The sequence below is a fragment of the Cavia porcellus genome, unplaced genomic scaffold (assembly GCF_034190915.1).
Source record: "Cavia porcellus strain 051 isolate PalLab524CR breed Dunkin Hartley unplaced genomic scaffold, mCavPor4.1 scaffold_9, whole genome shotgun sequence".
Lineage (NCBI taxonomy): Eukaryota > Metazoa > Chordata > Mammalia > Rodentia > Caviidae > Cavia > Cavia porcellus.
This window is the reverse complement of record NW_026947492.1, coordinates 6179433-6322874: the sequence shown is the minus strand read 5'-3', so window position 1 is coordinate 6322874 and position 143442 is coordinate 6179433. Positions and strand designations below refer to the sequence as shown.

General features: G+C 43.6%; 2 protein-coding genes and 1 pseudogene across 11 annotated transcripts in view; 1 reads left to right on the top strand and 2 right to left on the bottom strand.

Annotated features, from left to right (window-relative positions):
* The window catches only part of Htr3b (5-hydroxytryptamine receptor 3B), a 38336-nt gene extending 11122 nt beyond the window's left edge, over positions 1–27214 (bottom strand). The window contains exons 1-5 of the mRNA XM_003472681.2: positions 26947–27214; positions 20951–21111; positions 1624–1668; positions 1200–1309; positions 527–696 (exon numbers count right to left, since the gene is read on the bottom strand). Of these exons, the coding sequence (XP_003472729.1) occupies positions 527–696; positions 1200–1309; positions 1624–1668; positions 20951–21111; positions 26947–26986 (526 nt within the window). The 5' untranslated portion in view covers positions 26987–27214. The remainder of the gene's footprint in view (positions 1–526; positions 697–1199; positions 1310–1623; positions 1669–20950; positions 21112–26946) is intronic.
* A 10976-nt stretch (positions 27215–38190) lies between these two features.
* LOC111757706 (small nucleolar RNA SNORA12) lies at positions 38191–38343 on the bottom strand (annotated as a pseudogene).
* Positions 38344–63693: 25350 nt separating this feature from the next.
* Usp28 (ubiquitin specific peptidase 28) lies at positions 63694–126087 on the top strand. Of its 10 annotated transcripts, none has more exons than XM_063255783.1 (26): positions 63694–63851; positions 82808–82885; positions 83807–83939; positions 90135–90240; positions 91119–91278; positions 95709–95795; positions 96936–97073; positions 98217–98290; positions 99467–99543; positions 100735–100883; positions 102610–102737; positions 105748–105843; positions 109811–109990; positions 112066–112286; positions 113416–113486; positions 114746–114974; positions 116109–116303; positions 116949–117088; positions 117244–117420; positions 118350–118445; positions 119309–119487; positions 119584–119662; positions 120963–121042; positions 121899–122022; positions 123971–124166; positions 124904–126087. In XM_063255783.1, exons 1-26 carry the CDS (start codon positions 63795–63797, stop codon positions 125077–125079), a joined length of 3426 nt encoding a protein of 1141 aa, XP_063111853.1. In that variant the 5' UTR covers positions 63694–63794; the 3' UTR covers positions 125080–126087. The 10 variants fall into 10 exon arrangements, with proteins under 10 accessions (XP_063111853.1, XP_063111854.1, XP_013010986.2 ...); XM_063255784.1 differs by having other exon boundaries at positions 99464–99543; positions 117244–117348; XM_013155532.3 differs by having other exon boundaries at positions 99464–99543.
* Positions 126088–143442: the final 17355 nt, after the last annotated feature.

Sequence of the window (143442 nt, the reverse complement as noted above, 5' to 3'; positions counted from 1 at the left end):
ACCCACTTCCCAACTCCCAGGTCAAACGCTTCCCTTCTCACTCCCTCCTACGTGCATGCACTTATTGATTTCATTTCAAATCAGCAACAAAGACATAGAATAAAATCATTATAGTCGTTAAAGTGAAGAAAATGATAAATTTAAGGTTTGGCATCTACTCTCCACAGAATGAAGACCCTTGTCCTGTGATTTACACCATTCTCAATGACAGTAGCATCCTAATATTGTAATCACAATTAAGAGCAGCAGTGGGCGAACACATTATATCTGATCTGAATTATAGCTGGAGCCAAATAACTGCAAGAAAAGACATTTTTTTGTTTTTTGGTGCTGGGGATCGAACTCACGACCTCACATTTGCCAAGCGGGCACTTACACCACTAAGCTAAATCCCAGAAAGACCTATGTTTTTAAAAGCAAACATGAAATGATATTATAACTTGATTACAATGTAATTACAAGAGAGTATATATGCCAACCTAGCACAGGCAGTTTCCCAGCTAGTGTTCTGTATGCCTCAGTTTACCTGTGTGCAGAATGCTACTGAAGGTCAGGCTGCAATTCTGGATATCAAATGGGAAAGCATATGTCTGCAGGCTGCACGCAGACACCACCTGGATCGGCTTAGAGTTCTTAATGGTCCCAGATGAGTTCACATAAACATAGGAAAGGTCAGGAGATCTCTCAGTTTCCACACTATACAAGACATAAGAGAACTTATTACGAAGAGGGTTTTAGTTATTTCAAGCCATATACAGAATTGATTTTAAGTTAGTGACCATGAGACCTAGGACTAGCCTAGCACTGCAAAGAGAATTACATTTCCCATGAAGCGATTGACCCCAGCAAAGATACAGTGATAGCCTCATAGCTTAATTCATCTGCTACTGTTACACTGTGGACATAAAGAGGGACCTTAAGCACAGTAATCAAATATGGCGTTTTTTGTTTTTTTGGTACTGAATGTCGAATTCATGACCTTGTGTTTGCCAGGCTTGTGCCACTGAGCTGTATCCCCAGCCCTCAAATCTGTATCTTAAATTATGTCAACTGTTGGCATTTCTTACCTGAATATTCCCAACAGTGTGCTCCCCTTCAACTTGAGAAACAAACAGAAAACAACGATGGCTGAAAGTAAAAATCAACTGGTCTGATTTGAAGCCGTCCAGAGCCCCAGGGAACACACTCAACACACTTACAACTCATTAATGATGATATCGGGCGCCCAGATGGCGCTGAGGGGCAGAGAGATCTCTCTAATCTCGTCAAACAAGCTGGAGTTCCAGGCTAAAAACTCATCGTACCAAACCTGTTAGGAGCAGCCAAGAAAGAAAGTTGTCAAGAAGGAAAGAGGTTAATCTCACTGAAGAACCCAGATGAGATTTGGATTATGATCCAGAGTGTCAGCCTCTGGGTACTCTCTGTTAGGGGGAGAATTTATTCATCTACTTCCTGAAGGTGGTGGCCCCGAGCAGAATATTTGATCAGACATCCTGCATTCTAACAGATGGGGTCTGCTGCAGATCTAAGGAAACACAAAGGCACAGATAAAATCTGTTCCTTAGAATAATGGTAACCCAGATCAGAAATCCAGCATGCATAGAAACAAAAATAATCATTTACCTCACGATACCATACACTTGTCTTTAATTTTTGATTCTGTACATCCTGCAAAACAAAAAGAAAATCCTTGCCAAATCTTAGAATGACAAGGAATCAAAGGCAAATTTAACAGCATGGCAATTCATAGGAAGAGAATCAAATCTAACCAAATAATACTCATTTAAAAATATTGCCTACTCTTCAATACCTGAGTATCCTCAACTCCTACTTTGTATGTAACACCTATCGCTTGAGCTTTCCTGTATTACCTATGACAGTAGCACCCTAATATAATCACAGATTAAGAGCAGCAGTGGCCACATTACCTCTGATCTGAATTACAGCAGGAGCCATAGATTTAGTTATGTATTTAGATTTGACTACACCTGACATCTTGAATGATTTGCTAATCTCTTTTCCACTCTAATTAATTACCCTGCTATTAATCAAACTAAAAAATGATACACAGTCTTAGCCAATTTTGAGCTAAAAAGATGAGCCCACAATTTCATTTGTAATCAAGATATTATTTATAACCTTTCAAAAAGAGTTATTTCAGCTGATATTGGCAGCCATTCGTGTTAAGCTTAAATTTCTCTGCTTACAAAACAAACTGACTAAACTTAATACAAGTAAGATAGTTTTAGAGGTTTTAATAGGTATTATTTCTTATGTCTGCAATGATGTGGTAATTTTTTTAAATCCCCAGGAACAGCAAACAAAAAATGTCTTTACCATTTTTTGTATCCATATCTAAACTAGTAAAGGACGTTTTCAAGCTGTGATGTTTTTGGGGGTTGTAAGAAGAAAAGAAATATCTCACAGCATTTACAATTATTATGTGAAAATGGACAAAAGGCTTGAAGTAAGAGCAAACCTCTTTATAACTTTGAATTAGACAGTGTTTTCTTAGATATAGCAATGAACAAATAAAATTTCATGAAAATAAAATACTTGGTTACATTAAAGAACACTATCAGGAAATAAAATAATAACTTACAGACTGGAAGAAAATATTTATGTATCATATACTTGATCAAGGGTCTAAATATAGGATATATAAAGAATTCCTACAACTCAACAACAAAAAATCAAATAATCCTGCTTAAAAATAAGCAAGGAATTTGAGTAGACATAGGTTCAAGGTAGATACACAAATTTCCACAAGAAGATGCTTAATATCATTGTTATGAGCCAAAGCGCTGTCCCTCTGCCCTAAAAAATTTTTGTATATTGACCGTCTAACATGCAGTGTGCACAGATTTGGACTTTAGAAAGTACAATGCTTAAGGTTAAGTAAGATCAGGCTACTAATACTGTAGATACTGCAGGAGTGGTGATCCTTTTTTTTAAATTTAAGATTAAAAAAGACATATAAAAAGAAAAACAAAAAGCAATACAGACAAACAACAATAAGAAACCAAATACAATAACAGTATGGGTTTACAAAACAAGATGGTAGGAATTTGACAATGGTTGTAATATTTCGTATTGTTATCTTCAAGAGGGCTGCTTAGATTAACAGATATAGACATGTAAAATGGATCTAAATATATGAGTATTAGCTGTTCCTTTCCAGTAAGTAATACAATTAGTAGTATAGTCATTTTAGCTATTATATATATATATGTATATATGTATACAAATTTATTTTTTTCCTTTTTTCCTCTTATTCTAATTACTTTTCCTCTTTGAACAGTTTCTTATTCTTACACAGTTTTTATTGTAGATTTTGGAACATACATAATTTTTCAGTTTCTTACACTAGGAGTGGTGAATCTTGCAAGAAAAGAAAGAGACAAGACAAACAAAAACTGAGGAAAGTTGTTCACCAGATTTAAAGAAATGCTTTATGGCATCCTATACTAGAAATGTAAGGATGGTAGCTACCATCATGAAAATATAAAACTCGACAGTAGAATAAAAGAACAGATACGTGAAAGAAAAAGAGAATCCAACCCTATCAGCACAGAAAATCACCATATCACAAAGATGAACAAGAAAGGGAGGAAGGAACCAGGTATGTGGCTCACCCTAAAATCCCAGCACTTGGAAGCCTGAGGCAGGAGGATTCCCATGAGTTCAAGGCTAGTTTGGACAATATAGTAAGCTCAAGGCCAGCCTAAATTTACATAGTGAGACTCTGTCACAGCACATCCCACCAGCCCTCCAAAAAAAGAGAGGAAGAAAAGGAAAAAAGACATACAAAATAAAAACTTAAAAAAAAATTAAATAGATGTGGTTGTGCATCCCTGTAATCCCAGCACTTTGGGAGGCTGAAGCAGGAAGATCTCAGTTTGGGGACTTGCCTGGGAAACTTCTAAGCAAGAAGGACTAGAGGGGTAGTTCAGTGTGAAGACTCTGAGTTCAATTCCCAGTAATGCAAATAAGTAGGTAGATGATAGATAGACAACAAGAGGATATCTTTAGTTATCAGTGACAACTCTTGAATATAAGTAGATTAAATTCTACCTATTTAGAAACACAGAGTGAGTGAATGGATTTTTAAAAACTCAACTCAAAAAGAGAAAAGTCAGCCCCTCTGGAGAATCTGCTATGCTGGGACTTGGAGGGTCCAACAAGAAGCCAACCGGCCAGCCCTTCTGGTAGGCTGTGCAAACCCAGTGGCTTCCAGGAAAACTCTGTGCCTCCCGTGAGCCTCCTGGCGGCCAGCTGAGAATCAACGCCATGCCACCACCACCACCACCACCACCAGCAATCCCCTGGTTCCGAGGACAGGCTGAATTGATAGCAACTAAGGCACATAAAGCAACTAAGTGCTGGTATTGTCGGGTTGACTTTGCAGGCCTGGGGCCAGCGTCTGAGCATCTCTTGGGAGGATGACAGTATGCAGTATAGCAAATCTGGGGATAAGGACACACGGTAACAATATCTACTATCTTTTTGTTCACACCTCACGAAGACACAAAAGAGGTCTTCCAGAACTGTTTCAGAAAGTGGCAAGAAGGCAGGATAAGTGTGTCTGAAGAAAGTGGGAGTATTGTGAGGGGATTCTAGCAATGTATATTTTACTATAATAAAATTTCTAAAAGTTAGACATTCACCATGTATCTTGATTACCCCTTGAAAAAGGAGCTCAAAAAACTTATCACCAGCTGTGTGGTGGTGCACACCTGTGAATCCAGCAGTAGACAGGCTGCGGCAGAAATTTGAGGCCAACCTGAGTGTAACTAAGAGTTAATAGTAAGTTCAAGGCCAGCCTAGACTTCATACTGAGACTTCATCTCAAAACCCCAACAACAACAACAAAGTTTAACACCAATAAAAAAATACAACAATCAATAATTTCATAAGGACTTCTTAAAAGAAGTATAGCCAGGCATGGTGGTGCATGCCTGTAATCCTAGCATTCTGGGAGGCTGAGGCAGGAGGATCACAAGTTCGAGTCCAGGCTGGGCAACTTAGAGAACTCCTAATTTCAAAAACTAAAAAGGTCTGGGAATGTAGCTCATTGAGAAAGGTCTGAACTCAATCCTCAAAACCTGAAAACAAAACAAAGAAATTATGAATGGCCAAAATATATTCAGCATCTTCAGTCATCAGGGAATTCAAATAAAAACTACACTGAGATTTCATTTCAGCCCAGTCAGGGCGACTATAAAGAACACAGAAAACAGTAAAAGCTGGTGAGGATTCAAGGGAAAAGGAACTCTTCTGTATTGCTGGTAGGAATGAAAATTAGTACAGCAATCATAGAAATCAGTATGGAGTGAGGGATTTAGCTCAGTAGCATGAACACCTGCCTGGCGAGCACGAGGTTCTGAGTTTGATCCCTGGTACAGAAAGGCAGAAAGAAAGAAATCAGTAGGGAGGTTACTCAGAAAACTAAAAATACACAGACTAGCTCCAGTGCTCCTTGGTATATACCTAAGGAACTGAAGTCAGCATATCTGCTTACCCGTGTTTACTGGAGCATAATTCACAGCAACCAAGACATGGAACAAGCTTAGGTGCCCATCAACAGGTGGATAAATGACAAAATTACATACACAATTATTCAGCTGTATATAACCTAACTGTGTCTTTTGCAAGAACACGTATGGAACTGGTGATCATGTTAAACAAAATAAGCCAGACCAGAAGGATGAAACCATGTGTTTTCCATAATATATGATATCTTTAAAAGATGATATAAAAGTAGAAGGCAGATTATTATTAGACAAAAGGAAAGAAACAAAGGTAAGGTGGTATAAAGGAGGGTAATGGGGAAATAGATACAATTAGGGCCGGGGATTTAGGTCAGTGGCATAAGCATAAGGTTGTGAGTTTGATCCCCAGTATAAAAAAAAGAGAAATAGATATCATTAAATATATACATGTATGAAAAAATCACATCAAAACCCAATGTTTTATAAAAATTAATAGGCACTAGTATATATATATATGTTATATATATATATATACTAGTATACTATATATATAGACTAGTATATATATATATATATATATATATATATATATATATACTAGTGCCTATATATAGAGAGACAGACAGACAGACAGACAGAGAAAAAGAGGTACCACATGTTCTAACAGGAGCTAAGAGGAGCTAACAGGCTGATCTCAAAGGGTGTCATGGCTTCCGGCTTCACTGATTGGCTTAGCATGTTTCTGGGTACGGGTGATGGACCTACCGAAGAGCCTCTGTGCGTGCGGATGGCACTAACCACAAGCTTGTAGCCCTGGTGGAATAAAGCGGGAAAGCAGAATGCTGCGCTGCTTCCTGCAGACCACGCCACGGACGGCTTCTCCTCTGCAGTGCCGCTTTGCCGTACCACTCTGCCTTGGACTGAAACTTCCACAGACCGTGAGCTAAAATAAACCTTTCCTCTTTTAACTTGTCGGTGTTGGGTGTTTTGTCTCAGCAATGGAAAAGTAGCTAAAACAAAGGAATAGTGAATAAAAGAGTGTTCACCAGAGCCTGGGCAGGGTACGGGGTATGAGAAAGGATGATCTATAAGTGCAGGGAGCAGTTACACAGGAAGAGCACCTTCTAATGTGCTCTCGCACAGCAGGGTGATTGTGACTGACCAGCATTCATTGACTATTTCAAAATAGGCAGTAAAGATGATTTTAAATGTAACCAGCACAAAGAAACACCTAAAGTAATATGAATGCCAGTTACCTTGATCCGATTACACATTGTATACTTATATGGAGATATTACACTATACCCCATAAATATGTATACTTATTATGTCATAAATTTTTTAAAAACTTAAAAAGAGGAAGAGAGGGAGGTCTGTCTTGGCCATGTAGAAATACAGAGAGAAGATGTTCATCTGTAAACCAGATAGGGGGCCCTCACCAAGAACCAAATCACCAGGACCTTGATCTTGGGCTTCCATGGCCCAGAATTATGAGAAATCATTTTGTAGCATTTGTCCCACAGCGCAAACTGACTAATGCAATCAGGAAATACAAATCAAAACTGCAAAAACACACAGACGGGAAAAATACACAAGTAGATAAAATAACAAGTGTTGGTGAAGAGGTAGAGAAATTTGAGTCCTTGGTAGGAATGTAAAATGGTTCAGCTTCTGTAGAAATCGCACGGTATCCTCCGTCAGATTTTTTTTTAATGAAAATACTGTATGATTCAGCAACTTAAGCATAGATCCCAAAAAAGTAAAAGGAGGGACTTAGATATTGGCCCACTCCTGTTCATCACATTGAAAGCAGTATTATCCACAACAACAAAGGGGCATAAGCGCCCACATGTCCATCAGTGAGTGAACAGGTAAACACAACATGGTACACATGTAAATTTGAATATTTGTCACCTTAGAAAGGAAGAAAATCCTAATACATACTACAGCGTCAATGGAACTTGACACCATGCTAAGTGAAATTAGCCAGGCATAAACGGACAAATACCACACGACAAATACCACATCTCGGTAAGGTACATGGAGGATTAAACTACTTTTTCACTTAAGTGATAGGAACATGAAGTATGAAGTAGTTTAATTCTAACAAAGGCCAGGTGAACACAAAGTATTTAGGATGCTTGCTGTGTTGGAAATTTTCCTCATTTTCTAAAAACATCACAGTTTTCTTACATTTGATACAATTTTCCTTTAGGAGAGTGGTTCTAGTTTATTCAGATTGCCATGATGGAATTATTTTCTCTTGGGGAATAATTTATTTTAAACTGGAAGATTAACAGGCTTTGCAGAATATTTCTTGATTGGATTTGTTTTCTCTATGAGTTGGGTATTTTTATGGTTTTCTCTATAAAGCCGTTTAGATTTTTTTCCCCCTTTGTTAACTTGCAGTATATTTTCTAGGTTGGAAAATGGAATATTATAATAATAATAAGCTTATGTTACATATAGTTCTAAAAGTTTCAAAGAGTCTTGATACAAAATCAGTTTATATTCCGGAGAAGTTTATAATAAAGTTTTATTAATAATAAAAAAAAAAAAGGTACATGGAGGAGTGATATTTGCAAGACAGAAGCAGGACTGTGATTCCTAAGGACTGGGGAGACTGTTTGATAAGCACAGAGTTTCTATTTTACAAAATGAAAGGAGTTCTAGAGAACAGATGGTAGTGAGTATGGCGTTTCTCTTTGAGGAGATGAAACCTTTCTGAAGTTAGTGGTGTTGGTTGCAAAGCTTTGGGAGTATATGAGAGCCCACTGAATTGTATACTATAAATTGGTGATTTTTTTCATGTGTTTTTGGTGGCACTGAGGGCAGTCACACTGAGGTACACTTCCAACACCTCCACCTTTTTTAAATTTCCAGACAAGTTCTCGCCAAGTTGCTAAACTGGCCACGCTGGGCTTGAATTTGTGATCCTCCAGCCTCAGAGCCCCAAAGTGCTAGAATTGTAGGCATGTGCCATCATGAGGACTTACACTAGTAAATTTTGAGGTTGAACCAAACCTCAATACAGCTACTTTTTAAAAATGTTGGTATGTGCCTGTAATCCCAGCACTCAGGATGCTGAGGCAGGAGGATTGCTGTGAGTTAGTTATACAGCCAGCTTGTGTATATATATATATATACACACACACACACACACACACACAGTGAAACCCTGTCTCAAAACAACGAATTAATAAAGAAAAGGAAACTACTTTTAAGACATTTCTAGGGAATTTAAATCTAAAAAGGATGATACAAACAATTAAATAGGGGCTGGGGATTTAGCTCAGCGGCATAAGCACCTGCCTTGCAAGCAGGTAATCATGAGTTTGATCCCTGGTACCGATAAAAATGAAAAAGACAAAAAAAAAAGAATCAAACAATTAAATAATTCTCCTTGAACTCATATTTACTATTTCTTTTTGTGCATAAGCCATCGCTGAAGACTACATCCCTAGAAGCAACGGATGGAAAAATTAAGATGGCATATGAAACAAAGTACATAATGCAGTTGCCCTGCTCATAGAAGTTCAAAGCTAGAGCCATTTAGAAAACTGTTTGCTGCGGTCATTTTTAGCACAGTACCAAAGTTCCATCCCTAATACAGTTTGGGGAGTTGATGGCATGAAAGCAAATTACAGTTCCCCCGCAAGGGCTATTAAATTAACTGTCCAGTCAATTCTGTAGCCACCACCCTTTGTGCATAAGGTCAGGACTACCGTTCTGAAGAAGTTAGCCTGGGCCTGGAGTAGACAGACTTCTGGTTTGAAAAGATGGTACATGTGGATTTGTGCTGTACACAGACCAGACAGGCATACGCAGTGACTTGCATGGGGTAGCATCCCTTTTAAGAAAAATCAATAAACTTTAAAGTTTCGCTAATAAAAGTAAAAACTAAATGGATAGAGTTTCCCCCTTTTCACAAACCAGAAAGCAAATTGCTACCAAATATTGGTTCCTAGATACCTTGAGAAGGAAGGCGAAATGGTGGACTAAGTAAATTTGTTCTACAGATTTTTATGGACTTTAAATAGATACTTGGGAAAGACGGATTTTAAAGCGGTATACAACGTGAAAAGATTCAATTCACAAATATTTCCCCAAGGAACAGCTTATAGGAGGACCGGAGGGTATGCCTAACCGAGATTGGCTCAGCAGGGGTCCTGGCAATTGAAGAAAGTCTTCTACTGAGAGCTCAAGAGCCAAGCTGTGAACCTCTCCCGTGGATTCAGTCAGGTGGACAGGAAAAGGACTGTCATGTCTGCTTCTCACTGTCTTTTTATCTGGCTGGTTCTTGTTGACCGCCACGCTGGTACCTGAGCTCATGTTTCTCTTCTGGGCCATCGCTCTGGCAAATCGCATACACCAGTGATGCTAAGAATTTTTTCTAGCATCTTATGGGGGCGGGTGGGAGATTTCGTCATTCAGCCCTAAAGAACACAATGTCAAAAAGTAGCTTGGGGCTAAAACTAAAAATCTTTTTTTGTCAAAGGAAACAAGTTTCTCGGTGCCAGCTGGTGAACATAATTGGTTCTCTGGTGGCGTTATTCACAGCTTTTCCCTCTGTGTATCTCTGCTGTTTTTTTCCTTTAGATACCTTCCATCTTGCTTGTTAAAAGCAAAGGATATTTCAGAGAATTGGAATTCATTAGACTTCCTAACAGAGGGAGTCTATTTAGATCTAAATTGGTGGTTAGCAAATATACAGATAATTCTCCCACATTCTTATTTATCTTTTCGAGTTCCGGAGACTATAGAAACAGATGCCTCAGCGTCTGGCTGGGAGGCTCTAGTCAATGGACTGGAATACAAAGGTATCTGGCACTCGGAATTGACAAAACTCAATAGAAACAAATTGAAACTCTTCACTGTGGAGTAGATTATCCCTATAATCAGATTTCCCTAAGGTACACATAATACCCAGAAATTCTAAGACTGTAGTCTTTTACATAAACAAAACATTATAACAGAAGTGAGATGGCGTGATCAGAGCTGAGCTGACAGCTCTTCACTCCCAACCTGAGTTATCAGCAGCTCCATTACCTACGGGGATGATCCTGTCCGGGCAGGATCTGTGAGCGAGTCTAGCAGGTCCTTCAAAGCTGCCCCTGCCTCTGGACCCACTCTAGGCCTGGCCCACCTCAACCCAGCAGAGACATTTGTGAGTAGCCCTACCTTTGATCAAGACAATTCCCGATCGATACTTCCACTTTTTAATGCATTCATCCATTCCACAAGGGTTGACCCTGTATGTTAGAAGTCAAATATACTCTTCTTCCCTCAGGTAGATTATAATAAGTGAGGGAAGATGGCATTTTAACAGGAAACCACACGCAATAAGAAATACACAGATTCTAGTGAATTGAAGGAAGGAGATACTGTGTCCCTTTGGAGGATGGAAAGAAATTTCTTTTGGGAGTTGAGGTCTGAAGGACTATAGTATGGTACAGATGGAAAACCAGGAGGAGGGTTTGCAGCTGAAGAAATAGGATGAGCGACATAGAGACAAGAGCAACAGGTGCTGGGTGCGGGGGCCCGTTCTGCTATCCAGTACCCTGCGAGGCTGAGGCAGGGAGGTCACAGGTTTGAGTCCAGAAAATTTAGCAATTTAATGAGAGCCTGCTTCAAAATATGAAATAAAAATAGGGCTGGGGATGTAGCTCAGTGCAAAAGCCTTGGGTTCGATTCCCAGGACCACAGATCAAACAAGCAAACAAAAATACAGACAAAAAATCAAAAGGTCTAGGGTTTCTTGTAACACTGAGCGTGTATTTACGAGACTTGCTAAGGAAATAGATAAAAGTAAAACTATAAAATACGAGAATTTTCCAGACATTGGCTTTGTTTCGTTTTGAGACAGGGTCTTGCTTTGTAGTTCAGGCTGACCTTGAGCTCACTATGCAGCCTAGGCTTGGCATGAATTGTGGCAATTTGCCTACCTCAGTTTCCCAAATTCTAGGGTTACAAGCATGAGGCACCACACCTTTTACAAGTCCCAGACCTGTAAAAGAAAATTCGCTGTATCTAATGGTACATCTAACATATTACAGTAATAAATACATTCTGCAACAGGAGGAAAAGCTCATACATTTAAAAAATTCAGTGTTCTCCTTGTCTGCCCCATGGCATCTGCTTTTTCTTTCTTTTGTCAAATTAGGGAGAAAGGAGTTGGATTAAAAAATTCAATTTGAAGTCGAGCGTGGTGGTGTACAGCTGTAATCTCAGTAGTAGGAAGGTCGGGACACAAAGACCATGTGCGTTCTGACGGAGTCTGACCTCTGCCATCCGAGGCTGACCACCAGCCACTGCAAGCCCCTTCCAGTCCTCTGTGCTAAGGCGCACAGCATGGGTGAGTGAAGCCAAGTGGCCACAGCTACACCCCTTTGCTGCCAGGACCCTTCCTCCTCTTCTCCTAACAGTGTGGTCATGTAGTGAGCTCAAGGCCAGGCCTGCTTGGGCAACTCGGCAACTCAGCCAGACTCTGTCTCTAAATAAAAACATAAAAGGCAGGCAGACAGACTTTACATGTGGTGGCACACATCTGTAATTCCAGCCCTCAAGAGGCTGAGGCAGGAGGATGGTAGGGAGTTGAGGCCAGCCTAGGCCACAGAGAGCTCAAGTCTAGACAAGACTACATAGTGAGAATATCTCAAAAACATAAAAACTTACATATTTACTTTTTTGTGTTTATCTCCAAATAAATCTCTAAAGGAAAGCCCAAATAATACTCCTGTTTTTTTTGTACTTGGAATCAAACTCATGACCTCTTGTTTGCCAGGCAGGCCCTTAAGTCACTGAGCTGTATCCCCAGCCCATCCTACTTTTCTTAATCAAATGAAGTCTAAAAGTAGAAGAAAATGAGAGATCTACATGTCATCTTAATCTCTTACTCAGGGCTGCCTATCCTTCTGCCCTGGGGTTTCACAGGACACAGCCTGTATTGCATATCTTTATTCAAATCATGCTTCACTGCTAGACAAGGTCCAGCAAGCAGAACAGTCATAACAACCCACTGAAAATCAGTGGCAGAGAATGTTTCTTGCAGCCAGATGACGAATCAACCCTAGGAAATTCAGTCTCCAGGATTCTAGTGCCATATACAATCTAAAAGAGGCTTAAAATTTTTCTACTAGAATTATATGAATTTAGACCTTTTGATGTGGGCTATTTCCTATCATTAAAGTAAACAGTGCAGAGCCAGGTGTGGTGGTGTACGCCTGTAATCCCAGCACTCAAAACCAAGGCAGGAGGATCGTTGCGAGTTCTAGATCAGACTGGGCTACAAAGTGAGCTCAGTGCCAGCCTGCACTGCATAGTGAGACCCTGTCTCAAAAATACAATAAATTTTTAAAATTAAAAAATATATTAAACAGTGCAAAGTATGCTTACAAAATATAGTGAATGTTTAAATTCTAAAAATGTGTTACAGCTGGGCATGGTGACACATGCCTGGAATGCCAGCACTCTGGGGGCTGAGATAGGAGAATTGCTATGAGTTCCAGGCCAGTCTGGGCTCCAAAGTGAGTCTGAGGCCTGGCTGAACTACATAGCAAGACCCTGCCTTAAAAAGAGAAAAAAAAAGTATTTCAGTGAGAGACACACTGCCATGAATACCCCTCGGAATTCTCTGCCCTGCGTTGAACACTTACCCCGCTACTTTGTGAAGCAGCTCTGGAATTCCCTTTCATGACTGTCCTGAGTTACGCTGTTGTGGCTCCTCAGTGTCCTGAATCTGCGCAGAAGTTTTACTTTCACGGTCATTTTGACCTGGGAAGTCCTAGAAGTCACACGGTGCCAAAGCCAGTGCATGAGGTGGAAGCAGACACACCATAATTTTCTCATTTGATACAAATTGATTTAGGACATTAAGGAAGCCACAAAAAGACACTTAGGAAAGAGAACGTCCAGAACGACTTCAGAAAGATGGAGTATTTTGAGAGCATTCGTGGCAATGTGTCTTTATTGTAGTAATTTTAAACTTTTTAATGTAAATCTTTACCATATATTATAATCATCTATATGTTTTCTAATATTTGGGGCTCGTGCTTTTAATCAGTGGAAAAAATAAAACTGGAAATGTACAATTTGTTTTTAAAAGGTGGTAATTTTTGAAGACCATTTATCTATTCCTGTCAATTGATTGAGGGGTTTATGTAAACTGGAAAAAATTACATAACATAGCCTGTATCGAATTAGAAATAAAAAATAATTAAAACCCTATTCTCTAAGTGTCAAACTTAGTTTTTCATAATTTCAAAATGTCATTTTCTGTCAAAAATAGGTTTTTATGATTCATTGCATACCTCTAAGATATTAACATGGAAACTCCTTTAGAATAAGTCCTTAAGTTACTTTTTATCTTTATGATTTGTGTTTGTTTTTCCTTTTTTTTCCGCATTTTTTTTGACTACTCTCTATGTAGTGTAGGCTGACTTGAACTTGCCTATATAGCCCAGGCTGGCCTTGAACTCATGGCAGTCCTCCTGCCTCAGCCTCCCAAATTCTGGGATTACAAGCATGTGTCATCATGATGAGCTTTGGCAAATTATTTTTTAAAAGTAAGTTAATAACCCTCTGTTGTGAAATATTTTATATACATACAGGTAAAAACTGAAAGAAAAAGTAGCACAAAAATGGGGAAATAGGTTAACGGATTACTGCCACAAGTTCCATATATTTTATGGGAAATATTATAGATTAAGTGTAAATATGCTGAAATAAGTTGATGAATATAAAAATCCTGGAGGTAGGGCTGGGGATTTAGCTCAGTGGCATAAGCACCTGCCTTGCAAGCAGGCGGTCGTGAGTTCAATACCCGGTACCGATAAAAAATGAAAAAGACAAAGAAAAAGAAAAAGGTAAAAGTCCTGGAGGCTGGGCCAGGGATTTAGCTCATCCACATAAGCACCTGCCTGGCAAGCGTGAGGTCATGAGTTTGATCCCTGGTACTAAAAAAAAAAAAAAAAAAAAAAAAAGAAAAAAGAATCTGGAGGCAAATTCTAAAAAAATATGAAATGGATAGTTAAAAAGCCAACAGAAAGGCTGGGGATTTAGCTCAGCAGCATAAGTGCCTGCTTTGCAAGCATGAGGTTGTGAGTTTGATCCCTGGTATTAAAAAAAAAAAGCCAATAGAAGAATTAAAATACTTTATTAAAAATATTTTTTAAACTTTTTTATTTTCAAGCCAGGAATGGCAGCACTTACAGCCTGGAGGGTTCAATGAGGCTGTTTCAAAATATAAAAATAAAAAGAACTGGGGATATTGTTCAGGGAAAAGACCCTGGATTCAATCTTAGTACAGTGCAAAATTTTAAAAAATTGTTGAAAATTTATGAATTACCTAAAATAAGGCAGGATATGAGGGACAGAAGAACAAAATGAGTTATTCTGCTCTATATAGAATAACTATAAAACAAACTGCAAAATGGTTTTGACAAATGGACTAAATACTTCATGTAAAATGCTTAAATTGGGCCTCGTGGCATACACCTGTGACCCCAGTACTTGGGAGGCTGAGGCAGGAGGATTGCTCAAGGCCAGCCTGGGCTACATAGTGAGACCTTGTCACAAAAACAAAAACAGGCCACTAGCAGAGTGAGGGGAGAGAGAACGAAGGCTACACCTGCAGACAAACCCAGGCTGGGAACCTGCTCCTTGTGCAGGCTGCCATGCAATTGGAAGCCTCTGTGCTCTGGTGTTTCACTAACATTGCTGGTCTGGGGCCAGTGGTCTGATCATAGGTTCAGAGGACAGCGGTACACAGTGTGAGACCCAGGGGGATCTCCTTCTGAGGGTGGTAGCTGTTGTTGATTCCCTATGGTCTTGTTTTGAGGTCCTATATCATTTCCATTGTTTGTTGGGTTGGGTTTTATTCTCTTTTGTTTTGTTTATGTCAAATCCGATGGCAGGAGCAGCTATTTCAAAGACAGTAAGATACATTATGGTAGCAATTTTAGATTTACTTCTGTCTTGTTTTGAAGCCCTTTATTGCATTGTTTTGTTTTTATTGTTTCTATTCTATTCTGTTTGTTTGATTTTTACTATGTCCAAAGTTATCTACAGCTATTTTGAAGACATCAAAAGGCATTATGTTAGCTGTTGTTGATTTTGTAATGTTTTGAAGTCCTGTATCTCTTGCACTGGTTTGTTTTGATTGTTTTTAAATCTGTTTTATCCTCTTTTAAAAAAGAAAAGAACTGGGAAGGAAAAAGAAGGAAAAATGCATAGATTTTCAGACCAGTTTAACGAAACAATAACCAAGAATACTACTCAGCAACTAACAGGAATAAACTATTCATACACACAATGACACAAAAGTCTTAAAAGAATCAGCTAGAAGAAAAAAATCAGCATCAAAGGTTATATGTCGTATGATTCCACTTTCAAAATATTTTTGAAATAACACAAAGGTTAAGAAGATATTCAAGGTCATGAGTTTGAACCATGACCTTGGTACCAAAACAAAAAAAAACTACTGGGGAGGGTTATGGGAGGACCACCACAGTGTGAGCCAGCCTGGGCTCTGTAGTGAGTTCAAAGTCAGCCTGAGCTGTACAGCAAGACCCTGCCTCAAACACACCAAATAAGAAGATTGAGAGAGGCTGATGGAAGCTGCAGGTCAGGGATTACTGGGGACCAAGAGACAGGGCAGCAGCATCAGAGAGCCTTGTGAGGAGGGAGCAGCTGTGAGCGTGACCATAGTGGGAACACAAACTACCCTGCCATACTCTGAGTGTTAATCGTCCCCCAAAGCCCATACCCTGAAAGCTTGGCCCCCGAGTACACCCCTGGGAGGCAGCAGGACTTTTAAGAGACACAGCCTTGGAGACGTCTTTAGGTCTCTGGGAGTGTGCCCTTGCGGGGACCAACCTGCCTAGCTGGCTTTGCTTCCCATCCATGAGGTGAGCGGCTTTACCCCTACAGGGACCCCCTCAGGATCCACCACCTCACCAAAGGCACAAAGCAATGGGGTCAACCAGACATGGACCGGGACCTCCAAAACTCAGAGCCAACAGAGATCTTTGCTCTGTGTAAATTAATTATCTCGGATAATTTTTATAGTGACAGAAAGCTGTTTAATATATTTACACGTGGCTTAAATTACACAGAGCTATATATACATGAACACACGCAGTCCAGGCAAATTCAAACTCTGTGGAGTGTGAACGTTAACTTTTTAGTATTGACACTGCTCTGAATTTATGCAAAGGTGTTAACACAGGTTAGTGAAGGGTGCACAGGGCGACATGATAACATCTTCGTAACTCTGTACATGTATGATTATTTCAAAATGAAAGTTCAATTTAAAAATAAAAATAAAGCAAGACCCGACAACCTGCCACCTACAAGAAAGACTTCAAATACAGATGATGTCATTTGATTGGGGATGTAAGAGCTTAGCAGGTATCAATCTCTGGGTTCAATCACCAACATAAAACCAAGAAAACCCACAAATAAAATGAATGACACAGAATGAACACAAAAGGATGGCAAAGGATATTCCATGTGAAGGTGCCAACCTCCCATAATGGGTGTAATCATTAGGTACTGTAAATGTGTACTTATAAACATTTCAAAAAGGAAATATCATTTATAACAGCAATAGAAGCACTAAATACTTAAGAATAAATTTAACTGAATATGTACAACACATTGCAAGCCACAACCATGAAAGGAAGTTTAAAAACTAAATAAATGCTAATAAGCAATAAAGCCTGAATCACATGACTCAGTATTGCTAGGCAATTCTCCTCAAACTGATCTATGGACTCAGTGCAATGACAACATTTATGGAAGATTTTTTGGAAACTAACAACTTAATTCTAAAGTTTATATGCAAATACAAAGACCTGGAAAACTCAGGACAATTTTGGAAAAGAAGAATGAAATTAGAAGGTTCACACTATCTGATTTCAAGACCTCTGTAACACTGCAGGATTTGAAACAGTGTGGTATTGAACTGAAATATGGACAAGCTGGGTAAAAGGGTACAGAAATAAGCTCAAAATATATACAGAACTCTCAATTGAGCCATAAAATAGTAAATCAACGAATAAATATTTAAGCAGATGCTTAACTATAAAGGATATGCAGTTGGCAAATAAATGATGTTTAATGACACCAGTATTTAGGGAAATTAAAAATTTAGATACTACAAATCTATTAGAATGGCTAAAATTAGCTGGATATGGTGGCTCATGCCTGCAATCCCAGCACTTGGGAGGCTGACGCAGGATTGTTGTGAGTTCAAGATCAGCCCATGCTACAAAGTGAGCTCCAGGTCAGTCTGAACTGCATAGAGAGACCCTGTCTCAAAAAGACCAAAAAAAAAAAAAGGCTAAAATTAAAAAGATCGATTATATAAAGTGCTGGTGATTATGTGGAGAGACTGGAACAGTCATTCATCTTAAATGGAATGTAAAATGGTAATAGTCACTTCAGAAGAATGACTTGATGGTTTCTTATAAAATTAAGAAACACTTGTCACACAACTCAGTAATACCACACATAAGTATCCAAAAGAAAGAAAAACATATGCAACTGTCTAACCCAGCTTTATTCATAGTAACTCCAAATGGAATTATCATGTCCAATAACTCGTAAATAAACAAATTACAGCACACCTTTACAGTGGACTCCTACTGAAATATGCAACAACATGGATGAATCTGAAAATCATTAGCTAAATGAAAGAATTCAGATGCAAAAGGTAAAATACTGTAAGATTTCATTTATACTACATTCAGGGAAGTCAGAGCTATAGAAAGAAAATCAGATTAGTAGTTGCCAGGAACTGGGATTGGAGAGAAAGAAATGGCTTTTAAAGGTGAATTTCAGCCAGGTGTGGTAGTCCCAGCACTCAAGAGGCTGAGGCAGGAGGATCACCACAAGTTCAAGGCCAGCCCGGGATACAGAGTGAGCTGAGGTCAGTCTGAATTGCATAGTGAACCCCTATCTCAAAAAGCAGAAGGAGAAGAAGATGAAGAAGAAGAAGAAGAAGAAGAAGAAGAAGAAGAAGAAGAAGAAGAAGAAGAAGAAGAAGAAGAAGAAATGGAGGAAGAGGAGGAGGAAGAAGAATTATTTCATTCTATGTAATTTATACTTCAATTAAAAATGCATCAAAGCTTGTAGGATGCAACTAAAGTTGTGTGTCGAGAGAAGTCAATGCATATATTAGAAAAGAAAAAGTTTTAAAATTATATTTCTACTTTAGGAACCTAGATTTGAAAAAAAAATGCCATGCATGGTGGCACACACCTCTGGGCCCAGCACTGGGAAGGCTGAGGTAGGAGAGTTCTTTCAACTTCGTGGCCAGCCTGGGCTACACAGTGAGTTTAAGGCCAGCCCAAACTCCATAGCAAGATCCTGTCTCAAAAAGGAAAAGAAAGAAAGAAAAAGAGACCTCCGGGTGCACGCCTGTAATCCCAGTGCTGTGAGTTCAAGGCCAGCCTGTGCTGCATATCAACACCCTGCCTCAAAAGAACAAAAAACAAAAAAATAAGAAAGAAAAACCATGGGCAGCAAATTAATCCCAAGGTAAGCAAAAGAAATAATAAAGATAAAAGCAGATATAGGGGAAATAGAAACAAGTAACAGAGAAAATTACAAAGCCCAAGCTAGATTATTCAAAAAAGCAAATAAAGTTAGTCAACTTTGGTAAGATTCATCCAGAGAAAAGTGCAAGAAAAAACAAGCTACCAACACGAGGTATGAGCCGGGCATGTGGTGCCCCCCTGAGGCCCCCGTTAGCCCTCTAACTCCAGCACCCTGGGCTGGGGACGTTTCTCAGGTGAAGGCTGCAAGTTCAACCCAGACTCTCACAAAGAAAAGAAAAGAAAACCTTAATCAAAGCAAAGCAAAACAAAACAAGAACCACACGAGGCATAAAGGAGGCCGTATCACTAGAAATACTACAGCTATCAAGTTAATAAAAAGAGAAAATATGAACAACCTGAAGCAAATAAATTTGACAACTTGAATGAAACAGTCAATTTCCTTTCACTAATGCAAATTACTGAGCTAGAAACGTAGTTCAATGGTAGAGGGCTTATCTGGCAGGAAAGAGCACTGGTGTGACCCCTAGAAGGCATCCCCCCCACCAAGAAAGCCAAAACAAGAAAAAAATTTAAAAAGCAAACATATCTCCTATGAAATTCTAGAAGCAATGCAATTAGTCACTGATACGTGAAATCAAAATCGTATCCATCTGTGGATGGAGGAAGGAATGGGCAGGGAATGAAGGAACTTTTCTGGGATGATTAAAATCTTTATCCCCTGACAGAGGTACGAATTATGTGGGCAGGCAATTGTCAGAAGCATTGCTCACACTGTACTGCTAAAGGCTGCACATTGCAGTACGTGGAGTTACGTCTTAATTCAGCAAGTGAAATGGGGCTCTAGCTCAGTGATAGAACATCTGCCTACACGTGTGAATTCCTGGGTTCAGTTCCCAGCACACACACCAAAAAAGAAGGAGAAGGAGGGAGGGAGGGGAAGGAGAAGAGAAAAGAAAATTGTAAAACAATCGCTAAATTTTTTAACAAAACCTAAAGTCTATCTTTAAGAGAAATCAAGATAAATCTTGAAGATTTGTGGTTAGGAGAAAGGAGACAGGCAGGAGCAGGAGACAGAGTATCAGGGCCATCACCGGTGGGTTTACTGAGAACTCTGCAAGTACTTTACGTAAGTTTTCTTATTTCCTTCCTATGACCTATCTTTCAGAAATAACAGGAAAGAGACGCTTTAATAAACAAGCCCTCCCTGCTCTCCTTGGGAAACACTTTAGATATAAAAGCTCTTTATCAATGTATGGTACCAGGGCACTTTTCCCTTGCAAATTTCAGGCAAATAAGTTAAGAGATCTTTTCTTAAATCTACTGTCTCCACTAATACATGTGAATCACAGGGAAAGAAGATACCTACCACCATCCTGGATTCCAGCAGTATTCATAAAATATGTCCTATGACCTATAACTATGATGCCTAAAACATTTTATTTTATTTTTTTGGTACCAGGAATTGATCTCATGGTCTGGCACTTGCCCCACAGGCACTGTGCCACTGAGCTATATCCCCAGCCCTGATGCCAAAACCATTTCAGCACCATGATAGTCCTATCCTATTTGTCTTATATTCTGTAAGTGGAGAGCTAAAAGAGCATGATTTGCTGAATTAATATTTTACCTCATTACTGATAAAATGAATCTAGCACAACTTCTCCAATAGGTTAGCTAGTCTTTAAAAAAATTTCTTGGGCTGGGGATATAGCTCAGTACCTGCTTGGCAAGTGCAAGATCTTCAGTTTGATCCCTAGTACCAAAAAAAAAAAAAAAAAAGGAGAAGAAGGAGGAGAAGGAGGAGGCAGCGAAGGAGACCTCTTCCAGGCTCCTGCATAAACTTCAGGCAGCTTTAAAAGAGAGAAACAAGAATAAGAGAGGACAGAGTGTCCTTACCACGTCCAACACAGCGTGGACAATCAGGTCCAGGTAGACGGTGGTGGGTTCAACCCAGTTGTGAACTGGCCTCACTTCCTTGTGATACTGCTGCAGTAAATGCTTGGTGAGGTGAAGCAGGGTAGGATCCCCGAGAGGAGGCGGATCTGCGGCCAGAATTCCTGGGAAAGGAAACTTTCACTGTGAAGATGGAACTAGAAAGTAGCTCCAGGAGATTTAGAGAGCGCAGAGCAGGATAGCTCCTGGTGGAATCTAGTCTGCACACATTCAGCTAACTAGTGGGCTGCTTGGCAGACATTTATTTAAGGTTACTGAGCGGCCTTGATGTGCCAAGAGAAATCTCATCGCAAAGACAGGTAAATCAACCCATCCCCAGGAATGCACACCATGCCTATAATTCCACTGTACAGCAATCATCCACTTTGGGGACAGATTTCTTCCATTATTCCCGTATTACCCACCTCCCTACCCTGACATAAAGAAGAAGTTAAGATAGGCTTAGCCAAATCTTAACTTCCACCTTACTCTGACTATGGATCTTTCCATCTGTAATGGACGAACTATTGAGCATATAGAAATCCTTACACAAGTCTAGATAATAAAACTGACATTCTGGTTCGTACTTTTCTACTCAAAAGTCTCTTTTCTGACCCTGTCTGCTTTTAAATAAAGTGCACTTGTCAGAAAATGAGATCTTTGTTTTGGGAAAAATCTCTCTGGTTCCAGGGAAGAACTATTTCCCCTGACCCAGGAATCTTGATTTGTAGAGGGGCAGTGATTGTTGCTGGGGCAGAGGAGGCCAGGGGACAGAATGCAAAAGAAATGAACACCAACAATTGGAAGTGACAAATTTGTGAGGGCTCTCTCTGAATTGCAAAAGGATATTTTGTTCACAAGCTTCGCCAGCCCTCAGGGAATCTGAAGCTTCGCTAAGTCATTGGACTGGAGCAAATTGCACACCTCCTGACATGGTGTGTGATGAGCTCTATCTGCAGTGTCCTGCGTGTGAATTTGCCTGGCTCTCAGTGGTTTTGATGGTTATTTTGATGAGCTGCTAAAAGCATGAGAGGTCCAGCAGGAAACTGTAAATGAGATTGCTTCTCCCTGTGCGACAATCCTGTTTATGCCCATTTCTTTATGAATAATGCCATGTCACTTGCCGCCACAGGCAGCAATTTCTATGATTTATCAATGTCGCTGTGACCAAAATACTAACAACAATGCTAGAGGTGCAATCCCAGACTCACTGTGGGCAGCGCGGACATTCACTTTCATTACCGCCAGAACTGGGGATCTAATGAGCATTTTAACTCTCCAATTATTCACCCAAGAAGATGCCTAAAATGGCATCAGGTACTCAGGCATGCAGGACTGAGGTGGGGGTGCATCAGGCATCATTTTTAGGGGTTTTGTGAACTGTTATTATCAAAAGGTGTGCTGTGACTCTCTCCTCCACCCGAGAACATTTCACACTGGTGGACTCCAGGGGAAGGAAGTTGAGAACGTAAAGAAGAGCTGGCCCAGTGCCCTTTCTGCAAACTTCGCCTTGGAGGTTCCCAGTTCAAGTCTCAGCTGGGGGCTCCTGGGAAGGTGGTAGAGAGAAGGAGCCTCTCTGAAACTTGGTGCCCGGACTCTGGAATATAACAAAGTAAGGAAGGGAAGGAGGAGGAAAGTAGATCCCCAGGACCCAGCAAGGATCTGAAGTGATAACTGAGGGCCTCAGGGAGGCTGAAGAAAGAATTCAACAAAGAGAAAGGAGGTGGCAAGTGGTCCTTTCCTTCCTCACTCCTGGCTCTGCACATGAGGGACATGAGAGCTGCAGATGCACAGTGACTACGGGCGACCCCAGAGGCCTCCGTGGAGAAGTGCACCACTGGATCGGAGCGGTGGACACAACAGACCATGGTGGCTGGTGAGTTACTTGAGTTCAGACGTCCCCCAGGAGAGGGCAGTTGGCTGGTAGCCGTCTTGGAGAGGGACCATCTAATTCCCTACTTGGAGGAGCTGCAGGCCGACTCCATCCAGTGGCTCTCAATGTCAGGGTGAGACAGCATCAGGTTCCAGCTAGCAAAACATCAAGGAGCTGAGTTTAAACGGGCAGGAGGAACCCAGAGTGTGGGAGAGGAAACAAACTGGGTTCCGGCCGCACAGCTAGAAAACGGCCTGAAGTCAGTGGACTCAAGGTGCAGAGTCGTGTTTTGAAAGCCTATATTGTTATTATTTGGGGTTTTGTTGTTATAATTGTTGTCTCTTTTTTTTTGCTTTTTCCGCGTTTTTTTCCTCTTTAAAAGAAAATAAAAACTAACTATATAAAGGTGCGTGATTGCTGAGATTAATCAACATGGAGCTGGACCCCGTCTGCACATCTGTCTACCAGTGATGCAGAGACACACCTTGAAGTAGGCATTTCCCCTTATTTTCTTGTGGTTTTTTTCCTTGATTGTTTGTTCTTGTCTTTCTATGATGTGAACATGTTTCTAGTTTTTGTGCTGCTGTTGTTCTGTGACATTCTTGCTTTTATTTCTTCCCTCTCTTTCCCTCCTGTCTTCTTTACTAGTTTCCTAAAGTTTGCATAAACTTCTCCTTCATCTTCAGGCTTTGCTTCTAATCTCTTCCTCTTCTTCTATTTCTTATTTTTTCCCCCTGTCTCCTTTTAATTTTCCTCCCCTGAAGGTAAAACCACCACATTGAGGGCATATTTCCCATATAAAATTTTTTGCTTTGTTTTCTATTTTCTGATATAACCACAAATCTAGTTTGCACAGATCAAAGTGGCAAATTAGTAGTTACCGCAGGTTGTAATTTTCTAGCTGTCTGACGTTATTGCTATTGCTGATTGTATCCCTTTAGCCAAGGTCACAAAGGGTTCTAATCGGTTGTTCTTCCTAGTATGCCAACGCTGAGATTGCCTACACATCATCAAAAATCCTATAGACCAGGGCCAGGGCGCAGTACCTGCCTGGCAAACACAGGTCCTGAATTCGATTCCTGCTAGCAATTAAAAAAAACACACACACTCACACAAAAAGTTTAGGTCAGTACCAAAGAACCAAGGGCTAGGGCAAGTAGGTAGCAACTTCTCACCCCAATAAATCGAAGAGGTAGGATCTTGGAACAGACTCGAACCCAAAAGCCAGCTACACCTGAAGACATTTCTAAGTAGTCATTTCCTAGGGGGTCAAGTCTCAGTTGGAGAAATGCTGAAATGTGTATGATTCAACACAGGAAACTATCCAAGACAGCATTAAAACATAATTCTGAGAAATGAATGTGTGTTCCCTTTACTCTTGGCTAAAAAAGACTCCAATTCTCCTCTACTAACTTTTGTAGGAACCATTCCATAGGTCTCTGGTGGATAAACATGTTTCTTTAGGTAAAGAGAGAAAGTTCTGGAAGCTAGGGCCAGGAACAAAAGAGAAACAAATTATTAAGAGAGAAAAATTATAAGGCAATGGAAGTGTACTTAAACTGAAGAGGAAAGAGCTCTTTGTCTGAAATGGGAAGAAATAATAAATTACATTTCTACTATGAATGCAAATTTGCCTGAAGAGAGAGATCAATTACGGGAGAAAGATTAAGGATTTAAGTGACCATTAATTAACAGTAAATGATGCCCCTTGAAAGCTAATGTGACATTCACACAAGCACTAAATGACTCACAGTTCAGTGATGTTTCAACAGACACGGATGGAAGCTATCAACACAGCCAAGAAAGATGCCTTGCGAACACTGCCTTCCTGAATGCTAATAGTCAACTTCAAATAATTCATGTGTACGATCTCTGCAAAGTGGGATGTGTTAGGGATGGAGCTGTGAAGCACTTGTAGGTGAAGAGAGATTTAAACAGAAGAAGATAAGAATGCAACAGGAAGAGGATGAAAAAGGAGTTAAGATGTCTTACGTGCGTGCACCAACTCCCCAGGAGAACTGTGATCCTTCTGTACTGCACACGGGTACTCAGAATCCCATAAAAATAAAAAAAATTAAAAGAGCAGGAGAATCCAGGGGTATCATTCCTGTATTTTCCTTGTTTTAGTGGGCCACTCGCTCACCCACAACTCTCTTAAAGTGGGGTGCTTTGATGAAAAGAGCTATTCTTGACTTCATATGTATCTTTATAGGAGAGTTAGACATGTATCAGAGAGGTTACGAGAAATAGTAGATTTAACTGAATGGTTCTGTGGAATCCCTGGTAATATCTGAATGCGTGCTGTATGACAGGCAGTGGGCTGACACCTTTGTATGAATGATCTTATGACAGTTACAATAATCTTATGAGAAATGTGTAATTACTGTAGGCGAGAGACCACGGGCCAGTGAAGTCAGTACTGCCCAAGGTCATACAGCTTGTAAACCAAGGGGCTGGAATTTATATACATCCAGTTCAGAACCAAAGCCCAAGCTCTTCAGCATGGCCCTATACTGACCCGCCTCCTTGAGATTACTAAGGACAGCAGTGAGCAAATCTTCAAAAGGAAGACTGACCATTGTACACTATACTTGATTGTACAGAAATAACCAGGGCTATTTTCTGTGTGTGGTTTCTCATCGATAACATATTTGCATTTTACCTTAACACTTCACAATCTTACTTGACTTGCAGGAATATCTAAATGGTAAGTTATCTTGAGAGATGGAAAGATGAACTGACTTACCCGGTAGCTAGTGAGAGTGAAGGTGGAATAGACCTTCTTCTCCAGTGTGCAAGAGCAGCCGAGGGTTAGTGGCTGACCCCGTGTTCCCACACTCACAGACCATCTCAGTAGCAACCCAGTGCATGTCTAAAGGACAGATTCCCCGGCCTCCAGTGTCCTCAGCGTGATTTAGGGGAAAGTGCTTGTTACTAGATAGTATTAAAACACTTTTCTGCTATGTTTAGTGTAAAAGATAAGCATAAACACAAAACATTAAAACAGAGATATCATTAAGAAGAATTTCTAGGGAGCTGGGGATTTAGCTCAGCGGCATAAGCGCCTGCCTTGCAAGCAGGCAGTTGTGAGTTCGATCCCCGGTACTGATAAAAAGAAAAAGAAAATAAAAGAAGAATTTCTGTTTCCTACCTTCACTTTTTATTTAGCTTAGTTGACAATTATTTTCTGTTAAGAAACTCATTTGGCATTTAATGAAGTTTCCTCTATTTTATTTTTATAATTAAAGCATACTTATATCCTTTAATTTAAACACTCAGGATTTTTATACTTCAATACCAAGTAGGCTGTTCTCTGCGCAAAAGAAAAATAATTTCAGCTTCTTTTTTTTTTAATTTCCAATTTCTTGGCTGCTCTGTGACTTCAGACTGAAGCTCTAGGAGAACCCCAAGAAAGTGGGGTATTGGGAAACACGAGCACAAATTTGTGAATCAATTATATCTTAAATAAAATAGCTCAATAAAAGGGAGCTCATAATAGCACCATGGAAGTGTAGTTTTGGAAATTCAGAAAGCTTTTAGCACATTTTAAAGAGGAATTGTAAACTCAAAATCTGTGAGTTTTTAGTACATTCCTTTAGAGGTATACTTAGCACCTAGGTAGATTTTGTAAGACTGAGCATAAAGCCTGTAATACCAAAATATATACACGTGTCTGCAGCCATGAGAAATTCACAGAACTCTTTCTTAAGGCTGCTAAAAGCTTATAATGAACCTAAGACTCTTTTGGATAATGAAAATATATTAGCTATACATAAAAGCAAACCTGAAAAAGGAATCCCCAAATTCATATAAATTGCTGCAGAGACTATGATTTCTAGAGAAGGGGAGTCATCAGACAATTACATTTTAGGGCCAGTTTCAGCTGCGCCCCCAAATCCTCACCATAGGAAGCTATACACATGTGTGACTGGAACAAAGTCAGAAACAAAGCATCGGTCATTGTGTGGCTTCACAGGACTCCTGTTTCACAGACAATGAGTAAAAGTGAGCGACTGATCTATTGTCTGTGTCTGTAACTTAGAGGGGTGAAGATTTGATGCCCAGTAAAATCATTAACAGGACTCACCTGTGGCAGCCACCAGGACGCAGGGCCACAGAGGAGCCATCCTTAGCCCAGGGCGGGTCCGAAGAGCAGAAATGCAAAGTCACCTCCTGGATGTAACCTGCTGTTTCCCGGGACAGACTTCCTCTCCACTCTGTTCTGTTTGCCAGTTTGCGCGATCTTCACTGGTGCTGTTTCATGAACACTGAATTGGACCGAGGCGGTACCAGCACCACACAAAGATTCTAGAATTGATGCCATCATCAACCCCGTAACTTGTACACTTGGTTCTGCCCCGGGATCAGACGGTGGCCAAGAGCTCCATCTTCCTGACAGGAGATGGCTAAGTGAATAATGTAATATCAGAGGAGCCCCTGAGGAGAGGAAGCTCCACACTAATATGATTTCCTCACAGCCTCTACCTAAGGCAATGCTCCTCCCGATATTCAGGACACTAATTTCATTAATAATTGAGGGCCGAGTAGCTGTCCTCAATCAGACATCTTCAGCATTTGAAATGGCACTCAAATTACGTAAAGCTAACAGCACCCTGGTATCGCCTAATGAGAACAACTGCCAACAGTGCAAGGGGAAAAGTGCTTTTTGTTTTTCCTGTGCCTCTTTAATTAAAAGAAACATTGATTTCTGGCATATGAATATTTTTCACTGACCACAATTCAGAAAGCAACTACCTAAGAGAGAATGTGTCTTGGCCTATTGAAGATGAGAAGTATATGATTATCATCGCTCAATACTTTTTTTGGCTTTGTGGTTGAAGATGTTATGGCAATAATTCTGAATGAAGGAGAGAACACTTTTTTTTTTTTTTTTTTTTTTTTGCATTTTTACCGGTACCAGGGATCGAACTCACAGCCACAGGTTTGCAAGGCAGGTGCTTATGCCACTGAGCTAAATTCCCAGCCCCAGTTATGGCAATAATTCTATACAATAACTCTTGTTTTGCTAGACTCCCTAGGTGAGAGCTGGAGAGCCTTTTAGAGCTTTCGAAAACAAACAGCCTGCTATGTGTCATGGGTGCCACTGCTGTCCTAGGTGCTCTAGAAACAAAACCCAAATTTCTTACCTTTTCCAACATCCGACTGAATTTTATCATAAGTGGAATTGTAGAGGCACAGGTTTAAGCTAGAGTTTTGCAGAGCAAAATAAGGGTAAGAGAGGCACATATTGGATTCTTGTTCTAATTACTTAATCCATTTGCTTGGAATCCAAGAAGCTCTCTACCTAATTTTCATCTACCAATCAAACATAGCCTGATTGTTTCCTACTGATGGCAAAGGGAATTACAAATATGAAAGGAGGAAAAAAAATATGACAGGGAGGATGGCAGACCCCAGGGGTGCGAAGTTGGTTTTGGAGGCACTGGAGTGAATTCATGATTTTCAATGTATCTGTGTGTGGAAATGTGTGTTTGTGCAATGTTCACACATACGTACACATACCTCAGTGCCATGCTCAGGAGGATGGGAGCAGGAGGAAAAGGCTCACCTGGCACCGAGATCCAGCTTCTAAATATCCTGCCCACCTACCAGGGAGAAATGGAGAACGACTGATGTCAGAGCTGATGGAGGGAAGGTATAAGGACTGACCACCTCGTACCAGAAAGCAAAAACGTACTGAGAGAAGGATGGAGACATAGAAGTCAGCTTTGGGGAATCAAATCTGGGGCAACTTGAGCCTAAAATCAGTAGCAATAGTAAAAAGGTATGACCCACTGAATAACACTGTGACCACACATTTTATATGGATTTAAATAAACACATGAAAGAGACAAAGTGTTTCCTTACATTACAATGCCAACTAACAAATGAAGAAGAAATAATGGAGTATGTGGATTAGGTGATATGATTTGGCAATGCTGATTTCCTAACTTTGATTGTGTTGGGTTTACATAAAAGAGTGCCCTTGTTTGTAAAAACCACACACTGAGCGTTCAAGGGCGGAGACCATCATGAGGGTACTTATTTGCAAACAGATGCATGAGGGGCGTGGGCACAGGGAATTCTGTCTCCTGTCTTGCCCATGTTGCTGCACATTTGAAAATACTTCAGAAGGAAAAGAAATTAAAACTCAACCCGGTGGAGGAGTTGTGATGCAAATTATGGGAAGCTTATTTGAGGCGTGGACAGAAAAACGAGACTTCATCAGAGAAGAGCTTGTCCAGGGAGGACAAGGAAGAGCCACGCCCCCCCCCCCCCCCCGTACCCCACCTTCCTCTCTGCCTTCATTTTGCTCCCTGTTTGTCATTTGTTGTATCAGAAAGCCAGTAAAGAACAACAACAACAACGATCAAAAGACACGAGCTCACCTCATCAAAGGTTGATCAGATCTTCCAAGTCCCGGCCCTTTCTACAAGTTCTCTGAATTGTCAGATTCTAACTAAGAAAAGTGAAGAGGAGAAAGACAAGCTCCTGGCGGCACAGCTATGCAGGTAGCGGTTACGGGAAGAGAATGCAGAAGTTTCCTTTTACGCAAAGACATAGCTGAGATGATGATCTGCCTTGTATTCTTGCCTGCATTTTAGTAAGCGGACCCTGGGACAGTGCTTCTCTGACAAGCTTCCCCCTTTCTTTGTGTGTTTTTAGGTGTCCATCTGCTGTTACTGGAAGGCCACAGCTAATGACGTGTAGGACAGGGACATTATGAACTTCATTAGCTAATTTAACAAGTCTGATGACCCTGGCCATTTCAGCTCTTGGCTGATGAACCCTGCCACGGCGGAGTTTTGTGTGTGAGTCACTGGTCTTGGATATCACTGGTCTTCCCTTGATGGCCCTGCGCTGCACTGCCTGAGGGCTAAAATCTCCCTTTTCTAATTTTACCGTCCTAGGGGTCTAGTTTGTTTACTCACTGCTTTTAGATTTGGTATTACCCTTCGCCTCAACCTTCAATTTTTCATGAAAATGATCTCTTCTCTCTCCTTAAATATAGCACTTCTCATCTTGCAAGAGCTTCTTATGCACACTGTATCCAATTATTCCCTTCTTAAGAAAGATAACTGTGGGAGTGAATCTCATTCAGGCCCTTCAAGTGGATCAATATATTTAAGGCAAAACTTGGAGTCGTGAGAGCACAGGCGTGCAGGCTGCTTAAATAATATTGTTTGTGCAAAATAAACAGAGATTTCAGCTGGGGTTTGAATCTCCTGGTGTCTGACAGCAGCCCTGGCTGGCCCGTCACTTGAGGGGACCTAGAAGTGTGCTCCTTCCAGAGCTCCATTATTTCCAAGTAAGATCTGGTACCTCTTAGATGGACCAGTGTCTTTCAGAAGAAGCAGGATTATTATGCAAACATAATAAGGAAGTGTTTATTATGCAAACAGCAACGGAGTTATGTGTCCTTTAAGACTACTAAATAGTTTTTAATTACTGCTATATCAGTAAGTCCCATAAATATGCAAATGCAATTAGTTCGCAAAATAGGCCTTAAATATCTTTATTCCTCTCCAACAAAGTTTTTGAAGTTAATCGCTAACTGTCTTTGTTCGCCCTCTTCGCTGTGCTAAAATTGACAGGGATTTTGACAGATGTACATATTCAGGGAGAACCAAATTTTCTGAGCACATCTGGTCAGGGTGGAGCAGGACAGCAGAAATGGACACTCCAGCTAAACTCACATGTTTGACAAATAGAATCCCATCTGTCATTTCTTTTACTCCATCGTGCTGTTCCTTGAAATAACATTGAGCTAACCAGGGGTGGGGATGTGGCTTAGTGGCAGGGAGCCTGCCTGGCAAGCACAAGATCTAGAGTTCAATTCCGGGGTCAGAATTTCCTGTAGGTCAGAATTTTATGTTCAATAATATTATATGTTTTCTGGCCATAAATACATACATCAAGCATGCATGGAGTCTCCCGTGCTGCTGTTTCTTCTTGGTTTGTGTCTGTCTGCTTACTACGGAAAGTCATAGACTAAGAAGCCAAAGTCATACGTGCTTTGTGTCATCTGTCACCTCCGTCATTTGTGCCCATGGCCTTGACCAAATTGTTTACTGTTTCTGAAAAAAGGCTTTTAAAAATCGATCAATCAATAAAGAGAATTTTGTCAACATGGAATTAGTTTTCTATGGCCATGTGACATTATCACAAACTTAGTGTTTTAAAATGCAACTCACTGCTGGGGATGGTGGCACATGTCTATAATCCCAGCACTCTGGTAGACTAAGGCAGATCACAAGTTCAAGCCCAATTTAGGGATTCAGCAAGACCCTGTCTCAAAATAAAAAAGGACTAGGGACATAGCTCATTGAGAAGGCTCTGTGTTTAATCCCAAATACTGAAAAAATTGTAAATTGCATACATCCTCTCTCAATTCTGTCTTCAGTGATGTAGATTAGTGGCTTAAATCAGCTATGATTAGCTGAGTATAGTGGCATACATCTATAACTGCGGCATTTGCAAGGCTGAGGCAGGAGGATCGTCAGTTCAATCCCAGCCTGAGTTACAGAGTGAGACTTTGCCTCAAAATAAACAACAAAAAGTCAAACGTGGTGGGAGAATTTGCTACATGAAAATCATCAAACACTACGAGTCAGGCTGGTAGTGCTTTCATGACAAATCAGGCAGGATTCCCACCAGCTGGTTACGAACTAGGTCCACAGCCTTGATCTTACGGGACCTCATATGCACCTCCATTTCTGCACTTATTAAGTATATTTTGAGTGTCTTTTCTAGAATCCTAAGAATATCATGAAGGTAGGCAGCTGTTATATTATTCATCTCTGCCACTGTAGTGCAAAGCTTGGAACCTAGAGAGTGCTCAGTCAAGGTTTCAGAAGGATGGAAGGGTTGATGAACCAAAAAAGAATGTTAGCCTACGTGAGAAGAAGATACCCGAAGGGGACCGGCTTTCTCACACCCACCTCCGAGATGCTTGCTCTTGGACAGCGAGCTAAGCACTAAGGGTTCCTGAGAATGATGGCTTGGGCTAGAGCCACGTGGTTTTTGTCAGGTGGCTCCTGAGCAGTGAGCAAGCAGTGCATAAAACAGGGAGGAGCTTAAAGCACCCAGGATGCTTGCCTTTGATTGGCTGCCCAAAGCGCAGGGCTCTTGTAGTTCCTGCAAGTAAGGTGGCCTCTACAAGCTTGAAGAAGATAGAAATGTAGAAGAAAATAGGAGGAGTGTGGCTCGGGGCTCCTGTGTATGCTCCCCATCATATCCATTCCATGAAGCTACTGCAATTACACGGTGGCAGGTGGTCTCACCCAGTTAGCCGTGTCACACTGGGGGTGTGACATCTGGCTGTATCAACACCGAGGCTCTCCCCTGGCCTGTGGTTCACTCTCTGGACCTCCACGTTGCCACTGAGGTCCATTAATGAGTTTTCTGTGGACAGGCCTGCATATGGTCAATCACAATAGCCAGGAAGATATTCTGGTTTTGGGTCTCATATTCAGGCTGTTTCCTTCCTTGCTGTGGACTCAAGAGGAAGAAGAAAGGTCTTTGGCTTTAGAGTTTTGTTTTGTTTGTTTATTCATTCTTCTACTCTCTATGTGGAGAAATGTGAAACACACTGGCGATATAACAAGAGAAAAGCTCGCCCAGGTGTGAGGTACCACCCATAGCCCAAGCCCTTAGAGGGACCTGAAGTCTCTCCTAGGAAACACAGTGAGACCTTGGCTCCAAATCAGTAAGTAAATGCAAAACTAAGCTTCAGGGACTTGGGGTGAAGGTGATGGATTTAAAAAATTTAGAAGGCAGGTGTGATGGTGCACACCTGTCTGTACTCCTAGCTGCTCTGGTGGCTGAGGCAAGAGGATTCCAAGTTCAAGGCCAGCTGGGCAGCTCAGCAAGATGTTTCAAAATAAAATAACAAGGGCTGAGCCTGGGTTTTAAAAAAAAAAGGAAGAAAAGAAACCCATATACAAGAGAACAGATGGATGACCTAGAGAAGGTAGAGACCGGTAAAGAAGCCCAGACTCAGGAGGAAGGGGGGTGCTTTCCACGAAGGGCACTGGCACTGGCACTGAGCACAGGCGGCTGGTAGAGGACAGGATGATGAAGGTCCTTGCAGGAGAGAGTCCAGGGCCTCCCGGGACGCTGCAAACCTCACTTGGAACATCGGGTGCAGATAATTCCAGGCTCACACGAGGTGAATAGATCCTCAAGTTCACCATACTGAGAGCTGAGGGGGTTTAAAGTAGGCATGGGAAATATTGTACGCGTCTGTTCCAGTGACGTGATTACAAAGCTGTCTCCAAGTGGCCTGCAGCAATTATTCTAAAACGCACAGCAGCTGTATTTGCCCCTTTTCTGCCATTGCTGAAATGTACACTGTCACTGCTGCAGGAGGACGGCTTGGCACTAATGATAGGCTGGCTGAGGGTGGCTGGAGCTGACAGACCTCTGCTTAGAGCCCTCAGAGCCCGAGCAGGTTTGCGGCTGCAAACGTGGTCCACAGCACCACCTGGTGGCAATTTTATGCCTTCACAAATTCTGTGCCGCTGGAACCACAAAAGTCATTTAAAATCTGACTAGAGGGGGCAATTTTAGGTGATGGGAAGTCCATGTCGCTCCTCTATTTATGTGTTTTCTCTTTCTTTGCTCTTCATTCCCTCTTTAGGTTCCCCAACACCAGCTCATAACAGCCTTCTGATCTGCTCTCCTTATGCCCCTGATTAACTTACATGTGCCACCCAGTTGTCCTCCCGTCCATCCTCACTTGTGCTCCTGCAAATTCTCACTCCCCGGTCGCTCCCAAGTTTCATGGCAAACTGACTTAGTAACTCCTGAAGGAGTAGCTTCCCTATTCTCCCCCTAAGAGCAAGAATAAAGTCCTGAAAGGTTATAAAACAGTATTATTAAAAGGCATATCAAAATTTTAACGTAAATAGAAGGAATAAAATTCCTCCTCTTAGATTCTATGATGCATACCTGCAATCAGAATTTGTACCCAAGTGATTCGCATTAGCAGTATTGACAATAGGACCTGGGAAGGGGGGAAGGTAGGTTAGGCTGAACCCCAAGGCTCTCTGACAGGGAAGGTTGCACAAGGGAGCCTGGCTTGCACACCCCCCCCCCCACACACACACCTGCTACTCTAAGCAGTGGGAGAGAGCTAGCGTCCTGGGAGAGAGTGGACTCCCACTGTTTCCTGCTCTTCTCATGGGCAGATGAAGCTTTAGGGGCCCAAGAGAAGTTTCTTACAAAAGTCCTTGATATGGGTGTTAGAAGCAACAGCCAAAAAAAAAAAAAAAAAAAAAAAAAAAGCCTAGAGCAACGCACAGAAACGTGCCAGGGCTCTGCAGTGATCCCATTGCAGAGACACGTGGGGGCATTGGGTTTCTTTCTTCTTTTTTATTTTTATTTTATTTGAGGTAGGGTCTTGCACTGCTGTTCAGATTGGCCTTGAACTCACTTTGTAACTGTGGCTGACCTGGAACTTTTGATCCTCCTGCCTCAGCTTCCCAAGTGATGGGATCACAAGTGTAGACCATCATGCCCTGTAGCATTAAGTTTCTTGTTCTTCCATAATTAAATTCCAAGGAACCTGATGCTCAATTTCTTCACAGCCCAGGCATAAGGAAACGTAATTAGCTGTTTCTAGTAAATATCACCTCTTGTTATGGTTTATATCTAGATGTCCCACTAAAACCTCATGTGTTCCTGGGGGGGCGGGGGGAGCTGATTGGATCTGGAGTGTGATATTCAGCAGTGGATTGGTCCACTGATGAGTCTGTAGCTAAATGTGATTTGGAAGGTGAAGCCTGGTTGGAGGAGGTGGAGCACAGGGGTGTGAGCTGGAAGGGTTTCTTTCCTTCCTTTCCCCCTTGATCTCTCTCTCTCTCTCTTCTTCCTGCTGCAATGATAAGAGTTTTTTCCTCTTTTGTGCCTTGGAGCCAGCTGATAATGGAGTGAAACCTCAAAAGCTGTGAGCCAAAAGTCTCTCCTCTCTAATACATGGGGTGTGGGTATTTTGTTCCAGCAACAAGAAAGTAACTAAGACAGATTTTGGTACCAGAGAAGTAGAGTTGTCACTGTGATTCATGTCATGTGGTTCAGAAGCCCTTAGCACTGGCTCACAGGAGGAGTTTGGAAAGGTTTGCAGATGCCAGCTAGAGAAGCACCCCGGAATGCCGTGAGCCCAGCATGATGGGGGATTCTGGTCTGAGTTCAGAAGACCCAGAATCTTGGCAATAAGAAAGCTGGAAAAGCAGGTTCAGGTTTTGGTTGAGAAGGACTCCACTGGCAGTTGGACTTAGGCTATGTTCGTTATGCTCCAGCAGAAAATTTGTCTGTATTTTTCAAGAGACCAAGATTAAGGACAGCAGACTGACGAATCCAGAAGAGAAAATTTCAAGGCAGCCAAACATTTAGGCTGTGGTCTGGGTACTGGTAGGGCGTTTACCCAGCTCTGTATTGCAAATCAAGAGCAAACAGCCCAGCCAAATGATACAAAAAGTTTTGAGTTTAACCAGAAAGAAAGCTCTGGTAAAGATGAGGTCATAAGGCAGAGAATTTGGTTGCTGAAAAGCTTAGCATTGAAAAGAAGCCAAGTACCTTGAACAGGACAGCAGGAAAAATGCCTTGAGGCAGAAACCAGTAAGGCCTCACCCTTCTCGGGCTCAAAACTGCCAAATTGACTTTGCTTTGAGCCAAGTCCCAGGTCACCACACTCCAGAATGGTGACAGCCTGGGAAATAAGAATTGATTCCCAGGGATTTAGCTAACCGTGCTCAACCATCCAGGTACTCAGAGGTCTCTGCAGCTACCAGCAAGATGCAAAAGAGCCTGTTACTGATCAAGCTGATGGCAGACGTTGGCATCATCCCCATAGTGCTGGCAAGAGTTGTGGGATCAGGGAGGGTGGCACCCCAATTTCAGAAGGCCTGGGTGTCCAAGCAGTGTGCTCCTGAGAGAACAGTGTGTGAAGCTGTATTACGACTCCTATCTAGGTGTCTCCCCAGGTCCCCCTCTGCTCATGGATGGGGCTTTGGGAAGTCACTGGGTCATGGGTGTCTGATAATGAGTTAGTCCAGTGATTGGTTCGGCATAGTTCTGGCTGTGAGTGATGGATTACTGAAGAGAGAAACCCACCATGAGTGGGTGATGCCATTCAGCAGTCTTGGAGCTTGGAAAGGATAAAAGGAAACGCAGAAGGAAGGCCTCTGCGTCTGCCTGTCACACCATGAACCGTTTCTGTCCGCCATGCCTCTCCACCAGGCTGCCCTGCCCTGGGGCCTGCTGACTACGGGTTGAAAACTCTACAAACTGTAAGCCGGAATTAACCTTTCCTCCTTTAACTTGTGGGAATCCAGTGTTTTGTTCCAGTAATGAGGAAGTAAATAAGACAGACCACGAACATGCAGTGGTGACTCCGCAGTGTTAGAAGAGTAGGAGCAGGGACAATCTGAAGAACACTGCGGAGTGAGCAAAGCCATCCCCAGACAGGAGCCATGAGCTAGCCACGCTGGAGGGCTGGGTGCCCAAGCCCTCGGAAGTTCATAGTCTCGCGCAGATTGCCCAAGGTGCTGGGCATGGGCCTACAGGGTTTAATGCTCACCCTGCTGGATTTCAGTCTTGCTTTGGTCCCCTTCCTTTCCATCCCTTTATTTCTCCCTTGTGGAATGACAATGTTCACCTGTGCCAGCACTAACTTTAACTTTTTTTCATTTTTACAGGGGCTCGCGGCTAAAGGTTTTCCTTAAATCTCAGAGCAGTTATTGGACTTTTAAGCAATGCTGAAACTATAGGACTCTGTTTTTTGTTTGGATTGGTTTAGTACCAGGGATTGAACTCACAACCTCGCACTTGCCATGCACCCACTTATGCCACTGAGCTGAATCCCTGGCAACTACAGGATTTTGGCAGCTATTAAAGATGGACTAAATGCATTTTGCATAGAGAACAGGCAGGAGTCTTTTGGGGACCAGGGATGGAACGTTATGTTTTATATCTAGTTGTCCCCCTTGGGTTTGTGGCGGTAATCTGATCATGGGAACTTAACACTGCTGAGTTTCTAGCTAAATGCAATGGTGAGAGGTGGAGCCTGGTTGGAGGTGGTAGGTAACTGGGGGCGTGGCCTGAAAGGTCTGTTTCTTCCCCTCTTCCTCCCTCTTTCTCTTCCTGCTGCGATGCCAGGAGCTCTCTCTCCTCCATCACGCCCCTCTGCCATGCTGTCCTACCTTGGAGTCAGCTGGCTATGGACTGAAATGTCTATAGCCTGTGGGCCAACATAAATCTCTCCTCCTTTACCTTGTATTGAGTATTTTATCTCAGCAATGAAAGTAGCTAAAACTCCCTCCCTGGAAGGACTGCTCTGCTCCCCAAACTATGCGATGATTTTGCAGAGGTGCATGATTCTTAGCACCCATTCTTTAAGAATAAAATGTGAAATCATAAAGCCTGAAGTCTAAATTATACCACTGTGATATGCAAACAAATAATTTTAATGTTAGCAGTTCATTGGGTCTTCTGAGGTGTCTAAAAACTTTTTTGTGTGAATTCCTGAGCCTCACAACTACAGATGCTGGTGTTACGGTGTGAGGTAGGGACCAGGCACTGGAAACTCCACAGATGACTCTCCTGTGAAACCAGGTCTGGAGACTGTGAGTTAAGCCAAAGTGAATAGACTCACTTATGGATAAACAGAATAAATTTCTTGTCATTCAATTATTATTAAGTTCAATTTTGATACCTGCAAAAGAACCCTTTTGGTATGTCTATCCCATCTGTATTTTCCTTCTGGAAAAATTGTCTTTTAATGTCCAGCTGCAATAGCCATGTTTGTGTGCTCTCCTACCCTCTCTGACCGAAGGTAACAACTCAAAGCAGGGGACATCGAGTGGACCACAGACTTTCCACTCTGGAGCCAGGATAATAAGTCAACAGCCCCTCCGCTAGTGCTACTGGGGCTAGGAGATAAGTGCTGGAGACCAAGGCCGGGGTGATGTCCACTTCCACCATGTCCTCAAGGAGCAAGCAACTTGAGCTACTGAAAGTGAGAAGAAAACATCTGCAGAGACCCACGGGTGGAAGTCACACTGGCCACAGAGAAAGAAGTGATTTTGGTTTCTGGTGACTCCCCAGGAACAGGTGTCAGTGCTCCTGGGACCCAGCTGTGCTCCCACAAGTTTGTTCTGTGCCCCGCCTCCACTGCCATTCTTCAGATTTCACTTAGGGTAACTTGTGTTACATGCACCCACAAAGTCTTTGTTAAAACAGCGCTCCAGGTCCCAGCATGGCTCGGATCCCAGTATACACCATGGCTGCCATCCTGGGCTGCCACAGCCTGCCACACTCACAGCTGCTCACCAGGGGGAGGAGGGGTTACTTGGCTTCCTGACACCAAAAAAAGCTTAAGAGATATTTCAGTCTTTAAGCTTTTGCTAGCTCCTTACAATGTATGTGGTGCAGTCAGACCCATTTGAAAACTTAACAAATGTGCCAGAAAGAAACTACTTTCTAAAATTTTGTCTTTTTTGTTTCTTTTCTTTTTTGCAATACTGGGTATTGTACCCAGGACCTTTGCACTGAGCTAAAACCCCATAATTGGGATCGTATTGCCTCAGCCTCCTAGAGTGCTGGGATTACAGGTATACCAACATGCCCAGATAAATTTTTATTTTTGTTTTTGTGCATTACTGTTCAATGGTCATAATAACATACATTCAAAATGCACATGTCTTATCACTTATGTTAACACTCCAATCAAGATGTAAAACATTTTCAAAAAATTATTTCATGTCCTTTGTATGTTTTAGAGTTTCATATAATTAGAATCATAGTATGTACTCTTTTGTGGAAGGCTTTTTAAAAAATTATTATACTGGGAATTTAACCCAGACCTTTGTATTGAACAACAGCCTTGGTCCTGCTTTTATTTTGACAGAGTGTCTCATCTCACTAAATTTCCCAGACTGGATTTATACTTGCAATCTTCCTGCCTCAGCCTCCCAGAGTGCTAGGATTACAGGAGCCTGCCACCACACTTGACTCTGTGACAGTATTCTTTATTTCACTTAATGTTTTTGAAATTCAAATACATTGTATCTAGCAATAATTTGTTGATTTTTTTTTTAGTACTGAGGACCAAACCTGTTACCTCATGCATGTTAAGTGTTTTACCCTGAGTTATGTCGCCAATAATTTTATTTTTATTTTTTGAGAAAAGATCTTACTAAGTTTTGTTTTGTTTGTCTTTTTTGGGACAGATGCAGCTCAGGCTGGCCTGGAACTCACTTTGTAGCCAAGGTTGGCCTTGAATTCACAGCAGTCCCCTGCCTCAGCCTCCTGGGTGCTGGGATTATAGGCACGTGCCCCCACACCCAGCTAAGATCTTACTAAGTTATCTAGGGTAGCTTCCAGTTTGTGATACCCCTGCATCAGCTTCTCTAGTAGCTGGGATTACTTTTGCGAATCACTGTGCCCCAATAATAAGTCACCGATTTGTATTACTAACTAGTGCTTTATTATATGCATATAACATAACTGTTAATCTGATCTCTTGTTGATACACATTTGGAGCATTTTCTGCCTGAGACTAATTGTAAATCAAGCTTGTATAAATATTCTTGTGTATTTTTTTATTGAGACACATTTTTATTTCTCATAGTTGCTTTTAAGCTACCAACTTTATGTCACTGCACATAGCATTGAGAAGAGATGTATAGAATGTACAGTTTGGGCTTGGTGTAGCAGCGTGCACCTGTAATCCCAGCACTTGGGAGGCTGAGGGAGGAGGACTGTCAGTTTGAGGACAGCCTGGGCAAACTAGTGAGTTCAAGACCATCCTGGACAGTGCAGTGAGATCCTATCTTAAAGAAAAAAAAAACAACTCTGTGTGTGTATGTGTTTCCCCAGAACTAGAGATTGAATATAGGGCCTTTGCACTGTTACATCCCACGTCCTTTCTTTATTTTTTATTTTGAGATAAAGTCTTGCTAAGTAATTAAGTGACCCTGGCTAGGCTGGAATCTTGAACCCTCCTGCCTCGGCTTCCCAGAATACTGGGATTACAGGCATGTAACACCATTTCTGGCTTTCTTTTGCCCATTTTTACACTTGAAATTAGCCAAAAAGCCAGGAAGTGATCTTTTGCCCATTTTTAAGTTGGATTGTTTTTTCTCAACAGCTTGTAAGAGTTCTTTTTACATATGTATTACAGATATTTCCTCCTAGTCAGAAACCTACCTTTACATTTTTTGACAGTGTCTACAAAAAAGGTTTGATTTTGATGAAGCTGTGTTATTACCTTCTTTTTTTTTTTTTTTTTTTTTTTGTCTTTTTCGTTTTTATCGGTACTAGGGATCGAACTCACGACTGCCTGCTTACAAGGCAGGCGCTTATGCCGCTGAGCTAAATCCTCAGCCCGTTATTACCTTCTTTGATGGTTAAGACGTTGTATGTCCTGTCTAACAAATCTTAGCCTCTTCCAACACAGATGTTTTGATTACTTTTCTCTCATTGTTGAGACAAAATACCTGATGTGCAAAATTAGGGAAGGAAACGTTTATTTAGCTTATAGTTTTGGAGGTTTCAGTCCATACTAAGCTGGCTCCAAGGCAGGATGGCGTCTCTAAGGGGCAGCAGTTCATGGCAGCTGCAAGCAGCAAGAGCAAAAAGACAAAAGAGGAAAAGCAGCCTTCTTCCTGCCTTTTACACTGTACGCTGGCTCCCGCCCCTGGGCGGGGGCAGCACTCACACCACCAATCCCAACACTAGATAACGAACCAATCACAAACACTAGACAGCCACCTCCATGACTGCATGAGGCTTGGAGGGGGCATCCAAACACAAATCATAACAGCAGACAAGATACTCTATTTTGGGGAGAGGAGCACTACTGGGGATTGAACCCAGGGCCTTATGCATCCTAGACAAGCACTCTATCGATGAGCATAATGATACATACTGATTACAGTAATCATGGGGAGTAGGGACATGTACAAAATCCATCTTAATCCTTCTTACACCCCCTTCCATCTCTGGGTGCCCTTCCTATTTGCAGGAGATCTATTTTTATATGTTATCATCTCTTTGGCAGGATTAAAATGTTGCCTTGTATCTGTTCTATGGTCCATCTTGAAGTAATTGTGGTACACGATGAATCCCCACATAAAGATCTGGTTACTTATCATATGATGTTGCTCCCTTACTAAATGAATTAGCACTCTTCTGAAAGCTGACTTCAGCTGACTGTGTGAACTTATTTCCATATTTTACTACTTTGATGCATCTATCTACTATAAGTTTTCTCACTCATACTGCTGACCTTTTGGACCAGATAATTCCTTGTTGTGAGCATTGCCCTATGGACAAAAGAATGGAGTCTTTCTGTGACCATACCACAGTCTGATTTCTCCCTCTGCCCAGGCTTGTTTCTGTTCCTGTTCTCTTGACCCCCAAGAGCATTCCTTCATAAGCCAGACATGGTGGTGCATGTCTGGACCCCCCAATTGGGAGGCTGAGGCAGGAGGATCACTATGAGTTTGAGGACAGCCTGGAACCTGGGCTATATAGTGAGTTCAAGGCCAGCCTGAGTGCAAACCTAAAAAAAAAAGCATCCTTTCTTAAAACGTCCTGCACACTTACACACTAGCATCCTCTCGGAGTTTTCTTTAAGAAGTCTCTCCACTTGTGACAGCTGGTACCAAGAATGGGCTAAGATAACAGAAGCAGAGATGAGATTTCACAGCTGAATAATCTGTTTCCAACTGGCAAAAGAACACCATTATCCCACAAAGTAGAAATACAACTGTTAAAACTTTCGTTTGTGGTGAGTGAAAGAAACGGATTACCTCGTGCAGTATTCAAACTGTTTCGGAGTTACAGGAGAAACACTAACTATAAAAACAGTAGAACTGAGTGTCTCTGCCTAAATTTGACTAAAACTCTGGACAAAGGAAAACAGAGAGTAATCAACCAGTAATCAGGAGTTAACTACGATAAACTGGGCACAGCGGCACACACCGGTAATCCCAGTATTCAAGAGGCTGAGAAATGAGGATCGTTTTTAGGGCAGCCTAGACAAAAAACAAAAACAACAACAAAAGAACAAAGACCAGTTAACAGTGCAGTGGATTTAGCTCAGCTGCATAAACACTTGCCTGGCAAGCAGAAGGTCATTAGTACGAAAAACAAAAAAACCAAAACAAAACAGTTTGCAGTGATATCCAGAGAGCCTTTTTTGAAGCACGTAAAAAGTGTATTTTGTCCCGAGGTAGAAAGGTGGACACGGCTGAGCACAAGACTCAGGGTTTACTCACGGAGTAGCTGAGCTGCAAAGAAGGTGAAACTTCTAGCACAACAGGTTTACTGTGGCAAGTTGTTAGGTTTTGGTTCTGCTTTGCAAGTCTCTGTCTTTTAACTGGAATATTTGACCCATTTTAATATTTAAAGTTGAGGCTGGACAGTGGCTCAGTGCTTACCAGCAGGAAGCCCAGCACCACAAAAAGATATTTTGAAGTGATTACTGATATAATTAGAATTGGCTTCCCTATTTCACTCGTTCTTTATGTTTTCTTGTTTTTCTTTCTATTCATCCTTTTCTGCTTCCTTAAACTTTTGTTAAAATCTTAAATTATGGATCAGCCTTTGTTACAATTTCTACATTGTACTTTTATGGTTACTTTGTGGATTAAAGTATAATTGTTAGCTTTTCACAGTCTAGGTAGAGTGCACCTTCCCAGAAAAATGTAGCAATTTTGCAATCATTTAGTTTCTAGCCCCTGCCATCACTGATACTCTAGTTGTCATTGGACAGTCTGTAGAAGGATGTTATAAAGTTTCTTCTTGTAACACTAATATAATTAATGTAGTAATATGTAATATAGCACAGTAATATGGAATATAGTTTCTATTAAAATAATTGATTTTTATTTCAGATAGCAAATATTTTAGGATCCAAATTTTTCATTTTGTTCTTATTTGTATTTTCTTTTCTTTTTTTTTTTTTTTTTTTCTTCTTTTTGTCTTTTTCATGGTTATCGGTACCGGGGATTGAACTCACTACCACCTGCTTGCAAGGCAGGTACTTATGCCGCTGAGCTAAATCCCCAGTCCCCATTTGTATTTTCTACCTGTTGAAGTTTTCTGTTTTTTCACTTGTTATAAGTACAATTTTTTTTTACTTTATTGAGTATAGTTGTCACAAATAACTTAATGTTCTTGTATAAGAAGTCTGACAGGAAGGTTTAGCCTGTATTGATTGTTTTTCCCTTGAAATTAGGTCCCATTTTCCTGCTTCTTTATATATCAAGTGATTTTGGATTATATCTTGGACTCTTTTTGTTTTTTTATTTTTGGAAATGGGCCTCACTAATGTGGTCCAGGTTGGCTAGAATTCACAGCAATCCTCCTGCCTCAGTCTCTGGAGTGCAGGTATTACAGGTATGTGCCGCTGTGCCTTGGTTCCTGGATTGTTAGGCCTCTAGATTCTTTATATCTAGACAGAGGAAGAGAGAGAGAGGATATAAAATATTCTTTGAAGGCTGGCATGGTGACACACACCTGGAATCCAGCAACTTAGAAGGTGGAGACAGGGAGTTTGAAGCCAACTTGGGCAACTTAGTGAGCAGCTGTCACCGAGTAAACTTTAGAGAGGCTGAGGGTGCGGTGAGTGGTAGAGCACTTGCCCAGCACGTGCAGAACCCTGGGCTCACCCCTGCTACTGTCACCTGGCAGGGCCTCGGAGGTTCCCAAATCCAACCCAACCTACTGTACCAGCCTCACCGACTCCTGGCACAGAAAAGGGATTTTCAGGAAATCCTTTTCTGTGCCAGAAAGAGACATAAGTAGGGTTTGTTAAGCAAAGACAGAAAGGACAGGCCACCCTGAGCAAAGGTTCCTATTACAGAGAGAAAACAGAAAGCAGCCTTTACTGTAAAGGAAAAGCAAACAGCCCCAGGTTGTTGAACCTGGGAGAGGGCCCCAACCGGCTGCCAGAGGGCCTCCCAGGTCAGGGCTTTGCACTCTGAAAAATGACCACTCTGATAAAATTATCAGTATAAACTCAACAAAGGCATTCTGTAGAGGGGAATGAAGATCTCGTCCCTGGGTGGGACAATCCAGCCACTCCTAGGAGGCCTTTGTGGAGCCCCAGGAGCCCCAGCCTGGTCACCCCAGGCTCCGACTCTCCCTGGCTGGGCCTTGACCGGCTGCCTGTGACCCACTTTGCTCATCTCAGGACACACACAAGCAGGCTGTTCAGATTTCTTTGGAGAGCCTCTTGTCTGGTTAGGAAATGCTCCCCAGATCTTAGGAAGTGGAAGCTAAGCCCCTGCACCTGCGGAAGGAAGGAAGGCGGCGGGTCTCCCCCACCACCAGGCTCCTGTACCTCACTTTCTGAGTCAACCTATGGCCCTTCAGCTGTGTCTTGGAAGCTGCAGGCTGCTTAAGAAGTACAGTGGTGTGGCAGAGAGGCCACAACGAATGGAGCAGAAAGCGAAATGAAGAAGACAAACTGACAACTAACGACAGAAAAAGAAAGAGCTCAACAGAAATGAGGCAGAGAAGGTTGGATGGTAGGAACAGCGATTTTGGAGAAAACAAGACATCATAATAAGTAGTGCTGATTTAGTATCATCTTGTTTTGAAGTCCCATTAAGCTTTTATTCTTCTGTCTCCATTGGTCTTAACAGGTTGTATCTTACTGGATTTTATTATATGTGATAATATAAACAAAAACTTTTATAGACAAGATTATACAGGAACCATTGTTCATTTTCTGTTAGTTGGTTCTAAATACCCTGTAATACTGTCATTCTCTTGAATGGTTTTACGTTGTCTTGATATGTTTGGTGCTACAGTATACGAAGTTATACTCAAAGATTTCAAGGAAAGAGACACTATGGTAACTACTTTTATGTCAGGATATCTTGTGGTGAAACACTATTTTGCTTAAATGGTTATGTTTTGACCTGCACTGTTTTGTTGTTTTGCCCTCTTTTATCTCAATCTCCTTTTTTTAAATTATTTACTTTTTTATTTTTATCTTTTTAACTAAGGGAAAAATAAAAAATAGCAGGATATATTATATAACCCACTTTGATTTCCTATTAACTTGATTTGAAACCCTGTATTGCCCTCACCATCTTATTTTGATTGATGTTCCCCTATTCTGCTTTGCTTGATAGTACCAAGTTCAAAAATATAGGCAACAACTGTGAAGACCGTAAGATTCATTATGACGCCCATTCTTGTTCACTATTATCTTCTTTTAAAGTCCTGTAATGTCTCCAATGTTTTGGTTTTATTCTTTACTGTTTTGTTCAATTTTATTATAACTGATGATATAGGCAATTCTTTTTAAGATAGCAAGAGGCAGTATGGTAACCATTGTTGATCACCTAGTATTTTGTTTTTACATTATTATGTCCATCCTTTTGATTTGACTGACTCTGTTCTGTTATGTCACATTTGGTTTTACTCTCTTCAAAAAAAAGTAGTTAAGAACTGTGGGAGTAATAAGACCCAAAATGCGTAATTGTCATTGTACAAAAGAGAGGAAAAAGTGCTCTAGGGGGCTGGGGATTTAGCTCAGCGGCATAAGCACCTGCCTTGCAAGCAGGCAGTCGTGAGTTTGATCCCTGGTACCGAAAAAGATAAATAAATAAATAAAGTGTTCTGAAGGATATAACTGCATGTATATTTAAGTGTATAAGATAGATAACCATATTACTGAGTTTTGTTGGATCATTGAACAGAACTGTTTGCAGTCTCACTGTTTGAAAGTCCACTTTATATGGTTTAATTTTATAGCTTGAACAACTATTTCTAAGATAGCAATATGTAATCTATTAACTAGTGATTTCCTACTGTTTATTTTTTCTGAAATTCTGTATAACTTGTACCCTTTTTTGGTTTTTTTTTTTTCTTTTTCTCCTTAAATAAATTAAAAAAAAAAAGAAGTACAGTGGTGAGCTATGGTTTCCTTGTTTCCTTCTTTGCTATCTTTTATTTCTTCTATCCTACTTCAGTACCCAGGAGGGAGAATCCTTCACGGAGTGTTGGCATTTCTGCTGAGCAGTGAATTAATTTAGTTAGACTCGAATGGCAAACAGGTAATAATAGCTCACCGCTCAGTTCATTTCTTTGGTCTTTTTCGGTGTGTTGTACCTTCAGGAGAAGGATCAGTCAGAGACGAGGCAGAGTTTACCAAAGTCTCTCTCCTTGCCACAAACCCTCGCTCCTGCTTGGCAGGTTTGTGTTCCATGTTCTGTCGAGGGTCCTAATGACATAGGGAAATGAAACTCCCAACCTCCTCTGTCGGGTACAAGTTCCTGTTCTCTAAAATCAAAGCATGAGTTTTAGGAACAACAAAGGTTAAGAGCAGAATATGGTCATTGAGAGAAAGAAAGCTTCTGTCTGAGAGAGACAGAAGAGGTCCCGAGTGAGTTACCAAAGTTTCTATATTTTCTCGGGATTTTTAGAGTAAAATCAGGAGGTGAGGTGGGTCTAACGTGGGGAAAACTGGGAACTCCCAAGGCAGATGGGCAGGAGGTGGGACAGAGCTATGGTCAACCAGGTAAAATTGACCAAATCAGGGACAAATGGGGAAGCGAGTCACATCAGTGACTCCCCTGTAGGGAATTGGGATGGTGACTCCTGGCTTCTCAAGGTGATCCAGACCTAATCCCTAAGGATTATACTAAAGGGTGTGGTGACATGCTTTGCCTTCTGTTCTGAGATCTGGCCCACAGCAAGAGGTATGTGTCCCCTCCAAGGTCACCTGACATCTGGTCCTCTGTGCCGGCTTCCTCGATGGCCCAGCCCCGTCTGACTGCCTATAATTTCTAACTAGCTCAGCTGCCTGTAACATGAAGGCCAGAGCCTGGCTGGTTTCCTGTGAAGTTGCAGAAATGCTCACCTGCAGAACTGTGATCTGTGTGTTCATTCCCTTTTTAAAAACCTTTCCTGTGCTGAGGATTTAGCTGCCTGGGAAGCACAAGGTCCTGAATTCGATTCCCGGTACCAAAAAAGAAAAAGAAAAAGAAAACTCTTCCCAAACTCCTGACTCTTTATATAGCATTTTTTCTTGCATTCAGAATTTATGAATTTTCGTTAAAGCACGGCTTCAGTAGATCTGCTCACCCATAACAAAAGTAATACTGTAAGAGGCAACATCATCTCGATTATATGACAGAATAATGACTTTGCTGGCTATCAGGCAGACAGCTAGGGTAGCTGTAAACATTACAGGCACTTACACAGGGCTGGGCCCTCAGCACCAAGCCAGTCACAGCCAGAGGCGGATTATCCGGAAGCTGGGCTTTACCCATCTACATTCAGCTCTGGCTGGGAGCAGGGATTGCTATACTAAGTAGGCATCAACCACCTGAGTAGGAACCAAACCCCCCCACCTGTTGCTTCCCAGAAAATCTTGTGCTCTGGATTTGTGTGACTGGTTCCCCATTTGATCCCCATTTAACCAATATTACTCAGTTATACTTGACGTAGTTTTATTGGTTGAGGATGGTTTTAGCCTACCTCACACCCATCTTGTGATGTCCAGTTGGGCTGAGGGGGGTTCATGAACTATACAGGAATCCAAGCAGCCAAATTGATAAATTTGGAATTTAATTAACTGAGCTCAGGACCACTCATATACAGACCCCCCCCCCCCCGACACACACACACCGTTCAGGGTCTAAACAAGTGGCCCCGAACTGGAAAGTTATAGAGTTTTTAAAAGAGAGAATCACAAGACGTCCTGTTGGAAACAGTTTAGCTCGAATCTTTCATTAATTTTTAGTTGACACCTGTATCCTGCTTCTTTTGTTGAGCAGGTTAGTTTTTCTCCTATAGGTACAGCTCATTTTGCTTTTCTCATGGGACTTATACCCTGAGTAATTTTCCATTTTTCTGAGTCAAATACAGGGCACTAGTTAAATCGAAGGCTCAAGATGGCATCAGTTAATGCCAAGCTATAACATTTTCCACTGGCTTTCGTGTATGAATCAAATCCTTGATTCCTGTCATCTTTTTTATCTATATTTTGTAGATCTTCATATTGGGAATATATGACCATTAATTTAATAGATTAGGCTTGGCTTTGGATATGATGTATTAAATGGTTATTCAAGCAGGGGCCAACGGTAATGGCCAGTAGGAGGAAAATCAGGGGTCCTGTCAGAGCCAGGAGTAGGATGGTCAGCCATGGGGTGGTGGTGAACAAATTTTTATATCAACTCTGTTGATAATGTCTCTCACTTTTTTAAAATCAGCTAGGCACTTTCTGAGCTGATTAAAACTGTTTTTAAAAACAACAAGATTTACCACGGGCTAGGCATAAACCCCCGTTTTAAGAATAGGAGGTCTAGGCTGGTTCTGAAGGACCATCTCAGCCAGGGAGTTTAGAGGTGATGATGAACATTTTGTTTAAGTGTCTTAGATCACAATCTATTTCTTTGTTTAGTATCTGGTAATTTTGCCCTCCCACTATGAGGGCTGTGCTTCCTAGTGTTGTGGAACCAGCTATTCCTTATCCCAAAGGACAGAAACTAGGACTGGGGCCCTCTTTTTCTTGTGAGGTTGGGTAACCCCATATGTTCCCTCCTTTTTCAGTATACCAGAACACTTGGGGAAGAACATGAGTTAAAATATAAAGTTTAGGGTTAGGTCCAGTGAAGACAGCCAGACAGGTGCAAGGGGTGAGGCCATTTGTACAGGCAAACCAAGCTCCTGGTAGGGAGACTGTTGGTTGAGGGGGGGTCAGAGACATTTTGTACATACACAGTTGAATTACAATTAATTTGAAATGGGGAAATTTACAGACTGAATACAAAGTCCAGAGCCCAGAATGTTTCCCAAAGTGAGGGACCTAGGTCCCTGCCCCCGCCACCATAAAGAACCAGAATCAAGGTTTAAGGTGTTTACAATCTGAGTTCAGTATTAGTTATACATAGTCCACTTAGCTGGAGTCTCTGGTATTTCAGGCTTGAAGGGGGAGTGATGAATCCAAAGGCTCTTTCCTGTGACCTTCACGGCAGTGGGAGTAATCAAGGTGACTGTCTAGGGTCCTTGCAGCGGGTGACTAGGGATGTGGGCTGTCTCCTTTGATGTAAATTTTGGTCACCAGGTTGAGTTGTCAGGGGGTCATCAGGTTTTTCAGGAATGGTCTGGTGGCCCCAGAACAAGCAGTGGATCAAGTGCAGGAAGGACCAAAGAGCCTGTAAGGACTTAACAAGTTCCCCACTAGTGACAGCAGCCAACTTATCATCTTGGACGTGGGATGGTTGGCCATCCATGGCCTTAAAAGGACTAATGTCCTGGAGGTAGGGGGTACATCATACACACAGAAGTCCAAAAGGAAGGAGACTTACCCAGCTTTTACCAGCCGCAAGAGCCAGTTTTCAAATAGTTGGCTTTATGGTTTTGTTTATTTTTCTACTTGGCCTGAATTTTGAGGCTGGTAAGCACAATGTTAATTTTAATTGATTTTTAAAGCTGCAGATAATTTTTTTTTTTTTGTCTTTTTCCTTTTATCGGTACCGGGGATCGAACTCATGACTGCCTGCTCACAAGGCAGGCACTTATGCCACTAAGCTAAATCCCCAGCCAAGCTGCAGATAAATTTTGAGTGATCTGAGCTATGAAAGCTGGGCCATTGTTGGACCCCAGGGAGGTGGGCAAACTGAATCGAGGCACTGTCTCATGGAGAAGTTTTTTAGTTACTATGAGAGCTGATTCAGTCCAAGTGGCAAATCCTTCAGTCCACCCAGTGAATGTGTCTACAAGAACTAAGAGATTTCCTGGATCCATTTCAATAAAGCCTATCTCCCAGTGGTCTTCAGGGGTAAGTCTCCATTATCTCTTTCAAACATCAGTGGTGGCCAGCTTAGGGTTCACTTGAAGACATTGTGAGCATTTTTGGCTGATCTCTTTAGTCTCTATTTGGCCAGTTTGGTTCCCCCAAGTGAGTGGCCTGATGGGTCTCCTGGATGAACTAGGGGCCCAACGATCTGCCAACCTTCTGGAGAAAGTTGGGCTTCTGGGCTCTTGGCTGGTCTCAAGTCTGAATCTGAATAGGATGGCTTGAGTAGCATGGGTGGTGGGAGGGCTGGCAGGAGCACTATAGGCCCCACTGGTTTTAGTGCTACCTCTCTGGCTGTCTCAACAGTGAGAGCATTTTCAGGAGCTATTGGGGTGTCTTCTTGTTGGTACCCCAATGTATAATAGCAACCTTTTGAGACAACCAAATGGCAGCCAGGAGGTCTCAGGGCATTCTTGATCTTTGTTCTTGGTGAAGTTAATAGTCTTCTTTCCTGATTAATGGCCCCATGCACATGGACAGTAGCAAAGGCATACCACAATTTGTCCCCTTCTTAGGGCTTGAGTAAGGGCTATCAGTTCTGCCCACTGAGCTGAGGCTCCTGATTCTAAAGCTCAGGCCCACATTACCTCAGTTTTGATGGTCATCGTAGCTGCTGTCACTCAAGTACCTTGGAGGTAACTGCTGCCATCTGTGAAAAGGATGGCTTCAGGCTGGGCAAGCAGGACATCAGTCAGGTCAGCTTGTAGGCTTGAGACTGAGTCAGTAATGTCCACACAATTATGTATCAGCACTGAGGGTCATCATCAGGCAGGAGAGTCGCTGGATTGAGGGCAGAGGTAGCCAGGAACTCGATGCAGCCAGTATCCAGTAAAAGGGCTTGGTACTGGACTATGCAAGCATTGGAAAGCCATCTATTGGGAGGTGACCACAATAGTGTCTCCACAACGTGTGGGGCCACTGTTTGGAACCACTATTTGACCAAAAGTCAACTTAGTGGGGGTTGGGGATTTAGCTCAGCGGCATAAGCACCTGCTTCACAAGTGTGCGGTTGTGAGTTCAATCCCTGGTACCGATAAAAATGAAAAAAACAAAAAAAAACAAAAAACAAAAAAAAAGTTAACTTAGTGGCTTCCTTGGTTGTGCTGGCTGCAGTTGTCTGTAGGCAATTTGGCCACCCTGTGGCCATGGGGTCTAATCACTGGGAAAGATAAGCAACAGGCTCTTCCAGGGTCCTAGGTACTGGGTTGGGTTAAGGCCCCTTTTGTGATCCCATGACTCTCAGCCACATCTAATTGGAAAGGTTTGGCTAAGTCAGGGAGAGTGAGGGCCGGAGCATTTACAAGAGCCTGTTTTAAATCATCAAAAGCTTGTTCCTCTAACTCAGTCCAGATTAAAGATCCAGATGGATCCCCTCCAATAGAGGTGTAGAGTGGCTGGGACATTTCAGCAAAACCCAGGATCCACAACCAGCAGAGCCCAAAGCACCTAGAAATTCTCTAACTTGACGTTTAGTCTTTGGGGAAGGGATTTTTAAAATAGCCTCAATCCTCTTATCTGACAAAGTCCTTTTTGGCAGAGACTCAATAGCCCAGTTTATCTAAGTCTCTCAATAGGGCCTCCATGGCTTTCAGACAAGAGGACAAATCTGTAGTGACCAGCAAAAAATCATCCATGGCTTTCAGACAAGAGGACAAATCTGTAGTGACCAGCAAAAAATCATCCACATATTGAAGCACTGTGACAAAGGGATGTTTTGTCCAGTAATCTTGTAGGTCCCTCCTCAGGGCCTTGTCAAATAGAGTTGAGGCATTTTTGAACCCCTGAGGTGAACACTCCAGGTCAATTGTCCTGATCCTCCATCTTGTCTTACGGTCTGTCCATCCAAAGGCAAAGAGGGGTTGACTTACCGGAGCCAGTGGTCAGGAGAAGGTGTCCCTCAGGTCCGGTGTGGAGTAGCAGGCGTGCACAGGAGACAGCAAACGGAGCAAAGTCCATGGGTTAGGGACAGTGGGGTAGAGTCAGGACTCCTTTATTTGCCTCTAGGAGGTCTTGGACAGGCCAAAAGTCTGAAGTCCCAGACTTTTGGACAGAAAGCCAAGGCGTGTTTCAGGCTGACTTACAAGGAATCAAGATACTGGCCTCTTTTAGCCTTTGAATGTGCTTGGAGATTTTTTTCCCTGGCCTGTAAGCCGAGTGGATATTGGCAGATGGGATTGGGATGGCCCCAGGGATAAGGGTGACTACAAGGTTGACTGCAAGTCCCAGGGGGTTGGATTCTGTCCAGACCCCAGCAATCTCCTTTGGCATTTTTGAAGCAATGAAGTTGGGGGGAATTTGCCAGGGGCAAGTCCTCCAGAGCAAGGATCCTTCAGTGAGGGGACGAGTATAAAGAATAGCAGAAGTCACCTCTGATCTAGCTTTCTGAAGATCTCTACTCTTTCCTGAAACCCAAGAGTCACCCAGGCGTTTGTGCCCTCAAAAGAAATTTGAGCCTGTAACTTGTGGGGCAAGTCTCATCCAATCAGGGGGGTAAGGACGATTCGGGCATGACAAGGAAAAGGTGGGTGAGGGGCCCTCTGCTCAAATCCGTAATACTGACCTGAGTCCATGGCTAAGCCTTTATTTTATTTCTCCAGGTGCTCCTTGAATGCTCATTTTGGTTTGAGTCAAGGGACCCCCTGGTTGTTGTAGGTCTGAATAGCTCGCTCCTGTGTTGACCAAGAAGCTGACCTTTTGGCCCCCTACAGTAAGAGTTAACTGGGGTTCCTGGGGGCTCAGAGAACCCTGACTGGCTTGTTTTTGAATCAAGACCTTCAGAGTGGAGGCGGACTTTTTCTGGAGCTCTGGACAGTCCTTTTTCCAGTGGCCCTCTTTTTAACAATAGGCACCCTGTTTTTTTTTTTTTTTTTTTCTTTTTTCAAGACTTCAGCCCAAAGAAAATACCCTGGTTTTTGGCTAGTGGGGCCCTTTTAGATTTGGGGGGCTCCCTGAGTCACATTTGGCTGTGGGATTTTCCTCTTTTCCTAGAGCAAGAAGGACCTTTGCCATCTTTTTAAGTCCTGAGTTGTTGAAGACCTTTAGGGCTATCTCCACTAACCCTGGGAGTGCCTTATCTTTGAATCTTTCTAGCCTTTGAAGCTTTTTTTAAATTTCTAGGGCCGACTGGGAGACAAACGTGACATTTAAGGAGCATCTATTTTCAGATGCCTCTGGATCAATAGGTATACAGGAGGCGCTCTAAGAACTCAGATGGAGCCTGGTCCGGTCCCTAAATTACCTCTGCTTAGACAGATTAGTTGACTCCCAAGTAATTACTTTTAAAAGCACTCAAACAAGTTTGGCAAAACCATAGGGGAGTCTCCTTACCTTAAATAGGGCAAGTGAGGGGCTTGGGAAGAACCCAGAAAAGGGATGCTACAGCTGGTCGGGCTTGTGTCCATCAGGGAAGTCACGCCGCTGCCCACACTCTTGGCCTCGGAGATCTAGAGCCACCATTGCCCCCGCTGCACGGTGTGGGCTTTGGCTCTGGCTCTGGCTCCCATTCCTCTCAGGTTGGCGCTGTCTGGTCACTTGTGTTGCTGCTGCAGTGTTGGGAGTAGCTGGGCAGGAAACAGTTAAGGTGCCCAGCGTGCAGGGAGGAGGCAGGGGGCCGAGCTATACTCTGCAGTGGGAGCCCTCAGGTTTCAGGGTGCGAGGCACAGGGTGGGTGCAGGGCCTGCAGGCAGGATCAGTATCCCTCTCACTGGGGGACCTCCTGAGTGGGGTGCCCGCGGGGAGGGCAGCACTGTTGTTTTGCAGAGTTGAGGCAGACCTGCTAACACAAAGAGAGATTAAAAGTCCCTTCGGGAGGCCAAGAGACTCCGAGAGCGGACCATTTAAATTCACAAAAAAATTTGGAGCTTCCCTGGGTAAACAGCTTCACAGTAGGAAGAGGCTCTCGAAGAAATTCCTGAAAATGCAGAGGCACAGAGAAGGAAGCAGATTGACCCAATAGCAGACACGAATAACAAATAATGAACATTAAACCAGTGACAAACAAGATTAACAAGACAAAGACAGAGACTAAAGACTGACACTGAAAACTAGTTTGACCTCTGGCCAACAGGTCTCAGCCAAGTCTTGGTCTGGGTTTTGGTTTCTCTTTGAAACAAAGAGATTCCTGGGGCGAGGGACATCTCTCGGAGGCAGCCCCCAGGAGGAAAAATTGCCTCAAAGAGAGCCTTGGATCCCGGGTGAGCCCCGAAATGAGGTGGGCCCCTGAACAACAATATAGGAATCCAAGCAGCCAAATTGATAAATTTGGAATTTAATTAACTGAGTTCAGGACCACTCTATACAGACACCCACCCCATTCAGGGTCCAAACAAGTGGCCCTGAACTGAGTTACAGAGTTTTTAAAAGAGAGAATCCCAAAAGACATCCTGTTGGAAACAGTTTAGCTAGAATCTTACATTAAATTTTAGTTGACACCTGTATGGTGCTTCTTTTGTTGAGCAGGTTAATTTTTCTCCTGTAGGTACAGCTCGTTCTGCTTTTCTCATGGGACCCTGAGTAATTTTCCATTTTTCTGAATACAGAGCACTCGTTAAATGCAGGGCTCAAGATGGCATCAGTTTAAGCGCCTGCCTTGCAAACAGGCAGTCGCGAGTTCGATCCCCAGTACCGATAAAAAGGAAAAAGAAAAAAAAAAAAAAAAAAGATGGCATCAGTTATGCCAACCTACAACAGGATCAATACTACCTAAGCGATTACATTTGTAGTCTCCTTAGTTGACTATAGTTTGAACCCACCTCACGCTGTGGCTTTGCTCAATAAACACCCTTGAGAAGCAGGGTCACACAAGCAACCCACCTTCTGGGTCCTTCTCTGTCCTTCTTAGACAGAACCTTGCTTTAAATTTCTTTCTACTCTTAACCTCTATTGTTAATTCATCTATTCCTCAGTTTTAGAGAACAGGGACCTGGCATTTTGGACACCCAGCAGGTTGGGAGTTATATAATAGTTTCCCCTTTTAGAGTCAAGTATCTGATCAGAAAAAAAAAAAAACTGGGCATAGGTGTGGTAGTGCACACCTGTAATTCCAGCACTCAGGGTTACACAGTTCAAGGTCAGCCTGAACTACGAAGTGAGACCGTCTCTCCCCAAACCAAAAGAAAATAAAAAGGAAAGGAAAGAAGGTAGACATAACTGCTTCTGAGTGAGCTGAGACAGGAGTATTGCCATGAACTCCTGCCAAATTAAGCCACAATGAATTCAAAGCCAGCTTAAAGTACCTAGTAAAATTCTGCCCCTCCACCAAAAAAAAAAAAAAAAACATTTCTAAAGGCAAATTGGGCTGGGCACGATGGCACATGCCTGTAAGCCCAGCACTCGGAAGGCTGAGGCAGGACTACAGAAACTTTTTTCTCAAAAACAATTTTTTTTTTTTACTAGAAGATAGTCAAATTATGATTTCCATTGCTTAGGAGAAAATGTTAAATCCTTGCCTCATGCATCAGCCAGCATGAAAGAGTTTTCTTCTGTTACCTAAAACCACTTTTATTTCTCAGAATCTGTGAGGACACAGAGCTGTATAGCAGGCAAACGAGAACTCTGTTTTTGCATTAGAACAGTGCTCTTTTGATCCTGTGTATTTATCGTCAGGTATAAGCCGTGCCTCGAGTGACAGAATAAACATCCAGGAACCTACACCCGCCCGTGAAGATGGACTGTTTCTCCCCGTGCCACCCCAAGTGTGTCCCTTCCACCCTGCCCTTCCCCAGAGCTGCTATCCTGCATTTTGTGTTTGTAAATCCTTGCCTTATTTGTAGTAGTCATGCATTTACCTCCCTGGTTATCAGGTTACGTTTTTGTAATTTTGTATCCAAACACAGTGGTTTGTGTGTGGGTACAAAGCCAAAAACACTCCTGGGAGATGAGAGTGGAGCAGGATTTCTTGCCCTTAGCAGGTGAGGAAAGCCTTGGGGTTCTGTGGAAAATGGTGCACTCTGGGAACAAAGGAAGCACCGGGCTTTAATTTAGGGAGCCTGCATGTATATACGGGGAAGCACAGGCAGGGACCCACACGTTTCTGAGCATGCTCAGTTTGAAGTTACAGTCACATATTCAAAAAGGGACAATTAACTGGGCATGGTGGCTGGCACAGGCCTGTGGTCCAGCATTGGAGAGGCTGAGGCAGGAGGATTACTGAGAGTTCGAGGACAGCCTGGGTTACACAGTTCAAGGTCAGCCTGAACTACGAAGTGAGACCGTCTCTCCCCAAACCAAAAGAAAATAAAAAGGAAAGGAAAGAAGGTAGACATAACTGCTTCTGAGCATCCTCAGTCCGTCTCATGATGAGCCATGTTTACCTTAAATTGCCTAAAAGAGTGAGTAATAGTGACCCAGTGACCTTGGCTGGTCCTGGCACAGTCAGAAACCACCACAGGCAGGGAGGACGAACCCCTGGGCCCTCCACCTGCCACCCAGTAAAAGCGTGATGTATATTCTGCTGAAACACAGGTGCGAGCACACACAGTACCCTCATGAGGCCTGCAGGTGCCCGGCTGGCTATGAAAGGAGTACTATGCTTGACCTTCACATATTACCGTAAAACTCCAAGCTGGTGCTCAGCACTCAGTACTGCACACAGGCATTGCTGTATCCAGGACTGTTAATCATTTAGGAGGAATCTGGCTAAAGCTGTAAAACAAGGTAGACTGACCCCAAATTTACGGATTCTACCTCATTGTCCTTTAAAGGTGGACCAAGGATCTGGCCCAAAGTTTTAAAGTAATTCATGTTGTCTTGCTTCTAGTTATCGATTGAAGTAAATTCAAGGCCAGCCTGACCTACATTAGAAAGACCGGGTCTCAAAAAAAAAAAAAACCAAAAACAAGAACTGGATCGGTGTGGAGGCTGAGGCAGGAGGATTTCCATGAGATCCAACTCAGTTTGTACTATCCAGTGAGACACTACCCCTCCCCCATCAACCAGCAGTGAAGGCCCAGAAGTCCCCAGTTATTTCCTACCTACAGGATTCTAGAAGAGACTACACAAAACTGAGACTGCCCCAAGCAGAAATTATCTCAGGGAGGCAGAATTTTCCCTCAAGCACAAAGGACCTCTCCAGCAGCCATTGTACTTCAAGCTGAGATCATCACGGAGTAGACACCAAGTCCTCAGCCACAGCCCTTCCCTGCTGTCTCTTCCTGTCTGCTGCCTGTGCCTGCCTCACACTGATGCATCCTGAAATGTTTTTCTGTGATGAGGTGTTAGGTGCTGGACTCTCTTCCTAGCAGTGGTTTCTAGGTTCCTCCTGTGTGGAACAAAATATCGGTCATGACAAGCATAAATGGTACTGAAGTTTTACATTTACTACAGGTAGTGGGAAAAAGTCCTGCAGCGTGAACTTGGCCACTAAAAGTAGGAAAAGAAATCCACCCTCTTTTAGGAGGCCGGCCGCCGCGCGAGAGTGAACCCCACTGCTTCCTGGTGACTGTCCTTCCGTGTCTCCCACTCCTCAGGCTGACTTCAGGTCCTCGCCAGGGTCCTTTCAAAAATCTGTTGGACTTCTCTCCAGAAGTCCACGTGCAGGGTTTCAGGAACTGTTCTGTGCATGTGTCCTTGGTTTTGAAATTAACAGGTCACATCTACTTCCCAAATTGATGAACTGGTTCTTAGTGGCAAGTTGACATCTCTATCTCCTATCCTGTGAGAGTTCCTCTTAAATTTCAACAAAAGCAGACAGGAACTTAGAAAGTCTTTTTAAAAATTTTTTTTATTAAAGAGAGACTAAACAAAACAGAAAATGGGTAGAAATAGTACATATGTTCAAAGAAAAAATAAACAGTAAGAAATCACTAGTTGATTTTTACATACTGTCCTCTTACAAAGATTGTTCAAGATACAAAAGTGGAACATATAAAGTAGGGATTCAAACAGTGACACTGCAACCAGTTCTGTCCAACTATCCAACAAAAACTTAGTAATATGGTTATCAATCCTATATACTTAAACATACATGCAGTTATCCATATCTTCATTTATGTTGACATTAAACAAACTAGGGGCTGGGGATTTAGCTCAGCGGCATAAGCGCCTGCCTTGCAAGCAGGCAGTCGTGAGTTCGATCCCTGGTACCGATAAAAAGGAAAAAGACTAAATAAATAAATAAAAACACAACTTTGTATATAGCAGAAAACTTCAAAAACAGGCAGTTATCAAACCAGAATGTGTATCGTAGAGTCTTGTCATCTTTAGTGCAGTTGCCTATACTCTCAGACTTGATACTATCACTCATATCAGTTTTGAATAAAATCTATGGATACCAAACAGCAATCAAACAAACCAGATTTAACTAAGATCAGTCATACAGGGCTCCAGATTAAGTTAATAGGAAATTAAAGATGATTACTGTGCTATATCCTGACGTTTTTGGGGTAGCTGTCTGTGCCCTCAAATCTAATGCAAGTAGACAAACTGGGACAGAATAAAATCTATCTAAGCAGAGTGGTGTGAGTAATGTGGGTTTTAAATCCTGATACACTGAGGAAGGAAAGTGATCTAAAGGATATAACTGCAAGTTTATTTAAATGTGTAGGAAAGAGAACCATATTGCGGAGTTTTTCTTGGATCACTGAACAGAACTGACTGCAATCTCACTGTATTAATGTCCACTTTGTATGCTTTAATTTTGTAATCTGGACAACTGTTTCTAAGATGACAATATGTGATCTATTAACTGGTGAATTCTTACTGTATATTTTTTCTCTTGAGATTCTGTATTACTTCTAGCCTTTTACTGTTTTGCTTCGTTTAGTTTTGTTTTTCTCTTTAAATAAAAAAAAATCCTGATACACTATTAACAATATCTTCTGCTATCTTTTTTAAGAGTCTCCTCCCCTTTCACTTCCCCAGGGTACACTGTGCATTTTGGGGTCTGACCAAGACCCTTGGTTTTATTTATTATTATTATTTTGTGTTTTTCCTTTTTATCGGTACCGGGGATCGAACTCGCGACTGCCTGCTTGCAAGGCAGGCGCTTATGCCGCTGAGCTAAACCTCCACCCCAGACCTTTGGTTTTAAATTGGGGCAGGGGCAACCTGCTATTTACCTAAGTGGTTCCGAACCTTCTCTCCCCTGGACCCAATCTCTAATTGTATCCCTTCACCTATTAAAGCCTGTCTTATATCTAACCCTAACCCTGTCTTATATAATTAGCATAAAGAAGAGTACCATGGACTGAAAATCAAATATGAGAAGACAATGCTCTATATGACAGAGAACCAGACAGTAATAGGGGCAACTAGACCAGTATTTGTGGATGGGTTGGAGAGACAGAAAGTCTTTTTAAAAGGGTGAAAGCTAGCCCAGCACGGCCACATAGGATAGCAATGTCAGAACCCCATGACGCTGAGCCAGGAGGGTCACAAGCTAAAAGCTCTGCCTGGGAAACTGAGCCCCTTAGTGAGACCTTGTCTCCAAATACACAATAAAAAGGTCTCAGCGTACAACTCAGTGTGAAGGCTCTGAGCTCAATCCCCTGTATCAAAAGAAAAAAAGAAAGAAAGAAAGAAAGAAAGAAAGAAAGAAAGTGGCAGGCATCTCCTCCATAAGTATATGAGTTTGTCCCCAAAAGCTACCATCTTGATTAGGGACTAACCGTTTGTACAAATGGAATCATATCGTATATCATCTTTTGTGACTTGCTCTTTGCCCCACTGTGATAGAAATGTTAGAAATCAACAGTTGGATGCTCTGTTAAGACACGATGTGCTCACCCAGCCCACCACACAGACCATTACACTGAGTGAGCCTTGACTGACCAAGTCAGGTGCACCTGAGAGATAGCCCTGCGTCAGTGCGACCACGTCCACCCCGACTGCCTGTGCTGTCTGACATATAAACATACTCCATCTTCAAGGGCTGTCCAACCAGGATAAACTAGTCAGGGACACACTTAGTCCAGGCCCCCTCAGCCCCAGCTCCCTCCCCGTTTTCTCCACCTTATGACAAACAACCCCTCTGCCTAACCTGCCCAGAACAAACTTTCCTGACAACCTATGACTTGATTCATGTTACCAAGTATATGATAACCTATATCAGCTTTTGTACTTCCTGCTTCTGTAATGTGTATCAGTTTCTCTTTCTTTCTTTCTTTTTTTTGTATCAGGGATCAAACTCAAGACCTCATGCTTGCCAGGCAGGTGCTTATGTCACTGAGCTAAATCCCTGACCCCCGCTTTTATTTTTTTGGTACTGGGGATTGAAATTACAACCTCACGCTTGCCAGGCAGGCACTTATGCTGCTGAGCTAAACCTCTGGTCTTCAGCTTCTGTTTCACTCTCAGTTGCTGCTGTTGATTTTGACTTGGTCCCACCAGCCTGCTAGCATAATAAACAGTTGCCTTCACACTTGCCTTGCAAGCAGGTGGTCATGAGTTCGATCCCTGGTACCGATTTAAAAAAACAAAAACAAAAAACAGTTGCCTTCTAACCCCTTTGTGAAGAGGGCCTTCCATTTGATATCAGATTTCTGAAGCACCACAACACTATGTTCCTCAATTTCTTACTATAATTCATTCATTTTCACTGCTGTATAATGTTCTAACAAATGGCTACACACTATTTTATGTTTCACTAAAGATATGCATGTCTTTTTTTCCCCCTTTCTCTCTCTCTTTTCTTGAGACTGGGTATCACCAAGTCACTGAGTTGCCCAAGTCAGGCTCAAATTTGTGATTCTCCTGCTTCAGCCTCCCAGAATGCTGAGCTTACAGACAGGCAATACCATGTTTGGCTCCTGTTTTGTGTCTTAAAAGGGCTACGAATGAGTGTCTCCTTCTATGAATGGCCACATTCCCTTCTGAGTGTATTCCTTTTTCTGCCTAATAAACTTTTTAATGCCTCTTAAAAAAAAGTACAACAAGCATTTTCTCACACACATTCAAGCACAAATGTGAAAGCTTTTTCCAGGACACTTAAGAGAAGAACTGCTGGCCTGAGATATGCACAATTTTAAATTTAGTACAGTAGTCAATGTCAAGTTGTCTTCCAAAGTAGTTGTTCTAATTCATCCTCCCATCATATAAGTTTTCTCCTGCGACTCCACATCCAACACCACTTACTGTGGAACCTTTTAATGTTCGCTGATTCTAAACATAAAATGGTACTGTTATGCTTTAACACACACGTTCCCTGATTGCCAATGAATCTAGCACTGTCTTACTTTTCTCTTGTTGCTGGGACAAAATTCCTGACACCCAAAGTTAAGGGAGGAAAGGTTTATTTAGCTCACTGTTTGTAGAGGCTTCAATCCATCATCAGCTGGCTCCAAGTCAGGGTGCCACATGGCAGCAGGAATAACAGTTCATGGTGGTGGAAAACAGGAAAAGCAAAGGAGAAAAGAGGGAAACAAGCATCTTTTTATCCAGACTGCTGGGATTGGGGTGGTGCCAATCCAACCTGCAGACTGACCCAGCAATCACCCAGCCTTAATCCCTGAACCCTTCAGTCCAGCACTGAATTATGCATCAGTCACATCCTACATTCAGATGCCTCTGAAAAAGCCCCACGGCATGAAGCTTGGGGGCGGTACCCAGACACAAACCATAACAAGCACCTTCATGTGATTGTAGTTTATCTTCTGTGAAGTATCTATGTTTTTATTTCTGTTACTATCTTTTTCATTTAATTTGTAAAAGTTTTTCACCTAGTTTTCTCAATCAAAAAATAATCTGTATATCAAATTACACTGACAATGTCCCGAGACTATTTGGTTAGTTATAACTGGGTATCAAGTAGGTAGAGGTCAGTGGTCCTACAGGGCACAGGATAATCCTCCCATAACAAGAAATTAATGGGCTCAATGTTTATAGCACCAAAATCAAGAAACTTTGTCCTACATGGTACTACTTTATCAGTTCTATGATCTGTATTTTCTCAGTTTGTGGAGATTTTCATTTCTTCCTGGTGCTTTTCTTTTTAATACTGGAGACTGAATTCAGAGCCTTTTCCCTGAGCTAACATGTGTCTCACATTCATTTACTTGTGGATTTGATCATGCAAGATTTGCTAACCACTCCTTTTTTATTCTTTTGAGGTGAGGTCTCGCTATGTGATTACCATGTCTAGCACATGTAGAAATTAGAGGGAACTAATTGTGCCCTTAAATTGATGGGGTCAAATTTGTTAACTCTGGAGTTCTATTTAGAATATGTAAGAGAAAACAGTTTAATAGAAACTTAAGGCCTGTATTTACCAAAGAGAATATACAGCTCTCTTGCAGGGACATGGGTGTGGATCCTCTCTGGTGGGGTTTTTTTTTTTTGGTCTTTTTGAGACAAGCTCTCTCTATGCAGTTCAGGCTGGCCTTAGCTCATTTTATAGCCCAGTCTAGTCTCAAACTTGCAAAGATCTTCCTGCCTCAGCCTTCTGAATGCTGGAATTACAGGCTGCCATGCCCAGCTTCTCTGGTGGTCTCTAAGGAGATTTTCATGTATAAGAGATATTAGTTTTGACACAATTTACACACATTAAATAAGCAATTTTAAAAGGAATGTTCAAAGGCAAGAGTCATCACAGAGACAAAGGACACACAGAAATAGAACTTTCCAGTGTTGTACTAATTTGTAACACTGCAAACTGGACTGAGAAATGAACTTGTTCTGCAGTGATACCACAGAAGCCATGAACGCAGGTTTTTGTTTGTTTGTTTGTTTCCTTTTTTTGGAGACAGGCTTGTTTTGAACTCACCATGTTGCCCAGGCTGGCCTCAAACTTGCAGCGATTTCCTGCCTCAGCCTTTGGAGAGCTGGGTTTAGATTTGTGCCACTAAACACAGATTTTGACTACATGCCAGCGGGGAAGGTGGAAGGCTAAGGCTGTTTTCCTGCAGGAAGTAGTGGCAGTCCGGCCTGTGAGGCGAGTCCCTAGCTGAGGCCAAGACCATGCAGACCTGCAGACCTGCAGACCTCGGGGGGCGAAACATGGGTTCACCGGGCAGGAGGCAGGTGCTCACAAAGCCCCCCCCCCCCCAGCCGGTGTGGAACGCGCACAGAGGAGCCCCCTCATCCTTCTGCAACGACCTGGACAGCCCACTTACTTTTGGGGAAGGGCCTGGCGCTGTAACCCAGGCTGGCCTCCAACTGGGCATCGTCTTGCCTCAGCCTCCCCCGCCTGTGATTACAGATACCTTTGTGTCTGAAGTGTTTTAACTGTTGGAAAATACAATTCAGTTTAGGCACCTGAGCTTTTAACACGACAGGTAAGTATCTGGCTCAAATCTAACAAACTTTTAGTCTGACTGCCTGAATACCGAAAATGGGAACATTTCGGCAACTCTCTGAGAGTTCACGCCCCGCTCAGGACTAAGTGCGCAGAGGATGCAGGGTCTGGTGGGGTCCTTAGCGGGAGCCAAACCGCTGCCGTCAGCCTCCGCCTCTCCTTTTCTCACGGATGGGAGCTCAGTGTGGGGCCTCGCGACTAATCCCAGCACCTCGGGAGGCAGGGGCAGGAGGATCGCAAGCTCCAGCCCCCAGCCTGGCCAATGCAGCACTGAGCGACGTCGTGTCACAAATATCTACGAGGGCCCTGCACTCAGTCCCTTGTACCAGAAACAAAATAAACCTCGGGCGCCACCGGGGTGGAAAGAACGCCGCTGTCACCCGTTCCCGGGCAGCTGCTCACAGAGGGGAACAGCTTCAACTCGGGCGTGAGGAAGCGGGGCCGGAAGTCTGTCCTGGAGGTCTTCGCTGGCCATGGACGGAAGCGCAGGATTGCGACCCCGGGGACCCGGGATCCCGACCCACTTGAGGAGCACCGAAAGCGCGCGCCACCTCCGCCCGCCACCGCGGGGCGGCCCGCCGGCTGGGTGAAGTCATAGGGGCGGGCCGCGCCGGGTCACGTGACCTGCGCCGGGGCAGGGCCCGGCGTGCGCGGGAGCACGCAGAGAGGCTCGGCCGCGGACGCGCGCCTTTGCGTGCGCGCTCCCGACGGGGGCGGGGCCGCGGGCGGGTCTCCGGCGCGCGCGGCGGCGGGGGCGGGGCCGGGATTCCGCGGGGTGCAGGCGGGGCCTTCCCGGCTGCTGGGGTGGTGGCGGCGGCGGCAGCGGCGGCGGCGGCGGTGGGAGCCCGGCGGTCCGCGGAGCGCAGCCTCAGCCATGACTGCGGAGCTGCAGCAGGACGACGCGGCCGGAGCGGCTGACGGCCACGGCTCGGTGGGCCCGCGTTGCGAGGGGAGCTGCCGGGCTCGGGCGCGGAGGGGGCGGCGGGGCGCGGGGCGCGGGAGGCCGGGCGGGGCCTGCAGGCTGGGGCCCGGGCTGGCGCGGGGCTCGGCGGGTGCGGCTGCTCCGGGGAGCTGCGGGCTGCGTGCCCCGCCGCACAGACCGAGGGCTCTGCCACCCGGGCGGTGGCGAGCTGCGGCTGGAGGGCTGGGTTTTCTGGAGAGCCGCGGATAAAGGGTGCACGTGGGGCAGGGGCATCGGGGTCACTCGGAAAGGTGCTCCTCGGCCCGGCCTGGAGGGGAACTTCCGAAAGCGGCCGCGTTTATTGTTTGACTCTTAAATCAGATTTATGGCACTGTTGTTTTAAAAAGTCTAAAGCAAACGGAAGTTATCTCACGTAAAGCCAAGATTTATCAACAAAGTGTGAAAAGCCTAGGTCCCCTAGTTACCGCCTCCTTTCTTCCGCCTGGGCTCCCCCCCACCTTCAGTTCTTTTAAACTAGACCAGCCTCGCCGATTATTGTATTTATCGTTAGGTTTTGAGGCGGGGGGGAGGAACCAACCGCGCAGTGAATGAAAGATTTGCTCATTGTGCTGCGCTGTTCCTGATACCTAAGAGGACTGAAACCGATGCAAGGATTCCTGGGTGAAAGCAAGAGAACACTAGTTTTTTTTTTTTAACTTTTTATCGGTACTAGGGATCGAACTCACGACCGCCTGCTTGCAAGGCAGGTGCTTATGCCGATGAGCTAAATCCCCAGCCCGAGAACACTAGTTTGGAGCAAACTGAAAGACTGGTGGTCCGAGGTGGGGAGTTTTGGGAAGTGGGCAATTTGAGAATGTCTTCTAGTGTTACTTTGGAATGTTATAATGACTCTACACCCTTTGAGTACTGCAGTCTTACAAAACAGAATGGGAAATCTGTGTCAAAAATGCTCAGATACGAGTTTGGATCTGAGAAACTTAGATACTCCAAATGAAAAACGGGTAAATGTGTTTTCTTTGGATGCACTCACAATCTCAAAAGCATATAATACGGACAGGTAGAATAAAAATAAGGAAAAGAATAGTTTCCTGTGCTGATTTCTAATAGAGATGTTATTGTTATGTGTTCACCAGTGTCTTTTGGAATTCGAATCAGGATTTTTGTCTTGTTTGGTTTCAGAGATCAGTTCTATTTGCTTTTAGGACAGTGACTTAAAAACCGGTGGGGACATTTTAGTTTTGAGATAGTCACATTGCTTTAGAGAAGAGACTGTTTTAAGGGTGAGCAAGTCATCCTTAAATTTGTAGGGGGGGTTGTCTTTTAAAATTTGGTGCCTGTTAATCAGCTGCATTTTCATTTACCTCTGCCTCAGTTTGAGTAGTGACCCAGTTTCAGCACTCTGTGTGAGAATTTGTATGTGAGGTGTTTGATGAGCATTTGTATTTAAGTCATAGCTATTTTAGGAAGGCTTGCGGCTCTAGAGGCTGTGGCTGGCTGCAGTACTCTGATTCCTGGCGACCTGCAGAGTGATGACATTTCTGTTCTTCCTAGTGATTTGCCCTACACTGACAGATGATAAACTTGGAATGCTTGATAATATTTGCCCTTTTTGTTTTTGCTAATGCAAAATGTTTGAAGCTAGCAGGTTAGATTGAAGGAATTCAATGTCTTGGAAGATTTTAATAACTTCCTTTTCTCGTATGCTAGAATGAACTCTTTGTTTTGAATTCTTGCAGCATTCTGTCTTTCCTTTAAAGGATGTATACTTATTCTAGTTGAGGGGAGCTCACCTCTGATACTGAAAAGCTATTTATTGAGTCTTTTTTTTTGTTTGTTTGTCTTTTTACTTTTTATCGGTACCGGGGATCGAATTCATGACTACCTGCTTGCAAGGCAGGTACTTATGCCGCTGAGCTAAATCCCCAGCCCCCTGAAAAGCTATTTAAAACCTATAACACTACCCTTCCCTTGTTGGTCAGTTGTACCCAAGACAGACAGAATCTTTTATAGTCTCCCAAGAATTTCAGTGAGAGGAAAATGTGGTACTCTTGAAATACGCTTGCAGTGTGTACAGGAGTCCAAGAATGGACATGGTGTGGGTACCACTAAACCCTCCAGACTGTAGACTGATTACTTCTAATGCTCACTTACTGCCAGGTGCCTGTATTTTAATCAATTCTTGGCTTAGATGAAAACCAGTAGGAAAGTTTCATGTTAACTGAAAGATAAATAACTTGAAGTCATTTTGTTTGTTTTGTTTTGCTTTTGTCTTTTTGAGACAAGGTCTTGCTATATAGTTCAGGCCGGCCTTGAGCTGACTTTGTAGCCCAGGCTAGACTCAAATTCACAGTGATCTTCCTGCCTCTGCCTCCCAAGTGCTGGGATTACAGGTGTGCACCACCACAGCTGGCTGGATTTTTATAAGACTGTTATTTTTATCAGCAGTATTAAAGGTTCACGTCATATATTCCTTTTTAAATAGGATCTATAGGGCTGAGGATTTAGCTTAGTGGCATAAGCATCTGCCTGGCAAGCTTAAAGTCGAGAGTTCAAAAAAAGAAAGAAATAGGGTCTGTATAGTGGTTTAGACAGCAGGATCAGGCCTCCTGGTCCTCCTCCTTCCACGTCTGAGTGCTGGGATTGTGGGCATGTGCCACTATGCCTGACTTTTGTTGTTGTTTTTAAATAGATACACATCTTTTATCTTTCCCTCAGATAATTTTTTACAGTTTACAGTACATAATTATATTCATTGTGATGAACACATCGTGCATTGCTTATGTGAGCTGTGAAAACCAACCAATTTCAGTGCAATTTTAATGCCCTTTTCTTTTCTCTTAATTTATTAGGCTCATTTACCTTGTAATTTTTGGAGCATCAGTAAGTCGAGGATTTTTGGAGCATTTTAGTAAGTTATCCCCTCAGTGGCAGTTACTGGTTCACCACTTTAGGATGGTATGTAGTATTTATTTATTTATTGTTTTTTGGAGATAGGGTCTATTACGCAGTTCAGGCTGGCCTTGAAGTCTCTTGGTAGCCCATACTGGCCTTGAACTTGCTGTGATACCCCTGTCTCAGCCCCTGGGAGTAGAGGGATTGCAGGTGTGCACCACTGTGCCTGGCTCAAGTGAGTATTTTTGAGACATACTAACAGTGTCTTACCAGGCCACCTGTTGCCCTGTGCTCTACTTCATCAAAGAAATTTAAGCTAGTAGCAAAGTAAAGCAAGTCGTGTATAGGGGAATGTTGATACTAAGTACCAGCTGACTTTAATTGAGCCTGTGTTGTCTGCCAGGCCCTGTCCTCAGAATTTAACAGAACGATCTTAAGCCTATTAAAAAAAGCTTGTGTTTGTTAAATAATTTGTCCAGGATCACCCAGGTAGGAAATGGTACAGCTAAGATCAAACCTAATCAATTCTGCATCCAAGAGCCCAAGACGTTTCTTAGTTCAGTGGTGGTGAACCTAGAATAGCCCCGGAGCTGGAGTAGGCTGTTTGTATTGTCCAAAGCTCTAAAAGGGTTGCCATCGGTGTCTTAGTTGGTAGAGCCATTGTTCTGGGCCAGAAACTTTTTTTTTTTCTTTTCTTGTGAAACAGGGTCTTGCTGTGCAGTTCAGGCTGGTCTTCAGCTCGCCTTGTAACCCAGGCTGGTCTTGAACTCGCCTCAATCTTCCTGCCTCAACCTTCCTCCCGGTGCTGTGGTTACAGCATGGGGCACCAGGCCTGGCTCTCAGGACCTTTCTGTTACTCTTTTAATGTCTTCTTTGGAATCTTCTGATGTTTTAAGCTTCTAAGCCCGATCAGTGCGTAACCTTTTCTCCTTGACTGAGCTCCCTGATGTCTGTGGAGAGGATCCTGTTTTGTCTTCTGTCCAGTCCACTCTCCCAACATCTTTTATATCATTGGAAAAATAACACTTCCTTGTATCCCTTTGTATTTTAGAGATAAACCTGGATCAGTGGTTTTTACAGGTGAGAGATGTTGTTGTTGTTGTTGTTGTTGTGTTGTGTGTGTGTGTGTGTCTGTGAGTGTGTGTCTTTTTGAGACAAGGTGTTTCACTGTGCAGTTCAGGCTGGCCTTGAGCTCACTTGGTAGCCCAGGCTGGTCTCAAACTTGTAAAGATTCTCCTGCCTCGGCCTCCTGACTGCTGGAACTACAGGAATATGCCACTGCGCCCAGCTTTTTTGTTAGTGTTTTTTTGAGACAGGGTTTCTGCTGTGTAGTTCAGGCTAGCTTTGAACTCACAGCTAAGGCTGGCCATGAATTTGTGTTGATCTCCTGCCTTAGACTCTTGAGTGCTGGGATTACAGGCAAACACCACCCAGCTAGAATGAGAAATTTTGCACTCTAGGCAACATTTTTTTGGTTTGTTTGTTTTTGGGTACCAGGGATCAACTCACAACCTTGCATTTGCCAGGCAGGCGCTTATGCCCCTGAGCTAAATCCCAGGCCCTCCAGGTGACATTTGACAACATTTAGGACTTTGTAAAATTTTCGGAGGTGGTTTAGTTTGTGCTCCTGGCATCTAGTGGGTAAGTAGCAGGGATACTGCTAAACTACGGTGTACTAGGGCCCCACCCCATCTCCAGCCGAGAGTTTGTGGCTTCGTGTAAATACGTTGATTGGAGAATCCTTGATCTAGGTGCTGCTGCTGCTGCACGCTTGGTAGGTCGCCTTCTTTAATCCTCAGCTCCTCTCCAGAAACCTTCACTGTGTGGCATTCTTGGTACTCAAATGAACCAGGGGCATCACCTAAGATTTCGACTGGTGGAGTTGCATGTGTGAGAGCCAGCACGCCCTCTTCTAGCTAATGGTGTACACTGCTGCTCCGTTCTGTGTTGAGAGTTTGAACCACTGATGTGGAAATATCAGTACCAAGGAAACAGGCACACGCTGCTGAAGGCAGATCCCTAAATGAGTCATTAAATTTGAGAAGTTTATGGCTTGAAGGTTTGCCCATGTTTGTGCCCAATCCAAAGTATCGATGACAACAGAATGGTCCAGCTGTTGCCTTGATCACTTACTTTCCCAGTATTTCACCTTTGGAACAAAATTCTGCGCCCCTCTCCGCCCCCATTTCTTCTTCTGAAATGTTTTCAGTGACAGTATAATTCAAGCTTATATAGAAAATTTGGAAAGTATCGGTCTGAGTAGGATTAACTTCTAGCTGTAGGTGGTGAGGCACAGTGGTTCCTAGATTTCAGCAGAGATCGAGATGCCAACAGTTTCTGCAAAGGTTCGTGTAGAGAAGGGTGTGGAGACCACAATTTCCACAAGAAGGCTCAGCAAGAAAGGGGGTGATGGCCCGGAGGCCAGAGGGAGGCTGACCAGGCAGTGAAGGGTTGGATGTAGGGTAGATACTGGATTTTATTTGTTCTGTTTTGTTTTGAGAGAGGGTCTCGATGTCTAGCTCAGGCTGGCTTTAAACTTACCATGTAGCCTTCAACTCATGGTGACCCTGCCTGGGATTACAGGTGTGCACCACCATGCTGGGCAAGTCCGTGGTTTTTTGTGATCAGCATTTGCAAGGGTCCCAACATGAGATTTTACTTAATTGTTATGACTACTTTTTGTTGTTATTGTTGACAAGGTGTCTCACCATGCAGTTTAGGCTGGCCTTGGGCTCACTTTGTAGCCCAGGCTGGTCTCGAACTTGTAGTGGTCTTCTGCCTCAGCCTCCAGAGTGCTGGGATTACAGGAGTACACCCCCACACCTGGCTTTTATTTATATTTTTAAATGACATTTTATTGGTGCGTGTAAGATACACCTATTGATCACATTCATCATAGAGAATTTGTATCTGTACATGGTTTAACTAAAACGCTGTTCTCCTGCCCTCTTTCAAAACCTTCCTCCCCTCCCTCCCCATTTGTTCCTTGTTTTTCTTCTTTATTCCTTTTCTTCCGTTCCCCTTGTTTCCTCTCCCTCTCCGCCCTCCCTTGTGCTCCCCATTTGAACATTTTGTCCTGCTTCACAATACCTGCTATGCATTTGATCCTACTTACACTTTTGGTTCCTCACACCAGAAAAGCGATTCCCTCTTCACATGTGTGTCCAGTTTATTTCACTTAAGAGCAGAGACTCAAGATGCATCCATTTTCCTAGAAATGTCTTGTGTGTATCCCTCCTTATGACAGAGTGGTTCTCCATTGTAAAAAAACAAAAAACAAAAAACATCTTTTATGCCCTCACCGGTTAATGGATATTTGGGTGGTTTCCAAGATTTAGCTATTACAAACTGTGCCATTGTAAACATAGGTGTGCATATATCTCTGTAGTGTATTTTTAATTCAGTTGGGAAAGTACCCAGGAGAGGAGCAGCTGGGTCAAATGGAATCTCTAGGGCTAGTTTTTTGAGGAATTTCTTTTTCCCCACAGCCCCTCCAGCATTTGGTGTTGGTTGATTTCAAGATAATAGCCGTTCTTTCCAGGATGAGATGGAATCTCAGTGTGGTTTAATTTGCATCTCTGGAATAACCAGTGATGTTGGGCATTTTTTCACCTCTTTATTTCCTATTTGTATTTCTTCATGTATTCATCTCAAATCCAAAATGAGATTTTAATAAGAATTTCTTGGGCCGGGGTTACAGCTCAGCAGTATGGGCTGAGGTCCTGAATTAGATTCCCAATACCCACACACACCACAAGATTTTGTTAATGAAACACATTTTTTAGAGGGGACCAGTGTGAGGAGGAAAAGCATGAGGTCCTAAGTTTCATTCCCAGTACCCGCAAAAAGAAAGAAAGAAAGAATGAATTTGTTAATGAAAGACACATGTGTATCTTGACCATGTCGGTCAAGTCAGTGGCCTTTCACTAGTAATTCTTTTAATCATTTTTGCTTGGTTATTCACATAACCACTTCAAAATCTCATTTTTTAACTTATTTTTAAATTATTTATGTTTTTATAATCCCTTGTAACATTTTTTATTGATGCTTGCTTTGAATTTGATTTTATCATTTTCCTTTTTTCTGCTTTTTCCTAAAAATTACCAGAGTGTATATATATATATATGTGTGTGGTTCAGGCTGGCCTCGAACTCACTGTGTATGTACCCCAGGCCAGCTTTGAACTAGCAGTAAGTTTAGCCTCCTGAGTGCTGGGATTAGAGACATATGCCACCATACCTGGCTGAAAATCACCAAAGTGTGTCTTAAAATTATTTGTCGTCATCTTTTCACAGACAGAAGAACCATAGTAGGCCTCGAGTTTGAATTAGTGACATCTTTTTTAAACTTTAAAGTAAATACAGTTAGGAATGGTGGCACATTCGTGTAGTCCCAGCTTTCGGAAGGCTGAGCAGGAAGACTGCTATAGATTGAAAGCCAACCTGGGCTACGTAGTGCAAGGCTTCTCAAAAACAAACAAAATTATATGCGTGAACAGCTGATGCATCATTGCTGTCGTCTTGCAGAAGTGTGGTAGTGGATTTAGGGAGTTGATTTAGCCCTGGTGGCGGTCTGGCCGAACCTGGGTCCCGCCTGTTAGCGGCGTCCTTTGGGTGCTGTGCACTGCTGTAGCTGGCTTCTTGTCTGCTCACTTGGATTTTCAGGTGCAGGGTCCCAGGTCCCCTTCAGGAGCACATCCCCATGTGACTGGAAGGCTTGCTCCAGGCCCTACCTCTTGAAAATGCCACTACCTCCTTGTAGTGCAGCAGGTTGAGGCCCGAGCCTTAACTCATGGGTCTTTGGGGACACTTAACCTCACCGTAGATAGCACCCTGAAGGATATGAGTTATCCCATTACAGATGAAGAAACTGAGGCTCATATTAGTCCAGCTTACAAAGGTCTCTTGAGATGTTTAAAATTTATTTATTCATACAATTTGTTGTTGTTTTGAGACCGGGTCCTGCTGTGTAGCCCAGGCCGGCCTGGAACTCACAGCTATCATCCTGCCTCAGCCTCTTGAGCCCTCGGACTACAGGTGTGTGCCACCACACGTGGCTTCATATGACATTTTAACCCAAGTCATTCCCTCCATGTTGCAGATGACAGTGAGGCTGGCACGCAGAAGTGTAACCTGAAGGTACTCTGTCTTGAACGCCGTGTTTCCCTCACTGCAGTGTAAGCCTTTCCAGAACCAAACTTCATGACTGCTCCCTAAGTGTCAATTGCTTGGGCTTCTGTTCTCATCAGATCCTCGCGGCAATTCTGTGAAGCAAAATTTAGTACGATCAGGAAGGAAAAACCGAAACTATAACGGGTATTTTTTACCGAGAATATCAGTAGGTTAACTTTAAACTCTACAAATTCAGTGGTGATTAATATAGTCACAATACTGTGCAGTCACCATCTCTGTCTAGTTCTAAAATATCTTGTCATAAAAAGAGGATCACAGCCATTAAGTCACAAAACATAGCAACAAAAAACTATATGAATAAATCACTGTCCTCCCCTCCCCTCACCCTCTGCAGTCTGCTTTCAGCCTCTAAATTTACCTATTTTGAATGAATCGATGGAATCACAACATTTTATATACAGTGGCTTTCGTTTTGTGTATTATCTCTGAGGTTTATTCAGTTCAGAGCAGTTTTACTACTTTATTTATTTTTTTCTTCGTCTTTTTCATTTTTATCGGTACCAGGGATGGAACTCACGACTGCCTGCTTGCAAGGCAGGCGCTTATGCTGCTGAGCTAAATCCCCAGCCCCTACTACTTTATTTTGATAACAGTATTCCCCCATATAGTGTACACCCTCTTAGCCCTTCATGTGCATGGGTTTCCGTATCTATTGGGAGAGGAAATAAATATGTATATATATACACACATACACACACATATACATATATATATGTATATTTATATATTGCACCTATACTGAATGTTAGACTTTTTATCTTGTCATTTCTCAATAGACTCTTGTCTATTCACACCATATATACATTGTATTAGGTATTGTAAATCTGGCAGTGATTTGTGGTATACAGCAGGGTACATAGGTTATATGTAAATGCTGCCCCATTTGACAAAAGACGCTTGAGCATCATCAGATTTTGGTGTCTACGGGGGTGTTGAAACCAGTGGTCTTCAGGGAGGAGTGACTATATCACAGTTTTGTTCGTTCTTCCTTTGGTGTAGGCGCTTGAGTTATTTCCACCTTTTGGCTAAAGTGGAATTGCTGAGAGGTGATAATTCTATGCTTAGCTTTTTGAGGAGCTGCTGAGTTGTTTCCGCCGCAGCTGCCCCATCTTACATTCTCACCAGTGCAGTGCAGATACACGTCCTTATCAAGCATTTGCTCATCTTTTGTTTCTGTTTTGACAGTAGCCATCCCCTAGAGGGTGACGGGGCATCTAGATGTAGTCTTGATTTGCCTTTCTCTTTGGACAGTTCTAAGTGTCTCTTTAGGCTTTGTGTAGTGCTGTGTTGCGTTGTGTGTCACCTTGTTCTTTGAGACAGTGTCTCCCTGTGTAGCCCAGGCCAACCTTGAACCCACTGTGTAGCCCAGGCTGGCCTGGCACTTGGGGCAATCTTCCTGCCTCTGCCTTTTGGGTGCTGGGATTAAAGATGTGCCCAGCAAAGAGGCTTTTCATAAATTAATGAGCAGTTTCCATATCTTTGATGAAATGTTTATTCACTTTGTTTTCTCATTTTTGAATCGGGTTTTGTGATTGTTGAGCTGTAAAAATCCCCTACCCTCCCTGCTGGGATTGAAGCCATGGTCTTTGTACTGAACTGCGTGCGAGTCCTTTTTGAAACATGTCTCATAAAGTTGTCCAGGCTGAGGTCAAAATTGCCTTCCTCCTGCCTCAGCCTCCAGAGAATGCTGGAGTTACAGGAATGTGTCACCATGCCTGTCTGTAAGAACCCTTTACATAATCTAGATGCTAACACTTCTCAGGGACGTGATTTAAAAAATATTTATTACAGCTTACAGGTTGGCATTTCTCGATACTGTCTTTGGATGCAGAGAATTGTTTAATTTTGGAATATGATTTAGCTGGCCTTTTTTTTCCAACTGCTGGGAATCAAGCCCAGGGGCGTGTGCCTGCTGGTAAGTGCTATACTTCTAAGTTACATCCCTAGCCTGAGTTAAGTTTTACATATTGTGTGAGATAGGTCAGTACCCTTTCGCTTATGTAGATCTCCAGCTGCCCTGGCAGTTTGTTGAAAGGTCTATGTTTTCCGTATCAAATAGCGGTGTTCTTGTCTAAACTCAGCTGACTGTAGATGGGTGTTTATTTCTAAGTTCTCAGTGCATCCCACTGGTCGATATGCTGTCCTTATGCTGTGTTATGTTATTATGATCACTGTGTTGTAGATTTGGAAACTGGGAAGTGTGAGTCCTCTGACTTTGTCATTCTCTTTAATGCTTTTTTGGTTCTTCAGGATTTCTTGAAATGCTACGTGAATTTGAGGAAAAACCTTCCATTTCTGTAGAAAAGGCAGTTAAATTTTGATAGGGGTTGCATCAAAACAATTGCTTTGGTTATGGTGCTGTCTTAATTCTAAGTTTTTGCAGTGGTCAGTATTACGTGCTAATTTGATTTGGCCACGGGGTGTCTAGATATTTGGTCACATGTTCTTAGCGTGAGTCCGTGGAGATGTCTTGGATGAGATTAACAGTAAATCTGTGCACTGAGCAAAGCAGATTGCTCTACCTAATGGGAGGCAGTCGGTTCAGGACTCCATTAGAACCAACAGCTAACAGGAGCCTTCAGCTGCCTGACTGACCTGGGACCTCGGTCTCCTGTCCTTGCACAGAACTTTTGCACAGTTCTTCTCCTCGGGCCTGGACCGAACTCAGAGTGGCATTTGCTTTGCTGGTTCTCAAGCCTTTAGACTTGGACTAAAACTTCTTTTTTTTTTTTTTTTGTCTTTTTCGTTTTTATCGGTACCAGAGATCAAACTCACGACTGCCTACTTGCAAGGCAGGCGCTTATGCAGCTGAGCTAAATCCCCAGCCCCTAGACTTGGATTAAAACTTGCACCAACAATTTTCGTGGTTTGGGGTCTTCAAATTTGGATTAGAAAACGACCCCACTGGTCTCCTGGGTCTCCAGCTTGCTAACCGTAGATTGTGGGGGCTCCTCAGCTTTTGTGGTCAGGACTCTGCCTGCATACATGTGTATCTCTTAACTGGTTCTGATTCTTTGGTGGGTCCTCACTAATACAGTCTTTCAATCCGTGAGCATGGATGTCTCTTGGTTATTTAAGTCTTTACCCTCTTTAAAGAATGGTTTATAGTTTTAACCAAATAGTTCAATTTGTTGGTTAAATTTTATTCTTTTGGATGCTATTGTAGTTGAAATTTTTGTCTTAATTTCTGTTTGGGTTGTTTATTGTTGCCATATAGAAACAGTTGGTTTTTCCATATTGATTTTATACCCTTCCATTTTGCTGTATTTATTTATTAGGCCTTGTAACTTTTTTGTGGAATCATTGAGATCTTTCTATATGTAAGATCATGTCATCAATGTACAGTCTTTACTTTTTCCTTCCAATTTGTTTGGCTTATTTCTATTTCTTGCATAATTGCTCTGGCTAGAACTTCTGTTAAAATGTTGAAGAGAGTGTTTTCAGTAGATCTTTGTCATGTTTCTGATTTTAGGGGCAAAGCTTTTAGCCTTTGACAATTGAATATGATGTTATCTGTGAAGCTTTTGTATTTTTTGTTGTTGATTTGTCTTCTGTACTAGCATTGGAACCCAGGGGCTTCACACTGAGCTGAGTCTGCATCCTTTTATTCAGAGACAGAGTTTCACTAGGTCACTGAATTTTCCTTTGAGATTTGAGATTACTGGCGTTTACCACCAGGTCCAGCTCACTGAGAGTTTTTTGTTTTTGTCTTTTTCTTTTTTTATTGGTACCAGGGATTGAACTCACGACCACACACTTGCAAGGCAGGTGCTTATGCCGCTGAGCTAAATCCCCAGCCCCCACTGAGGTTTTTTTTTAAACTCTTGTATTGTGTTAGACTTTCTGTTTCTAGTTTTCTGATTTTTTTTTTGTTGTTGTTGTTGTTAAGATCATTAATGGGGCTGGGGATGTAGCTCAGTATCACAGTGCCTGCCTGGCAAATGTGAAGTTATGAGTTTGATTTCCAAATCATGAATGATTGTTGGGTGGCCTCAAATATTTTTCTGCATTGATCAAGGTGATTGTGTTTTTCCCCTTTCGTTTTATTAGTGTGGTGTATCATATTGTTTGCCTTTGTGTCATTGGCAGTTGAATTCTCTGAGGCATTCATTCGTAAGTATTTGACTAAACTTTCTTTCTTTCTTTCTCTCTCTCTCTTTTTTTTTTAATCGGTACTGGGAGACTGAACTGATCACAACCGCCTGCTTGCAAGGCAGGCACTTATGCTGCTGAGCTAAATCCCCAGCCTCCTAAACTTTATTTCTTCATTCTTGAGCTGTTCAGAATATGTTCTAAATTTTTCATTTTCCCTCCTAGTGTCTGCTGCTCTAATCACAACTGGTCTGTCCAGTATCCTTGTTTCTCTGGTAGCACCCCACCTTGAACCATTGTTCATACTTAGTCCCCTTAAGCACACTCACCCCTTTCTATCTTCCCTGCTGAGGAACCTATCGTGATTGTTCATTGTTTATCAGAGTAATCTGAAATCCCTTGACCGTTAGAACCTTCCGTCATGCAGTGCTGTATCACCTCTGTGGTGTGTGTTATTTATCAAAAATAGAAGCCACAGAGTGAGACCAAAAATATGTTTGATTTCTAAAAGTATAAGCATGTAAATTTGATTTCTCCTCTTTTCCTCATGTTCCCTGTTGCTTAGTGAGCTCTAGCAGTGTATTGCTAAAAATGGTACATTTTCCTTAATTTTTGGAGATGCATTCCGTAACCTCATTTCTTATAGTTGACTGAGTATGTTTAAACGAATTAAAAAAATAGTCTTAAATTCATTCTAAAGCAAGAAAGAAGCCAAGTCTAGGGCGTTACATGTAGTAGTATACAACCTACTTGTGAGCATAGAAAACTTCTGGAAAGATACATCCAAAACTTAATAGTGGGATCTCTGGGGAATAAAACTGGGGAGGAAAGAAGAGGGCGATTTTCATTTCAGCTGATAAATCCTTTTGTAGTGTTGGAATTTCATAGTGGGTGTGAAAAAAGAGGTAAAAGGATTTTTAAAAAAATAAATCAGACGCAGAGCCTAAATATCACAAGATTTCTCTTCTATAAGAAAGCCAGTATATAAATAAAGGATAAGAAACAGGGAGACAGATCGTCCTCAGATGGGAAGGGGATGGAGAGATGGAGGCAGGAGGCAGAGGGGAAGGGGTTGAAGAAGAAACGCGGGTGCCCTGTGTGCCCGTGCCGGCTCCCCGAGAGCCTAATCGTTTCCTTTTTCTCGGTGTTTGGAGACCACATCTCACTGTAGTCAGGCTGGCCTTGAAGTCCCCTTTCCTCTGAGTGCTGGCATCACAGGTGTGTGCCACTGCGCCAAGCAGGATGTAATCATTGCAGGATGTACTGCAAACAGGAACCCATAAAAAGTTTTAAAGTAAATAGTGACCAGTTCATATTTTTTGCTTTAAGTCCCAGCTTACGCACCCTTACACCGTGTAAGAGCAGCTGAATTCTAAAATATTTTTATCAGTGCTGACTTCCACATCTTTCATACAAATCATCAAGTAGTCGTGTGAGGGAATCCTTATGTATATCCAAAAAGTAGCTACTTTTTTTAACTAGCCACATTGTTATGACTATGTTAGGTTTCTTTTCCATGAATAAATGGAGCAACATGAATCTATGGCTGGGAGAAAAGCTGAAAAAATACTCTGGGCAAAATTTTGCAGCTCGTTCTTTCTTTTGGGAGGTTGGAGAAGTTAGCAGTCTCAGAGTGCCTTGTTAAGAAACTGTCCTCAAGGTGGTTTCTGGAGCTGATGCTGAATATTTGTTCAGACTCTTACATAGGTCCCGGTCCCCTCTCCCTGCCCCTTCTTATGTACTAAATTTTAAAATTGGTGGGGTGTTTTTATTAGGCACACCTTGGTATTTCTTTGGAGTAGAGGCACTTGATTACTTGGTTTTAAATATGGAACATTCTTTGGAAAGACTAGACAGCTAAGATTAGGATAGACGTGTGCGGATGATGAGACTAGCATCCCTGTCTGGCGGCATGGAAACTTCTGGTGCCTCAGCACAGTGCTAAATGGTGTTGCAAAGATTAGCAAGTAGCAGTCTGGGACCTTCTTTTATCAGAAACAGTTTAAATTTTGTTGCAGTAGAATTAGGCCAATCACTGCTTGTTACAAAAAATTTAACAGTCTGTTTTTTATTGTCCCCATGATCATGTTTATTGTGAAGTGACTTACTGTCTTTGCTGTAAGAAAATTTCATTCTGCTAAATGAACTGGATTGCGTTAAAGCCACTGAGTCACGACTGTGACAAGTACTTCTGGAGGCTGAGGCAAGGGGATCAGGCACTGGGAGGCCAGCCTAGGTTACATGCTGAGTTCAAGGCCAGCCTGACCGACCTAGTAAGACTGTCCCCCCCCCCCCCATAAAAAAGGGTTCCTTTCTCAGGGAGTGGCTGTGCACCTCTGTTCACTGCCTCTGGGCAGGAAAAGAGAATGCTTTTTGTTTTGTGGAAACGGTGTGAATTAGCCAAGGAAATGCAGACCTGTCGGTTCTTGCCAGTTACTTGACATCATGGTGACCAGAGCACAGGCTGTGTCTTGTCTCCTTTTGGGTGTGTGCTTTATAGAGAGAGGGCAGCTTAGAGTGATGATAATATTCAAATCCATTTTCTGTGGAAGATTGGGAGGATCCTGATGAGTTGAGTTTCCCTGTTGCTATAAAATTAACATTTAGTACATCGTTTGTTAGGATTTGGGGCGAGGGTACTACTGAGAATTTAGGTTTAGCTAAATATTTATAAGCTGAGTCATACGATAGCAGTTTTACAAGTATATCAGTAGCATACTGTGAGCCTTATGAAATGGCTTTGTGCTCTTAACAGCTTTCCTTGATTTAGTTTTTCATTTAAAACTTCTGATGGCTGAGCACGGTAGTGCATGCTTATAATCCTAGTGCTTGGAAGGCTGAGGCAGGAGGACGGTCACAAGTTCAAGGCCAGCCTGGACTACAGAGTGAATTTAGGACCAGCTGAGCTACATAGCAAGACCTTGTCTCAAAAAACAAAACAAAACTTCTGATGATAAGTAGGTCCTGTAAATTCTTTTCTTTCTTTCTGTACTGGGAACTTTGGGCCTTGCCACACAGCTGTATTCCTAGCCCTTACTTTTCATTCTGAGACAGTCTTGCTAAGTTGCTAACTTGCTCAGGCTAGGCTGAAACTTTGGATCTTCTAACCTCGGCTTCCCTGAATGCTGATATTATGGTGGTGTGTACCATATCCCGCAGATTCTGTAAATCTTAATTTCCTAATAATCTGCACAATTCCTACCTTCTGAGTTGTTATAGGAATCATTCACGCATGTAAGTTTTCTGACATAAACTAGGTGCAATAAACGTTAGTTACTAGGTGTGGTGGGCGCGATCTTTCTCCCGGTACTCTGGAAGTAGAGACAGGAAGGCTACTGTGAGTCGGAGGCCAGCCCGAACTACATAGCAAGGACGCTTTCAAAAATAATCCTAAAGGTAAGTGCTAGTTAACATCATTGTCAGCATACTCTGTGGATAATCCACATTAGGCATTATATTGTATGGTTCTTGATTTTAAGGAGACGAGAGTTTCATCCTTACAGCAGTTGAAGAATTGTATAAGAGAAGCAAAGACAGCAAGCCTGGTTCATTCACAGGCTCATTCACTACTTCATTGGGAGCTTAAGGAAGGGATGGGGGGGGGCTGGCTTTTTGTTGTATTTATTTATTTAGCATCCAGCGGATCAAACTCACGACCTTGGTTTGCCAAGCTTCCCAGCCTTTTTTTTAATTTTGAGATGGGTCTCATTGAGCTGCCCAGGCTGCCCTCAGACTGCATCCTCCTGCCTCAGCCACCTGAACACTGGGATCCCAGGCGCACACCCCCGCAGCACCCAGGCCTGAGCTGTAGTTTGGATCTTGCCTGTCGCCAACAGTACGAGTGCTGGAGTCTCACTTGCAGCCTGCGGTTCTGTTAGAAGGTGGTGGGGTCTTTAAATAGTGGAGAGAAAGCAGATCATGGTGGCGTGCCCTCGGAGGAGACATGGGGGACCTTGGCCCCTTCCTGCCTCTGAGCTTCCTGGCTGCTGCATGCGCTGAGCGAGAGTCCTGTGTCTTGGGCTTCTGCCATGGACTACTGTGTAGCCACATGCCCACAGCAGCCACGCCAAGTGACTGGCGGGAGACCTGGAACCTGAGCCCGGAGCCAGCCTTTGCTCCTTGGAGGCCGATTGTCTCACTACTGCGCTTTGTCATGGTGACAGCTGACCGCGCAGCGTGAGCGACTGAGTTCACGGTACAGAGCTGAGCAGGAGAAGAGGCTGAACAAGTGCAGGGTGGGATCAGACAATAAGGCTCTGAGTGGCAGGATGAGGGATTCGGATTTGGATTACAAGGAGAACATTGTTTTTGGAGCAGTAAAAAATAATTTTACGTAGTTGTCATCTTAAAGCTTCTAAAAAGGAAACTGAAGAGCTTATTGTCCTTTCCTGAATGTTATTCTAGAAATATTACTGTCTGCTTCTGCCTGTCGCAAGTGGAGAAAGGGGACTGGGAATTCTAGGGCGTAATTCAAGACCATTGAAAATGGTTGGTAAATTGACACTTGAATCCCGTATTTCATCGGTTCATATTTACTTGTCATTGTATGATATCTGAAATTAAGATGTTCCTTACATTCACTGTCATCCACGTTAGCAGACATGTGGTTGTCATTGTCTGCAGATGGGTAGGTTTAGTTATGGCTGTCTGTTCCTACTGTCATAAAAACCGTTGAGGATTAATACCACAGTTCACCCGCAGTTTAAAACATCCTTTAAAAGATTACGCTGGGATTGAGCATTGAAACTCACAATCAAAACAAAAACAAACCCCTAAGGATAAGAAAAAAATCAAAACTATGAGAAAGATATGGAAGCAGAAGAGCAGAGTATAATTTTTCTTTCTTTATGACTGATGGCTCCTTAGATTCAGTTGAATACAGTTTTTACAGCATTTACTTCCTGATGATAGCTTGTTCAGAACGTAAGTCATCAGTTTGTGACTGCATAAAGGCAGGCAGAGTTAAAAATTCTTTTTATTAAGATGTAAAGATCAAGATCAAAATACAAGAATAAAATATTAGTGAACTTGCCTATTTTTCTTCTCAGATCCAGCATAGCTTAGTGGTTAGACTGCAGAATTTGGGGTCAGGTAGCTTGAGTTCAGATCCCAGGCTGACCCCTTAGTAGCAGTGACCTAGAGCAAGTTACTTAACCTGGGTGCCTCTGTGTTCTGTCAAATGGTCATAATACTTAACTCCGAGTTCTGTTATGAGAGTTAAATGAATTAATACATGCAGAGTGTTTAGAACAGCTGCTGGGAGAAGGATTGCAGTACATGTGTGACCTTTCGTGGGATTGTTTTCTGTGTATCCTAAGTGTGATAAAAGTTGCTCCAGTGCTGGGCATGGTGGTGCACAGCTGTAATGCCAACACTTGGCAGGCTGAGGCAGGAGGATTGCTGTGAGGCCAGCCTGGGCTGCAGAGTGAGTTCAAGGCTAGCCTAAACTGTCTCAAAAAAAAAAGTTTGGAAACTTTTATAATACCCTCTTTTTCTAAAAATCACGTGCTTATGTTTTCCACTTCTGCCAAGGCAAAACTGTATAGTCTGATGGTCTCCCAGTGCCCAGCTAGGGACTGGCTTTGACAGAACCCATCGCCTCAAAGACTGCTGGTCTCAGCAGGGTAGGATTCCATTTCTAGCCTCTGACTATAACTATGACTGGAGCAGAAGGGCTTGTTGATGCTTTTTTGAGGATTGCGGAGGGATGTTTCAGTTAGTTATTTCTAGGTGTATGATCCTTAAACATGTTGTTGGGCCCTCAGCTGTTGAACGTAGGATACTGTTTCTGTTACAGCTGGCAGTAAACTCTCTGAAACATATTCTAAGTTTCCCATCCAAGTACTAACCAGGCCCGACCCTGCTTAGCTTCCGAGATCAGACGAGATCGGGCGCGTTCAGGGTGGTATGGCCGTAGACAAAACATATTCTAAGTTAATGAGGAAGGCCCAGGAAGGAATCAGCACTTAATTCCGGCAAAAGCTTGAGCAGTGACAGAGGTTAAATTTCTTTTCACTGAAGTAATTTTGAATTGTTTTCAGTACTCTAGAAGATCATTATCTTAAGATGAGTGAGTTGTTCAGATTGCACTGTGTTTGTAAATAGTGTTTCGTGTTAACTTTTGACGGTGTGCAAAAACAGGTTAAAATGGTAAGGTAAAGACTTTTAAGCTAAAGAGGAATTTTTAACTGGTCTTAGTAGCTGTAAGTTAATAAGTTAGGATTTTCTGCTTCAGATTTACAAAAACATTCCATAGTTCTTTTTATTTAATCGTTCAGAAAACTAACCGGCTATACTCCTGTTTAAGTTATCAAACATAAGTTTTACACATGATGTTGGTAGTGCTTCTTGTTTGCTGATTACACGATTGGAAACTTATTGTCAGTGAAAAATGACACACACCAATGGCATGTGCAGTAAAGCTTAAAATAGCACGTCTTTGACATCCGTGCAGATTCCCTGGGCTCCTTCTATGACATGTTGCTTACAGAAAGGAAAACCTGACACACACGGAGTGCTCATTGAGGCTAAAGCAGTACATTGAAATGTTATGTCTATATTTGTAGTTTTACTGATTACATACTTAGATTTCTTTCTTAAGTGCCCAAAGTATTTCTCATGCTTTGACTTTTAAAAAAGTAATAGTCTGGGCATTTCAGAATGCACCTGGCAGTCAATACCTGGTGACGTGGAACGTGCAGTTCTGTAGAGTGAAAAACGCAAGTCTCAGGTCTGTGTAAGATGTGCCCCGACTTATGGTGTGTGTTTGTGTTTGTTTCTCAAATGCAGAGTTGCCAAATGCTGTTAAATCAACTGAGAGAGATCACGGGCATTCAAGATCCGTCCTTCCTACACGAAGCTTTAAAGGTTGGTTTCCAGTACTGTCTCAGCCAAGAGAGCCAAGAGAGTACTGTCTTACCCATAGCCTTGTGTTTGTCTGAGCTGTTTACGCTGTCATTAAAATTCACACAGGGACAAGGACTCTACACTTTCAATAGCCTGGTTTCTTCAACATGTGAATTGTGGGGAGTGGGGGGAAACTTGTGGGAAGAACTCCATAGAGATTGAAGAATCCTATCAATGAATTCCATGGTGTAGAGCTTATATAGGTCCTGATTAAAACCAACAGACTAAACCATATATGAGGGAAGGAAGTTTGAATTTGTAATTTATTTAAAAAAAACATTGTTGTAATCATTGAGGGTTTTATTTGAAAATATGTTCTGAAATACTAATGGGATGATGAGATGATTAGGATTTGCCTCAAAATGCCTGGGAGACGGCGGGCAGCATAAGTAAAACACGATCGGCCCTGACTTGCTAATTGTAGAAGCCAAGTGATAGTTACATGAAGTTCTGTTACTCGTTTTCCTGTTGTGTGTTTTGGACATTTTTCCTAATAAAGACAAATAGGATCACTCCTACAATATGGTAATTAACATGACACTTATTGTAGAGGCTGAGTTCATGTAGAGTCCGTGTTAACTGCCACCCCTTTTGGACACATTGTACCCTGGCTGTCTTGTGAAATCTGACACAATGACAGGTGTGCAGCAGGTTTCGTTTTCGTTTGTGAGGAGAAATCAGGGTGTGGCATAGTGAGGTATATCCTGGACCTTCGAGCAAATGAGACTTCCTGCCCTTCCTCACCCCTTCTGTTTCTGCGGGTGACCTAGGTTTGTTCTGTGTGTCACCAGTGTAGTAAGGGAGTAAAACCAAAGAGCTAACCTGCTACTTAAATGCTGTGATGCTTTGCTTGTGAATTTCCGGTTTTCTTTCTGTCCTTAGGCCAGTAACGGCGACATCACCCAGGCTGTCAGCCTGCTCACTGATGAAAGAGTTAAGGAGCCCGGCCAGGACACCGAGGCCACCGAGCCTTCCGAAGTAGAGGGCAGTGCCGCCAACAAAGAAGCATTAGCAAGTGGGTACCTCCTGTCTTGGTCCTTCTTGAAACTGGCAGAATAACGAGTACATACGATTGCCCTGTCAACCACATCAACAGTTGGATAGTGAACATCAGGCCATTACTGTGTGCCAGGTGCAGTCCCAGTCTCTTCAGTCTTTTCTTGTCTTCTTATTTTGAAGGGAATAAACACAGTAAGACAGAACAAAACAAAACAACGAGAACAATACTGGATTTCAAAAACAAGATAAGCGAATCCCCCATAGTTGCTGTGTTGCATATTGTTGTACTCTAAACAGGGGCCCAGACTCCCGGCCCCAGGCCTGAAAAGTCGGTCAGTCGGTACAAGCATTCAGCTGTTTCTGTACCTTGGTCTCTTTCGACCCAGCCCAGCCTGGGTTCCTCCGAATCAGCTGGTGCCTGCAAGGTGGGGCTGGGGTGGGGGCAGGCTCTTACCGTCTCCCAGCCCGGGTGTCAGCTGACTCACAGAAAGGGCAGCTGGACTCCCTGGTCACAGGTCAGGCAGGCTGGCTTCTTGGTTCTCTTTCCCGCCCACATGGCTGGCTTCAGTGTTTTCATTCATTCTTTCTTTCATTCACTTTTTTTCTATAGCACCTATTCGCGGAGCACCAACCATGTGTCAAAACAGTTTTGAATCCCAGCCTATGTGTAGCTCATGCTTTAGTTGAAAGAGATCAGTGAACAAATTCTATAGCATATTAGAACATGAAAAATAGCACAGAAAAAAATCAAGGGCTGAATGAAAGAAGTGGAGAGGGAGGTCTGGAATTTGAGACAGAGTGGACCTTTTGAGAAGGCCCCAGGCAGGGTGGGGAAGGTCACCAGAAGATCTAGAAGGGGGCGGACCTAGCTTGCTTGAGGCTGGGAGACTGAGGAAGGCTCTGAGAATGTGGTGGGAGCAGCAGGTCAACCATGCAGTGCCTTCTTAACTGTCCGCTTCTATTCCAAGTTAAGTGGGTAGCACCGGAGAGTTTGGAGCAGAGAACCGATGTCAGCTGGTAGCCGTTCCTGAAGACCACGTTGACTGAGCGCAGAATGAGGAGGGGGGTGGTGAGCTGCACAGGTCCAGCCTGGGAGCCCGAGACCAGTCAGGAGGCCCAGGTGGAGGCGTAACAAGCACTTGCGACTGACGGCATAGTGTGCTTTGGAAACAGGCAGTGGGACGTGCTTCGAGAGGGCTGCTGTTAGAGGAAGGGAGACCTTAAAGGTGACGACGCCACAGTTTTTCTAAATAGCTGCAAGGATGGAGTTGCATGTAGAGGTGGAGCAGACTTAGGATGGAGTTCGAAGAGATGGCTTTTGATAACAGTAAGGTTGAAAGGCATTAGACATTCAGGTGGAGGTGTCGGAAGGGCTTGGAGACCCTTCAGGGAGGGACTCAAGCCGGAGTGAGGAGTGGGCTTGAGGGGAAGGTTCAGTGGCTGACGCCCTGTGCTCCCAGGGTTGAGCGGACCAAGGAGGGCATGAGCACTGGGGGGAACTGGAAGGGTGGTCCTTCCTTCCTCCTGAAGTCAAGGAGGCGTGGGCAGGAAGACCCCAAGCAGGGTGTGACGGTGTTAATGGGTGTTTGCAGGATTGAGCTATCAGAATAATGCTGCTAGATGACTCTTAGTGTGTCTTAGGGTACATTGTGACGTTTCTCAGTCAGAGTTTTCTTTGTGAGGGGCCTGTGTGGGGGATAATAATTATTTTCTTACGAGTTCGTTTTTTGCTGATGTGTTGTATTTAAGGTGTTATAAACGCTGCAGTCAGGTGTTTGAGTTCGTGTTTCTCGTGCAGGTATGCAAGAGTTTCCTTAGGGTATACAGCTGGTAATAAAGATAGTGGATATGTGATATGCTCATATTGAACTGTCTAGTCACTTCTCACTGCTGACACCCACAAGCTAAAGGTGGAGAGTCACAGTCAGCCAGCTCCAAGGCAGAACGGTATGGTGGAAGGACCTGGCAGGAGCTTGGAAGCCTGGAAGCTGTAAGCATCAGGGGAGGAGCTGGGAAGGGAGCTAGAACCTTCCTGGTTACGCCCAGAGCAGCCTGCCTCCCACAAGTCAGCTGTAAGCCCTCGTCATCCAAGTCACTTTCCACACCCCGCCCCCGAGCTCCTGGGCCCTGGGGGACCCTGAGATAGAAACCAGAACACCAGCTTTGTAGGTAACCAGAATGTTCCCAAAATGATTTGTTTATACTGCCGTCAGCAGGGTTGAGAATACTAGGAGTTCCCAAACTTGATGTGCAATGATTCTTTGTTTTTAGTTAGGATTTTTAAAATCAGTGTTGAAATTAAACATCACTCACTTTTTGGCCTTTTTCTCTCCTGTGAAATTTTTGTATCTTTATCTGTCTTCCTGAGACAGGGTCTCACCATGCCGTTTAGGCTGACCTGAACTCTATGTCTTCCGCTGACTGGCTTGTTTCTGTCTTTTTTGAGACAGGGCCTTGCTGTGGTTCAGGGTGGCCTTGACCTCACTACAGCCCATTTGACCTCCAACACGTGGCAGTTCTCCCGCCTCAGCCTCCTGAGTGCTGTGATGATGATGGGTGTGTGCTGCCACACCTGGATCCTGTCTTTTCTACTTAACTGTTTGCCTCTTGTTAATTCTTGATATTATCTTACTGATATTGATCTCCTGTATTATTAATATTAATCAATTTTCCTGAATTAATTTAATTTTCAATTTTTTTTTTTTTTGGTACTGGGGATCAAACTCATGACCTTGTGTTTACCAGGGAAGCACTTAAGCCACTGAGCTAAATCCCAAGCCCCATTTTCCTGAATTTAGATGTTGTAGAAATCTTCTCCTGTTGGGGACTTGTGTTTTTACGTTATAGAGATGAACCAGAGAGCTTAATTTTACTACAGTTGTATTTATAATTCTTTTTCTATTGCTTGTGGTTGGTCTTTGTTTTGTCTTTTGGGTGGGTTTTATTTTGTTTTTTGAGGTAGGGTCTTGATGTATGTTCCAAATTGGCCTTGAACTCTCCTCCTGCCTCAGCCACTTGAATGCTGGATTTACAGGCGTGTGCCACTGTACCCAGCTGGGTTTTGTTGCAAGAATTCACTAAACCCTGAAGTCAGAAGGATATCCTATTCTATTTTAATATTCTAATGCTCTGTCTTCCACATTTAAATATTTTATCCGAAGTCAGCGATTTTGGTATGAAATAAGGTGGGATACTATTATAATTTTCCCCGTACACAGCTAAACAGTTGCCCTAGTACCCTTAGTCGGGTAGACTACGCTTTCCCTCTGATCTTCAGGATCTGCTCCTGTGTCTCAGAATATTCGTTTCCAGTTCTTTTGAGTATGTACCTAGTGGTGGAATTGCTAGGTTACACTGACTTCTTTAGTAATATTTTTGAGAGAGGACTCTAGCTTTCATATCTGAAACAATGTTAGTATAAATACATATTAACAAGATTTCTTATCAAATGTTGAGAAATTTTCCTGGTTGTTTTTTTGAACCCTATTGTTTATCAAGAATAATCATCATATTGTTTAGTAAGAATAATCATCCAAGTAAATCAATTAAATATGTTTAAAATACCCTTTAAAAGCCTCTTTATCTGGAAATTTCTCCTTTTTCTTACAATTTTTGAGATAGGATTTCACTGTGTGGCCCAGATTAGCCTCGAACTCCTCATCCTCCCGCTCCAGCCTCCTGAGTGCTAGGGTTGCAGGCATTCAGCATCATACCCGGTGGTTACTCTATTGCAGCTTAATGTCCAAAGAAATCAAGACCTTCATTCTGTCCAATTTCATATACTCTGAAATTTGCTGCTGATTGTATTTTGAGACAGGATCTTGGTGAATTCCATGGGCTGGCTTTGAATTTGCTGTCTTCCTGCCTCAGCCTCCCAAAGTGCTGGGAATGATTGTTGCCTGGTATGGTGGTTCATGCCTATAATCCCAGCACTCAGAGACTGAGGTAAAAAGGTTGCTGTGTTTGAGGCCAGCTGAGCTACAAAGTAAGTTCAAGGCTTACCTGAACTGTTTAGTGGAACCCTGTTTCAAAAAGACAAAAAAACCAACCAAACAAACAAAATCCCAAAACTGCACCCTCATGCCTAGCTGCAAGAATTCTTTATATAATTCTATATATTCTGTATAGGTCCTTCATCAGATATGTTTTGCAAAAACTCCCTTTCTGTGGTTATTTTTACTTTTCCTGGTGATGTCTTTTGAAGGACAAAAGTTTTATTTTAACGTAAAATGTACCTGTTTTATCTCTTTCATTTACTTGTGTGTTGTGTGTCCCATCTAAGATAGGTGGCCCAATTTATGGTCCTGAAGACTGTCACTTGTCATCTTTTCCAGTGTTAGCTCTTGAGAAGGCTTGATCCTGCTTTGAGTTCATTCTCGTGGGTGGTCTTAGAGAGTCGCTTAGCTTTATTCATTTGCATGGCTGTATCCAGTGTCCGAGTACCATTTATTGAAAAGATGCCCTGAGTTGTCTTGGTACTCGGATTGAAAATCACTCTGACAATCATGAGGCTTTATTTCTGGACTCTGAGTTCTGTCCCACTGACCTGTGTGCGTGGCTGTGCCAGTAGACCGCAGTCCAGAGCCTTCAGTTACCGAAGTTTTGTAGAACCTGAGTGGGTTTTGTAATTTTTTTCCTTGTGGGAATTAAACCCCGGCCCTTGCACAGAGCTGCGTTTCAGGGCCTTGAAACAGTGTGTCACGGAGCTGCCCAGGCTGGTCTCAGACTTTCAGTCCTGCCGCAGCCTCCCACAAATTTTGTGCACTGATCTTTTTATTTAATGGCTCCTCATTTTGTTTTCTAGGGATTATTTTGGGTTTCCCTTGCAAATGATTGTTACCTGTGCATGTTGCTCTGCCTCTTACTTTCCAATCCTCATGTTTCCATTGCATTACTTAGAACTTGCAGAGCTACGGTGACTAAAACAGTGATAGACTGGCTTGTCTTTGCCTTGATTTTAAAGGAAATGTGCTTAACATTTCTCCAGTGAGTAGAAAGTACTCTGCGGACTTCTTTTGGATATTGTTTCTCAGCTAAAAATACACTTTTCTCTTCCTGAGTGGCTTAGAAATTTTATCCTGAAAGGAGGTTGAATGTTATCCAGTATTTTTTTCTGTTTCTATGGAGGTCATTTTTTCCTTTGGTTATTAAGAAAACATAGTTTTCTATTATTAACTCAGTATTTTATTCCTATAGTGAACTTAAGTTGATCTTACTATGTAACTTTTTGTATCGTACTGGATTCTCTTTACTGATATTTTAGAGCTTTTTGGGTGTGCCTGTGGTCATGTGGAGGTTTTCATTCTTTCTTATTCATATTGTTGTTTTATTTTGCCTTGTTTTTTCTGAGACAGAGTCTCATGTAGCCCAGGCTGGCCTTGAACCTGTGGTGCTCCTGCTGCCTCACCCTGAGTGCTGGGACATCATCGTGTGCTGCTATGGCCTGATTCTTGTTAGGTTTTCTGGTGCAATAGAGAGGCAGAAGGAGAGAAAGGTTGGGCTTCTCGGAGTAGAGATAAGGGAGCTGATACGTGGTCTGGCCAGAGCAGAGTTCGTGGGCAGGGGTTGATGACTGAGGAACTGACTGCAGTTTTCTTCAGGCTGGAAAAGGAAGGAGGAAGTTGTGTTTGGGGCCGAGGGGAGGAGGCGGGGGAAGGGGTACTCAGGGGAGTAAGCTGCTGGTTTTGTTTTTGGCCTTCTGCCCTGTTAGACCACCACCATACTATTCCATCGTTATGTTAGAGCCAGGAGCCTTTCCATTCTTACCCTGTTTCTGATGAGTAGGTGTGTGCATGCTAGTTAGGATGCGGACTTCTTAAACATGAGGTGAATGTTCTCCAGGAGAGTCTGTGCGAGATTGATGGTCTCCAAATGTGCTGTACTTGGCCACTGCCTTGCAGTGACGGAGACTGTTTGACCTCCAGGTATGGAATACATTTTTGCCTTTGCGGGATGAGACTGTGGAAGAGTTCATTCCGCTTCGGTAGCTTCTGTGTGTGCTCTTGGGTGATACACTGTCACGGTATGGCTGGCTAGCTGAAGGTCTGGGACAGAGAAAATCGTGCTGTGACAGATGAGCCATCATAGTGACAGCCAGTGATGGTTCCAGGAATGTTTTGATCCTGTTTTTCTTTTTTTCTTGTTTCTGTCCTGCAGACCAGATGGACAATTTCCAGGGTGTAGACTAATTAAATTGTTACTTATCTTACAGAAGTGATAGATCTTACCCATGATAACAAAGATGACCTTCAGGCTGCCATTGCTTTGAGTCTATTGGAGTCCCCCAAAATTCAAGCTGATGGAAGAGATCTTAACAGGTTATTGCTTTAATTTATAATCTTCACCATTGCATGTATGCGTAGGTCAAAAGCAGCAGCTCTGTGACTGCCACACAAGAATAATTCCGCTGGCCACCTTTGATGGCCCCTGACTGAGGTTTCTGTTAGGCGAGGCAGGGCACATTAGCTTACTTGGCTTTTTGGCTTCTTTTTGGAAAAGCCAAACAGAAGGGTGTCTGTGACTAGAAACCTGTAGTTCATAGTTCACAGTCGCCAGCAGAAAATAGGAAACCAGTTCCATGGTCTGGTAAACGTTAATCATTCCCTTTACCACCTTTAAGGTGTGCTGTTGGGTATTCTTAAATGGAAGTTATCACTCAACCACCCTGTCTCAGGAGTGACCAGAGGATATATTATTTGATTGTTGCTGATTTTGTGATTATCTGATGCCACTCAGAAACATCCATTTTCATTGGCGGTCTGTCAGTTTCTGTCCTGTTTACTGTCTCTCACAGAGGGGACGCGGGGTCGGGTGGAGGCCGCTGGATATTTGGAGGCTCTCTGCTCTGGCACGGTGGCTCTCTTGCCTTTTCCCTAGCGTGTGTTTGGATAGGGCATCTTGATTGACCTAGAAACATTTGGATACAGTATTATAGCCATACTAGTCTTAAATCTCAAGTCGGGTCCACTGTGGATCATTTAACCTCTGTTACGGAGGGTTAATGTTTCTGTTTAAACCTTGCTTTTTATTACATGATGATTTTATAGCTGTATAGCGAGTGATTACCTAGTAAAGCGTTTTTGGGCATTTTGAATTTTCTGTGAAAGATTATCAGTATCCTCCATATACTCTATTGTCCTCTAATTTTTTTTTAAATTTTTTTTATTGGTGGTGTATTGGAACAAATACTGTACAGGATGCACGAGGCAACCTCTGCAGAAACCAAACGCTCAAAGAGAAAGCGCTGTGAAGTCTGGGGCGAAAACCCCAACCCAAATGACTGGAGGAGAGTGGACGGCTGGCCAGTCGGCCTGAAGAATGTTGGCAACACGTGTTGGTTCAGTGCTGTTATTCAGGTAGGACATTTTACAGACAGTGGTATCTTCCGGAAACAAGAGCTTTATTTTTTAAACGGAAACAGGGAAACATAACTTCAAAACAGTTAAAATTTGCCCCTTTGGCCCCTAACTTTGATGTCGTGCCGTGTATGTGAAATGGCCCCTCAAGCCTTGTCACTATGTGGTGGGTTCCTGTCTATTGTGGAGAAAGTTAAAACTCCAGGCACGGTGGTGCACATCTGTAGCCCTAGCTAATCGTAAGGCTAAGGCAGGAAGATTGTAAGGTCAAGGCCAGGATGGGTAATTTAGAGAAACTATGTCTCAAAATAAAAATAAAATGGATTTATAGCTTGGTGGTCGAGCACTCCTGGGTTCATACCCAGTACTGGGGTGGGGGAGTTAGAACAGGTAAAACTGGGTAGTGTTTCCTGTAGCCTTACTGTATTTTGGCTGCCGTTGTATGTGTTTTAGATTTAGTTTTAATTTTTTAAAAAATTTTGAAGGTAGTAAAATACAACAGAACAAGACAGGACAAAGCCAATCGAGACAATGCAGTGAAACTGATACAGAACTTCGTAGCAGGTTACCGGGATAACAGTAATAGGTACCGTAGTGTATCTCCTTATCTTCACAATAGTTGTCCTTTCAATCAGGCAGAGCAAAATCAAACCAAATACAGAACATTATAGAACTTATCAGAACAGAGTACTGCGGGGCTGGGGATTTAGCTCAGCGGCATAAGCGCCTGCCTTGCAAGCAGGCAGTCGTGAGTTCGATCCCTGGTACCGATAAAAACGAAAAAGACCAAAAATAGAAACAAAACAGAGTACTGAATAGAGCAATATAATTAATCAGAACAAAGCATAACAGTGATAACAATATTTGCCTTCAAAGAGATGATAGAAGGAAATCCCCCCATTTGCTATATTGCATATGGTCAACTTCCCAAGAGATGCTCAGACCTCTGGCTCCCATTTGCTAATGGAGGGGCGTGGAGAGGGATGTTTGATTCTCAGCCTGTGTGCCAGTAGGCTCACGGCTGCTTACCAAGGAGGCGAGCGGGTTCCTTTGTTGCCCAGCATCCTCATGTTTTAGATTTAGATGTTCTGATGTCTAAATTGGCACTAACGGTGACATCTGCTGTTACAGTAAATGAGTGTTTAGGGTCAGCTTTTAGAGACTACTACGTTAAGGCAGAGCTAGCGTGAGAAGAGCGCAGTTATGGAGAAGCTGCCATAGGTGTGGAGCCAGGAGGGAAAAGCAGCCTGCGGGAAAGATGGAGGCACAATTGTGGACGGAAAGAAAGAACGTTCTTGAGAGCACGGCCGATGGCACACACCTGTGGCCCTAGCCGCGGAGGGGAAGGTGGGGGGATCCCAAGTGGGAGCTCAGCACGGTCAGGTTACTGACTTAGTGAGACTCGGTCTCAAAATAAACGGATGGGATGTAGCTCAGTGTAAATACCCGGGTGCAGTCCCCGGTGCTGCAGGACCAGACCAAACAACAACAGAGCACTACTGAGAAGACCGGATCTATAGGGTTTATTGAACAGTCTGTGCAAGAGAGAGCTGGGAAAGATGCCACTGTTTCTGGCCCAAGTAACCAGATAGAGTATGGCGCCATTTGATTTAAGATGTTTGGATCAGGCTTAGCTAGTGAAATGTCTGTAAATATACAGAAATCTCAAAAATCTGAGACACCTGTCGTTCATATATTTCAAATAATCGATGCTCAGCTTATTGAAGGTTTTCTAGAAACTGGAGTCTGCTTAAGGTTGTTACCTTTGAATGTACAGTGGTTGTCTCCCTCATGTCCTTTGTTTTTTTGAGACGAGGTCTTGCTATGCAGTTCAGGCTGGTCTTCGAACTTGCTTATGTCGGCCAGGCTAGCCTCGAGCTCCCAGCAGTCTGAGTGCTGGAGTTACAAGTGTGTGCTGCCACACCCAGCCCCATGTCCTGTTTTTGTGAGGATTTTGTTTCAACAGAACTCTGAAACTCTTAAATGGAAGATTTAATTCATCTAGGTTGGAGGATTTAGTGGGTACAGGATGGAAAGACTGAGCATTTAATGAGAGTAGCTGATGGCCTTAGATTGAAAGCTAGCTTCAGGGAGAAGAAAAAAAAAAAGACAGGAAGAAACTGATGATCAAGGAACACTGAAAAGCTAGGCCTGGTGGCCCATACTGGTAATGCCAGCACTCAGGAGGCCGAGGCATAAGGGACACCGTGAGTTTGAGGCCAGCCTGCGTACTGTGTAAGCAACTTCAAGGCCAGTCTGTTACACAGTGAGACCGGTCTCAAAAAAAAAAAAGTAGCAGGGAAAAAGATTAGCTTACATAGGTCCCTGCTGAAGGCGTGCAGGCAGTTATCTTGCGGCTAATTAAACTAGTATCTCAGAAAGTGCACTGTGGTCCAAGAGTGAGGTTTTCTGAGTGTGTGATCTGAGAATCCCGGGTCTTGGGCGTTGATGTGTCCTGCATGGGGAGGACAGCGGGAGTGCAGGACTGTTCAGTGTCGAGACTAGAGGTGTCTGGGCTGGAGCGTGCGCGTGTGTTCCTGCCTCAGTGGTTAGACACCTACTTCATCTCTAGCACTATTCTAGGCTTTGAGATACAGGAGAGAACACAGCACAGACAGCTACGACCTTGAGGAATTTGAATTCTCATGAAGAGTGATGAACAATAAATTAAAAACTAATGGGTTAAATTTCTAAGTAAATATATGTAATATTTATTTTTAAAAAAGAGCAAAGTGAAAGAGATTGTTGTTGCTTCAGGAGAGGTAAGCGCCAGTGGTAATTTATTGATGGTGTTAGTAGGGCTCATTGAGGAGATAATCCCGGAGCTTGTGCCCAGTGCGAAGGAGCTGAGGGACAGAGCTGTGTGTGACTAGAGTGAAAACATTACAGAGAAGGGAACCACAGGGCCGTGACCCTAGGGTGGGAGGGGCTCGTGTGTTCAGGGATCGCCAGGGATCCCATGTGGACCCAGGGATGCTAAGCACAGAGAGCCTCTCTGGAGCTGAGGTTGGGGTAGAATGGAAGTTCCGGAGCAGGGGTGCCCACACGTGGAAAGGCTCCTTCCTTCCGCTGCTGTGGGGAGCGCAGAGCGAGGGGCGGGGCCTGGTGCATTTGTCCTGGGAGTGGGGGTGGCTTGGACCCAGTAGGAGCTGTGGAGGTGATCAGATTGTTGACACACTGTAAAGGCAGCACTTCAGAGATTCCGGGGATCCGCTGTTGACTGAAGTCACTTAGAGGGATGACATGACCTAAGAGTATTAGGAGCTTTTATGAGATGCAAGGCTTTGGTGACTTGAGAGCTTAATTTCGGTCATACAAGGAGGTTGAAAGAACCATGTGGCGGTAGATGGTGAGGGATGTTCCAGGGCAGGGAGACCTGCACAGTGACCCAGGTGGGCAGCGATGGGTCTGCTTAGAGCAGCTGGGGTGGGCAGCCACAGGCAGGAGGTGTGAGCACTGGACATGAATGTTTAAGAAGGGGAAAGTCTATTACTCTGGCACCTTGAACTTTGGTGACCAGAGGAGCGGGATGTAAGTGACACAGCACACAGGAGAAAACACTGGCACCTAGGAGGAAAGAGTTTAGCACAGTACGAGGTAGAGTGACATTGCCTAGACTGACACTCCGGAGACCTGAGTGGGAGAGGAGGGATGCTGGTGTCACCAAGAGCATGGCAGAAGCACAGGGCAGGCAGAAGGATGGGGCAGTGCGGCTCGGTGTCCAGGCCTGTCATATGTGTGACAGAGAAGGGTCTGTTGGATGCTGATGTCAGGAAGCAGGCCTGGGGTTTTGGAATACAGGAAAGTATGTTTTTTCAGTTCTGATTGCAAAGTTTCACGTATTTTCTACAAGGATGCTGCTTCTAGAATTCCAATATGGAAGTCAGAAGGGTTTTCATTTGAGGGATATTTAGGGATGGGTTACATTCATGCAGGGAGGTTTTAAAATCCACTTAGAAAAGATACAGTAGAAAAAATAGGATTTACAAATAATGAAAAGAATCCCTCTCCACTAGGGTTTCAGCTAGAGGGACATCTGCGGGAGATGCCTGGTGTTCCCCGCCCCTCCAGCGCGCCCCTGAACTAGGGATCAGACCCAGAGCCCTGCACTCCCAGCCCTTCTATAAAGATGGGGGCTCCTGCTAGGTTGCCCAGGCCTCGAACTTGGGATATTCTGCTTCAGCCTTGCAGTAGCTGGAATTACAAGCTTGTGCTACTTTGTACTAAACTTAAAAAAAAAAAGCGTTGCTGGTGGAACAGAGGGTAGTGAGCTGCTGTTCTCACGCCCGTGTAAGTGTGATTTTCTTAGAAATAAAGAATCTGCTAGTTGACACTTATACGTGCTTTTTAGTATGAATGAAAATACTCCTTAAAAAAACTTTTTTCTCAGTTACCTTGAAAAAAAGGATAAATGCGCTTCTTTCTTTCAGTCTCTCTTTCAGCTGCCTGAATTTCGAAGACTTGTGCTCAGCTACAGTCTGCCACAAAATACACTTGAGAACTGTCGCAGTCACACGGTAAGTTGGTGCCGAGAACTCTGGACTTTACACTTGCCGAGCAGGCACTGCACCCCTGAGCTGTGTTATTGGCCCCCCCCCCCCAAAAGCCTCTTTATTTTTATTTTTATTTTCTAAACAAGGAATTGAAGGCCTTTTTCCTAGGCTACACTGCAAACCCTTTCCTATTTTTTTAATTTGAGGCAAGTTCTCTCTGAGTCACTCACTGTTACTGAGGCTGGGCTCAAACTTGTGACCCTTTTGCCTTGGAGGGATGACAGGCCTGCACCACCAGGTGGTCTCACTACACAGTTCAGGCTGCCCTTGAGCTCACCGTGTAGTCCAGCTGGCCTGAAAATCATGACGGTCTTCCCGCCTCAGCCTCCCAAGTGCTGGGGTCGCAGGCTTGCACCAGCCTGCCCAGCGTTACATTTTTGACTAAAGGTGGAAACTACAACACTTTGGCTTGTACTAATACTTGTTTTTGTGTCTCCTTTTGTTTTTGCAGTGTTTAACCCAGGGCTTTGTGCTGCATGTTAGGCAAGTGCTCCACCACTGAGCTGTGTCTCCAGCTCTTCTGTTTTCATTTCTAAACGGCTCTTTTTCCTTCTTTGTGATGAAATTAAAGATTTGCAAAAAAAAAAAAAAAAAAAAAAACCCTGTAAATTTTAAGTTTATATCAAACAGTTTCAAGAGTGGTGAGCCTGCCTGCCTGCCTGAGCGGGGCTGCCCTGGGGGGGTGCTGTGTGCGGGGTTTCCTTCCCTCTGCTGTTGGCTGCTCGGTGAGGATGAAGAGCAGTGAGCCGGCACACCCAGATTTCTCAGGATGTTCCCGTCTGCACCACGCAGCTCCCACTCAGTGGTTTTGCCCGGCCCAGGATTTTACACTAGCTTAATGCGCCTCCTGCGGGAGAGGGGCTCGGCCTCAGGAAATGGACCTCTCCGTCTTCCAGCAGTAATTCTCTTTGACTTGTACGTGGTTATTCTCGAGTTCAGAGTAATCCCGTCATCAGAGTCCTCATAGTGTGCTCTGAGGCCTGACTGACCGAGACTTAAATAAATATGATGTAGAGAATAATCGTTAGCAGCTTGTCTCACTATTTATCGATCTTCCAAATTAGACGTCATATGAGTCAGTGCACGTGGCTGTGTTTTCTGTAGGAAAAGAGAAATATTGCGTTTATGCAAGAGCTTCAGTATTTGTTTGCTCTTATGATGGGATCAAATCGAAAATTTGTAGACCCTTCTGCAGCCCTGGACCTGTTAAAAGGAGCATTCCGATCATCCGAGGAACAGCAGGTAGTGAAGCATCTTCTTCTCTTGTTTCCCCTCAAACTCTCACGTTTGGAGTCGTGCCTTCCTAACGTTTCTGTGATATTAATGTTACTGTGATATCGCTTATTTCAGCTGACAAGCTGTACACTTGACTAGCAGGGCTGGAGCTGCCTGTGTGTGCACCTTACGTTGCATACAAAACAGGTGGTAAGAGAGCAGGAAAAGAGTGTTGTGGAGGGGCCTGACGGTTCCAAAGGGAAGAAGAAATAGTGGTGGAAGGAACAGCAGACTCGTAGAGGCTGCTCCAGCGAAAGGAAGACCTTAGAAAGCAGCGCAGCGAAGGGTCGCCCAGAACAGTCAAGTCCTTTGTGGGTTTGTTGTTTAGGGACAACCCAGGCAGAGCTGTTACTTTTAAAGCCACCTAGGGCAGTGCTGGCGAACCTGTTAGAGCTTTCAGCGACACAAACAGCCCGGCGCGGCTTGGGTTCGCCACCACTGCGCCAGGTGCGTCCTAGTGGCGGAAGTGACCTGCCTAGCGTGAGCAAGGCGTTTGATGTCTGGTGCCAAGTTAAAAGAAAGTCCCGTTCCTGTGAGACCAACCCGAGTCCAGCAGCTGCTCTGAGCACTGTTTCTCTGTTGGACATTAATACTTCCCCTGTTCCTCACTTCTACCTAAAAAGTAAAGCTGTCGCATTGGATCCGCTTCCTCAAGAATTTTCTTTCTCTACTCAAGTCTCACATTGCCCTAGAAGACTGTAGTTCATTCTTTGGGCTTTTAAAAAAGACTTAGGTGGGGGGCTGGGGATTTAGCTCAGTGGCATAAGGGCCTGCCTTGCACGCGCATGGTCATGAGTTCATGAGTTTCCCCAGTACTGATAAAAAAAGACTTAGTTGGAAGCTTTTGTTTGGTTTTTCTGTAGCACAGACAGTTGTGACTGGCAGTGGTAGAGTTTCCGATTCCCTCTAGGCAGTTTTGAAGTCAGTAACACACTTGGTGTTTTGTGCCTGAAACGTACATCCCTTCATTCTTCTGTCTGTGGATTTGGCCCTAAGAAAGAAATGTTTTCGTAGTAGTAGAATTGAGCTGTTGGGGGACTGAGGGCGAGCTGTCCTTTCCCCCTGCACGGTGTCCCTCTAACTCCAATGCTGTTTGTGCCTCTCTTGTAGCAAGATGTGAGTGAATTCACACACAAGCTCCTGGACTGGCTGGAGGACGCTTTCCAGCTAGCTGTTAACGTGAAGTGAGTCCTGAGGGTTGGTTTCCCATCTTTCTGACGGTGCCTCTGGGAATTACGATACTTTTCTCAGGGGGAAATTGCTGATTCTAATCTGACTTCGTGGGGTACCCGTGAGCTGGTCCTTACTGTGCCTGGGTTTTTGTTTCTGTGGATGATGATCATCCCGTGAACCTATAGCTATTTTACAGAAAAGACTCTCTTTTTTAATTTAAGGAGAAAAGGGGGGGAAAAAAACCAGAAAAAGGGTACAAGTTATAGAGAATTTCAGAAAAAATAAACAGTAGGAAATCACTAGTTAATAGATTGCATATTGTTATCTTAGAAATAGTTGTTCAAGTTACAAAATTAAAGCATATAAAGTGGACTTTCAAACACTGAGACTGGAAACAATTTTGTTCAATGATCCAACAAACCTCAGTAATATGGTTATCTATCTTATACACTTATATATGCAATTATATTTAGAGCACTTTCTTTTCCTTTCTTTTGTACAATGACAATTACACATTTTGGGTTTTATTACTCCCACAGTTCTTATTACTTTTTTTGAAGAGAGTAAAACCAAATGTGACATAACAGAACAGAGTCAGTCAAATCAAAAGGATGGACATAATAGATAATGTAAAAACAGAATTCTAGGGGCTGGGGATTTAGCTCAGCGGCATAAGCACCTGCCTTGCAAGCAGGCTGTCATGAGTTCGATCCCTGGTACCGATAAAAATGAAAAAGACAAAAACAAAAAAACAAAAAAAAAACTAGGTGATCAATACACTGCCTCTTGCTATCTTAAAAAGAATTGCCTATATCATCAGTTATAATAAAATTGAACAAAACAGTAAAGAATAAAACCAAAACATTGGAGACATTACAGGACTTTAAAAGAAGATAATAATCAACCAGAATGGGCGTCATAATGAATCTTACTGTCTTCACAGTTTTGCCTATACTTTCCAACTTGGTACTATCAAGCAAAGCAGAATAGAGGAAAATCAAAAGACTCTAACTCTTAACTTCATATTTGTTCCATAAGTGCAGCTAATCTGTCACTTACTTCAGTCTATATCTGGCTTTCTCTGATTAATGAAAATGAATTATTTTCATTTTTGAATGATGCTCAGGCTTTGGGTAATACATATTTGATCCAAATGATACAGAAGTGTCTCCCTTTTTTAAAAGCAGCAATCCCAGGAACAAATCTGAAAATCCCATGGTGCAGCTATTCTACGGTACTTTCTTAACTGAAGGGATTCGTGAAGGTAAATTCTCTGGTCTTAATTCTTAGCCTATAACTGTACCTCTAGTACTAGTAGTGTCTTGAGCGGGGAGCAGTATAATTAATTTGAAATAATTTTATTAAGGTAAGGTACCAGAAATGTTTGTCCACTCTAAGCTACATGATAGACACTTGTTTAAAAACTGGAAAATTTTTAATTTGCACGAGTAATTATCAAAACCCTCATGAAGCCCAGCATCGTGGCACACACCTGAGTCTGCGGTGCTTGGAAGGCTGAGGCAGGAGGTTCAACAACATGGGCAGCAGGAAAGTTGAGGCCGCCAACAGGGGCAACTTAGAGCTGTGTCAGAATAAGTACTTTAAAGGATTTCGAGGTAGCTCAGCGGTAGAGCGCAAAGTCCTAGATTCAATCCCCACTTCCAGGGTGGGGTTGGAGATAAGCCAATCAATCATCAGCTCCAGCTAGACAAAATGTTCTTACCCTGATACTCTTGTTTATTTATTTTAAAATGTGTTGTTTGTGTTTGGCATTGGGATTTGAACCCAGATCCTTACGCTTACTAAGCGTGTGTTATATCCCTGAGCTACACTCGTAGGCCCTCAGCTTTAAAAACAGTACAGCACTGCTGCTCCTTAAAAAAAATGGCATTTGAAAGTGTCAGCAGTCTGCCAGGACTCTCATACCCTGATTTGTTTAATGAAAGAAAAAGCGTTTGTTTTAATCAAAATTCAGATGTGGTTCATATACATCTTTTAAGCCTCTTCAGTGGCTGTAAACGCTGCCTTTTTCTCCTTGAAATATATTTTTTGGAGCACCTATTTTACTTGTAATGTTTCCCAGAGTCTGAACTTCTGCTGCTCGCATTCCTGCAGAACGTTTTTAACGTATTTAGCACAGCCTCCTCCGCTCTTTGTAAATCGGGAGTTGTATCTGGACGTTACACTCAGTCAGTCAGGCGAGACCAGTGCACTGATGGCGGGAAAGCCTCTGAGCAGCAGGCTGCAAGGTCTGGCATCTTCTTTCTGCAGCGTATGCACTTGTGACTGGTGCGTGCCTGGGTCCACTGACCCTTCGGAGGGTGCCATCCTGACTTACTTTCTATCCAGGTCTCAGGAGATACCTGAATTTAAGATGTTGTCTCTGGGGAGCCAGAAGGTAGGCTTTCGATAGTTGTAGCGATGTCTTTAAAAATGGACCTCTTTCTTTGCCCAGGAAAGCCCTTTTGTAACAACGAGACCTTTGGCCAGTACCCCCTCCAGGTAAACGGTTATCACAACTTAGACGAGTGTCTGGAAGGGGCCATGGTGGAGGGTGACATTGAGCTTCTTTCTCCTGACCATGCAGTGAAGTATGGACAAGAGGTAAGGTGGCTGTTTTTCCTTGCTGTGCAGTGACAAAGCCAGTTAGGACTGAACTTTCAGGCCAGCTAATTTCCCGTTACGTTAGGGAACTGATTGCGGAGCAGAAACGGAATTTGCCGTAAGTGTCTCATCAGGTCACGGGAACCATGGAGTCAGTGCTTTGATAAATTCTTTACTGAAACTGTGACTTTGAGTAATCGTGTAAAGGTTGTGTGCTGCTTCTGATGTTTTAAGTATGATCAAGTTTCTCTCTTTCTGTTGAAGCCTACCCGTACCTGAGTAGGGAGAGCCCACTGCCTCCATATTCGGAGGGTAAAAGTACAGTGATTAACTCCTATGGTATGCCATTTAGAATATTTTCCCTGTTACTATGCATTGTTCTCAATTGTAAATGCTGCCTTTGCTTGTACAGTTTTTGCTACTTCATTCGTATTTATTTATGGGGTTGTTACTGTTTCAGTGGGTTGACAGGGAGGGAGTTAAAGGGAGAGAGAGTCACTGATGTCTGGAGTTGCAGCTGCCTAAGAAATAGTGACAGTGCTGGTGGCACACTTGGCAGTACTACAGTTGGGCTGGTTTGTTTTCCTTTCCTTTTACGTTTTGAAGCAAATTGGGGTCTCTATGTGAGTCCACAGGGATTACTACAGGGCAAGAAAGAACTTTCTTACATTAAAATAGAGCCTACAGTGAGCCTCATGGAAGTACACTAGCTGTAGAAAGCACTTCCTCCCCAGCTTTTCAAGGAGAGAACTGCTCCTGGTGGGGGGAAAGGGTCTGTGCGAACCTGACGTGTCCTCTCAGGAAGCAGAAGGAATGGCCACTCGCTCCTCCCCACCAGGATTCAGGGATGGGAGCTCCGTAAAAATAAAACACAAGCGAGGCGTAATGCATGTTTACTTACGCAGCCCCGAGTGCCTGGACCACCCGTCCCAGCAGGGCGTCCCTCAGGACAGCTGTGTGTGCCTCTGGGAAGAGGCCCATAGGAACCTCTGGCCTCCAGGGCAGCTGAACAGAGGCCTGTACTGCTGCAGCCTCTCCTCCTTACCCAGGGTAGTGACTTTTGGAATCTTCTCTGTAAGGAAGCGTTTTCCTTCCATGAAACTGGCGTGGTGGCACTGGTGTTTTCACGATGCATCTGTTTATTGAACCTCAAGAAATTTATTTTTTCTCAGCAACTTGAGGAGAGATAAAATCATGAAGCTATTTCAGGTTTCCTTTTGAGACATAAAGGAGGTTCCAGGTTAAGGGAGTGTAATAAAGAGTGGATTTTATATGCATGTTAGTTTTATATGCATGTTAGTTTTTTTAGGTGACTCCTGGAGACAGTCTCTCCATAGTAACCTGCTGGTTAGACCATCATTTCCAGTTCTTTAGTTAGGCTCTTTTCTACAGGGTGTGAACCTCTTTTAAACACGGGTGACTCTTAACAAATGCACGGCGTAGATCCTTGGTCAGTTCGCATACTCAGAGGTGGTTAGTGCTAAGAATGATGAGCGAATAAAATGCCATTTTGGAATCTCGGAGAACATTTAATCATATTTGCTAAAAGAGCATGATTTCAAGTGCAAATATTTTATTTTTTATCTGGGATGAAAATGCTTTAATATTTATTTAAATATAAATTTGATACAGAAACAGTAACTTCTTGATGAGGGATGTTAAAATGTGGCTGTTGGTATTTCCTAAAGTTAATTTCTTTTCTCCCACGCTTCTGCCGTGGACAAAGCGTTGGTTTACCAAGCTACCTCCAGTGCTGACCTTTGAGCTCTCAAGATTCGAGTTCAATCAGTCCCTTGGGCAGCCAGAAAAAATTCATAATAAGCTGGAATTTCCTCAGATTATTTATATGGACAGGTGAGTTCTAGGTTGGTTGTTTTCGTGACGTGATGTAACAGTGGAAATGTTGCGTATAGAAAGCACGCTGTGTGGGAATCACTCAGATCTTAATAATACAGAAATTTGGCTTCTTTCCGTCTAGTTGGGGCCCAAGAGTTTGTTGAGCTGGGCGTGGTTGTGTACACCTGTTATCCCACCACTCAGGAGGGTGAGGCAGGAGCATCTCCGTGAGCTCGAGGCCAGCCTGGGCTTCTTAGTGAGTTCAAGGCCAGTCTGAACTAAAAAAAGAAATACAAACTCTTTTTAAAAATGTATTTATTTTAATACATGAAAACAGAAAACTTTAAAAAATTGTGTAATTTTTGTTTTCCTAAGACAGGGGTTTGCTGTGTAGTTAGGCTGGCTTGAACTCATGTTGGTCCGGGCTGGCCTCAAAGTTGTAATGTTCCCGCTGCACTCAACCTCCCGAATGCTGAGATCACAGCTGTGCACCGCACACCAAGCCTAAGGGTTTGCCTTTCCATGCAGCTTCTAAGGGAGTGGTGGCAAACCTTTTAGAGACCGAGTGCCCTTTTAGAGACCGAGAGACTACAACCCCAGATTGACTTATTTCTTGAGAAGTGCCAACAATGTAATGAAATTTGAATGCTCACTGCTGGGGCAATGCTGGGGTGACTTGGCTTGTGTGGTACCAGCTATGGCACACATGCCTTAAGTCCGTCCGCATCCGCTGTACCTAGCATGATGCTAAGATGCTTCTGATGCTGGACTCCAATCCGAACAGCCAGGGTTTAGGTGAAAGCCGTGCTTGTTTCGGGGTGAAGAATAGTGTGTGGACGGGCTGCAGTTCTATTCTGAGAACTGTTGTATTCTTAGATTGGGGCAGTCCTAGAGAGACTTACTTTACTGAGGTATAGTTTACATCTAAAAAAAGGCCACCATTTGTAGGTGGATAAACAGTGAATTTTGTCAAATGTAGAAAGTGCGGTAACTGCCATCACAGCTACAGTAGAGAACATTTCCATTGGCCAAGAGATCCCCTGAGCCCCGTCGTGGGCGGAGTCCCTTACTCCTGACCGTGGGCTCTGGCATCCACCGGACGACAGTCTGGCCCCACCATACCCTGTCGTTCTAGAATGTTGTATCACTGACATTAAGATGTACCCTCTTAGGGCTGTTTTCTTTCCTTAGGATATTATTTTTGGTATTCACTTAAGTTGTTGCATATATCAGTAAGTTATTCCACTGTATTGTTGAGTAGTACTTTTTATTTTCTTTTGTTTTTTGATGTCAGGGCTTTAACCTAGGCCCTTGTGTGTGTTAAGAATTCCTTCTCCCCCTGTCACTGTTGAATAGTATTTTATTGTAGGTACCACAGTTTTTCTCCTCTAGTTGGTAGATAGTTCAATATATCCAATTTGGGGCTATTATCAATGAAGCTGCCTTGAACATTCACGTACAGTTCTTGTATAAAATTCAGAGGAGTAAGATTGCAAGGTTGTATGAAAAGGTTTATTTCTCTTGACTAGACATTTTTGTATTGTTTTCAAACGTGGCTACGGTTTGCATTGCCATCAGTGGAATGTGAGAGCTCTGCTGGCTCCAGACTCCTGGCAGGACTTAGAATTACGAGTCTGTAATTCCAGCCATTCTAGTGGGCGTGGAGAAATAACTGTTTTTCTTTGGGTTTGTATTTTCCTGAAAGGACGGGTGTTGAGCGTTTTTTTGTATGCTGATTGACAGTTGTTTGTTTATTTTGTTCGGTGAAGTGTCAGCTCACACATGCCCCCTTTTTAACTGCCTGTCTTAACCCTGGGTTTTACGAGTTCTAGCTTTTATATTAGTTCTGTGACCCATTTAGATTTCATACACAGAATGAGACAAAGGGTTTGAGAGGGGAGGGTGGCTGGTCCAGTTGTAGTAAAGGCCCCATGGTTGAAAAAACTGCCCTTTTTCCCTTTGACTTCCGTTAACACTTTTGTCAAAATTAATTGAAAATATATTAGCGGGCCTGTTTCTGAATCTCTGTTCTGTCTCTGGTCTACTATTAGTGCCACAGTACCTTGATTACTGTGGCTTTATTTCTTGCCTTGGTATCAGAAAATATCAGAAATCGTTTTGGCCGATGCTGGCTCTTTGCATTTCTGTATACATTTTTCCAGCTTGTTGGTTGCTACAGATAACTTGGGATTGTGATTTGTGTCGCACCCATAGATCCAGTTAGGGACAACAGCATCTTACAATTGAATCCTTTAATCCATGAGCATTTCTGGCTGTTTTTCAAATCGTTGTTTTTCGGCAGTGCTTTGTAATATTTGGTGTACAAATATTGCACATACCTGATTAAATTTATCCCTATATGAATCATGCCTTGCATTTTGTTCCCACTGGATGCATGGCGCACACCTGTAATCCCAGCGCTCTGGGAGGCTGAAGCAGGAAGATGGCAAGTTTAATGCCTGTAGGGGAAGAGCGCCATCCTCTTTCTTCATGTGTATATAGAAGTGCAGCTGATAGTTTTAGGTCGGCTCTGTGTCCCTTGGCTTTACGCTCCTTCACTTACTCTGATGTACTGATGTAGATCCCCTGGGTATTTTGTGTGTAGTCATGTCATCTGCATCTAAAAGGCAGCTTTGCTTCTTCCTTAGCTATGTGTATCCCTTTTATTTCTGTTTCTTACCTTGTTGCCCTGGCTGTGCCTTTGGTAAAATGTTAAATAGAAGCAGGGAAAGGTGGCCATCCTTGCCGTGTTCCTGGTCTTCGGGGGACTCCCTCAGTCTTGCACGGTTAGGTGCGATACCAGCTGTGGGGTTTGTTTTGTTTTGTTTTTTGGTACTGGGGATCAAACTCAGGACCTTGCACTTGCCAGGCAGGTGCTTGTGCCACAGAGCTAAGTCCCCGGCCCCGGCCGTGGGTTGTTTGTAGATACTCTCCCTGACTGAAGTAGTTTCCTTGTCTCTGTGCTTTGCTGGTTCTCTCCCATCAATGTTTTAAATCTGAGTGTGTTTGTGGGTTACCGTTTGCTCAGGTACATGTACAAGAGCAAGGAGCTCATTCGCAGTAAGAGAGAGTGTATTCGGAAGCTGAAGGGAGAAGTGAAAGTCCTGCAGCAGAAACTGGAAAGGTGAGTGCACACGGCCTGCCGTGCTTAGCGCCATCCCAGACACAGAGCTTGGCGGGGTCGGCTGCTTGCTTTAATTTTGGATAATAACGAGTATATTTTATAAGGTGGCTATAAAAATCTTTTCCCGATTGGGAGGAAATCTTAGGACCAGCTAATATACGTAGCTTTTCCCTCTTCCTATGGCTCTGCTGCTGTCTTTGTAAACGTGAGAGAAAATGTGCCAGTGCTCAGTTTCACGGGTGTGAAGTGGCAGAAGGGGCAGAGGAACACTGCTCGGCCTGGAATGGCGCGAGTTAGAAGGGCGGGTTTTTCTGACCTGTGCCAAGTCCTTTCTGTCCTGTGACGCTTTGCTTTTATGTGGGGTTTGTGCCATTTCTGTGCCATCACCGGGCTTTCCCATTCGCTCAGCATTTGTGAGGAAATCTCATGCACCGTCAGTGCAGATTTCTCCCCATCATGTGCTGCTTAACAGTCTCCCTTCCACCCCGTCCACTGCTGTCCCCTCCATTCCCAGGTCGTCAGTCACCCTGAGGGGCAGCGCTTCCCATTTCCAGCCTGAAATGGGCCTTGGCCCCAGGACCCCGTCCCCAGTGCGCCCCAGGAGCAGCTTCCCTGGCTGTATCATGGCCGGTCGCATGCTGTCTGAGTGGAGGCTCACCTCCTCAGGTCCTGTCCTGATTCTGAGGGGCAACAGCATTGTACTTGAAAGATTTTAATAAAACCCCGTAAGGCTAAAATGTTAAGGTATTTTTATAGAACCAGTAATGTTTTGTAGCTCAGAGGGAATCAGGAACCAACAAAGAATCCTGGTTTGTCTGGATTTTAAAGTATATGAACATTTTTCTTTGTATATTACTATTGTTCTAGAATAGAATTTTGAATTTCAGATTTTTTTTTTTTTTTTTTTTTTTTTTTTTTTTTTTTTTTTGGTTCTGTTTTTTTGTTGTTGTGTTTTTGAGACAGGGTCTCACCATGCATTGCAGGCTGGTCTGAACTCACTTACGTCACCCAGGCTGGCCTCCAACTCATGAGGGTTCTCCTGCTTCAGCCTCCTGAGTGCTAGGGTTACAGGCATGCACCACCGTGGCTGTTTTCACATAATATTAAAGTTTAATTTTTACAGATTATACATATATCTGATTGTGTATGTATGATCCAGTCCTGGAAAATATGCAGTCACCTGTTAAAGGGTAGTGTAAGGTAGAAGACCTAAGCCGGAAGTAGGTGACTTCTGTGGCTATTTTTTCTGTTTTGTATTTGGGTTTTCTTACCAAGCACACACATTACTTTTGAGAATAAAAATGGCACACACTTGTTATCCTGGCACTCGGAAAGCTGAGCCAGGAGGATTGTGAATTCAAGGATAATCAGGACTGCCTGTGTACATAGCAAGATCCTGTCTGGGGAGAGAGATTTCACTGTTTCTTCTCTAAAATATACTTGATGTAATCTTGAAAATAAGACTCCCTGAGTACAGTGTAGACAGTGTTTTTGAAAGCCGTTTAGCTCGGATTACACTGCCCAGAACAGCTGTTCTACTGAAGGAGGTGCCTGGCCCAGAAGCTGTCTTAACAGTGTTCAGTGGAACACGAAAATATTAGCATAGAATTGAAGACGAGCTTCTCGGAGAAAAGTTTTCCTGAGATTTTAGACACGTGTTATATTAAAATGCCACCAGCCTGGAATGAGTTACCATTGTGGAACGGTGGCTTGTGGCCCCGTGACAGACAGTGCTGCGTTGCACTGGAATTTGAGAAAACTCAGTCAAGTCAATAGTGGCAGAAGGAAAAGCCAGGAAGAGAGCAGTGCTCTACACTCTTCCGTCTGGACACATTTGGAGACCCTCTTGAGTAACAGCTGCACCTGCGCGGCCGGCGGATCCTCCTCCTCTAAGTTTGGGAACAAGGAGAGTGCACAGCTCCCTTTCCACCCTGTGATCTGCCTCAAACGTGTGGCTGACCTTGAACTGCATTTTTATTTTATGATGTTGTCTTAGTTACTTTATGCTGGTTGCTGAGACAAAATACCTGAAGCCCAAAGTTGGGAAAGGAAAGGTTTATTTCTTACAGTTTTTGGAGGTTTCAGTCCACACTCAGTTGGCTCCAAGACAGGCTGGCATGGCTGGACCGCTGTTCAAGGCGGCTGCAAACAGCAAGCTCAAACCAGCAAAGAGAAACACACACCTTCTTCCTGCCATTACATCACATCCGGCTCCACCCCTATGTGGGTGGAGCACTGACACCATCAACCCAAGCACTATACAATGAACCATCACAAATGAACAATGCAAACTCATGAGGCCTGGGGGACACAAACATAAACCATGACAGATGTTCTGTTAAAATACAGAAACAGGTGATTTTTTTTTCCTTCCAAGTTTTGTTCTTGCTTCTTTCTTCCACTGTATTTAGAGAAGAAAAATGTGGAACTGAGCTTGGTGGCACACACCTGTAATCCCAGCACTTAGGAGGCTGAGGCAGGAAGATTGCTGCAAATTCAAAGCCATCCTGTGTTACACTGTGAGTTCAAGGCCAGCCTGAACTACATAGCGAAGTCTTGTTTTTAAAAAAACAACAACAACCACAAAAAAAGAAGACTATTCTTACATAAAATGGAATCCTAGAATTAGGGGGTTACCTACCTGTACGAACCAGTCAGGTTGATTATTATGCCATTTAAACTGCATACTTTAGAGAACTCTAAAATTCATTCAGTTGAATCTCCTTAGTCTAAAGCAAGTGCTAGTAATGGCAGAATATTAGATTTTATTAAGATATTCTGTGTTAATTTGATCGCATACTTGAAGAGCTTCACTATTTACCCATCCTGCAGAAAACTCTAGTAACCAAGTGAGTGGGCAGATAACAGTGTACGCAGGACCCTGCAGAAGGAAGATCTGCCAATGTCTCCTTTATTTGTGGTACTAGGGATTGAACCCAGAGGGACTCGACCCGTGAGCTCTACCCCCAAGGCCTTTTCATTTTATTTTATTTTTGAAACAAGGTCTTGCTGAGTTGTCCAGACCAGCTCTGAGCTTGCGATGTTTCTGCCTCTGCCTCCCGGTGGCTGGGCTCCCGGGCACCAGCGCCATGTCCCAGTCGGGCTGTATCATCGCCTGCTTTCCACCTGCATCCCCTGTTGTTTTTCTCAGTTGTAAAGCAGCTGGCCTGAAGGACAGTAAGAAAAACCCCTTGAGGACCAGTTAGAATTAGTCTCAGATTTGAGTACCAGCAACTTCTGTGTTTTCTTTAGGAAAGTTTATTTCTGTGATCGAACCCTAGAGGTCACATGATACCAAGGGAAAACATACTGGCATGACTGATGATGAGCCGTTGGAAGTGTTTCTTGCCAAATACAAACTTGTTAGCAATTTTTACTTTTTATGAGACAGATTCATGCTGTGTGGCCCTCCAGCCTTGAATTTGCAGCAGTGTCCCTGCCCCAGCCTCCCAAGTACTGGGATTACAGGCGTGTGCCACCACACCTGGCACAAATTTTGTCTCTGTGGTTTGAGAATTTTTAACTTATAGATTGAGTGACCTGTTAAATATTATATGCCTTCAGGGGTAGACCTAGCCACGGACTCTCTACAAACCTTAGATCTTTTGTTAGCAAATCTTTTTTTTTTTTTTTTTTTTTTTTTTTTTATTATTTTTGGGACAGGATCTCATTAAATTGCCCTCGCTGGCCCATCATCTCAGCCTCCTAAACGCCTGGGATTACAATTGTCCACCACCACACCCAGGTTATGTCAGTATTTTTTTTTTTTTTTTTTTTTTTTGTCTTTTTCCTTTTTATCGGTACCGGGGATCGAACTCACGACTGCCTGCTTGCAAGGCAGGTGCTTATGCCGCTGAGCTAAATCCCCAGCCCCTTAGTTAGCAAATCTTAAAAGGCGCATCAGACTACACTGCCTTCGCCCTTTATGTTTTATTTTATGTCATGTTGTTTTGGCTTTGCCCTGTAGATATGTGAAGTACGGCTCGGGCCCCGCCCGGTTCCCGCTCCCCGACATGCTGAAGTATGTTATCGAATTCGCCAGTACAAAGCCTGTGTCAGAAAGCTGTCCGTCTCCGAGCAACACACATGGGCTGCTGCCAGATTCTTCGGTACAGTGCTCAGTTTCTGACCTGGCGGCCAAGGACAGGTAATGAGAAGCAGATTAGTTTTCTGGTTTGATGGGAAAGATGTATTAGCACTCACCCTGTGGGACTGCGAGGTGGGTTTTGTTTGGTTTTGTTTTTGTACCAGGGATCGAACTTACAACCTTGCACTTGCCGGTCGGGCACTTGTGCCGCTGAGCTAAATCCCCTGCTGGTGTTGGGTGCTGAACAGGGCTTTCACATGGGCCACATCCGCAGCCGTTTTTCCTTTTTCTCTTTCCTTCCCCCCCTCCCCATCTCTCTATCTCTGTTTCTCCCCCCGCCCTTCCCTGTCTCCCCCTTGAGACGGGGTCCCTTCCTAGTTCAGGCGGACCTTGAGCTCACTGTAGCCAAGGCTGGCCTCACACTCAAAGCCACCATTTTGCCTCGGCCTCCTGAGTGCTGCTTGCAGGTGTGCACTACAACGCCCGGCGTAATATTTCATTTTGAGACAGTCTCTCACTGAGTCCCTCAGTTGTGTGGGCTGGGCTCAGCCTTGCCATCCTCCTGCCTCTGCTTTCCACAGGGCTGAAGTCACGGTGTGCCACCATGGCAGGCGGAGCTCTTTGTCTGAGGAAGGATTCTGCCCACTGTCACTCATGCTCAGTGTTCACCATGCTTGTCTTGCTCCCAGAATTGCTGGGGATTGCACAGACACTGTTCCTTGTTCAGGACCGTGTTTGTACTTTTGTAATCTGCTAGAAATACCTTGCTTTGAGCTGGTTGCACTAACACTTTGTCAGAGGAAAATCAGGCCGTGGTTTTCCTAGATCTCCCCTTTGCTCCTCTGCCCTGGTGTTTGAACACCTATGTGAGCACCAAGGAAAGACTTTCTTGTGAGTACAGAGCTAAAATACGGGAAAGTACTGACCGGAAGGCGAAGGGGCCAGCCTGGAGGGCCTGGTCTAGGAACGAGATTGGGAGCTGGGTCACCTGTGCTTCTGATTCTGTTCCAGCTGAGCCAGGTGTGACAGTCACCATCTCCCAGAGGACTCGGGGGGTGAGCGCAGGTCCCACCTGAGGTCTCGGCTCCTCAGAACACTGGTACTCTATGTGAAAGAAAAGCCAGGCTCTCTGTGAATGGAGCGCCAGAGCGATGAGAGTGTCTTTCAAGTCAAAGCTGGAGGAAGTTTCTGTTCCCTAGCTCTGGTAAAGCAGACCCCTAAGTATAATAGAACGTGCTTTTCCTATATAGCGAGATTCCTGTCTTTTTGTAAAAATACGCGTTTGTACTCTGACAATAATAAATCAGCAGATAAGTTCACATTTATGTTCTTTCTCTCTGTTAGTTTACAGCATTGATGTAAAGAAGTTAGTATTTATTGTAGATGAGGTTTTATAGGAAGACTAAGTTAGGATTTAGAGGTGCACGTTTTGGAGGAAGAGTGAGGTACTAACTGAATCTGGTCCCGTGTCCTGGGCCTGTAGCTCAGGCGTGGAGGAGCTGGCAATGCCCGGCTTGAAGCCTACCCGGTGGCTGTCCTGGGGACGCCGCCATCCTTCCTGTGGGTTGGATGTTAACTGACACTTTATTTTGCTTTGCTTCTGCATGTTTTATTTCTGGATGGAGAGCCTCTTTTTTTCATGGTACTGGGAATTGAACTCACGACCTCGCACTTGCCAGGCAGGCGCTTATGCCGCTGAGCTAACTCCCCAGCCCGAGAGCCTTATTTAGACAGTTGTCTTGGTCACTGTAGTTAATTCTTCCAGTCTTCCAACCTCAGTCTTTTCTGTGTTTCTGCTGGTCCTGTCTTTATGAGAAGAGGTTGTAATTAGCATTAAAAGATACGAATCAAAGACTTAGGCAGTTCTGCACTTTGATCTCTTCTGTGTCACCCACTGGCTGAGTCCATTTCAGTAACTTGCTTAGTTTTTTCGTTAAGTTTGTAATTGGTAAAATACTGGGTAATACCTCAGTAAATTCATCTAAGAAACTTTGGCTTACTTGCTTTACAGAGTTAATAGTCGCTAAATAATAGCTGTACTTTTTCATACAGCAGTTTGCTTTCTAGAACATGTTGATCCAGGCCACCATGGATTTCAGAAATGTTCCATGCGCGTGTTTTTGGTCTCCCTGCAGTGTAAGTCTAGAATGCTCCTCAGAGGACGTTGACCGCACCTTTGTTCCCCATGAAGACCATCTGCACGGGTCCGAGGGGATGGACAGGCCGCCGCCCTCCCGCCGGCCCCCCCTGGGAATGCCTGCACAGCCCGCCCCTCGAACCGTCACGCCTGAGGAGATGGCCTTTGTTAGGACCTGTCTCCAGAGGTGGAGGGGTGAAATTGAACAAGACATACAAGGTTGGCGCTTTCAGTCTTGCTGGGGACACTGTCTTTTCTGTTTGCTTGAGTGTTTAGAAGCCAGGCATCTTGGGTGCCCTTTCCACCATTACTGTGCATGAATTTTGGCCTGGAAAGTGTTACTTTTTTGCCCTGTACAATTGGTTCATACCATGTAAATTGGTGTATACAGCTGTGGAAAGCTGTATAAAATCTCTGGAAATCTGCAGATGTTTAGAACTCATCATCACGTTTACTGAGAGTAACTGATCTTCCTTCCTGTGTCCTCCCTGTCTCCTTCCTTTCCTTTCCTTTCCCTTTCCTGGCTTGTTTCCCTTCCTTCCTCCCCGCCTCTCCCCTCCCCTCTCCCGCACTCCGTTCTGCTCCCCTCCCTGCCTGCTTTCTTTTGGTGTTTTTGACTACATCTTGCTGACCTTGAACTCACTGCGTAGCCCAGGCTGTCCACGAACTTAACTGATCCTCCTGCCTCCGCCTCCCAAGGGCTGGGATTACAGGCGTGCACCACCAGGCCTGACTTGTGCTTACTTTCTTTTTGTCTGTCTTTGTTTCTTTCTGTTTGTATAGTGGCCTTAAACTCATGGTGAGTCTGATGCCTCAGCCTCCCACGTGTGTGCCATCAAGCCAAGCCTGCTGTCTCTTTCAGGTCCCATGGCTGGAGCCTGTTTCTGTAACCTGAGCAACCCACTGAAATTTCTTCTAAATGCAAACGGTTGCTTCCTTCAGAAATTTTGATACTAGACAGGTGCGGTAGCTTGTAATTCCAGCACTTGGGAGGCCATGGAAAGAAGATCATCGTATGTTTCATGCCAGACTGAGCTACGTAGTGAGTTTAAGACCAGTCTGATCTGTGTAGTGAGACCCTGTCTCAAAAAAACCAAAAAAAAAATTTTTTTTATACTGATTATAAAAGTGGTCTACAAAAGCTTAATACAGTGGATTAGCAGCTTTTTTATGACTTTTTAAAAAAGCCTTCATAAGTAAAAGCAGTAGTGGATTTAAAACTCTGCTTTGTGGTCCATGGTGGAAAGTTGGGATCCTTAGAACTGGGTGTGTCCATAAGCTGCTCTCTGCCTAGCTGAACAGCTGCATGACGTGGACTGTGAGAATTTTAAGTGTTCTTTTTTCACAGACTTAAAGAGTTGTATCGCCAGCACCACGGAGGCTATTGAGCAGATGTACTGTGACCCTCTCCTTCGCCAGGTAGAGTACACGGTGGTGGGGAGGCGAGAGCCAAGACCGGGCAACGGCAGATACGAGGGAGTGTGATAGCCTTCTGGGAAACCAAGTGCAGTCTTCCTGCGATACAGGAATAAGCCTAAGCTTTAGTAATACATGTAACGAGCAATCTGTTGTTCCTTTAGTTTGGGTTAAAAGCAGCAATGCTGTTTGCCTGCAGTAGAATCTAAAGCACCCTTACTTTCTTAGTTTCTTTGGTACTTTTTCATAAAGTAGAAAGGTTTACTGTCAGATAGCAATAAAAATTTCTCACAAATTGGGAATGCAAGTAGTGCAGTGGGAAAGCTGAGCCAAGAACTGGGTATCCACTCTTCCCGGAAAGCCCTGGTCAGCCAGGGAGGGTGATGGTCCCCGTGATCCCAGTCCCTGGGAGGCTGACGCAGGACGATCACCTGGAGTTCAAGGCCAGAGCACCGTGGTCCTTTGTGATCCGTTGGCATCAGGCATTCAAGTTTTATTTCTCTAATAACTTAAGCCTTCAAATGTGGCGGCACGGAAGTTCCCATTGTCCACACGGAGTTTTATTCAGAGCAGTGTCACACCGTGGCATGCTAGGGTTGTCTGTTCTGTCACTTAAACGTTTGCCATCCGTGGGAACATGCCAAAGTAGACATTTAAATCTGATTGTATAACTGGCTTTCCTGTCTTTCACTGGGTTTACTTTTGGTTCTGTTTGGTCCACATTGAAAACAAAGTATTTCCTTTTTAATTGCCAAAAGAATGAAGTTTGTAGACCTGGTCTCCACCCCAGATAGGTGACGGTCGTAGACAAGAAGAATTACAGGGTGCGTGTGACTGGTTAATAATGAAATACGGTAAATTAAATTTTGGTACCAAGTAAAATAGGCATAAAATAAGAGCTGTTAAACTTGTTTATAGGTCCCAAATAGGGCGAACATTTCCAAGGCTATTCTTAGACAATGAACTTTTGAGTTGGAAGGATAAATAAATGTAGGCTGTCTTTGTTTTAGATCGCTAATCATAGGAGTTCATAATAGATCCTTCAGAAAGGTCGTCTGGTTCACCGTCTGCTTTTGAGAGTCTAGAAATGGGAAATAATAAGTTCCAAGACGGATGTTAATGAGATGTTTCACGTGAGCCCTGTGCAGACACCACGCCCCGCACACACAGCCATTTTCCCGTTGGTGGTAGCCGCAGTCAGTGCTGAATTTCAGCCAGCTACACTCCATAATGTAACTAGCGGTTTCTCCTCTGGGTCGCAGGTGCCTTATCACCTGCATGCAGTCCTCGTTCACGAAGGACAAGCCAACGCTGGACACTACTGGGCCTACATCTATAACCAGCCCCGCCAGGTCTGGCTCAAGTACAATGACATCTCCGTCACTGAGTCTTCCTGGGAAGAACTTGAAAGAGATTCGTACGGGGGCCTGAGGAATGTCAGCGCTTACTGTCTGATGTATATTAATGACAAGCTGCCCCACGTTAACGCAGGTAAAAGTATCTTCACAGAACCTGGAGCCTGGGGAAATGTAAACTGTCCAGGGAGGGTAGCAGTCTCGTACTGCTTTTGAGAACGTTTGAAGTGTAACTTATTAGGTAATAGTGCATTTTAAAAGTTATAAAGAGGGGGCCGGGGTATATTCCAGTGGCACAGCGCCTGCCTGGCAAGTGCAATGTCCTGAGTTCAGGCCCTGGTACTCTCCCCTCAAATATATATATGTACAGTACTAAAGGAATAGAAAAATGAGTTTTGTTTTCCTGTGTCTAAATACATCTGGGGGAGTTTTGTTTTGTTTGATACACGGTCTTGCTATGTAGTTCAGGCTGGCCACGAACTCACTGTATAGTCCAGGCTGGCCTTGAACTCACAGTGATCCTCCTGCCTCAGCATCCCAAGTGCTGGAATTGTACGCATGTGCCACCACACCTAACCTTCTCATTCTTTTTAAAAACTACATGAAATAAATTATAGTCCATTTGACAGAATTATTTCATAATGTTCTGTTTCGTTTTTTTGAGACAGGGTCTTGCTTTGCAGTTCAGGCTGTACTTAAGTTCATTGTGTAGGCCAGGCTGGCCTTGAACTTGCAGGATCCTCCTGCTGCCACCTCCTGAGTGCTGGGACTGTAGGCATGCACCACCATGCCCAGCCTCATACTGCTTTCTGATAGCATGTGATTGTTTGAAACTCGAGGAAGTATACATGCTTGAAATTCATCAGGCTCTCTTTAAGAGAGATCTTATTGTCAGTAGATACAGTAGTTAAATTGGTAAAACTGTTAGCTTTGGGTCTGTTGATTTTCCAAATTTCCAAGAAAAATTCGATACACGCAGTGATTGGCTATGATTCCAGGTCCTCGCTCTCCATCCCTCGTTCACTTAACAGATACTTAGTAAGTGCCACCTACTGATGTGCTCGATACGGTTACTAATGTTCTCTGCACATTTACTGGCCTTATAGTGCTTTATTTCTGATGTGTATGTGTTTGTTGTTGTTGTTATTTAATTAGGGCAAGACAAAAGATGAAATGTGTTGCGTTCTTTCTGGAGAAAACTTTTCGGCTCCTAGAGAGCTTTTTCTGGAGTGAACGCTTTTTAAATTTATGTACTTAATGATTTCCACAGAGACCTCCCCAGATGAATCGGATCAGATGATAGCAGAACTGGAAGCCCTGTCTGTTGAACTCAAACATTACATTCAGGAAGACAACTGGAGGTTTGAGCAGGAAGTAGAGGAGTGGGAGGAAGAGCAGTCTTGCAAAATCCCTCAAATGGAATCCTGTTCGAGCCCCGCGTCCCAGGAATTCTCTTCTTCACAAGGTGCTTAGGAAGGGCGCTGTGCCGGTGACCTAGCGACAGTCCCGCTGCACCCCGCAGTCACCCTGTACACCTCAGTAACTGAGTGATGCCATGAATCCCCGACATCGGTTGTGTTTATGGTTGGTGTTGCACAACCTGGTAGAACACCTTGGAGTGGGATTTCTGATAGAAATTGTGGAAGAAGGGCCGGGTGTGCGGTGCACGCCCGTGATCGCAACACTGGGGAGGCCGAGGCAGGAAGTCAGTTCCCTGCGAGTTTGAGCCAGCCTGGGTTGCACAGTGACACCCTGTCTCAAAATAACAAAAAGAAATGATGCCACAAATGGTGACAGAAATGCTACCTGTGTTATAATAGGAGTAAGTAGACTTCATGAAAACTAACTTCCCCGGGAGATCTTCCTAGCAGCTGGTTGTTTTTAGGAAGTTTCCTTGGCACAAGGCAACACAGCAGAGTTGGGGGCACAGTAAATTTAATAGACTCTTCGGTGGAATTTTACCAGAGTGGCCGTTTCATGGAGTCGCTAGCTCCTAGGGGAGATTTGCACAGACTTGTAGAAAGGTGTAGAAGCAGGGTTGTGTTTTAAACTGGGTCTGTCCGCTTGCGTGTTAGCAGTGTGTGCTAACGTGTTCCTGTGCCTGTGTCAGAGCCCGCAGCAGCCCCTGCTCCCGGCGTCCGCAGCCTGTCGTCCGAGCATGCCGTGATCGTGAAGGAGCAGACCGCCCAGGCCATCGCCAACACGGCCCGCGCCTACGAGAAGAGCGGCGTGGAGGCAGCCCTGAGCGAGGTGAGGGGACCAGCGCAGGGGCCGCAGCGGGCCTCCAGCCACGGTGGCCACACGTCCTTCTCGCCTTTCTGTTGTTCCGCGTCTGCTGCATTTAACCAACCCCTGTTTATTTCTCCTCTCTCTTTCATACTCTTCCTCCCATTCTGCTGCCGCAGCTTAAAGAAGCTGAACCCAAGAAGCCCAGGCCCCAGGAAGCAAACCCTTCAGAGCAGTCAGAGCGGCCCCCGCAGGCTCAGGCCGCCGCCCCGCCTGGCTCTGAGGTCTCTGAAGTGGACATCCCCAGTGTGGGAAGGATTCTGGTTAGATCTGATGCAGATGGCTATGATGAGGAGGTACAGAGGCGCGGTGCGGCCAGTCGTACGTCTCCGCTTGTGTGATGACTGTTCCTCCTAAGGGGCCTGTCAGTGTCCAGGTTCCCTTTTCTTTAAAGACAGTTTTGTGCTTTGTGCTGCTCTCGTGTGTGTATCCGGACAAATTTAGGCTTATGTGTGATGTGGGGGCCTCAGAAAGGTGGGATTTCCTTCCTTTTTTTGGTGCTGTCAACAAAAGATTGCTTTCAAGTGTCAAGGGTATCTTTGTTTTTGGTATTGGTCCGTTGTGTTCCCTCCAAATAGAAATTTTTCAGCTGCCCAGTGAGCAGAATGGATGTGGATTAAAGTTGTTTTTCTCTTTTAATACTAGAGCTTTAGGAAGAAGCTGCAGAATACTAAGTTACTCCTTGTCTGTCTCCTTTTCATTGGCACTGCACAGAAACAATTAGGAATCTTCTCAGACTTTTGTTCTTTTCTTTGAAAGGTTTTAAAGGAATCATTTGTTTAGCTCCAAGTTTTCAGACTGCTCTAAGTGTGGTGTTCATCCTAGTAAAACTCTAAACTCCTTAAGAATATGTAAGTTGCGCACCCCAGATTACAGCACTAAATGATGACTCCGGCCTCAGACGCCCCTCTGGGAGCTGTCGTTTAGTTTTGAGCAGTGCCACGTTGGAGATACTTTTGCCCTGCGTCTTTCTTTACCTTGCTAAACCAGATGGAACGCGTGGTGTAGGAGTCCCTGGTTTGGGCAGGGTGTTGGCGCTGTGTCGCGGGACAGAGGCTGTGCATGCGTGTGGAGCAGGGCTGTGGAACTGACCTCCAGTGGTGCTGGCCAGGAGCGCTCCGCTCCGCTTCCCTGCTGCCCTGTTGCCTGCTCTCTCGCTCATGGTCTCCTTTTGAACCTTTCTTCTTCTCTTTTTCTCCCTGTGTTTTATGCCCTCTTGTGGTAGGTGATGCTGAGCCCTGCCATGCAAGGGGTCATCCTGGCCATAGCTAAAGCCCGTCAGACCTTTGACCGAGATGGGTCTGAAGCAGGGCTTATTAAGGTATCTCTGATTTTAAAATTATAATCCTTATAACCCAGGTGTCATAATATCGGGGAATAATTACATGAACTGGGGAGGTGGTCAGACTGTCCTTCATTGAAGTGACACATAAAAGCTGCTTTCCTGTCCAGCTAATGAACAAGCGGTCCCACAACACCCTGGGCTCCTCCTCCGTCCTGGTCAGCAGTGCCATCCTGTGTTGTACCTCATGTGCAGGGCCTATTGTGGTTCTTAGGAGACATTAGTCAAGCTATGAATAAGATTGTACCTTTATAATTTTGGAAACCTAAATATAAGAAAGTAGGTCTTGCTTTTTAGGGTATTTGAATAAAACTTAATGTACTTGAATACATTTGTATGGATTTTTTAAAAATTCCTGTCTTAGCTGTAAGACTATGCCTGTCACAATGACAGTGAAATTCTTTTTTCCAAGTGCAGAGTATTGAACTCAGCACCTTTACACTGATATCCCCAGCTATTTTTAAATTTTGAGACTGAGTCTTACTAAATTGCCAGGTTACCCAGGCTGGGCTTGAACTTCAGTCCTCCAGCCTCAGGCTCCCAGAGTGCTGGGATTACAGATACATGACACCATACATGCCTGGCCAAAACTAACTGCTTGTTTTTTCATGAGCCTCGTGAGAATGTTGTTTTAAATTTGATGTTTGGCCCTAGAATGCTGAGGAGTTGCATCCTTCAGGGTAGGCACACAACCCAAAGGTTCCTTCATTGTTCTTACAGTTCCTCAGTAAGAATCCTCTAGACTGACCGTGGAGGTGGGTGACCCTCTTTCCTCAGACAGGATCCTTCTGTACACGGGTTCGCAGTGCACCCTGTCTTAATATCTGCTGTCTCTCCAATAGGCGTTCCATGAAGAATATGCCAGGCTCTATCAGCTTGCCAAGGAGGCCCCCTCCTCTCACAGTGACCCGCGCCTTCAGCATGTTCTTGTCTACTTTTTCCAAAATGAAGCACCCAAAAGGGTCGTAGAGCGGACCCTTTTGGAACAGTTTGCAGATAAAAATCTGAGCTATGATGAAAGGTGAGAAGGGAATGCTCAGGCAGGCGGCCCCTCTCCACCTGGGCTTGGCTGGTCATCTGCACCCTTTCACTGTTGTCTGAACTTTGTTCTGCTCAGATCAATCAGCATTATGAAGGTGGCTCAGGCTAAACTGAAGGAAATTGGTCCTGATGATATGAATATGGAAGAGTACAAGGTGAGCCTCCCGTACCTTCGTTCCTGGGGATTGAAATGCAGGGCCTTTGCACTGAGCTGCATTATCAGAAATGTCTTCTGATGCTAAGTTGCCCAGGCTGGGCTTAAATTTATGACCCTCCTGCCTCAGCCTCCTGAGGGCTGGGATTACAGGTGTGTACCACTATTCCTGGCTTGTTTTTGTTTTTGTTTTTTAAAATCTACAAAGAAAAAATTAATTCTGGAGGTTAATGATGCCTGAGACAAAATTACAGTTTGTGTTACCACTGACTTACTAAAAAGTCTGGGAGCCAGGTGTGGCAGCGCATGCCTGTGATCCTGTCACTCAGAAGGCTGAGGCAGGAGAATTATTACAAGTTTGAGACCAGCCTGGGCTACCAAGTGAACTCAAGACCAGCCTGAACTGCATAGTGAGACTGTGTTTCAAAAAGCACCCCCAGCCCACCCCCAGACAGAGGCCTGAGAAAGGCTAGGTAAATGGGCATCTTGTCCTCCACACAGCAGGCCTCCCTCTGTCCGTCTGTCTGTCGGAGTGAGTCAGCACAGTACTGTATGTTTTCTACGAGCCCACTGAGCCTTGTCCTATTAAGTAAAATTCTGGGAATTTGTGTTTTTGATTTCCAGAAATCGTACTGTTTTTCTAATAGATATTGAAATCTATACAGCTACAGATTGTTTTTAAAAAGCCATTGTGCGCCATGCTAAACAGTGATTCTGCCACCACGGTGTGCTTACCGCACTTCTGAGCTTGTGGCTGCTTTGTGGACCCAGCCTTTCTTCTCGTCTTCCTCTATCAGGATGAACTCGTCAGTACTGGTAGTCCCTTTGAGTTAGCTCTGAGCGATGCTTTTGATTTTAATGACCCCGGGGGCTGTATCACTGATCTGCACCCTTCCCCCCACTACTTTTTAAAATTTTGTTTTGAGGTAGCATCTTACCAGGTTGCCCAGGCTGGCCTCAAATTTGGGATATTCCTGCCTCAGCTTTCTGAGTAGCTTAGATTACGGATGTGTGCCACCAGTCAGCTAAGGACTGAAGGCCTTTGATATGGAGGTTGGAACTGTATTGTAAAGCTTCTGTGAAACATTTCTGCTTCTTAGTTGAAGGAAGAGACTGAAAATTAAGGTGAATGATAGATTTTTATTCCTAAGGGCAAATGGACTTGTGTGAAATTGTAATACTTTGTGCATGGCTAGGTGAGCTTCATAAACATTTACACCTAATTAGAAGCTTGCAGTGGAGGAGGGTGTGCAGCACCGAGTTATGGGAACAGCTCGTTAATGACAGCCCTTCCCTTTCAGAGGTGGCATGAAGATTACAGTTTGTTTCGGAAGGTGTCCGTGTACCTCCTGACAGGTCTGGAACTCTACCAAAAAGGAAAGTACGTGGGCCTTTTGTTTTGCTTAGGTTGTGGGTCAGGACAGTTACTGATGCCCTCCCAGGGACGCTGCAGTCACAGCCCGCACCCCTCCCGTGTCACGTGCACTGGTTTGCCTCTCTCCTTCCTGGGGTGTCACTCAGTTTTGCTCTGAATATTGCATGTTATTTTCATCGTTCAGCACACTGATTCATTTATTGTTTTATTGCTTTTTTTGTGTTTTTTTTTTTTTTGTCTTTTTCTTTTTTATTGGTACCGGGGATTGAACTCACGACTGCCTGCTTGCAAGGCAGGTGCTTATGCCGCCGAGCTAAATCCCCAGCCCCTGATTCATTTATTGGTGGAGAGGTAGACAGCACCCGATGTTCTCTGTGGGGAATGAGCATGAGCTTGGGGAGTGATTTTCCAACTTGGCATAGAGCTGTAGTCCAGTGAGCTGTAGTCTCTCTCTGTCTCTGTCTCTGTCTCTCTGTCTCTCTCTTTCTCTCTTTCTCTGCCTGTCTTTCTGAGGAGGGTTTGACTGCGGTTCAGCTGGCCTTGAACTCACGTAAGAGTGCTGGGTCCGGGCTGCACCTCTGCACTAGGAGTGCTGGCTAGACTAGACCTGGCCTAGTCTCCGTTTACTTTTAGAGATGGGAAAAACCGAGGCCCAGGGGAGTCTCCTGATGTGCCTGGAGTCTCTCGGCCCCGTTGAGACTGGCTGTTGGCCTGCAGACTTCTCCCAGTGGCCAGGCTGACTCTGTTTAAGGCTTTTCTGCGATTGCAGCCAACTAGGTTTTTGTACTGGGGAGTAATTGGGGCTAAGCTGTAGTTTGCGGCAACACAGAAGTCAGCTGCACTTGATTTCCCTTTTCCTTAGGTACCAGGAAGCACTGTCCTACCTGGTCTACGCCTACCAGAGCAATGCCGCTCTGCTGATGAAGGGGCCCCGCAGGGGTGTGAAGGAGTCAGTGATTGCTTTGTACCGAAGAAAGTGCCTTCTGGTTTGTATTATTTGTAATGCCTGGAAATTTTGATTTGTGTGTGTGTGTGTGTGTGTGTGGTAAATGCATTTCTGCTCTTTGAAACCGTGCTGATACACATTTAAAATAATTATCTCTAAGCCAGGCATGGTGGCTCACGCCTGTAATCCTGGCATTTGCGAGGCTGCGGCAGGAGGATCGTTGCAAGTTTGAGACCAGCCTGGGCTACAATGTGAGCCCAAGGCCAGCCTGAACTGCATAGCAACACCCTGTCTCAAAAAGACCCTGAAAAACAGGAAGAAAGAAAAGACTTTTTCTCCCAGAACTTTCATGAGCAGTTTACATTGCAGTGAGTTTTTGTCATGTTGCCTTAATTGAGTATCATTCTTCTTTAACCCAAAGAGCAAAGAGTCCACCGTCCTGTCCTCTGTGCCGTTCCTGGGTGCCTGCACTGTCGCCTGCTCACAGCTTTTTACTAGGTCGTGAGTCGCTGAGCCCAGATCCTCAGCCAGCTCTTCTGGGTGTGGCATGTGATAAACATGTGATAAAGGCTGCTGAAGGGAGGTGTTTTTGTGGCTCCCTCCTAAGCTGGTAGTGGACGGCTTTACAGGCTTCTAAGAGGCTCCAGCTTTTAAAGGGGTAATGGTCCTACCTTTCTACTGGTGCACAGTCACACATGAGTGAAGACCAAGCCTAACCTGGCCTGCTTTACGTTTGACAGCCACAGGGGCGCACAGTCCTCACCCCGCCGCCTGCGCTGCCTCTGTCTTGCTAACACAGAACATGCAGCGGCTTCCCTCTTCTGATTTATACCATGACTCTTGTGTCAGTTTAAGTGTGGCAGGGTTAGCGTGAGAAGGCGTCGTGCATTGTGGGACTAAACGTCACTCGTCACACTTTGACTTTTTAAATCACCAAGTGCAGGCCGACATTTAATGTCGGCTCAGCTTCCGCAGCAGGGCGATAGAAGGATTTAGTTTTTGCATTGCTGGATGTCAGCCCTGCAGTGTGTTTCCCAGCCATGCAGTGAGCTTCTCTCAGTTTATTAAAAAGAAAGGCTTGTGCTAATATTGTTCTGACAATTAAATGCCGATACCGTGTACTCTTGAGTGAGTAAAGGTAACAGTACACAGCATATTATCTGTTATTACCCTCTTAATGTCTTGTTTCAAAAATTTGCTTTTTTATTCTCTTTAGAATAAAATAAGTAAACTTAGTCCCTCCATAAAGCTCAGCGTAGGCGTGCACTCCTGTAATCCCGGCACTCGGGAGGCTGAGGCAGGAAAAGGTTGAAGTTTGAGATCGAGCTACAAAGTGAGCTTGAGGCCAGCCTGGACTGCAGACCCTGTCTCAAAAAGACAAAAAAGGAACCTTGGTATCAGTGTATTAATAAAGGATTTTTTTTTTCTCCCTGGTACTGGGGATTGAATTCAAGAGGCCTTTGCACTGAGGAATATCACCAGCCCTTATGTTATTTTATGTATTTTTATTTGATTTGATTTTTTGAGACAGTCTAGCTAAGTGGCTAAATTTTTTAGACTGGGCTTGAAATGCAATCCTCTTGCCTCGGCGTCCCAGAGTGTTATGATTACAGATGTGGGCTGCCTAGCTTAATGCAGGAGATTCTGGTGCTCAGTGGAAAGCAAAAACCATTGAATGAAACAGAGAGAGTGTGTGTATGTTGTGTGTATGTGTGTGTGTAAGCAGATGTTAAGCATGACCTTACTTGTGGGTTTAGGCCAGTGGGTCATAGACGTGTTTACATTAAAATCATTTTTTAAGCTTTTATAAATCCTGCTCCCTGAGTTATTTTCATTATACCCATGTATCTGGGATGGGAGCCAGGCATCGGTGGGTTTCCCGGTCTCTGGTAATTCCAGTGTGCAGCGGAGTAGGGGAGCCATCTATTTAGGTTCTTGTTAAATAGATGCTGACCTTTTCAGACACCTTTTCTGCCTTCTGTCGGTAGGAGCTAAATGCTAGAGCAGCTTCACTCTTTGAAACCAACGATGACCACTCTGTAACCGAGGGCATTAATGTGATGAATGAGCTGATCATTCCGTGCATTCACCTCATCATTAATAACGACATCTCCAAGGATGACCTGGATGCCATTGAAGTCATGAGGAACCATTGGTGCTCTTACCTTGGGCAGGACATTGCAGGTACGTTGTTAGCACCTCCATAACTGCTAAGGTGCTCTGCATCCTAGAAGTCACAGTGGTCTGTCTTTGACAGTAGTCAGAGCACTTAAGGGAGGGAATCAAAGTCCCTAGCAGATAAGTGAATTAAATAAGTCTATGAAATGGGGTGAGTGCCTCGCCCCTGCGACCGAACTCCTGCTTACTCCTCTCAGCCTGGCAAGCCCCTGCATGGACAGCGAGTCCAGTGTGAAAACAGTCCGTTCTCCCCAGACTTACATCACCCCTCATCTGCCAAAATCCCTTCATGCTTAGTATGTTTCCTTTTAATAGCATAAGTTATTTATACCATGGGTTATCTATAGCTTTATTTAATGCCATTGTACACATTGGTATATTTTAAACATGTGAAAGACAATAGCGTTATTATATATATGGTACAGAGTAGCACATGTACCTTTTCCAATATTAAAAAAAGTGATCAGAAGACATATCCATGAAGAATCAAATGCTTGACATCACTGTGCCAGCATCAGATAGATGAAAGCAGTGGCCTAAAGCTTTGCTCTGTTGAGCAGGCAATTCCTTGTTCCTGGTCGGCATAGACATATCATTTGTAGTTAGCAGGTCAGAATAATGCTTTGCGCTGTGAGGCTGAGTAGCAAGCCGTTTGAAGCTCTTCTGATACAGTTGTAGGCTTATTAGTTTTTATACAGTGATCCATTCAGCTGTACATGTAATTATCCATTTTTCCTCTACAGAAAATCTGCAGCTGTGCTTAGGGGAGTTTCTGCCCAGGCTTCTGGATCCTTCCGCAGAAATCATTGTCTTGAAGGAACCACCAACCATTCGCCCTAATTCTCCTTACGACCTTTGTAGCCGATTTGCAGCTGTCATGGAGTCAATTCAAGGGGTTTCCACTGTGACAGTGAAATAAGCACCTCCCGTGCGAGGCCCACCGTGCTCTCCGGTTGCCTGCTTGTAGCGCAGCAGTCTGTCACCACAGCGTTCTCGGGGAGAGGATTAGGTGGGTAAGTGAGGCTCACCGCCACACCCCCCTGCTGCCTGTTTCAGCAGGGCTAAAGACAAAGTTGCACTTTGTAGGTTCAAAGTTAGAAAAGCTGTTCACTTGTAGAAAAGGCAGGAAGCAGTGTGGTGTGCTGAGGTCTTGAATTATGCCTGAAGACCTGAAATGCCTTGAAGCCACACGCTTGGGCTTTCTCTAATCCCTTCACCGCTTTTTAAATTATCCTTCAGGCATAAATATTTTTGACAGCAGACTAGAAGAGTGACTCCTCAGAACCTGACCCCATGAGCAGCTCCTAGTTATTTCACCAGGTACAGATGGCATTTTAAAATTCGGAATCAGGAGAGACGAGGAATGCAAACCCTGCCTTGCTCTTGATGAGAGGAGAGCACAGCGGGCTTCTGCGAGCCCTCGTGGGTGGACGTAAGCTCGCGTGGCAGGAGGTCTGGAAGGTCAAAGCTGCACCTCCTTTCTTGTGTCTCCTGTGTTTTTAAATAAGTCACAAGGCCTCATTCGCAGGCCTGAGTAAAGGGAAGACTGCAAGAGCTTTGGACAGAACAGCTTTGTGCAGGTCGGCTGACGATGGCGTTGTAGTACATTCAGGCAGAATTCTCCCCTCTCTGAAAATTGTCGGAAACAGATGTCTGAGGCCGCTGGCTGCCCGGTAGAACATTTGATTCCCCCTGTCCTTTTTTGGTTTTAACAAATCAGGAATATGGATTTGTAAAAAGAAGAATATATATATATATATATGTATGTATATGTATATGTATATTTAGAGATAAAACTACTTTTAAAATACTTCTAACTGGGAATTACGTTTAAACCAAAATTTGATTAACACAGGAAACACGGGAAAGAACAACACTTGATACAACTATGCAGATTTTATAATGTGCAATAAAAGTATTTGTTTTACCTTTGGTGTACAGTCTGGTCCTTATTTAATGTGTATTTTTCACTTGGGAAACGGATGGACTGAGTAGGCATTCATTTGTTCAGACTTTTCTTTAAAAGAAAAAAGCATGTTAAAGGACTGAGAAGTTTGATAGAACTGAAGGTACCTTCATGTCCGAGAGCAAGTGATAGGAAATTCCTTAACAACAGCTAGTGCTGACTGATACCCTTCTTATCTGATTGATTTGCAATGTATTGAATGTATCCACATTGGAACTTGTCAAGTTTTAGAATGTAAAAATGCAACAAAACAAAACAAAACAAAACAAAAAAAAGCAAGAAATTGTCCCTTTAAGCTGAGTTCCTTTTTTTTTTTTTTTTTCTTCCTTAAACTACTGGTAGGTCATCTTAAAGGTCTGTGTGTCACCATTTGCCTTGACCTTAATTCCTGTCCTTATTGAGTAATGTACACTAATGTGCTTTGGTTACATTATTTCACTTTGAGATGCACATAGGACCTGGTTTAGGCTGTCTTCGCAGTTTACGGGTTAATGACAATGAGTTGTCCTGTGTAGTTTGTTGGTTTGGTTGCTTCCCCGTGTCGTCCCACTCCCGCCCGCTCGTCCTCCCCACTGGTTATTTCCCGGTCACTGCCCGGGAATCCACCGTTGGCACAGAGGAGAACAGGTACGCACCTGGCACCTGCAGTGTGTGCTGCTCTGTGGCGAATCCGTCAGGGCCACTCAGACCAGCAGGTGGAGTGCTGGGAACTGTTTCCCCCGAGCTGTCTGCCGTAGTACAGCCTCATTGCTTAGCAGGCTCTAGCAGCTAAGATAGCAGACCTTGTGACAGCCCTAGAGATGAGAATGATTTTGTACGTTTTGAAAGACTGGGACAGAGAATGAAGAAAAGGTGAACAGTAGGAAGAAGCTTACGCGCGCTCGCCTAAGTGATTTAAGAAGAGTTTGAGCAGGATACTTGACCTCAACACAAATCCAGATGATTTCAGACTTCCGTGGTTAACTAGGATTGCAACCTCTTTTGTTTGAATTTTAAACCCTTTTAAGAACTAAAAAGCAGCCAAGCATGGTGGCTCATGCCCGTAATCCCAGCACTCTGGGAGGAATAAGCAGGAGGCTTACAAGATTGAGCCCGGCCTTGGTAGCTTAGCAACTTACCGAGACCCTGTCTTAAAAGTTTAAAGGGTGAGGGTGTGTGGGGCTATAGCTGAGTGCAGAGCCTCTCGGTTCAAACCCTAGTATCAATAAAACCACACCAAAAATCATTAAACTCATGTTTATCCTGCGTGTTTCACACGAGAAGTACATATAGGTACGTGTGAAACAGTGCGTGGACGACAGGTGAGAACTGAAAGACCTGAAGAGGGGGCCGAAATCGATAGCTCTCATTTGTTCAGCTGCTCTAGGTAAAACAATGTATTACTGTATTTGGGCCACTAAATCTCACAGTTTGTTCTACAAGTTGTTATTTCCACGTTTTGGCCGTATACTCCGAGAAACATTCACGTACATCTTTTAATGTCCACGTGCATCATGTACTAGTGTATAATGAGGAGTGTAATTAGGGGTCATAGGGTTACGTGGATACATCGTTCTTAGATACTACCAAACAGCTTCCAAAGAGTTACACAAACTTAGGCTCTCGGCAGGGTCAATTCCTTGCTCTGTCTTTGCCAGCATTCGCTGTTTTCACAGGAGTGTCAGTGATGTCTCTTGGTTTTGGTTTGCAGGTTTCCAGCTTTTTTTTCCCCCCTTGGTACAGGGAATCAGACTCATGACCTCATGCTTGCCAGGCAGGCGCTTACGCTGCTGGACTAAATCCCTGGCCCGCCAGCAAAAATACTGATGAGCATCACTTCATTTGCTTAAGTGAATTTTGGCCATTGTGTTTTGTGAAATACGTATTCAAGGCTGTTTTCAGTTTTGTTGTTGAACATTCTGTCCTGAACATACTGATTTTTGTGGCTTCTGTATATTTCATTTCTGCAACTTTTACTGAATGTATGTGCTGAAAGTATCTTTTCCCAGTGTGTGGCATTTAACTTGATAAAAATAAGTTTGATATTAATATCTAATTTACCAGTCTTTCTCTTTTGTCATTGAAATTATTACACAAGGTCATAAAGCTTTTCCCCCGTGTTATCTTCTAGACGTTTTACCTTTCATGTTTAGCGGATTTGAATGAGCACTATTTATCGGAAACATTTCCCTGTTCTCACTGCATCGTTTTTGTAACGCAAGTGTCTTGTGTTCTGTTCCTAGATTTTTTGTCTGTGCTTCTGGCCTAGGTGTCTAGCAGCACCAACATCACACTGTGGTACTTTCATGTTTCCAATACTATACATTGTCCAGCTTTGACTGCTTCAGGATTGCCTTGGCTAATATTGATCCTTTGCATTTCCAAATAAATGTTTAAATTAGTTTGTCACACAGTGACACCACACGCAAACTTCTGGGGCTTTTTATTAGGTTTCTAACAACCAGGTAGTTTGGGGAGAATTGACACGCTCTTGGTCAGTTGACTCTTACTGATGGACATCTTGGTGTTTTGTTTATACCGCATCAGAATACGGCACCACTGGAGATTGAACGCACAGAGCACTGAGCAGTATCCCCAGCCTTAAAAAATAAAAAGTCTTTTTCTTTTTGGATATAGGTTCTTGATAAATTGTGTACTTACAAGGACTTTTTGTACAGTGTACCTTTGTCCCCCGATATCAAGGGGACAGGTTGTCACTATGTTACTATTGTAGTTTAGGATGATACGCTTGTTATTCAGTAAAGAAAGATCAATCTATTACCACCTAGTTTGTTGTTTTTTTAATCATGAATAAAAAAATGAATTCAAGAATTTTGTGTGTATGCTTATAGGTTTTCCCGTGGATTGTTACTATTTGAGCTACATATATTGGTTTCAAATTTTATTTCACTTTAGGCTTTTTTGAGACAAGGTCTCACTATGCAGTTTAAACTGGCTTTGAACTCTGCAGCTTTTCTGCCTCAACCTCCCAAGTGCTAGAATTATAGATGTGCACCACCTGGTGCCTGGTGATTTCAAGTTTTAAACCATGCACTGTCAGAATAAATTGTGTTTAATTATGATATCTTTTAAAATGGAAGAAGAATTTTGATTGGAATTTTTGCATGTGCCTTCATGAGTGATAGGCCTTTTATTTTCTCACAAGGTACTTGTCATAATTTTGGTATTAAGATTATTCTGGCCTTACTGAATGAGTTTGAAAATGAGCTCTCATTTTCTGTGTTCTATGGGCATTTGGACAGGGTTATTTCTTTTATAATGTATAGGAGAATTAATCATGCCATCCCAAACAAATCTATTTTGTGGGAATAATTTTAATTATGGATTATGCTTCATATACATATATATGTTTTTGAATTATCTTGGTTACCTCTTGTTATGGTTTATGTCTGTATGTCCCCCAGGAGCCTTGTACACACTTGTAGGTGGAGCTTTTGAACGGTGATTGGATTAGGGGGGCATATAGGTGACTTGCTGTTAGGTGGGGTGTGGTTGGAAGAGGCCGGTCACTGGGCACCATCTCTTCTTGGACCCTTGAATGCTGTCTGTATGTATCCCCAGTGCTGTAAGCACTTTCTCCTCCAGCATTCCCCCTGCCATGCGATCGTACCTTGGAGATGTTGCTGACAGTGGACTGAAATGTGAGCCAAAAGAAACCTCTGCTTCCTTAAGTTGTATGTGTTGGGAGTGTTGTCCCAGCAACTAGGGAAGTTAACCAAGATGGATTTTGGTACCAGATTTTGGAATTGTTGCTGTAACACAACTGGACCTTGTGGTTCATAGCCTTTGGAACTGGTTTGTAGGAGTTCAAAAAGATTTGGAGGTGCCAGCTAGAAAAGCAGCCCTACAAATGATGTAAGCCAAACTTGATGGGAGATTCTGGTCAGAGCTCACAAGACCAAAATGCTGACAGTAATGTAACTGGTATAGGCCAGGCACCCAAGAGGTTTCAGTTGGGAACAAGAACTTCATTGCAGTTGCATTCCAAGCCATGGGTACTACTGGGAAATCTGTCTGTTTTGCTTGTGACCTGAGATATTATGGAAGACCAAGGTTAAGGGCGACAATCTAATCTGGCAGGAGAAATTTCAAAGCAGTTCACTATTGAGGCTGTAGCATAGATACTTTTTGCTGCTTTTAGCTAGCTTTATACTGAAAATTAAGAGCTAAATGATTTTGAAGGTTTTGCATTTGGCCAGAAAGAAAACTGGTAAAGTTGGGGTCTACAAAGTTGAAATAGAGAAAAGCTTGGTTGCTAAAAAATATTAGCACTAAAAAGAAACCAAGTGCTCGCTTCAGCACAGATGCTAGAAAGGAGCCAAGCAGGCCACCTTGTGTGCCTGGGAAGCCTTGTTGTTCCCTTTCCCCTGGCTGGCAGCATGGAAGCCACATGATGTCTGAAGTTACTGGAAAAGGCATAAACCAGCAGGAGTTCATCAGAGCTCTAGCAGTTGTCCTCAAAAACTATGGGAAACTGAAAGTCACCAAATGAGTGATCAAGCTGGCCATGTAACAAAAAGCACTCTCCTCCGGCCAGTATACTTCAGTTTCTTAGTTGCTTGGGTAACGGCTCCTATTCCTGTTCTGGTTGCTTCTTTCTCTTGGGAACAACTGGTCACTGATGCATAACCAAGGACTGATGCATATTGTAAGACCCAACCCCTACTAAAAAGCCATTCTGCTTCTGTACTTCCTGCTTGCTTATCCCATATAAACCTTAGACCACCAGAGATCAAGGCCTGGTATTAGGGGCTGGGGATTTAGCTCAATGGCATAAGCACCTGCCTTGCAGCAGGCGGCTGTGAGTTCAATCCCTGGTACTGATAAAAATGAAAAGACAAAAAAAAAAAAAAAAAAGCCTGGTATTTTGGGAATGATCCCACTCAGTGCTGATTGATGTAAAATAAACCTGCTTTCAAATCCTAGGTGTTGTTTAGGTATTTCTGCTTGCCATTGCAGCCAAGCATAAAGAGCTTGCTGTCTCTGATGAGAACAGCACCTGTATCTGAGGCAGTGCTGGGGTTAGCTCCATGACCAAGATCTACAGTGGATGTCAAAGGAATGGCCTCATACCCCGCCACCTCAGCCAAAGCTCCAAGAGTGTGGCATGCTGAGTCCTCCAGGACCTGTAGTGGTTGAAAATGGTGAAAAAGGACTAAGATGGGAACCACAGTCTGACACCTTAGCAATGAAAGATCTGGATAGAATTGCCAGATAGGTTGTAGCTGCCATTAAGCATTAGAATAAACAATGCTGGATTAACAAATTCATCTGTTTAAGAAAAAAAAAAAAGGCAAGTGTACCCAGGCATGGTGGTGCATGCTTGTAATCCCAGCTTTTAGGAAGCTGGAGGATTGCTCTAAGTTCAAGATGAGCCTGGGCTACATAGTGAGCTCAAGGCTATCCTGAACTATGTAGTGAGATTCTGTCTCAGACCCTCCCACCTGCCCACCTCAGAAAAGGCAAACAAGTACAACAGGACAGTGAGGTCATGTGAGGAAAACAACCCCACATCATTCATGTCAAAATAACAAAAGCTGCTTTGAGGATTCCGGGGCACCCTGATCCAGAAGAGCTGCCCAGAGCTCTTTTCCAGGATTTGGTTCACAGCACTCAGGCATCCAGATACCCAGAGGCCTCGGCTGCTGTGTTTGAGATGACCTGGCTACTGCTTGAGCCACTGGCAGACCTCGGAAGCATCCACATGTTGCTGGTTTTAGAGGCACACAGAATGCAACAGTTGTGGGGTTAGGGAGGCTTCCGCTCAGGTTTCAGAAGAAGGCCTGGCAGGTAGGCAGTCTGTTCCTGAGAGAAGTGTGTGAAGCTGAGAGTGAAGCCCGAAGTGCAGTGGTGACCCTGGATGCCATACTCCTCTGCCTTGTTACTGTGCCTTGGAGCCAGAGAATTATTGACTGAAACTTCTACAAATTGAACCAAAGTAAACCTTTCCTCATTTAAGTTGTGAATGCCCCAGCAATGTGGAAAATGATTTAAGATTTTGGTACTAAGAGTAGGGTCTGGTTGGAAGGAATGAGTTACTGTGGGCATAACTCAGAAGATTGTATCTCCCCTCCCAGTTACTCCCTTGAGGCTGTCCACTTCCTGTTCACTGTGGCTCTCTGCCATACTGCCCTGCCTTGGAGTACACCTCCTATAGAGTGAAACCTGAAACTAAACCTTTCCTTATGCTGTGGGTATTGAGTATTTTGTCTCAGCAGCCAGAGAAGTAGTTAAAACACTTCCATTTATGTTAGTTTTGGAAAATTATTAGAAATTTGACCATTAAAATTAAAAATGTATTCAGTTTCATTGTGGTTTTTTTGAATGCCTATAGGATCTGTAGTTACGTTCCTCTTTCATTGTTGATACCGGATGACCTATCTTATCTTGTTTTTCATTAGTATTTTCAAGATTACTAGTTTCAAAGAACCACATTGCTTTATTTTTCTCTTTTGTAAATTTCCTGTTTACATATCCAACACTTTTCAGTGGTATTCTTAGCTGCCATTCAGAGTATCAGCTGTGTCACTTTTAAAACACAGCTACCAGGGCCTCAACTTTACAGACATTTAGACCTCGGTTAAGCTTTTGATGCTTTTTGTTGAAAAAGCATCACAGCTTATTCTGATACACAGTCACATCTGAGAATCATGTCTTACTAAGAAATTAGCATTTATGTTGTCATCAACAGTGAATTCTGTGGTTTTATAAAAGGTCTGATAATTTATAGGTTTCATACTGTTTGTTTATTTGTTTGTTTGATTTTGAGACAGGATCTTGCTATGTAGTTTAGGCTGGTCCTGAACTTGCTATGTAGCCCTGGTTGGCCTTGAATTTGTGGCAGTCTTGCATCAGCCTTTTGAGTACTGGGATTACAGGTGTGTGCCACTGTCCCTGGCTAGATTTCTTAATTTTTTTATTTAATGTATTTTATGTACGTTCTACATGTTAAATGACTTTGACAGATATAGAAAAGATACTTTCTATGTAGTCTTTTAATCATCAAAGATGGGTTTATTGCAAGTTGAAATTCAGAGCTATTGAGTTATTACATTACTCTTTTTTTTTCTGAGCCTGTAAAAGAATTCTTCACATTCTTTTTAAGTTGTTGAGCAATAAATTGATACAGTAATCTGCAAGTTTCACGGAACTGACTTAAGAGCTATTTTAAGGATATTTAGGTCTTGTTATCAGCCTAGTAGATTATTGCATTGCCTATGAGAGTGTTGACTGTTTATAGTAACCCTTAAACCACCTTGCTGGGTTAGTTGATTGGCCTCTGATAAATACATGAATAGGTTCTTTTCAAGTAGTAGGTCCAGCATGAAAGAAACCTGGTCTCTTCCCATATCACAATAAGATAACCCTCCCAGATTTTGCCTGTGTTTATACCAACAGCACAAAAAATTGTGATGATATTGACTTTGAGTACAGTTAGGAGATAGAAATGGTCTAAAAACTTTTTAGATGAATTTAGATAAAACTTTTTAGAAGCAGGCTTGTTGGGAACCACAAATTATAAATTGACAGAATCTGTCTGAGTACCCCCTTGCCCTGCCTTGTGGGCCAGCTTTGGAATGCAGAACACTGCTTTCTCCCAGTCAGCACTGAGATTTTTTTTTTTTTTTTTTTTTTTTTTTTGTCTTTTTGAGACGGTCTTGTTACGCAGTTCAGGCTGGACTTGAGATCTCTTTTGTAGCCCAGGCTGGTCTTGAACTTGCAGTGATTCTCCTGCCTCGGCCTCCAGAGTACTAGGACCACTGAGATCTTGAAGGTCAGTGAGGCAGTGGCAGTCACAGGGCAGGATGAGCTCTCCCAGGAACAATTACAGGAAGGGCTGGTCCCCATGTGTGGGGCTGGATCTTAACTTGTTTCTTTTATGATGTTAAACTTGCCCATTCCACCACTACTAATGCTGTCCTGGGAAAAGCACTGCTCCCCTCATCCTGCACTGGCTAATAAAATAGTAGTGAGCTGGAGAGTCTTTGTTTTTGCCCATCCTGAGGCATTGATCTCCTAGCCCCCCATTTATGAATTGCTGAATTTGTTTCTGTCATGTCTTTATTCCTTGCCATACCCCTCAAACAGGCCACTGGGGGTCTTGGCCAGGTCCCTGATACTGGCACAAAAGTGGCACCCATCAGCTGCCAGCAATGAGCTTTGAAAGGTAAATATGTGCTGGTGTTAATACTCATTAATGACCAGCTTTTCCCCCACTCTTTTTTATTTTTATGTTAAAGGGAATAAAAACAATAAAGTAGAAAAAAAGAAAACAGTGTTGGATTTCAAAAACAAGGCAGAAATCCCCCATAGTTGCTGTACTGCATATTATTGTCTTCTAAATAGATTCTCAGATTAGCAGCTTTAGGCCTACAAAGTCAATCAAATGATACAAGCATTAATTTGGTTTTTTGACTTCAGTTGCTATCATCACGGCCTGTGTTCCTCTGAATTAGCCAGTTGGGAGGAGGAGTTGGTGGTGGCATTCTTCTTGTCTTTTAGCCTGCTGGCTGGCTCAGAAGAGGGTGCAGGCTGGCTTCTTCCAGCCCGCTCCTCAGTCTTTGATTGGTTATACAGGCTTACAGGTTTCATTTGGATAGAGTCATGTGCACAAGACATACCTTGGTTCCCACCATCCGCTTTGCCCTCCCCCTTCTGGTTTCACACTTGGGGGGGGGGGTTTATGTGTATTTTGCTCATATCCATTCCCCACTGTCTGTCCATATACTCCTCCTTCCCTCTTATTTCCTTACTCTTGTCTACCAATGCTGTTTTTTCTTGTCTACCAATGCTGTTTTTTTCTTCTCAGGTTTTAAAAATTCTGTGTATAAGGGAAAACATTCATATCTGTCTTGAGTCTAGCATATTTAGTTTGACACATGGTCTCCAGATCCATCCATTTTCTTACGGATGACTGAATTTCATTCTTCTTTGTGCATGAAAAATTCCCTAGTGTGTACATATTCCGCAATTTCTTTACCCATTAATTTATTGATGGGTATCTAGGCTAACTCTGTATCTTAGCTGTTGTGAATTATGCCAGTGCCATAGACAGCTAAATCAGGTAGAAATAATGTAGGCATCGAAAGTACAAAAAATGGGATATATTGCACCTATGGGGGAGACACAGACACAACTGCTGAGGGCCAGACCTTGGTCTTGAACGTAACCTGCCTACTTCCTTTATGGATTAAACAACAGTGACTGATACCCTAAATAGTACCTCTCACCATGGGAAAGCCAGGAAGAGCCAGTGACCCACCCTCTCCAGGAAAATCCCTTTTGTTTCATACTGCTTCCTATCTGACTTGCTTCTCCATTTGGTCCCCACTCAATTAATATTACCTGAGCAGTTATGCTCATAATCTTATTGGCTGACTGTTGCAGTTAGGGGTCGTGAGAACAATTATAATCAGGACACAGAATTCATAATATTATTTTATGATGGTCACCAAGAGTTAAACACAGAAAATGCAGGAAATCTGTCAACAACACTAAAGACTCGGAATATTCAGCCAAGCGCCTGGATCCCAGGGCAATGTCCTGCATGAGTCCAGATGACCTGGAGCCCATGACAATGCCTCCCACAAGTCCAACTGGAGACCTAGAGCCCACGAGAAGGACACACGCCAGTCTGTTTTATGGATCTGTGCTGGTAAGGCCCAGAGGTCAGTGGGAGAAGCTAGAAGCTGCCAGTGGGGTGAAGGAGCTGTGCCGGGTGGTTGAGGGTTCTCTTCTACTGGAGCCAAGAAGTCACGCTTTTCCCTTTTTTTGCATCTTGACATCTCAAGAAGATCTCATAACCTTGTTGTCATGTATGAGCCTGAAAGTAGAATGATTTTGGTGTACTGTGGAGTTCAGGTGAGTGTGTATCCAAAGTTCACACCCATGCATTTGGTTCAGGCTTCTCTCCTGTCTTTAGTTCAGGCCCACCCTGCACCGCATACATCAGAAGTAAGGAAGGAGCTATCACAACTCTCCAGTCTCCTTCAGTACTTCTCTTATACCCAGCTTCCTTTAGAGCCTGGGAGAGGAAGGTCATGAGAAATGGACTTTTTTTGTACTTTCAAAAAGTATTGTATGACCCAGCATCCTTTGTTACAGTAGAATCAAATGATTAGCTCCTGTATGGGCTATTTTATGGACTGTTCAGAGAACCCTAAAAATATCTTTGCATTCCATTCCCTGGTGGCTTTGAGATTTTCTGGCTGACCTCATAATGTTTCTCTCACCTCCAGGCCTCTCTTTCAGTGCTGTGCTTGGACAAGTTTGCCAGTGAGACTAGAAACGACTTGCCTCTACCCATTTTCCTGGATGGCTGGAGGGGATGTGGTGTGGCCAGCAGCTCTTACATCCTTCCCCTTCTCTTCGCTTTGCTTGCCCTCAGTCCCCTGAGAATAGATGGAGACCACTTGCCTCCATGTCCTCCTGCCACCACTAAGTTCACAGTCGTTCTCTGGGCCACTCTGACAGTGGGTCCAGCTCAGCAGCAGTGGTGGCCTTTCGGGCCTTCCCCTCCCCCTATTCCTGTACTTTGTTGACTCATAATTTCCATCTGAATCAAGCAAAAGAATCTTCAGCTGACTGGTGACATCAGGATTGTCCAAGCATGTTGCTGGGCTGGGGATACTGAACCTGTCACCCCACTGGAAGGCGTAAGTAGGTGCCTGCTACTGTGCAGCCCCAGCAGCCTTCTGCCTTCAGGCTGCTCTGGTGATGCAGACACTTGTTTCTCGGCCTCTGTACCTGAGGTTGAATGTAACCAAGAACCTTTCTGGGCTCCACTTTGGTAGTGGTACTGAGAGAGTTGCCAGCATCTGTAAGACTACCGGGTAAGTTCAAGTCACCAGGAGATGAGTTGAGATTAATAATCAGTGGTTGTGTGGTTATCAGGCATTCTAGGAGGTTAGGATCCTGAAAAATAATCAGACCTATTAAATGGCCTGCCTTACCGTAATCCCAAATATTGACTATGGTAATCCAAGTATTGGAATCCCTTTTCCAGTCTTCCTCACAATCCGAAAATATTTGTAATCCCATTGAGACGTTATTGGAATCCCAGCAAGTTAATTCCAATCTACCACCTCCAATGCAACCCACAGCGAGAGTAAAGACACCAAGACATGTTCCAACGTAAGGGTGGCCAAGGAGTCCTGAGTCCAATCCCCATGAGGATATGCGGACAGAGGCCTTGCCTGATCCTAGACCTCTCCCAGAATTTATCTTGTGAAGAAGGGGGTGGTTCGAGGATGAGTGACAGGATGGTGGGAGCTACTTGAGTAAGGAACTGGGGAGAAAAGTATCTTTGCAAAATGCAGAGATAACAATATGCAGAAGGATCAATTTGCATAATTCAATTAAGGTAGCAACTGAGTTGTTTTTGAAGGCTGTTGCTTCAGTTTCTGATATGTAAACTTTTGTGCTCTGGAGACTCATAGCCTCTTTATCTTGAGGCTCATGCTCAGTTGACATTCCTGGAGCTGACTGGCTCTACCATCCCACTGTGTTCCTGTATTTTACAGAGAGCACTATGCGAGGAAACAGGAGACTGTCTGATGGCTTTAGAGATTACATACCAGTACCTCAGCTAGCCTTATTTGCAATGCTCAGAGTCAGTTGAAGAGAGAAAAAAATACCATAGTCAGCTCTACAAATCAGTATAAGGAAATCAGTCTCCATATAATGAGAGTTGTAGCAATTGTTCTGCATTCAAGGGAATCACACAAATTGTCCCCCACACTACCTTATTTTAAACAATAGGCTGGGTGTTGTGGCACACACCTATAATCCCAGTACTCAGGAGGCAGAGTCAGGCAGATTACTGTGAGTTCTAGGCAAGTCTGAACTGCATAGTGAAACCTTGTCTCAAAAACAAAAGACAGAACAATACTAAGGATTCCTCACATGGTGAAGGGCAAACACATATGCAAAAATTAGTCATTAAAGTAACATAGTCTCCTTTGCCTGTCATAGTAAAGCACACACCCTGTAGGTAGAGACTCAAGATAAGGAGATAATGAGAGATACATCGCTGAACTAAAGGTGTGATAAAAAAGTGTAAGTGACCGGAACATCATCTCTGCATGTGATGGTGTCAAGAGACTGGTCCTGCCTCTCTTAGGATTGCTATAAAAATTCACTTTTCAGTTCTGTAGAGGCAGGAAATTAGGGGGTGGCCAGCCAGTCAGGCAAGCGGGTGTGAACCGTCAATCATGACGATTCAGGAGACAGGCACCCACGACCTGCACCTGAAACCAATCGGGAACTGCTACTTCACATCTTCTCATGAGATCTCAAGCAGGTTTTTGATGGGACATCCGAGACCTGTCACCAGTCCGCGGAGCAGGAGATACAATGCCCTCAGCACCGTTCTGCTCCTGGCCACCGTGTTCTCTCTCTCACGGTGGTGCTCCCATCCTGCAGACCACGCTTCCCTTCTCACACTCGGTCTGCTGAGCATGTTTTTTTTCCTACCTGTAATAAATGTGAAACCTTACTACCTCTGGCACTTGTCTCCCCCAATTCTTTGTGCAAGACAAAAAGAACCTGGAAAAAAACGTCCAGGAGCCCCCAGAGCTCCGGGACCTGGTAACACTTGGTTTGTGTCAGCCTAGGATTTCTGCCGTCTCCACCCCCATGACTTTCTCCTTTGTGCTTCAGCATAAGAATAAAAAGCCTCGGGAGACAGATCTTTTGCAAAAGCAAAGGGGACCAAGAGATGAGAAGGAGTGGGACTGGAGGAAAAAAGAATTAAAATGTGTTACGGACCTGCACCAACTTCCCGTGCGAATGTAATCATTCTGTGCTCCACACGTGCTGATAAATATATGTATAAGTAAAATTTTAAAAAAAAGTAAAAAGCCTTGTTCCTGGGCCAGGTTCTTTGGAGTCTTCTGACCAGGAGCACAGTACCCCGCCCAGGTCAGTGACAGTAGGAGTGTGACCATGAAGTCTCTATTGCTCAGTAGCTGCAGAGGGGACCAGGTGCAGTGCGTCAGGTACCAGGCTTCTATCCTGGGACTACTCTGAGGTCTGGGTTCATCCCCGTCCTCACAAGGACGGGGAGATACTGCTTGCGACTCTTGGGAATTCCCTTTCAGAAATTCTCCCCTAATGAAACTGGATTCCATCTTTCTTGTAGGCTGTTGGGTACAAAAAGCAGCCCCAAGGCAAGCTTCTCCTTTGAGAATATGGAACATGTGCACTGTGCGACCCACCGCATGAAGCTGCAGGGATTTGTTTGAAATTCTAGACAGCTGAAAAGTCTATGCCACATCTTATAAATACATATGGGGTCATGAGAAAAAGCAACTGGCTTGAAAAGAGTTTCATTCATTGTTAGAGTAAAAATTGAATTCTAGCTTCTTTCGGCTTCCTGGGAGAGGCCGAGGCCTGTAGAAATGCTCTTCATGTGCTTCTCACTGTTCTAACCCTGCCTGGGTCACACAGCACTGCCTGTCCAGAAACCCACAAAACCGTTTTTCACTTTTCTTCCGTCCTGCATGACTATCTCACATCAGGTTCTTCGGCAGCTTCTCTGGACCTGGTCTGTAGGCTCAGAAGGATACTAGACTAGTACCTTAACAGTGGCCTCCTGGAACTCTTTAACTCCTAATAGTGAAATTTTTAGACCCAAGGTCAGTCTGGTGGGGAGTGCTGAGATGTAACAAATCTGGCGGGTACCTAAGTTGTTATAATTCTTTTTTTTTTTTTTTTTTTTTGGTCTTTTTCATTTTTATCGGTACCAGGGATCGAACTCACGACCACCTGCTTGCAAGACAGGTGCTTATGCCACTGAGCTAAATCCCCAGCCCCTAGTTGTTATAATTCTTTGCACATAATAAAAGCTTTTGACCTAGAATGCTGATTGATTTGTGTCTCACTAATACATATGACTACACATCTTTCCATGTGTAATTACAGTAAAGAAATGTTAAAATAATTCACTACAAATCTATATGAGAAAAGGCTTGTTAAAGATTTAATTCTATTTTTCTCCCATTATTTTCTCCTTCGAAGCATTTTTAGGTGAATAGTGTCGCTTTCCTCAAAGCGGATTCTCACTAGAATGTAAATCACATTCCCTCCGTGCTGGTGGTTATTTGTGAATTAATAGTCCTTGCTCTGTGCCCATGTAAATAAAAAAGAAAAGCCTGCATCCTGTAGAAGAAGAATTAGCAAGACGAATATTTTCTCAGCAGATCTTTAGTTTGTGTCTACTTCTCTGCAAAGAACACTGTCATCAGATGCTGACGAGGACCGTCGTCAGCACCTGCCAGCGTAGGATTAGAGTGAGGATGCAGGAGCAGGTGAGCCACCTGGCAGCAGAATCCCTGATTGCACCTAAACATAAGCACGAAGGAGGCTTCCCTGTCTAAGTTTTTGCCCTTCCTTCCGTATCAGAGCTAGGCTTTCCTATGGCTTGGTGGGTTTTCTAGGCAGCCCCTCTGGAGAAGTGAAGGGATAGGGTGCAGAAGGGGCTACAGCAGCCGAATCCTGTGTTCAGGTCCTGACTCGGGACATTGTGGCCATGGACATCTTACCTAAATCCCCAAATCTCACTTCCTTCATTAGCAAAACAGAGTATTTCTGCTCTTTGGACAGAAGTCCCCTCAGAGTATGTTAAATAAGATGTGTGAAGGTGATTCAGAAGCCCTTACGCCGTACACAGCTGTGTGATAGGGAAACTACAGGACCCAGCCATTAGAAAAGGGGTAAGTGATTAACCCTGTCATCTGGGGATGAGTCCCCACTCCCAGGCCCCCGTGTGGCTTCCCATGGAGACAGAAGCTCCTGCTCCTCCCCTTTCTACCTATGCTGACCAGAGAGGGGTACAGTTTGGCTGGTAGCTGCCCTCCCCTCTCCTCTTCCTTCACCCCCCGCCCCACTCCAGGGATGGACTGGGACAACTTGCCTGTGTCCTTCCAGGTCACTTTGCACTGAACCCTGGCTCCCTCTGACAGGACATGCAGCTCAGTGGTTAGGTGTGGGGTCTCCCTCCCACTCCTGTCACTCCAGAGTTGGCTGTCAGCTCTCTGAAGAGTCTGGGAAACCACTCCATGGTTGCAGAAATCATGGAGGGATCCAGGACAGTGATTAAGATCTCCAGTGTCCACAAACCCCAATGAGCTGTGATGAACACAGCTAACCCTCCTGTAGTCCTGTCATTTTTGCAGACAGGACACCTATCAACCAAACAGCTGGCTTCACGGTCCCTGGACAGCTACGGGTCTCCTGCTAGCCCTGCACACTCATCCAGGGAGGTGTCTTATCTGACTGCAATGAGCTTGAATTTGAACTAAGAAGCAGAATTGAATTTGTACCCGTCAGCAGGCTGGATCAGCAGGTTTGAATTTAGGCCAGTTGGACCAATCAGCAGGCTCAAATTTGAAGCGATCACAAATCGCAGTTTGTTATAACAAGCAGCACTCGCCTTATACTTCTCAGGGTGGTCTGGGATAGGGCTGGCAATCCTATGGCAATCCCAGTGGGCTGTTTGTTACCACTGACAACCCTAAAAGGTTTATAATCACGTCTAACAGGTCTCTTTCACATGTAGAGATGCCTCCACCATTCCACAGCACAGACCTGAAAACAAAACCTTGCTTCGGTGATGGGGATCAACAGAGGGCTGGCAGGGTTGACGAATGCTGTCTCACATTAAATAGTGTTGACCAGTGGCACAAAAATAATCAGCCACGCAATAACAGCACAAACTCTTCTTTTTGATGAACTAACAGAGGTTGATATTATAGCTATCTTGCATACAAATACATGCATACCTTTATATATGTTTACCAACATACATATAATTTTTCCTTTCTTCCATTTGTCTTTCAATTCTGGGGATTGCACCCAGGGCCTTCACACTGAGATATACCTTTTTTTTTTTTTTTTTTTTTTTTTTTTAAACAGGGTCTCACTCTGTAGTTCAGGCTGGCTTTAAAATCACTTTGTAGCCCAGGCTGGCTTTGAACTCACAGTGATCCTCCTGCCTTGGCCTCCTAAGTACTGGGGTTATAGATATATAACCTCCCCCATTTATTTATTTTTATTTTTTATTTTTAAACAGAGTCTCCCTAAGTCCCCAAGTTGCCCTGGGCTCAAACCTACGATACTCCTGTTTCAGCCTCCTAGAGTGCTGGGATTACAGATATACACCACCAAACCTGGCTAGTGGCTCCTTTTCAAATCACATCTGGGGGTGAGGAAGATCTCTATCCTGAAGTGCTGTTCTAGATCAGTACATTTTCTTTTGCCAAGGCACTTCATCAACTCTTCTAGCTACACACTTACACAATCTATAGTGTGTAGAGCCTCTTCACACTACATTTTCTCTGAGAAATGAATTTTCTTACAGATGGTACAAGGATCAAACATATAATTAATGCTGTGAATTTGAAAGTATTTACACATAAATAGAATCTCAAATGAGAGAAACACGTTTGCCTGGACACGGATCCACATGCCTGTAACCCCGGGACTCTGGAGGCCAAGGCAGAAGGATCACTGCAAGTTTGAGGTCAACGTGGGCAAATGGCAAGTTCAAGGCCATCCTGAATAACAAAGCGAGACCTTGTCTCAAAACAAACCAGAAGCACGTGTTTGTATACACTGCATCCTGACTTTTCCTTCTGAAGTGAAGGTCACCTCCCCAAGATAATCAAATTCTCGAGAAGTGGAGCAGTGACAGCTCTCCCCCAAACCTGTGCAAACCGAAAGTGATTCGTCCTTCCTCCTGCCCTCCCTTCCTTTCTCTCTCCCTCCCTTTTCTTTCTCTCCCTTCTTGACATCATTATATCTTAAAAGAAGAAGGAGAAGGAGGAAGAGGGGTGAGGGAGAATCAGTAGCAGAGGAAGAACTCACCAGGATGAACATGGCCATGGCAGGCATGGCGGTGCCTGCGGTGCCAGCCCTCTGGGGGCTGAGACAGGAGTGTGATCGTTAATCGTGAAAGAAATCAGCCTGCTGACCACGAGACTGTGTTGACTGTAGGCCCGGTCTGTTGCCAGTCTGCATGGCCTGTGGAAAAGGCTGTGGACGAGGAGCTGAAGTGTCCATCATCCGCTACTGATGCACTAAAGGCTTTCTGTTGGTAAAGGGAGTAACCTAGGAAGCAGATGCTCCAAGCCCGCTTGAGCTACCACAATAAGACTACAGTAGCCCTAATCGCAGCCTGGGGGCATTTTATGAGAAAATCTTAGCCAGAAATGCTCAGTGAAGCATTCCTGATCTCCAGAATCTGTGTAAAATAGCATCAGTCTGTTGTTTTAAACTGCTAAATTTTGGAACAATCGCTTGTACAGTAAAGAACAA

Excerpts from the sequence above, each read along its gene's own strand:
- Usp28 (XM_013155532.3), top strand. The coding sequence starts at position 63,795 with ATGACTGCGGAGCTGCAGCAGGACGACGCGGCCGGAGCGGCTGACGGC. Across the intron at positions 90,241-91,118 it reads GATGGAAGAGATCTTAACAG|GATGCACGAGGCAACCTCTG; the intron begins GTTATTGCTTTA and ends AATACTGTACAG. Across the intron at positions 119,663-120,962 it reads TGAATATGGAAGAGTACAAG|AGGTGGCATGAAGATTACAG; the intron begins GTGAGCCTCCCG and ends CTTCCCTTTCAG.